The following is a 144,179-nucleotide window of genomic DNA, read 5'->3' as shown; positions in this document are numbered from 1 at the left end:
AAAGTGGGGCTTCTATTGATAGAAACATTGAAAACCAATATTCTACACAATTTTTGGAGAAAAGGGACTGAGGTCCAAGTACCTTAAATCTAGTAAAAATGATGTTCAAATATGAAGGAACAGCGTGGATAACATGGCCAAACCCCATTTCTACAAGAAAAAAAAAATTACACATATTAGCCGGGCATGGCGATGCATGCCTGTGGTTCCAGCTACTCATGAGGCTGAGGTGGAAGGATCACTTGAGCCCAGGAGGCAGAGATTGCAGTGAACTGACATCGTGCCACTGCACTCCAGCCTGGGCTACAGAGCGACACACATTCTCCCTCTCTCTCTCTTACTGCATAGCTATATATAAATAAGTGAACGTTGCAGAGTTAAATATAAATATATATATATGTGATTTAAATTTTTTTCCTAATTTTTAGGAAATTTTTATCTTAGGAAAATGATTGCATTATACTCAGGATTACTGAGAGACAAAACAGAATTAAATGTATGTGTGAGAAAATAGATATCAAGAACTAGGAGTAAGCAATGAGTCCACTTAAATACACAGTGGTGTATTTAATGTTATAAATATGATTACAAAATTCACTGCAAAAGTCAAAAAACAATACTAGACAATGGAAACAATAGTAATTTTATAGCAATAATTTGTATTTTAATTCTCAGATTATAACAACAAAACTGCAAAGGATAAAGAGGGAGAGATAAAAGTGTTGATTTATTTGTATTTCATAGGAGACAATCAAAAACAAAATTTTACTTCACTTTCTGATAAATAGAGATGTGCATGCTAAAGATGGTTAACTACTTGCAGAGTTAAAAATGGGAGGAATATTTTCCAAAACACCAAGAAAGATGAAAGCAAACAAAGGCCAAGGACTTATCCAGAAACAGAGTAGACAGAGAAAACAAAATAACAATGAACATAAAATAAAATAAATGAGCAAACTAACACCAAATATATTTTTTATGACAACAAAGATAAATGCTTTAAAATTTCATTTTGGACATTGTTGTTGACCTACCCAATTTTCATGTTCTTTCTTTTTCTTTTTACTTTTTTTCTTTTTTTCTTTCTTTTTTTTTTTTTTTTGAAATAGAGTCTTGCTCTGCCACCAGGCTGGAGTGCAGTGGTGTTATCTCTGCTCACTCTTGGCTCACGACAACCTCCGCCTCCCAGGTTCAAGCAATTCTCCTGCCTCAGCCTCCCGAGTAGCTGGGACTATAGACATGCACCACCATGCCCATCTAATTTTTTTTATTTTTAGTAGAGACAAGGTTTCACCATGTTGGCCAGGATGGTCTCAATCTCTTGACCTCGTGATCTGCCTGCCTCGGCCTCCCAACAGGCGTGAGCCACCGGGCCCGCCCTCTTTCTTTTTTGCAGGTACAATTCACTTGTCATGTGGAGCCTGAAACATCCTTCACGAGATGTAAGGAGAAATGCAAAGATTAAATAAAAATGAGTTGCATGCCCTGTACAAGAGATGCATCTAAAACAAAGTGACACTAGAAAGTTTAATATAAAATGAAGAAAAAAAGATATAGAAATCATACCCCATAAGGCTATATTGATAAGGCAAATGTTAGGAAAAATGCAGGGTATTGACATGTGTTGTCTTCTTCTTGTGGCTTTTAGTGAGGTCTTGTGTGGGTGCTAGAGAGAGAAACTTAGGCTGAAGATTAAAGCAGAATGGCAGGAAGATAGGGCTTTACTAAGAAGATTTTAGGAAAATAGCCTAGTAGGAGTTGAACACTGCAGTGCAAGCAAAGTTTGATCTGAAGCACATCTACCAAGATTAGAGAAAAATTGCAAGGACAGTAATGGGTAATGTATTTTCTGGCTTCTATTTAGACTAAGCCACCTAGCAATAATCTGGACAAACTTTGACAGAAATGAGAGAAAGGTAACATTGACCAATATGAAGTACACAACACCACCTATGATTTATGTTTTCAAAACATTTTATTTGAATCTTACTAAGTAAATAGACTTACCTTTCAGTTTAGAGTAGAGAAGCAATTTATACGAGATCCTGAGGAAATAATTAGACACATCCGCAATGTGGGATATTATACAAAATATGTGGTTTAATCTCTTTAAATGTCAGTGCCGTGAAAAAGTCAGTATTATAGATTAAATGAGATTAAAGGTACATAACAACCAAATGCCATGAGTAAAAGTTGATTAGATTCTTGTTTGGAAAAGATGAAATTCAAGAAAATAACTATATTAGAAAGTATTCTGAAATTGTTAATAGTGTAAGGATGATAATTATTTTGTGGCTTTACAGAAGAATGTTTTAAATTTTAGCAGACTCTTGCTGAAGTTTCAGAGATGAAGATTCATGATTCCTGAAACTTACTGCAAATTATTCAAGAAAACATATGTATATACACACACTAAAATGTATTCATATATATGTATATCTAGATTAAATATGGCAAAATGTTTTTAATTGTTCAGTATCTATGGTGGTATATGGGAGATCATTGTTCCATTCTTTGATCTACTCTCTCTGAATTTTTTTCCAAATGAAATGAGAAATGAAATATGTAAAGTTCTTTCTTAAGTGCACAACGAAACTTCCAGACCTGCTCATGATGTAGTAAAAAGGCACAGACTTACCCTTCTACGTAAACACAAAGAAAACTAAATAAACGTATATGAAGCAACCGTTTTCATATATTGGCCAACAGTAAATACATGGGTGATTACTGAGAGTCTGGCAACTGGAAATCCTTCCAGGCCACAGTGCTGAAAGGGGCATTTCAGACACACACTGTCATTGAGTTGGGGAGACAAAGGCTGGATATTGAAAAAGCTGAAGGAGCTGGAATTTTGGAGAGCAGAATACCACAAAGGAGGGAGCTACAGGGAGAAGAATCTGTAGAAATCTTTAGAGAATTTCCCTTGATTTTGTTGCCATGCAAGAAACCGTGCGCGTGCAGGATAAAATATCACGAGGTAAAATAAAAAACAATTAGGGGGCTGAACGCAAGAGTTCCTAAAGTGAACACACGCCTAGGACTCTTGATTTCAGAAAAGCTGGAGGGAAAGGATCCTCAATGACCACTTGGGCATTCAGTAGAGCTCCCAGAGGAGGTAAACCTCAGTAGAGGTACTATCCTAATCATGGAGTAAAGGTTAAAAACTAGCCTTGAATGATATAAAGATGCTCCACGAGTAAGTTAACTGCCTTCAAGAACAAATTTGCTTCCTAAACTCTAAAATAATACAAAACCTCCCAGCACTCAAAAGTAAAACTCGAAATTTTCAATTTTACCACCAAACATCACTAGACTACTGAAGAAGCAGAAAAGTGTAACTTATAAATATGAAAAAAATCAGTAAATAAAAATAGTCTCTGAAGTAACCCAGGTCATGGAATTAACAGGTAAGGACTTTTGGAACAGCCATGATAAATATGCTCAATATGCTCAAGGATTTGAAGGAAAATAAGCAAAGCGAGTAGAACACATGAGAACAGTGAGAAAATGAAGTAAATACATTAAACCAAGGAGTGAAAAATACAGTACCTGAAATCAGAAGAGTGCATCACAGGATTCATAGTGAATTAGCCAATGCAAAATTAAAGACTGGTAAACTGGGCCAGGTGCGGTGGCTCATGCCTATAATCCCAGCACTTTGGGAAGCCGAGGCGGGCAGATCATGAGGTCAGGAGATCGAGATCATCTTGGCCAACATGGTGAAACCCCGTCTCTACTAAAATACAAAAAATTAGCCAGGTGTGGTGGTGCGTGCCTGTAGTCCCAGCTACTTGGGAGGCTGAGGCAGGGGAATTACTTGAACCCGGGAGGCGGCAGTTGTGGTGAGCTGAGATCGGGCCACTGCACTCCAGCCTGATGCCACAGCAAGACTCCGTCTCAAAAAAAAAAAAAAAAAAAACGAAACTGAAGACATAGGAATAAAAACTAAAATAACTGAAATATAGAGAGACAAATTAATGAAAAAATTGACAAAGCATTACCAACCTGTGAGACAACATCAAACGCTCTGACATAAGTGTAAAGTTCCCTCCAAATAAGGAGGGTGGGATTGAACAGCAAAAACTATAGCCATCTATTTTTTTTTCCCAAAGGTAAGACATGATATGAAACCCACAAATTCAAATACTTTGATTAACTACAAACATGATAAATGCAAAGAAAACCACTCCAAAGCATATCATAATTAATTGGTGAAACCTCTTAATCTAGATAATATTTTTAAACAGCCAGAAATAGAAGATACACCACATACCGAGGAACAAAGATAACACTTTTTACAAACTATGTAAATACAAAGAAAACAAAATAATGTATTTGAAAGTGAAAGAAACTCTGAATCTGAAATTTTACATTCAGCAAAAATATCTTTCTAAATGAAGGAAAATAAAGACTTCCAAGAAACTGAAAAACAGGAGAAGTCATTGCTTACTGAAGTACACTGCAAGAAATGTTAAAGGAAGCCCTCTGGCTGAATAAACATGATAACAAACTGAAACTTCGACATATTCAGATGAATGATGATCTCCAGAAATGGTACATACGTGGTAAATATAAAAGGCTTTCTTCTATTTTTAAAATTTGTTTTAAAGGTAATGGTGTATGTAAGGGGAAATTAATAATTTATTGGATGTTAATAATATAAGCTGAAGTAAAACGATACCAACAATGTATTAAAGGAAAGGAAGGAGAAATGAAACTGTTCTATTGTAACTTTCCTACGTTATCTATGTAGCTGGCTCTTGAACGACGTGAAAGTTAAGGAGACCAACCCTCTCATGCTGTGGGAAATCCATGTATAACTATTGCATCCCCAGCTACTCATAGCCTACTGTTGACAGGAAGCCTTTCTGATAACATAAACAGTTGATTAACACATATTTTTATGTGATATCTATTAAATTATATACTTTATGTTTACAATAAAGTAAACTAGAGAAAATAAAATGTTTTTTTTAAAAAACCATACGGAAGAGAAAATATATTTACTATTCATTTAGTCAAAGTGGATCATCTTCATACTCATTGTCCTCATATTGAGTAGGCTGAAGAGGAGAAGGGGAAAAGGGGGTCTTGTGATCTCACAGGTGGCAGAGGTGAAAGAAAATCCATATACAAGTTGACCCATGCAATTCGAACCAGTGTTGTTCAAGGTCAACCGTGGTAGCTGATTGGATTTGAGAGGTGAGAGAAACAAGTGAAGAATGACCGCCTTGTCAGATGGCCATGCCCATCACACAGAGGGTGTTTTAAAAGGGAAAATTAAGATGGGGTATGATACTGTGATTTAATTGGGTCACATCTTGTTTAAGGACTATGGGATGCCTATGTGTAGAAGTCCAATAGGCGGTTGCAAATGTAAGACGGGAGTTTGGGTGACTGATCTGTGATAAAAATAAATGGGAGTTTTCTGTTAGAGTTATGGAAGGTAATGAGCTTACTCTGGTATAATGAAAACAGGGTGGAGGAGAAAGTCCTGAGGTATGCCATAATTTCAGGATCAAATGCTGAGAAAGTAGCAAAATAACAAAATTCGAAATGAACAGAGAAGTAGCAAAAACAAAAAAGGCTGGTGTTCTGTAAATCAAGACTACTACGAAGGAAGGAGAGTGGCTAAAATGCAAAAGGTTACTACATTGGGTTCTCGATTACAAGTGTGAGTACTCGTATAAATTAGTAGTACAGATTATTTAAAAAATTGGAAGATGTTTTATTGTAGGTGTCATTTACCCTTTAATTGGTCTTATCCTTTTATTTATTATTACCTCAATAATAATACATGAAATTTCACATGCAAAATACCTGAAGGAGCTGTTTTCATTTATAAGAAGTGCAGATGCAGGGAACCTATTTAAAAAAATTGTTTTTACGGCTATCTGGGAGTGAGCTGGGTTTGAATTTCACTGTTCTGTTGCAAGTGACTTACTCAGATTATGATTTCATTCTGTTTTTTTTAACCGTGGCAATCTTGAATATCTTTGTTCCTGTCTCGATATGGAGGTCAAGGAGAGAGCAAAGGAGCAAAAACTCTCTAAACAGATTTTAGTGTCATATTCATGAAAAAGTAACACAACACAGATAGATGATACCATGCCTAAGACAGAGGTGATACTCAAGGAACATGTGGTGAATTGACTTCAATTTAGTGGATTTCTTGTGACTATTTCTAAGGTTGAATGGATAAAACATGTAATGTAGTTTCTGCCTGGTTAAAAATGTGGATTTTACTGTGAATCCTACTGCTTGTTTTGTAATACCCCAGGATCTTTTCATGATGAAATTGTAGATTTTAAGAAATATTGAATCAGTGTAATTTTGGGTAAAAAAATGTAAACTGCTTAGCACTTTTTGAAAAGTAAGGTGAGGTCACAAATGTGGGTGCTGTCATGCCCCCTTTGGCTTCTAAAAGTAAGCTGAACTTGTCTTTCTATTTTTGTTGCATTTTGTTTTTATTAATATTTACCTGCTTTTCCTATTCATTTGCATTAATAATTGCAGGAATCTAATACCTGAATCTCAATTATTTGATATTTCACAGTCATTATACTTAAATTCTAAAGGAAATGGACCCCTTCCTAAACTGGCAATGGTTAGTAAAACTCTCTCTGGTCTGCAGGTCGGCACACAAAGTTAATCACACTTGCTTCTTGTTTATTGCACAGAAGTTCTATCTATCGCCCAAAGCACCTCCAAACGTGCAATTAGAGTTTGAAGAAAAAGATGCTTTGCTAATTGCATCCGATACCTACAATTTCCACGCAAGTGACATGCCTCATTTCCTGGAGTGGAATACATGTGTTTTGCTACTATGAAGGTTATTAGTTTATGAGTGACTTTTAAGAAGTAAACTTTAGAGTATGTCTGCAAAATATAGCTTCTGAGAATACAAATTTATCGCAGAATCTGATCTCTGTTTTTTATAGCTAGTAGAGTCTGATACTTTTCACTTTTAATACTCCTTTTAAAGTATATTCAGGCAATAAAACTTCAATGTCCTATATGAAAGTTTCCATATCACCAGTCCTTTTTTTCTTAAGTTCTTTAAAAAGTGGGGTGTGATGTGTTTGTGTGTGTGTGTGTGTACGTGTGTGTGTGTGTGAGAGAGAGAGAGAGAGAGAGACAGAAAAACAGAGACCAAAAGAAAGAGAAAGGAAGAATAAGGGAGGAGTGTAGAGAAAAGTTGTAAATTTTATATGTTATGTTTGGCTTTCATTTATTAAGATATAGATAATCTACAATGTTGAAAAACCCAAGTTAGTCTGTTTAATCCTTCATTTGTTCAATTTTCATTAATTTATTAAACATTTATTGCATTCATTAAACATTTCTTGAGCATCATTTCTGTGCCAGGTACACCCAAACTCACTGTATATACAGAAATGAATCAGACAAGCTCTTCCATTTTAGGAAGTTCTAATATAGTAGAGAAAACAGAAAAACCCAGGGATTGTCACAAGGTGATATGGTATAAGAGACATATGATTCCTAACTCATTTTTGGTGGCAGAGAGATTTGGATTCCATATCTGCTGATTTCTGGATATGAGACTTGGGGCAAGTCACTTTTCTTCTCTCTTTTCCTGCATGTCTAAAATGGGGGATATGTTTTAAACATAGGGTGCTGTGGTGAAAATGTACAGATAATCCGAGAAAGAACTTGAAATTTTAAAAAGCTCGGGCACATGGATAATTACTGCTCTTATCATGGTTGAGCTTAAATGAACAAAAAGGTTGCAGGAAAAGTTTTAACTATGTTTGTTAACCACTCCCCAGACTTAACTTGAAACCCAAGAATTAGGGTCAAAAGTAGAATGTTTGGATAGTAAAATATACCAAAACTGCTTTGTACAGGATATATTTATAATCCAGAGTTAGTCTTTAGGGCATTCTAAACCTAAGAAATCCTTCATATTTTCCAGTAAATCTCTAGTCTAGAAGAGTTCTTTAATTTGCCTGTACTGCTTCGTCCTCATTCCACTCTGCTGTTATTAATATTTATAAGGACAAATGTCTTCCTAGGTTATCATGTTGTACCATCTATTTTGGTTGGTCCTTGATCATCCTGCAGCTTTTCCCATCTTTAAGCACTTGGTAAGGAATACATAATATGGTTGGCTTTGTTTTCAGCATATGCCCTTCTGTCTCCCAAACTAGATTGTCACATCTCAGCTCTCTCAGTCTGCTCCACAGTACCTAGTCCTTACACATGTCTTCATTTAATCATCCAAGTGGCATTTGCTAAACATTCATGATATGCTGTGGCATTATGCTAAATGCTTATAATATCATCTTATTAAATCTCATAACAATTTAAGGTAGGCATTATTATAATCCCATTTTATACATGAAAAACTGAGGCTACTTGAAGTTGAATGACTTTGAGCAAGGTCATCTAGCATTTCAGCTATTGTTTTTTGGCCAGCTCAGATCAATAGAAACAGATTCTACTTTAACACCTCTCCTACTGCCATGTCCTACATAGTCCTGGCTTAAAACTCCTTCCTCTACTCCCTCTAGCCAAAGGAGCTGAAATTCTATCATACCCCGTGCCTTTTCTACTCCCTAGGAAGTAAAATGCCAACATGAAGTCTTTGCTGCTCAATTTCAGCTAGACAAATATTCTAATTTTGATTTCCCTATGAATGTGGCAGCGAGACCGCCTTCATCCAGCATAGTTTTGTGTAATTTGGAAAGGCAAAAGCAAAAAAAAAGAAGTTTCAACATTAAAGTAACGTTTGTGTCATTCAATACACCATTGAGTGAGATGCTCTTTATATACATTATTCTCTTTCCGTAGAAATCAATAATCATGTTATAGCTATTAGTGAGGGATATAAGAATTACTGTTATAAAGTTTAAAGTTTGGGATACATGTTTCAAGTAAGTCGTTCAGTATTATCATTTTTGATGAATGTGATGCATCTCGTGTAAAAAGCCAGGTGCCCTAGATGAGCACAGTTCTGTTTTCTTCATTATTGCTTTATCTTTCATTTTCTGTCCAAAGGGAAACAGAGGTGAAACAGGAAAAGGGATCAACAACGGGTATTATTATATTCTCCTCATCATTTATTTTCATGGGTGATGTTGAAGCAAAAGTTAAATAATAATTAAAACTCTTTCCTCTAAAAATAATATTAGCAGAGTAGTGTTTCGATGTCATCAGATAAAAAAGAAAAATTTAATATCAACTTGATTTCTGCATATATTTGGGAGTGAGATGAAATATTGCTTGGAGAGTTGAAATTCTCAACATTGCAGTATTCATAGTTCTCATCATTAATTTCTGATGTGAACATACATAATTTGTGATATACTTTTGCCTAAAGAAGTCTCTCCAAAACTCCATGAAGAGAACCCAAAATATAGTCAGATTCATCCAACGAGACTACTATTTTCCATTCAGACCTTTAAATGTTTTATTTTTCAGTGATTCCTGAAACAATCTCTCAAATTCCAAAGCAGACTTAATAAATTATTTAAATGTTGGCACAAATCAATAGTGAAAGTAATAATATCATCTGTGTTTTTTAGTGGATGACTTCATTTCACTTATTTAAAATGTCCAGCATCATTCTTAGGGCAAGAGCAAAGCATAAAGGGGCTACTGGAAAGCAGGACAAGGGGAAGGTAACAAACATTGAGACTCACTCAGCAAATTTTCCCTTAGGCAGTCTTTCTTTCCAAGTGTCTCCGATCTTCTACTAATATATTAGGTTCATGCAACTTTCTCTGGAATCTTGGCACTATAAAGGATAATTTAAATAGGATGTGATGGAGAGATCCCTGAACTCTGAGTCTGACAGAGCGAAATCTGAATCTTGGCTCTGTTACTACTACCTTGCTGGGCTTCAGTTTCCTTATCTGTAGAACAGAGACAACATAGGTCTCACATAACACTGTGGACAAAATGAGATAATGTATGTGAAGTTATTTAGACAAAAGCAGGAGATTCATGTCAGATGAGAGTTGTACATCACTTGGAATTCCATCATGATGTTTTCATTGAAGTGAAGGAATTACTTCTTTTTGGCTTTGCAGAAATTTACTTTCCTTCAGATCTGAGTAGGAGGAGACCTCAGAAATTACTTAACCCTCACAGCCTCTCAGACGGATAGGAGATTATTATCTGTTTGGAAACCCCCAGTAATAAAGAAGCCACTGCCTTCTGAACTATTTCACTCCATTGTTTAACAGCCCCTGTTAGAAGTGATTTCTACTTCCTCCATACGTTCAACAAATATTTATTAAACATCTACTATATACCAAGCATTGTAGATTAAAAAGGTGAGATAGACAATCTCGCCCTTCTGAAGTTCACAGCCTGATGAGGGTGATATACATGCAAACAATTACAATCATCTAATGAATATTGTGGTCTCTAGGCAGAGGGACTGTGTAAGTGCAGAGAATGGGTGTTAGCAGGGCCCTGCATAGAAGTAGGAGGGAAAGAAAAGGCAAACACTGAAGCAGAGACTTAAGGGATGAGTCAGTTCTTTTGGTAAAGAACAAGGAAGTGGGTGTTCAATTTTAAAATCCTGGAACAACATGGACAAAAAGCATGAAGTGGGAGAGGAGATGGCTTGTGTGGGAAACCACAGGTGTGACTGGAAACTGAGTATGGGTGGCATTGTAAGGGCAAAGACTTTCAGGCACCTGGTCATGAAGAGCAGTGCTTGCCACCCTAAGGAGTTGGAGCTTTATATTGAGGGTACTGGGGATCATTAGAATGCTTTGATCGGAGGAGTAATCTGGCCAGGCTTGTGAAGCAAGGGTAAATGTACTCTATAACTCTTGTTGCAAGAAACGGTGAACAAATTTAACTTCAACTGACATCAAATTAAATCTGCCTTGGTGCATCCCCTCCCCTTTGCAGGATAACATAAATCCGATATCGGTTATGTTTTATGGAGTTTTGCTATTTTTTCAATTTGTATAGAATCCTTGTCTGCTTTGTTTTTTATTGAAGTTACTGTTTCAAAGTGAACTCAGGGTGATTTTTTACTCTTGTTTTTTATTATGGTTATAATATCAAATTGTGTTTCATTGATTAATACTAAAGAAAATTATAGAGAAAATCATAAGCTCACATAGTCCAAAATCTCTTTGGAAATAGAATTCTAAAGTCTCCAAAAAGAATCATTTTACCTGTGGTGGATTTCGTATGTCCATGTCTGTGTGCAGGTCGTACCTTATGTAATATCCGGTATGGTGTATCGTGGGGTAGGTTCTATAGAAGGAAATGGAAAGCATGATGTTCTTGTCTCTTTCTCTGAAAAATTCGGAGTATCCAGTCTCTCCCATGACAAGGTGCTTTGATCTTCTTAACACCAGCCTCTCAGTGGGGCCTAAACTCCTAAAGGAAAACTTGTAAATGTGGGAGTAACTCTTTCAGGTAACTCTACCACTTTGGATTTTAAACATAGTGGACGTAGAAACAAGACTGTCAGACTCTTAACCAAAGAATCGAACACCCCAAACACAGAGTTTGATTGCCTTCTTGGGATTGGGAATAAAAGTGTTTACTTCACCCTTTCAAAAGTTGTTTAGCAATAATATCGAAACAAAGCAATATCTTAATAGGTTATCCAGGCACAGTTGCTTTGACGAAATGTCAGTATCATAACTGAGAGCAGGATTGGCAGGGGACAGGAGGTTAAGGCAGACAGAAAGCTTCGTAACTAATTAGGAAATTAATTCAATAATTCACCCGTTACCTCAGCAAATATTTGCTACTCTTTGCCAAGCACTGTTCTAAGCACTTAAGATATAGCTGTGAACAAGAGAGATGCAGATCCTTACCTTTATGAAGCTCACATTATTTTGGAGGATAAAAGCAAATAAAATAAATTAATAAAATATATAGTATAGCATATTTGGATAAATGCTGTTGGCAAAATCAAGCAGAAAACGGGAAGAAGAAATGAATGAGAAAAGGTGAAATCATACGGCAGCCGCAGAGGCCTCACTGGGAAAGTGACATGTGAGTGAAGACCTGAAGGAGACGAGAGATTAATTTGTCAGCCATAGAGTTTGAGTAGGATAAATCTTACCCCCGACCTCAGGAGTAGGCCCTAATGATTTAAACGAAGCAGCACATCCCATCCCTGAAGACAGCCTTCCAGGCAGAGGGAAAAGCAGGTGCGAAAGTCCTGAGATGAGGTGGAAGCTTGCATTGTGTATTCAAACTGCAAGGAGGCCGACTGGGGTGTTGTAAGTGAGGAAAAAGGAGCAGGCTCAACGAGGTGGTATAGCATTGTGGATAAATCACATACTGTAGGGCCAGACTACCCAGGGTACTTGCCTCTCCTACTGGTCCAGGGTACTACTCCAGGGTAGTCTCAGTTCTTTTGCTACTTAATAGCTCTGTCATTTTGGGCAAGGTACATAACCTCTCCATGCCCCAGCATTTAAAATGGGTTTGCTAATAGTATCTACCTCATAAATTTGTTATTAAAGCTTATAATCTGTTTTGAAATTATTTTTGTGTATGATATGAAATACAGATATAACATCATTTTTATAAAATGCTGACCAGTTATCTATCATAATTTGTTGATGGTCTCTTTTTTCTTATTTGTTTGTAACATTGCCTCTGGCAAATGTTTCCAATTTCCATATATCGTGGGTCCCCTTCTGGACTTTTACTTTTTGTTCTATGGGTCACTGTCACTGTCTCTGTGCCAGTACCACACTGTCTTACTAGCCATAATGTGATAGTAAAATGCATACGTTCACTTTATGTTTCTTCTTCCATAGGGTTTTAAGTATTCCTTGTACTTTCTCTTTCATGTAAGTTTTAGAATTAGATGGCCAATTTTCTTTAAAAAGCTCTGTGTCCAGGCACGGTGACTCACGTCTGTAATCCCAGCACTTTGGGAGGCCAAGGTGGGCAGATCACAAGGTCAGGAGTTCGAGACCAGCCTGACCAACATGGTGAAACCCCGCCTCTACTAAAAATACAAAAATTAGCCGGGCATGGTGGCGGGCGTCTGTAATTCCAGCTACTGAGGAGGCTGAGGCAGGAGAATCACTGGAACCCGGGAGGGCAGAGGTTGTAGCAAGTGGAGGTTGCAGCGAGCCGAGATTGCGCCACTGCACTCTAGCCTCAGCAACAGAGTGAGACTCCATCTCAAAAATCTCAAACAAAACAAAACAAAACAAAACAAAAAACGCTCTGTTGGTATTTCAATTGTTATTTAACAGAATTTACAGGACAATTTGGGGAGTATATGCTTATGATATTCAATCATCTTTTCCATGTTCATGATATGTGACTCTAGCTCTTATTAATGTATTTCAGTACAATTTTACAATTCTGTGTATACAAATTTTATCTGTTGATTTAATCTGAGAAAAATTTCTATCTTCTATTGGTATTATAAAATACATCTTTTATAAGTATTTTTTTCTAATTATGCTTCAAGTATATAGCAGTGTCATTGAATATAGATTCATGGTTGTGAGCTTTGTCTCTAAAATTAGCCTGTCTACATTTCAGTCCTGGCTCTGCAACTTTTATTGTATAAACTTTAAAAACATTATTAAACTTCTCTCTGCCTCAGTTTCCTCACAGGATGTAAAATAGTAATAATGTCTTGTTGGACTGTTATGCATATTGAAGGTAGTTAATGTAACTAAAGTGCTTATGATAACACTTGAATCAGAAGAAACACTATATAAACGCTTACACTTCTTGTTGTTAATATTACATAGTCATTTTATATATACTCTGTTCACCAAACTCATTATTGATCATTATTTTTTTCTTGGTTTAACTGTACTCACTAGATCCTATAGTACAAGTTGAATAAAAGCGGATATGGTCAAAATCTTTGTCTCCTTTCAGATTATAAGAAGAATGCTTCAGATGTTACATCGTTAACAATTACTTTTGGCATTGATATTTACTAGATAACCATTTTTGATGTTAAATAAGTTTCTTTTTAACTGCATAAATGCTATTTGAGGGATCCCTTCTCTTGGGGAACAGTTAAAATAGAATGGATCAGTCCAAGTTTAAGAGTGTGTTATCCAGCGTTTTTTGTTTTTTGTTTTTTTCTTTTGAGCCATAGTGAACTGTTTAGATAACTTTTGAATTATTAATCTAGCTACTGTAATAGTTCATTAGACCCTGGATGTTCAAACTAACACCAGGGCAACAGAAGTCTTAGACCTGTACAAGGAGGTTTAGTTAGCAGAAGCAGCAGAAGGTTCTCATTATATCCCGTGTTTCAGCAAGGCCCTGTGTAGCATTTAAATGTGACAATGCATTTTAAATGAATAATGTCCTCTGAAGACCAGGCCTTTCACTACATTTTGGTGTAAACTAACAACTCATAGTAGTAGTTCTGCTTAGAACTAAATGCCTTGAACAGTAAGATAGAGGAGCATCATTTTAAAGACAGTTTATACACAAGATATTACTGTTACGCCTCCTTGAAATTGTAGTTATCAAATTAAATTCTGAATCTTAATATCTGTTCTCCTTTAAGAAGATAATGCAATTATGTTCATAGAAGTTATTTAACCAGACAATGAGACTACAGGGGACTAGAAGATTCATTCTGTGATTCACAGAAAACAAGAATCAGAACACACACTAAAAGGAATAGGAAAGAAGATAAAAGTTAATGTGCTAGGGGTGTCAAATGGAGTCAAAACAGAATTAAACATCAGTGGGCAATAGACTTGTCTTGCTTTCTTTATAAATTACTTTTCAATTCCCATCCCAAATGATACAGGTCAATATTTTAGCTGGTGCCATTTTAACATTTATCAGAGTACGTACATATGGCACAGATCCAGTTCATCTGGAATCCACAAAGTTCAAAGGCTTGGTATTATAATCTTTAAAATGCAGGGATAAGGAAATCAAGAAAAATTTTTATTTTGAAAGTATAGTCCTTTCCATGAAGCACCCTGGGTTCAACAATATTAGGGGAGTTGTTTTGAGTTATTTGCATATAATTCTGCAAAACTTATTTTCATATGGATAACAATTAAAGGCTTGGTTTTCCAGTAGAGACTTGCTTAATGAAAAAGCATTTATTTAGCAGCTACTAAGTGCAGGCTCTATGATAAATCAGTCAAAGTTGCTGTCTGGTAGAATTCAGCAATTAATGGACAGAAAATTGCAATGTAATATGATAAATATTCATAAAAGAATTGGAGGTTGTAAATATGTTGAGAAAGACTCAGATACCTCTGCCTGTGGCAGAGTGGGGGACAGGGAAGGCTTCAGAGAGGCATTGGACTGTGAATAGCACATTGAGGGAAAGGTAGATATCTGATTATCAGAGGAGCAGGGCCAGCTTCCTGGGGGTGTGCAACTGCACAGGACCTCACGCTTAGAAGGGACCATGCTTGGTTCAAGGTTCTGCTGTTGCCATCTGGAGACTCCTAAGGCACTTCACATTTTTACATTTTCATATTATGCTAGACCTTGCAAATTTCACAACCAGTCCTGCATAGCAAGTAGAGGACTATTTAAACATCTACATGGCTTCTGCCCTAAAGGGGCTACCTGACTGGGATGGGAGTAACTGTCTCAGTTTTAGGAAGAAAAAATATGGTACAATGCAGAGGATTTAGTGCTGTAAAGATATGAATGAAAGATTAGGGCAAGTTAGGGAAAGAATAGATTGATTTTTCAAGAGGTGGGATGGGATGGAGAAAGAGTACTGTATAGAAGTAACATTGAGGTGGGCCTTGAAAAATTCTTTGCATATTTCACAAAAGGTGATAAAAGGCATTTTAATGTGAGAAAATAGTATATGCAAATTCGAAAGCATTCGTTCACTGGACACATATTTATTGGTTACTTGTTATGTTCCAGACACTATTTCGGGTTCTTGATATAGAGCAGTGACCAATGCAAAGTCCCTACCCCGATGCAGCTTGCATTTTAGTGAGAAATCTGAACAATAGACAGTTAAGTGAATAAACTTATAATGTCAAATGATGAGAAGTACCATGAAGAAAAATCAAGCAAGACAAAAGGATAGAGAATATGGAGGGGCTTTGGAAAAGGAGTTCCTGATGTGGTGCCATTTCAGCTGAGACTTAAGTGAAGGAAGAGAGGAAGTAATGTGGACAGAATAGCAAGTTCGTGGTCCTGAGACAGGAATAGCACTAAGTTATATGAAATATGCAGTGCACTGTGAGTGCAGCCTGGTTAGAAAGAGAAAGAGTAGTATTCAGTGATGTTGGATATCTAGACATGGACCACACTATGGAGGGGACTATAGGTCATGATGAAGATGTTGGGTTTTATCGTAAGTGAAGTAGCTGCTGTTAGAGTGGAGAGCAAGAGGTGAGCAGGTCTAAGTTGTATCGTGAAAGGTTACCTTGACTTCTTGTGAATAATAGACTTTAGAAGGGCAAGAATGGAAGCCGGAAGGCCAGTTAGAAAGCAATTATAGTAACTAAATCAAGAGATGATGGTGGTGACATCATCTAGAGTGGTCATGGTGGAGGCTTTGAGATGAGGTTAGATTTGAGGTATATTATGAAGGTAAGGCAACATGATTTGTTGATAGATTTGATATGGAGTGTTCAAAAGGATGCTTCCAAGGTTGACGGCCAGAGAACATGGAAGAATGGAGTTGTCATTTACCGAGAGGAAGGCCTGTACACATTATGCTTAAGGGTGGTGGTTTAGGTCATAAGAATAGTGAAGTTTAAGATTTGTATATGTAAAGGAAAGGGGGTGTGGCTCAAGAGAGAGGTAGAAACTATCTGTAGTCAGGTCTTCTAGATTAAGAGAAGGATTTTGGATTTTCCCTAAGAATTATAAGTCATGGAAGAGCGTAATAAATCTTTAATTTCAGAAGAGTTATTTTGACTGCTATGTAGAAATTCCTTTGGAGAAGTGGGAGAGGAATCTATTAGGAGAGCCTTGTAATAGTCCATATAAAAGATGGCGAGGTAACAGTGCTAAAGCATTGGCAGTTGATTTGGAGAAGAGGGCATGAATTTGAGAGAAAACCATGGACTCTTAAATATCAAGTGTATTTTATAGGCATAATCTGGGGGACTTGATATGCCAGTAAATAAAACATAAAAATGTATACTTTCGTGAAACTTACATTTTAATGAGAGGACAAAGACAATAAAATAAATGACATTTAAAAGAGTTAAAATGGCATAAGTGATATGGAGTACAATGTAGCAAAGGAGGATAAGTCATGTTGGGGAGGAGTTACAATTCTAAATATAAAGGTAATGCAGGTCTTACTGCGAACGTGACATTTGAATAAACACAGAAGGCTTTGATTTTGATTTTCTACAAATCCATTCATTCAGCAAATATGTATTGAATATATACTGGTTCCTCAGGTACTTTGCCAGGCACTATCTTTCAGTAGAGCTTAATTTTTACTTTTCTGCAACACCTAGAAGCATAAACAATTTGCATTTATGTTTTTAAAGGGCCTTTTTGGATAATGTTTGTATTGCAACTGCCATGGCTTTTGGGAGTCTTAAGAGCTCCCAGATATCCTTTATTGAATGACCCCACAGACCAAATGCCACTACTAACATAGCAGTTATAGGAACTCAGGGGAGAAATTAAAATACTATACTTTGCAATAAAGGACTCTACTAAAATAAATGGGGATATAAACTTAGGTGTAATTTAATTGTACTGCTCTTTTAAAAATGCTGGTATAATTGCAATAATGTTGAAAAGGACTTGTTAAATTATAAAGCCACATCTTATCAGAGAGACTTTACCTGACAACCCTATCTAAAGTGTCAATATCCCCACAAATATCACTTTCTCCTCGACTTTCTAGATTGATTTTTATAGTTCTCACTCATTGCCATCTGACAGATTATCTATCTCACTTAGTTATTTGTTTCACTTTGGAGGCTTTTTAATTTTTTAGTTTTAATTTTAATTTTTATTTGCCTGCCTCTTTAACAAGAATGTAAGCTTCATGATATCAGGAATTTCTTCTGTCATGTTCACCTCTGAACACACAACGTATTGAACAATGCCAGGCACATACTATAAGCTCTTTATTTGTTTAGTATTATTATTATTGTTATTATTATCGTGAGACAGAATCTCTGTTACCCAAGCTGGAGTGCTATGGTGTGATCATGACTCACTGCAGCTTCTATCTCCTGGGTTCACTTAATCCAAGTGATCCTCCTGCCTCAGCCTCCTAAGTAGCTGGGACTACAGGTGTGCACCACCATGCCTGGCAGTTTTTAAAATTTTTCGTAGAGATGGGGTCTCACTATGTTGCCTTGGCTTATCTTGAACTACTGAGCTCAGGCCTTCCTCCTATCTTGGCCTCCCGAAGTGTTGAGATTGCAGGGATGAACCACTGTGTCTGGCCTATATTATTATTTTAATTGTTAAATGTATGAATTTTAAGTAGGAAGAAGAAGAGTGGGAGGAAGAAGACTAGAAGGAGGATGTTATGAATCCCTAATCTAGTAGAAGTTGGTGCCCGTAATGAATTTTGTGACATATGTCCCATGTGACTGTCTATTCCAGGCCAACCATCTTTGGTCAATAGACCTATGTTTTTGGAATAGCTAATCAGGTCGAACGACCAACAATTCCATTTTCCTTGGAACTGACACTTTTCCTAAAACATGGTACTTTTAATGCTCAAACTGAGAAAGTTGAGTACAAACCAGGCTGATTGGTCACTCTCTGGTCAGAGGTGTATGTTTTGATTGAGGATGAAAAATGTGACAAGGTTAGTACAATGCGATGGTCATATTCCAGCTTTTCTATTCACTCATTCTTTGAATTTAGCAATTCCCTTCTACCATGAGGCCTATATTTTAAACATCTAGAGAACAAAGCTCTGGCCTGGCTGGTCTCTAATAGTCCTTCCAGCTCTAACAGTTTGTGGCTTGTATTGCTACAAATAGGAATTGAACCCACTATATTGATCTTACCACAGTGACCTTCTCCACAGCCGAGCTAGCTAGCCAACTGATTCTAGACACTTAATTTAATGATCGCAATAACAGAATTTGCCATTGAGAAATGGCAACTATGTTGTGCTTTGAACATTGATTCCAGAAGGACCAGCACACTCTATGTGCTGTTTTCCAAATTAAAGTGATGTATGTTGGAGTCGGCTCCAATTAGATTCTTCCAAAGCTTGGTGTGATCCCTGTTGCTCTTAGAAGTGGAGAGTAGGCTGTTATTTTAGTGGCTCTGAGTAAGACCCCTGTCCACCCTAAATTGTTTCCACATTTCCCATGATACATGAAAATTTGTTAACAGGGAGTAGAAAGCTTGTAAGTGAAATAAGCGTATAATGTATTATAACAGATTCACACTCCCTCATTCAAAATGAACGTGTGCGATATTACAATTTTTGCTCAGCATGGAGAGTTGGGAGAGCTGAAGGACACAGTGGATTAAAAGGCCAAGAATGGGAAGAGGCCAGTGAGCTTATCATTAAATGGGAAAAGGCTCTGATATCAAACATCACCATTTGCCCAAGACATCATTATGGACTGCATATCCCCCGACCTTTGTCATCCTCTCTGACCTGATTCCCCTGATTAGTAAAGTAGTATTTCTACAGTAACCACCTTCTTTTTCAAGCTTTTTATTCTTTATTCCACCCTCAGGCTGTTTTACTACTTCAGCACTTATGACACACACATTTATCTGACCTAAAATCCTCATGCGTTTCCTTAACTGTAATCAATTCCCAGGTCATTCACATCAAATTTGGGCTCACACATAACTGCAATTAATATTAGATGTCAGAATAGAAATAAAACATTTTGTGTGGATTGTAGATTTCCATGGAAAGCGTGAATTTTTCCCTATTTTGCTTTCTTGCCAGCATTTGGTCCAACATCTATGTGTACTTTTTAATATTAATTTTATCTGAAGCTTTTCTTCTCACCCTGCAGTCTGAGTTTTTTTTCTCACTACTTCTTATTAAATCCACCATTTCCTCCATTCAGCTTAAAATTTCACCAATTCTAGCCTTTTCTTAAATTACTCTAGCCTCATATTTTCAACCATGATTTAGAGATACCAGGCTTCGGATGCTACATCATCCTCTGGTTTGTCTTTTTTTCCCCCAAAATGCAGTATTTTTATATTGAATAGACTATATAATTAAGTACAACAATATTCATATGCTCATGGAATTTCTCAGTACTGAAGGTGCCTCAGAGGCCATTTATTTCTAATTCCACATATGATGGTTGGATTTCCTTCAATCTGTGCTTGAATATCTCAACTGATAATAGCTCAACACCTTGGGAAACAGTTCATCATAATGCAGGACAGCTCTGGTTGCTTGTGATATCTTACTTCTGAAGTATCTGCTTTACGGACTGAAGTCTGTCTCTTTGGATGTCTAACCATGGATTCTGGCTCTATTCCATGATGCTACTCAAAGTAAATCTTCTCTATTTTCCAAATAATAACCGTTTAGAGATTTGAAGAGAGCAGTGCCATTTTGTTCTATCTAAGTTGTATGTTCTCCGAACCACATGGCCCTATTTCTTTATAAGCTCCTTATATGGCACAGTTGAATGTCTCTTCACCATCACTGATTCTCCACTCTGGTCATGCTCCTGGTTGTGGCACTTAAAACAGAATATAGTATCTCATAGATGGCTATTAGAATTAATTGAGAATACTTCTGCTATTTTATTATTTCCTATTTTATTGCACAAATTTTACTTCTTCAGCCTAAGTTTACAGCCACTTTATTTTTTTAACAGTCATAATACACTAGTAGTTCTTAAATAGTTGTCCCTGTATCAACAGCATCAGCATCAGTATAACCTAGGAATTGCTAAAAATGCAAATTCTCGGACCTGATTTCAGATCTATTGAATCAGAAACTCGAAGAGTGGAGCCTAACAAACTGTGTTTTAATAAACCCTTCTATTGATTCTGATACATGCAAATATTTGAGAACCACTCTATGCTTGACTGATAGTCAATCCCTTAAATATCTCTTATGCATGCTGCTTCTACACCATATCTCTTAAACCCAGTACTTATGTATTTGGCTTATGTTTGTCCAATTATAGTTCATTTCACTAGATTCACTTCATTGCCTCGTGTTATCAAATGCTTCTTGGATTCTAATGTTCTCTTCTCCAGTATACTTGGTGACCCTCACAGCTTTGGCTTTGTGTTAACTGCTACTTTCATAAACATGAATTAAATATTTATTTTAAATGTTTTATTATTCTGCAGAGAAAGCAAATTTCATCATTTTCTACAGAGGAATAAATATATTTTTAAATCACAGAAACTGGCAGCTTCTGAGAGGTGCTGTGTTCTAAGTAAGCTCTTGTGTGTTGACCTACTTATTTACAGAAGCTAGAACTCAAGGCATGCACAGACATACTAAGGAAATATATAAATAGTAAAAGTGGGCCTCTAGTCCACAAAGTGAATAGGAAGCAGTTAATCAACTCCTCTTGCAGCTTCAGCTCAGAATAGGCTTCCAGTTTTCAATTAATTCTGTCTTAGTTTTGGAGTAGTCACCTGGAAATGTCTAAAAAATAGGTGCCCCCAGAGAATTGATTCACTTGGTCTAGCGTAAGTCCTGGGCAAAGGTTTTTTGTAACAGTTTCTGGCATGGATGTAATGTCTGAGGTTGATTGAGAAACACAGAAATAGAGCTTTCTAGGGACTTTGGCATTTGCCTGAATGAGATGCCAGCCATGGCAGGGTTTTGAGCGATGGAGCAGCACGGTCTGACTTTTGAGATATTAGGAAAACTGGCTCCCCTCTTGAGAAGAGGACAGATACACGATACAAAAGACGTGCAGATGAAGTGCCAAGGACATTCAAAGAAACAAGAGCTTAGTGCTATGGATGACTTGGGAGTTTTTCCGGAGGAAGAGACCACATATGAATTAGTTTTGAAGTCAGGCAAAATAGATATGTGGAAGAATTCTAGGCATATGAAATGACATATAAAAAGTCAGGAGATGAAAGGAGACAGAGAATATTTGGTGGATGGCAAGAACTCATGGCCAGTGACATTTTAAATCAGAAAGAAGGTAAGACAGGTAGGTTGAGGCTCTATCTTTACAGATGTCAAATTCCAGGCTTAACGTTATAAACTCCTACTACAAGCTGGACAAAAACAGTTGAGAGCTTTCAAGCAAGGAAAATGACACTATAGAAGCTATGTTTGCCTGTTTCTTCCCTACAACCACTCACCCCTTACCTAGTTGCTTATTGAATTGCCATTTTGTCTCTGACATTTAGACCAAATTTATCCCCTCTCCTTCATGACTACTAGTCCTCTTATTTGAAGGCCCCATTATATAAATGGACAGTGACAAACCAAATCCAGCAGCACACCAAAAATTTATCCTCCACAAACAAGTGGGCTTCATCTCTGGGATGCAAGACTGGTTCAACATACACAAATCAATAAATGTAATCCATCATATAAACAGAACCAATGACAAAAACCACACTATTATCTCGATAGATGCAGAAAAGACCTTTGATAAAATTCAACACCTCTTCATGATAAAAATAATAAACTAGGTATGAAAGGAACATATCTCAAAATAATAAGAGCTATTTATTGTGACAAACCCATAGCCAATATCATACTGAATGGCCAAAAGTTGGAAGCATTCCCTTTGAAACCCGGCACAAGACAAGGATGTCCTCTTTCACCACTCCCACTCAACATAGTACTGGAAATTCTAGCCAGAGAAATCAGGCAAGAGAAGGAAATAAAGGGTATTCAAATAGTAAGAGTGGAAGTCAAACTGTCTGTTTGCCGACGACACAATTGTATATTTAGAAAACCCCATGGTCTCAGCCGAAAAACTCCTTAAGCTGATAAATGACTTCAGCAAAGTCTCAGGATACAAAATCAATGTGCAAAAATCACAAGCATTCTTATACACCAATAATAGACAAGCAGAGAGTCAAATCATGAGTGAAAGAACTCCCATTCACATTTGCTTCAAAGAGAATAAAATACCTAGGGATACAATGTACAAAGGATGTGAAGGACCTCTTCAAGGAGAATTACAAACCACTGCTCAAGGAAATAAGAGAGAACACAAACAAATGGAAAAACATTCCATGCTCATGGATAGGAAGAATCAATATTGTGAAAATGGCCATACTGCTCAAAGTAATTTACAGATTAAATGCTGTTCCCGTCAAGCTACCATTGACTTTCTTCACAGAACTAGAAAGAGCTACTTTAAATTTCATATGGAACCAAAAAAGAGCCTGTGTAGCCAAGAGAATCCTAAGCAAAAAGAACAAAGCTGGAGGCATCACACTACGTGACTTCAAAGTACACTACAAGGTTACAGTAACCAAAACAGCATGATACTGCTACCAAAGCAGATATATAGACCAGTGGAACAGGACAGAGGCCTCAGAAATAACACTACACATCTACAAGCATCTGATCTTTGACAAACATGAAAAAAATAAGCAATGGGGAAAGGATTCCCAATTTAATAAATGGTGTTGGAAAAACTGGCTAGCCATATGCAGAAAACTGAAGCTGGACCCCTTCCTTATATCTTAAACAAAAATTAACTCAAGATGAATTAAAGACTTAAATGCAAGACCTAAAACCATAAAAACCCTAGAAGAAAACCTAGGCAATACCATTCAGGACATAGGCATGGGCAAAGACTTCAGGACTAAAACACCAAAAGCAATGACAGCAAAAGCCAAAATTAACAAATGGGAGCAAATTAAACTAAAGAGCTTCTGCAGAGAAAAAGGAACTATCATCAAAGTGAACAGGCAACCTACAGAATGGGAGAAAATTTTTGGAATCTATCCATCTGACAAAGGGCTAGCATCCAGAATCTACAAGGAGGAACTTAAACAAATTTACAAGAAAAATCAAACAACCCCATCAAAAGTGGGCAAAGGATATAAACAGACACTTCTCAAAAGAAGACATTTATATGGTCAACAAACATATGAAAAAAAGCTCATCATCACTGGTCATTAGAGAAATGCAAATCAAAAATGCAATGAGAAACAGGCAAAAACCACAATGAGATATCTTTTGGTGTTTTAGTCATGAAGTCTTTGCCCATGCCTATGTCCTGAATGGTATTGCCCAGGTTTTCTTCTAGGGTTTTTTATGATTTTAGGTCTTACATTTAAGTCTTTAATTCATCTGGATTCATCAAATCCAGAAAGGCCATGCTCTGTTGATAGGTATACTCAACACATGTCTGTGGGATGTAAACATGAAGCTGATTAATGTAATGTATATAGTGTGACTTTAAAAGTAAACCTGAAACTCTTCAGTAAATCATATTTATGGAAACAAGCCAATAGAGATTTGGCCTATTTCAGGGTAAATTAATGCAACCATTGTGGAAGACAGTGTAGAGATTCCTCAAGGACCTAAAACCAGAAATACCATTTGACCCAGCAATTCCATTACTGGGTATATACCCAAGGGACTATATAAATCATTCTACTATAAAGGCACATCCACATGTGGTGCATATACACCATGGAATATTATGCAGCCATAAAAAATGGCTACTATAAAGGCACATCCAAATGTGTCGCATATACACCATGGAATACTATGCAGCCATAAAAAATGAGTTCATGTCCTTTGTAGGTACATGGATGAAGCTAGAAACCATCACCCTCAGCAAGCTAACACAGGAACAGAAAACCAAACACTGCATGTTCTCACTCATAAGTGGGAGCTGAACAATAACACATGGACACAGGGAAGGAAACATCACACACTGGGGCCTGTCGGGGGGTGGAGAGAAAGGGGAGGGAGAGCATTAGGACAAACACCTAATGCATGTGGAGCTTAAAACCTAGATGACAGGTTGATGGGTGCAGCAAACCACCATGTCTCATGTATACCTATGTAACAAACCACGTTCAGCACATGTATGCCAGAAATCAAAGTAAAATGAAAAAATTCTCAGAAAGTCATCTTTTATAATAATGTAATGTTTAAATTTAAGCTAAAATGCACATAGTACCTTAGTCATTAATGTCATGAAATGTCTCCTTTGAAATAAATACGACAGCATGACCTGTTGATGAACCTTATGGTATCCATACTTCATAGTACTGATGTCTCCAGGGAGCAGGGGCAGGGGTGGGGGATATCCAATTCTTTTCTCTATTTGGGCGTGCTCCTTTGCTTTGTCTTTTTCTGATGTGCAGCTTTATTTCCAGTCCCAAACCCACCTTCCACTGTAATTGATACAGATTTGGAAATACTGGTGGCTGTGGTTTCAGTGGTGGTGGGTAAACATAAAGGGGGCTGTTCATACTTTCAGAGGTCACCATGATGATTCCTGTCATTTTCATGAACTCTGTTTTATTTTAGAGAAGAATGTAGGACTTTTCCGCTTAATATCACTCAAATCCAGAAAGGCCATGCTCTATTGATAGGTACTCAACACATGTCTGTGTGATGTAAACATGAAGCTGATTAATGTAACGTATATAGTGTGACTTTAAAAGTAAACCTGAAACTCTTCAGTAAATCATATTTATGGAAACAAGCCAATAGAGCATTATAAAGTCTATAATGAATTTAATATCAACTCTCTTGATCAGGCAAGTTTGTCAATTATGTGTGCCTCAACCATAGGATTAGCAGAGCTGGTTGAAAAGCTTCCAGCATAGGGGCATTTGGTAGTAGTGTTGGTGGGAAGGGGAAGTTTGGCCTATCTCAGGGTAATGTACAGATTCTACTTTGATGAGAAGAGGCAGAGAGAAAAACGAGAGTTACAATAATATTTTGAAGTTATCTGTTCCCAAAATGATTGCAATCAATTGACTGAATGTCATACCCATGGCGTGCGTGATAGGCAGTTTCAGTGTACCTTTTGCCACCATGTCTTAAGATTCTTGAACCAGTTTGACTTTTAAAAAAATAATTACCATTTCTATTGTAAAATTCTCACCACTTTTGCCATAGAATTCAGAGTTTTGACTTTGCCCTGGCATTTCTTCTTTGAAATCAGGATTAAGTGTGTCCTCTCCCAGGGTGATTTCAGGAAAATCAAGTTGATGTGTCCAATTGCTTTAACTGGTCTTCTGTTTCAGATCAGCTATGAAGGCGCAAAATAGTATGGAGGTGGTATTGTCACTCTTTCTCAGATGGGGCATGTTATGCCATCTAAATTGTAGATATAATCATTTTGCTTCAGATAAGTGACAGTTGTACCGTCTGTCCACTTTTTCTCTGCTATTCAGAATCTCAGATGATTTTCAATATTAAAATCCATTGCTCCTGAAGAATATTTTATGGCACTTGAAAATTGCTTTTTTATACAGTGGGAAATGATCTGAATCACTGCAAGTCAAGACTTTTATCAAGATGATATTGAAGGGTACATTCATGTAAGTGGAATTGAGTGAGATTAAAGAAAAATAGAACATTTGACAGGTGCAGAGAAAGACCCATAAGGCCCATAATATGAAGATCCTTCCAAGACCTGTGTTCTCTGATCCCAAGCAATCTTAGCAAGCATCCCTCCTACAGGTCGGGAGCTCTCAAGGCATGGAGTTGGGGAGTTCTTGGGCTAGTTTCTACAAAAGTGTTGGCAGGGCTCTTGTAATTAAGATAATTATACAGAAATTGGCTACTATTATACCTGTTATATAGTAAGCATTATAAATAGCAGATATTAAGTACAAAAGATCATAGTAGAAATACAATCTTGAGATCATATACTAGTTTCACTGCTTCTTAATTGTATGACCTTAGTCAACTTGCCTAATATATCAGAGCCTCAGCTTTCTTTTTTGTAAAATGGGTACAATGATGATACTCCAGGTCATAGAGTAGTTGTAAGAATTAAAACAGAACAAATTATATTCAGCTTGGAGTGCAAGATTTGAGCCACAGTATGCTTTCTTTGAGTAACTATAAACAAAGTGACCATTATTTGCAACATCACTTGATTTTTCCATGAATGTTTCTGCTGCAGTATCTTTTTCTACCTACATTTAAGCTTTATTTATCTACTGGATTTTTTTTTTTTTTTACTACAGGCCAAAAAATGGATTTCTATGCTGTTCGTACAATAGTGATTACATCAGATCCCTTCTGAATTCACCATTAAAAATAAATTCAGTTCCACTCAATTTGCTTGGGCGGAAACAATGTCTAAAGAAAAAAGAGATTCCCCCAACTAATGCAGTTTTGCTATTCACAGGACTGAGACCGAGATCCAGGTCTATTGACTCTGTGTCTAGGGTTCTTCTGAATTCACCATTAAAAAAAAATTCAATTCCACTCAATTTGCTTGAGCAGAAACAGTGTCCAAAAGGAAAAAGAGATTCCCCCAGCTGATGCAGTTTTGCTATTCACAGGACTGAGACCGAGATCCAGGTCTGTTGACTCTGCGTCTAGGGTTCTTTTCTTAGTCTCACCACCATTTCTCTTAAGAGACTGCCTTTTTTCATCATCCAGCTGACTCTCAGACCACATTTAGCCTTAAGATAAAAGTCTCCCTATCACCCTCTGCAAATATGGAGGTGATTTTTCTTTCTTTTTCTGAAGCTATATTGAATTAACATTAAAAATTCAGCTGTGTAGTCAAACTAGACACATTTCAAGTAATCAATAGCCACATGTGCCTAGGAGATGCCCTAATTATTGTACAGTACAGATATAGAATATTTCTGACATTGCAGAGCCTTCTGTTGGACAACAAATTTCTCTAGCCTTCTCTGACTAGAGATAGGCTCCAGAAAGCTAGGCTTTCAACTACAGCAGATCCTACATTGGCTGCGTGTTTACTAGATTCACCAAAATCAGAGTCTGCCTTTTCCTTTCTACCTATGGCCAGAGAAAAAACATATTTTATTTTATGATTATGTCTATATCTATCTATAATTCATAATATAGATATGAAATATACATATATCTATATGTACAATATATACATTTATATAGATATGCAATATCAAAATACATAGAGTACATGCTATAAATTTATATATGTCTATGTATATATAAATAGCTAAACATAGATATAGATATAATCCTAATTTCCTGCTGCTTTGTCTCTTGCTGCACTGTCCCTTACACAGAACCATAGGTAAAGAGGGCAAAAGAGCAGCATGCTGTGTATGGTCCTTTCTATTGATTACAGGTAGGAGTCCTTGATTATCAGGAAGAAGTATCTCATCAGGTTGTAGCACTGACTTGCAGAGCAGCTATGCTGCTTTAATTGAGATGGATATAAAGGACTGTCAAATTGCAAATTAAAATAATCTCTTTTATATTACTTTGCACATATTGGTGCATATGCAAGTCAAGTGCTTGTGATTTATGCTTGAAAACTCAAATGGTGTTTTTTTTCCCCTTTTTTTTCCTTAGAAAATAACAGAGAAGGACGATTGAAAATTAATAAGGAAACAGTTATGTTTTAAGACCTTCTGCGAAATATCTTTATTGAGGCCCTACTCCATATCAGTAAGTATATGCTAAACCCTGACTAAAACAAACAATGGGAGAAGTACTCTCTATTCGATAAATAGTTCTGGGATAACTGGCTAGCCATATGCAGAAGATTGAATCTCGATCTCCACATTGCACCCTATACAAAAATGAACTAAAAATGGATCAAAGATTTAAATGTAAGCCCTCAAATTATTAAAATCCTGGAACACAGTCTATGAAATACTCTTCTCAACAAAGCTCTTGGCAAAGAATTCTGGGCTATGTCCCCAAAAGCGATTGCAAGTAAAACAAAAATAGATAAGTGGAACCTAATTAAACAAGAGATTCTGCATAGCAAAAAAAGCTATCAACAAAGTAAATAGACAACCTACAGAAGAGGTGAAGAAATTTGCAAACTATGCATCTGAAAAAAGGCCTAATATTTAGAATCTATAGGACACTTAAATCAACAAGCAAAAAACTCCATTAACAAAATAGACAATGGATATGAACACACACCTCTCAAAAGAAGACATCCAAGTGGCCAACAAACATTAAAAAAAGTTCGTCATCACTAATCACCAGTGAAATGCAAATCAAAACCACAATGAGATACCATTTCACACAAGTCAGAATGACTATTATTAAAAAGTCAAAAACAACAGATGCTGGTGAGGCTGCAAAGAAAAGGGTACACTTATACATTGTTGGGTGTGTAAATTAGTCCGGCCACTATAGAATGCAGTCTGGTGATTTCTCAAAAAATTACAACAGAGCTATTGTGAACCCCAAATATCTGAGACAGGCCCCAGTCAATTTAGAAAGTTTATTTTGCCAAGATTAAGGATGTGCCTGTGACAGACTCAGGAGGTCCTGATGACATGTGTCCCAGGTGGGGCACAGCTTGGTTTTATTCATTTTAGGGAGACATGAGACATCAATCAATATACGTAAGATGTCATTGGTTTGGTTCGGAAATGTGGGGAAACTGAAAGTGGGGAGAGGGTTTCCAGGTCATAGGTACATGGGAGACAAAGGGTTTCACTCTTTTGAGTTTCTGATTAGCCTTTCCAAAGGAGGCAATCAGATGTGCATTTATCTCGGTGAGCAGAAAAATGACTTTAAGTAGAATGGGAGGCAGGTTTGCCCTAAGCAGTTCCCAAGCTTGACTTTTCCCTTTAGCTTAGTGATTTTGGGGTCCCAAGACTTATTTTCCTTTCACATTTTCCCCTTTTCTTTTTAAAATGTTTTAGAGAAAGTATTTTAGAAAAAACTGAGTCTCTGGTCTCAGGTTTTCTCTGATCTCTCACAGCTAGGATGGTTTATTCCTAGATAGGTAGGTCCCACATTATTAGGAAAGTTCATTTTAAATAAATGAGCTAATTGGGAAATCAGATGTCTTACAAAGAGAAAATAGGGGAAGCAAGGGAGAAAAATAACAAACAAAAGCACACTCCTGGAAAATCTACATAGGCCATATTACTCTGAAGTTCATACATCAGTAAGCAGGTATGAAAGTAGCTTATGTATATGAATAGGTTAGTATTATTTTCTTCTGAAATTTAAGTTGTCTAGCTTTGGTTCACAGGGCTTTAAGAAAAGCCCAGCTTAAATTTTAGTGATTTTAAATCAGGAAAAATGGAGAAAAAAAGGAAAAGAAGAAAAGGAAAGAAACATTATTTTGGAGACTGGTAGTCAAAAAAAATTTTAGAATTCTGTCCAAACTATAGAAAATAATAAATATTGAAAAACATTTGGCAAGACTAAAGTCTAACAACAGGTGTACTGTAGTTTAGTTAGAAACCTAAATTCTTGGCCGGGCGTGGTGGCTCAAGCCTGTAATCCCAGCACTTTGGGAGGCCGAGACCGGCGGATCACGAGGTCAGGAGATAGAGACCATCCTGGCTAACATGGTGAAACCCCGTCTCTACCAAAAAAAAACACAGCTACTCGGGAGGCTGAGGCAGGAGAATGGCCTAAACCCGGGAGGCGGAGCTTGCAATGAGCTGAGATCCGGCCACTGCACTCCAGCCTGGGCGACAGAGCGAGACTCCGTCTCAAAAAAAAAAAAAAAAAAAAAAAAACCTAAATTCTCTCTCTTTAGTCCCATTTTATTAAAGACAAATCATAGGAGAAATTCATTTGCAAAGTTTTAGTTTTATTATACTTGGCCAGAGTATTTGCACAAAGTCACAAATAATAATTTTTTGCCATATAGTCTCCTCTTTTAAATTGTTTTCTTCTAACTTTATTCCATAAAAAATCTCGGATTTGACTTTAATGCCTTAAGTCCAGACTGTTCCTGCAAATACTCATATTAATTGGATGAATTCCTCACCTCTAGGTCCTAAGAAAACATGGGGCTCCTGGACCTGTTGGACAGTTACATTCTTTACCTACCACAGGTCAGGAACCTCTACAGGGACTGTGTAGACAAGATATGAGGTCAGCTTTCCCAAGGGGCTTTTATTGACTCTATAAGTCAATTTTGATTCTTTAAAGGAGTCTGGGTCTGATAGCATGCCATTCCAGTCAAAACCTTGGTAAAACAAAAACAAAAACAAAAACACACACACAAAAAAGTGTTTCCAAATGTGTCCTCTTACCAAAAAAAAAAAAAAAAAAAAAAAAAAAAAAAAAAAAAAAAAAAATTGTTGCACTTATAGAAATAACTATTTTGCCATAAGTTAAGAATACTCACAACTTTTTTTCTAAATTTTGAAGAAATCAGATAGAAATATGCTCCAAATATTGTTTATAGGAGTATACTTTACTCAACTGTTAAAACCTGTAAGTAGCTCAAATTGAGTTTTCTTGGCTCTGAAGAAAAAGGATCAGTAACATTTTAAGCAAAATAGTTATAAAACGATGATTTCAGTCTTCTGTTAGTTTGGTCAATGAACTAACTCCTGTTCTGCTTGATATTCATGAACATTGCAGCTCTGCAAGGGAGTCTTGGAAATTTTTTCTCTATTCTAGTGTCACAGTCTTCAAAACCTCCATTCCAGAGCACCTGTAAGAGTCCTATGCTGATTATAAAACCACCTTTTGAAAAGGAGAAAAGTAAAACAACTGTGGATAACAAAAGTCTTAGAACGGTCATAGCTAAAAACACAATTGACACAGAAACTTGGTTACTTATCTGATATACAGAAATTTTACATAATAATCTTAATTACTACTGATAACATATGCTAAAACATCAGAATTACAGGAACATCATGCAATTCTGGAACACATACTAATAACACATTTATATAAATATAATCCAAAGAAGGTTAAACACTTTCACATTTGACAATACTTTCTGTATGATTTTATTTTATCAAATAAGCCAAATATGTCTCTTTTGGACATCAGGGAACTAATATCAAAAAGTTAATGAAGATCGAAGTTAGAATTTGACTTTGGAGTTTGTCAAATATACAAATTTTAAAACACTTGATATCACAAAATGAAATCACAGGTCACTGTAAAATAAGTAGTTCATTTAGTCAAAGTGATAACTGAAAGACTCCAAAAAGAAGGTACAAATCTTCCTTCTTTGAGACAGGAGACTTCATTTTCCAAATAATAAGCCCTAATAATAACAGCATGAGGCCAATTAATCTTGTTTTTTAAAATTTTATAAACTATATAATTGTAATCATCTTGACCGTAAGATATAATTTCCATAAGCCTTCTTATAACCTTTATAACCCTTATTAAGGATTGGGGTAATGCTTCAAGAAAACCTTGTTAATCTGACACACGGGCCCATATGCTGGCCTTGCATCAGTGTGCCTCTGACATTGATGATAAATTTATAGAGAAACTAAACTTATTTTATCTCCCAAAATCAGCCCTGACCATCTGACAAACCCATCTCTTCCAATGATAGACCCTGGGCCTTGAGGAGTTGACTAGTTTTAATTTCTGGCCCTGTGTCTCATGAACCCTGTTTATTTTGATTGGCATCTTCTACTACATCCAAAGATGAGGCTGTAACTGCTGTCAGTGTTAAGATTTAGCAGGAACGTGGTGTCCTTTTTTGACTCAGGAGTTAAAGCCTTGTAACTTAAGACACAAGGACTTTAAAAGCACATACATTAAGTTACACGGATTTAATAATCTTAATTAAGAAAACTATGTCAGATTTCTCTAAGCAAACCGAACTTAGTAATAATGTCGTAGAAATTATTTCAATAGAGCGTAAGGTCTGTTTGTTAGGCCAGCTACTCAAGGGCAAAAGAAAAGGCCTTCTGCAGTGTGACTGCTGTCCTCTGTGGGGAATATTATGTTGCAAGAAAACATTTCCTTTTAGATCTTTAAGATCTAACTTTTTTTTTTTTTTTTTTTTTTTTAAATCAAGCCACAACCATTAGAACCTGAAGGAAAAAAAATAAGACTTACAGTGGCTGAAAATGAGAATGAGTTGAAGGATAGAGTTATTATTTCAGGACTTTTAAAAGAGGAAAGAAAGCTGAAAACCATGAGAGGCAATAACAATTGAAATTCACATAAGAAACAATTATAAAGGTTTTGTAATTTATTAAGAGTAAAGCAATACCTTAAGAAAATCTCATATTTTGAAATATTTTGAACAAATTCTTTAGTGTTTTTTAAATCAAAACCCAATTTCTAGAAGGACCATTATAATTTCCCTTTAATTATAGACAACTTGATCATATAAAAGGTTTTTTTTCCTTTCATAAATTTTCTTACTATGACTTAGACCACTCATGGTGTGCTTGGAATTTCTGGTTTGTCCTGAACATCCCTGTTTCTTTCTTTTATTTAGTTATTTATTTGTTTATTTATATTTTTTATTATACTTGAAGTTCTAGGGTACATGTGCACAACATGCAGGTTCCCTACATAGGTATACATGTGCCATGTTGGTTTGCTGCAGCCATCAACTCGTCATTTACGTTAGGTATTTTTCCTAATGCTATCCCTTAAACAACCAGTCATTTTATCCTAGAACCAAATTTACCATACGAGATTCTTTCTCATATATATTTTTTTCTTTAAGCTTTCTTACCAAGAAATACCTTTTTATTTCTGTAACTTTCTTTAAATCTCTCTTATTTCCTGGTTCATTTTACCTTGTTTCATACATAAATTATAAATAAGCTTTGAATTACACAAAAATTATTCATGTTTTAAGAAAGAGACACTTTTTAAAAAAGACTTTCTTACAATATTTTGTTGAAAATATATAATAAACAAAATATCCATTATTTAATATAACTTTCGATTAAATTATAACAAATTTGTCTACAAATATTTAACCCATTATATTTACTGATTTTACTTTAATAGTTTACCTAGATTATTTATGAAAACACTTATAGTCATCATTTAAAGTTATAAAACTGCCATTGTAAAATTATAACTGAGACAGTGGAAGAAATCTGACCTAACTGACTCCATCTTATTTCTAATCTCCAAGCTATCCTTGTTCATTCCTGGGCATGGGCTGAACTAACTTTGGGAGAACCTCAGTTCACAGTTTTACTTTGAAACAAAGATGAAAACAATCCTTTCCCATAACAAACCTTCTTCATGCCTGGGGACCAGACTGCCTAAAACCACAATATTAGAAATTATGGTTTAGGAGTCATGCAACTGGAGGCTGCAAGATTCTAAATCTCCCCGAATTGCTCCTGGGGATAACATCACTACTGTAAAATGTAAGATCAGTGCTTGAGATATTTTGCAGACTCTGCACTTGATGAGTTAGCTGGCAGCTCCAATGGATAAACATCTCATCTAGTCTTGTAGCCCCCACCCAGGAACTGACTCAACACAAGAGGACAGCTTCGACTTCCTATGATTTTATCTCTGACCCAACCAATCAGAACTTCCTACTCATTGGCTCCCTACCCACCAAATTATCCTTAAAAACTCTGATCCCCAAATTTTCAGGGAGATTGGTTTGAGTAGTAATAAAACTCAGGTCTTCTGCACAGCTAGCTCTTTCTCTATTGCAACTCCCCTGTCTTGATACATAAGCTCTGTCTAGATAGCAGGTGAGGTGAACCTGTTGGGTGATTACAGCTATTTCCCTGTCAACCATTTTATAGTCTATCAATTTCAGGTGTTTACCTAAGTAAGTACCTCAAGTTTAAATATATGATTCTTTTACTAAATAATTCCAGATTTAGCTATTTTCATTAAACCATAATTAATGTCTCATTTATCAAAAATTACACAAGCAAAGCTTATTCTATTTTGGGTTAGGTTTATAGTTTTGTAACCCTTATGACAAACTGTGACACCTTATAATATTTAAGGGAAAAGTATAAAATTGCTTGATCAATAAATGCAAACAAAACATATGCTGGAAATTCTTAAGACATTTCTGATATTACTTCACCAATAATTTTAAAGTTAGCTTATTTATTAAAGATTTTACATAAGTCACATAAACTTAAAGCATTTGACTACTCTTTTTTTTCTGACAAACTATTTGATTTAACCACTTTTATTTTTCTTAAGCCAATTAATTAGACCTCTTTTATATAATTTTAGTAGTGAAACATTGTGTACACAACATATACCTGCATAGATATATTAGGTATGCTGATAGAAGTAAATCTTATTGATTCACAAGACCTCTTTTTTAATTTTAGACTTTCAAATTCTTAATATCCTGTTTTATTACCCTAGGCAATTATCAGCAAAATAGACCTAAATTTGCACATTGAAGGAAACAACTCTTAGGTAAAAAGTTATATAGCAAAATTTACATCTCAAAGTACAGAGAGAAAATGTCTGGTGTGCTAGAGGAAAATTAAAACTGATTTAATTGCCAGTTATACATAAAATTACAGAAATCTATCGTAAAGGCCCATATATATATATATATATATATTTGCACACACGCGCACACGCGCACACACACACACACACACACACACACAAGGTTCTATAACTTTTACTTCAGAACTCTAGCCCTGAGATATTAATGAAAATTTACTGGCTTGCAGAAACAAAAAGCAAAACAAAACAAAATAATGGTCCAATCCAAACAGTGGTTTTTATCTCAGTAGAAAAGTAACAAGTAACAGCAGCTTTAAAGCAGGCATAAAAGAAAATAGAGAAAAAGAGAACTTAGGAACTCTATAGTTTGCAGGCCAACCATGGGACTTTTTCTTTGATGTAAATGTGCACGAAGACCATAATATTTTTATTTTAAACAAACTCTAGCAAGTAGAAACACCATAAAACCAACAAAGTTCCCAAAAAGGGGTGATTCTCCATGTTTTCTCCTCATTCTTAGATTATTTGTTTCCCACTTCCCCCCCCCCTTTTTTTTTTTTTTTTACCGAAAAGGAGGAACTGAGCTGTGGCCTAGGGTTTTTGTGGAGTACATAGAAATGTGTGCTGGTTGTGGTTGGGACTTCACAGTGTCACCACTGAGCACCCTCTTACCTCTCTCAGTTTCCTTCTCCAGATGTCTAAGCACCTCTAGGAGGGCTCAAAGCACAGAGTGACCAGCTCCCATGTGTTCTTCCTGGACAAACCTTTTTAAAACTAATTTTGTTGGGGGTTCCCTGTAGGGCTGCTACACATCACAGGGTGTCAACCTCCCAGACACTCCCATGAGACCCCTGGTCACATGGGGTGCCACTCAACTGGAAGGAGCAAAATTCCCTTTCTCTTTGGAGCTGAGGAAGCTCAGTCTCTCATTTATCTATGAAAACAACAGTTCAGTTCCTCACACAAATGTGCACAGACAAGCCAAACTGAGATTAATTTTGGGAGAAAAAGCAAGGGAGAAGACCCCTTCGGAAGCACCTTGGGACTAGAAGTAGGATCCTTAAGCAACAAGTTCCTAAGAGAGAGAGAGAAAAAAAAGCAGCCAAGACCCAAGACCACTTCCTGTAAACTGTCCTCAGCCACCCCTAACTTTGAAGATCATCTACCATTACACATGCCAAGGTCAAATTCTCTCACAGTACAAGGTAATCTCTGATATCCCCAAAGCCAAAGAGGTCAGGTCAGGTAATACAAGAAAGCATAGCTTTAGACCTATGAAGAATGTGCAATGACTCTTGAAACTTCACAGAGAAAACACAACATCCCAAAAGGAGTGAGCAGTGCCTTTGTTCTGAGTTCCTTAAGGGCTTAGAGTCATTGGAAGCCTTCTCTAAATTTTTCTTAGTACTGAAGATGGCAAAGGGGGAAGGAGGTATAGGATGGAAGAAAAGTACATGAAAGAACAATTGTTTTTTTAAGACAGGAAGCAACCACAGAGACCAAGCACATGTTTCACCCACCACTTTTTCAGCTGCAATAAATTTTAGCCAATGCAGAGAGGCCTTATTACCCATACTTTGGAATGCTCATTTGGATTTGACCACGTCAGGTAGGGTCAGGTAGAGTTGGTCAAATCTGACTGGAGAAAGACTGGAACAAACAAACAAAAACCCCAGCAATGTGATATCATCACTGAGTGCTCTAATGGTAAGGAGAAATTAAGACCAGCTGGTAGTTAATCTTCACTTTAGCTAAGACAAAACCCCAATTCAGCTACTTACCTAAGAATAGGTCTCAAGCTTAAGACTGCTCTCTACCATTTTAGAAGCAGGAAAAAACTCAAATTTGTCTTTCTGGTTGGAAGCTAGCTCAGTCTCCAGAAACGAGTTATCTGCCTTTCATCATCATAGAAGGAGGAAAACTTGTCTTCCTTCTTGGAAGCAAGTTAAACTCCAAAAAAGGAGTTGTACAGCAAAATAAACTTTAGATCTCTACCAGATTTGGGGAGATCAGGGATTCTCTGGAGTGAGCGCTTCCAAGCCTCAGCAAATTGTCCTATTGGTATGAACCATAAAGATAGCTCAAGCTGGTACCAGGCACTAATAGGCGATTTGTCAAAGGTCAGGGGCACCTCCATGCAAAGTCTCTTTGTGGTTACCAAAATGTGAACCCCAGATATCTGAGACAAGTCCCAGTCAATTTAGAAAGTTTTTTTTTTTGCCAAGATTAAGAACGTGCCTGTGACACAGCATCAGGAAGTCCTGATGACATGTGCCCCAGGTGGCTAAGGCACAGCTTCGTTTTATACATTTTAGGAAGACATGAGACATCAATCAATATGTGTAAGATGAACATTGGTTTGGTCTGGAAAGGCAGGGCAATTCGAAGTGGGGAGGGGGTTTCCAGGTCATAGGTACATGAGAGACAAAGGGTTACATTCTTTTGAGATTCTGATTACCCTTTCCAAAAGAGGCAATCAGATATGCATTGATCTCAGTGAGCAGAGGGGTGACTTTTAGTAGAATGGGAGGTAGGTTTGCCCTAAGCAGTTCCCAGGTTCACTTTTCCCTTTAGCTTAGTGATTTTGAGGTCCCAAGATTTATTTTCATTTCACATTATCATTTGACCCAGCAATCCCTTTACTGGGTATATGCCAAAAGGCAAATAAATCATTCTACCAAAAATATACACACACATGTGTTCATCGTTGTCTTATTCTCAATGACAAAGACATGGAATCAACTCAGGTACCCATCAATGGAAGATTGCATAAAGAAAATGTGGATCATATACACCATGGAATAGCATGCAGTCATAAAAAAGAATGAAGTCATATTCTTTGTAGCAGCATGAATAGAATTGGAGGCCATAAGCCTAAGCAAATTAATGCAGAAACAGGAAACCTAATACTGCATGTTCTAACTTATAAGTGGGAGCTAAACACTATCCCACATGAACATAAATACGGGAATAATTAGATCTTGCAGACCACTAGAGTGGGGGGGTGAAAAATTACCTATCAGGCATTATCCTTATTACCTAGGTGACAATATCCATACCCCAAATGTTGGCATCATGCAATATTCCCATGTAACAAACCTACGTATGTAACCCTGTATCTAAAATACAGGCTGATTTTTTTTTTTTTTTTTTAAACAGAGTGATGAGGATGCAAAGATACAATTATAAACAAACAGACTAGAGAAACCTAAGGACATGGTTTTTGCCCTGGGGGTTAAATTACAAAAAGAAACCAACTATTTCAAGATCAGAGAAAAGTTATTCCAGGGCAGCAAATAAAGATTACAAAAGTCGAAGGGCAGGAATTCACTTGAAGTATTCAAGCAAATAATTAAAAGTCAATGTGGCTGTAGGATTGAGGGAAGGAAGAAAGGTACCACAAGATGAAAGTTTCTACCGAGATTTTAAAAATATTTTCAGTCATTTTATTTTCTAACACTACTTTCATAATTCTAGAATGCTCTTTTTTAGTAGCATACTGTTCTACTTTAGGAAATTAATATTTTATCTTCTTTACCTGAGAATCTAATGAGATCATTAATAAGTTGTGTTTCTTATTTCTTTATTTTCTTATGTTTATTTAATCTCCATCTTTCTGTTGGAGAATTTCTCAAATGTCTGTTGTCTCTTTGCTATCTGCATATTTAAGGATGAGACAGTAAATGTACATGTGGAAATGCAGAGCAATACACTGAGTATTGACTGGTGGACTTTAGTGTGGTAGCTGTCCACATGCCACTACCTGTAAGTCATTTATGTAGAGATGGACATTTTAATCTCTCCTCCCAGGATCTAATCAAGATTCTAAGAATTGTGCTGGTGGAGGTAGATCAGAAATATATACTTACCTATATTTTCTTTTGTTTATTAATGTTGTATTTTGAGTCTAATGTCTTTATTAACAATACATGACAATGTAGTACAACACACCACACATAACACAACTCAGTATAGCATAAGTCAGTTTCCATATATATGGTCCATTGGCATCAGCCCAACAGCCTGAGTTTAAATGCTGGCTTCACTGCTCACTAATTGTTTGACCTTTGGCATGTAACTTATTTTCTCTGTATGTCAGTTTCTTCTCTATACAATGAGGGCAAAAATAGAATCTACCATATGGGTTTGTTGTGAGTATTGCTATGTTAATATATGTAAAACACTTAGAATAGTTCCTGGTATATAATAGGCACTACCTAATGATAAGTAATCATTATCAATTACTCTATTAGTACCACAGTGTTGTAATGTTACAATTACAGTATGTTAAAAGCGTTGAAAGAGGAATTTGACTTTTCTCTGTAGCCCCATGTGATAAAACTAGGACCAATGAAAGGTAGCCTTGGGGGGATGAATTTTGGTCAAAATAAAGAAAAGAAGATCTTCTCTATTACAAGTGTCCAAAGATGGAATTTAGACCACCTCAAGTTTTAATGAGTTCCCTGTCAATGAACATGTTCAAGACAATATCAACCATATTTTTGGTACAGTTAGAAGAAGGTTCCTAAAAGCAAAAGGCTATATGCATTGAAGGAATACTGATGAGCTTTAAAAAATCTGACATTTTACAATCCCAACACTATAATCTGTTCAAATAACATAAATGGATCATAAAGGTACTATAAGCAGTGTCAACTTGACCATAGATTTTAATGACTACAAATTTAGGAAATATTTAAAAAGTCTTTGTTAAACTATAATGGAATATCATACAGAAAACAACTAAAATTACATCTGTATAAAATAAATGTTGTGGGGAAAAAAGCTTAAGTATAGAGAAAATGTAAAAACTTAGCAAAGTTTTGGGATTTCTGGGCAAAACTGGTTCATGGCCAAAGGAAATTAATTCAAATTCCTCTTGATCGTACATAATTCAATAAAATAAAAAATCAGTGTCATCATATTTGGTATTAAATATGATGTTATGTGTTGGTGGTTAATGGTTGTGAAGAACAACAAGATGGTTTAAAATTTAGAGAAAATTATCTTTCCTGGCTTAATATGAGCTTGTGTGTTTGTTAATGCCCTGAAATTCAGAATTCCTATCCAATATTTCAAGTATTGATTTATGCTCTTTAAAGATATATTTATTTCCAATTTTATTTATTAAATTTCATTTTCCTTTCAAATAACCACCAAGTACTGCTAGCAAAAACATTCACTCTGTTAGTCCTCTGTATTTAAAGATCCTAAGTAGGTGCTGAGGAGATTGGAAACAAATGAACCCTGAGGGCCCATGACAAAACTGCTTTACAGGAGTCATGAGCTTTGAGTTGTCTTTCCAGTGGGCAGATCATGTATTGTTTAAGTACCCGCTCTTTGTACCTGATGACACACCTTTACGAGGTGTTTGGTTTAGGTACCAACTAAAATCACAGAACTATAATAACTTGAGAGAAAACCTGTAACCTAGGCAAGCGAAAAAGTAGAGGATGGAAATTAACCACATCACTTTGGGAGTCAGGACACTTGGATTTAATTTAAATTTTGACTGTGTGATCTTGGGAGCGTGCTTAACCTTTCTGAGTTTTTATCTGTAATATAGGGATAATAATACTATGTCAAGGTTGATGTAAGGATGAAGAGAGATGATATATATATGAAATCAATTGTATGTGATCTATCACATAATAGGCCCTTAAACATTGAGTTATGAGGAGTAATGGCCAATTCCTTTGAGACCTGGGAGGGGGCACAGGGGAAAATAAGTCAAGATGGATAAAAGAAAACACAAACCGTATCTCCCTGCCTGACAGAATTATTCTGACACTTTAAGTATAAAAACCTTAACCTCAATTATTCTTCCTACTGTCACTCCAGCTTTCAAGATTTCTGTATTTTCTTGGGCCTGATTGAGATAACAGCCACTCAGTGGCAACTCATACTTACCTTCTGGGTTTCTCATGACCTGTGTAGCTCATACCAGGCACTAGATTGGGCTTTATCCTCCAGTTAAGTGTTTCAGGTTGCCTTTCTCTAAGTGATTCCTCACTTGCCATGTATCTTTTCCCATCCCATGTTCTCTGGCTCTTGACAAATGTGTTCCAGAACACAGATCATAGGTAAGTGAACGATGAGATAGGAGGGCAAAGCCACCTGAACACATAGTACAAACACCAATATTTAAATACTCTCTGTTAAATGTGGCTCTATGAAAGCACTTATTTCCCAGTCTTTGAAAATAAATTTATCACATTCCATCAATATTGAATTAACTTTGATAGGTGTCTTTCATTGTATTTATTGTATTCAGTACTGTGAAAAGTCATTCACAATCAGCCCAACTACATAAAATCAAGGGACTGGTAAAGTAAATGATGATACACCCATATGATGTTTACAAAGAGTTTTTAATGACATGGGAAATGCTAATGATATAATGCCTAGTGAAAATATAGGTTACAACAATGTTCCCTATAATATTTAAATCATCAAAGAAAAATGAAATGTATGTATATTAATGTATATAAAATATAACTTATAATAGGAACACATATAAAATGCAAAATATATCTAAGTATGCATATGTATGTATACATATAAAATGTACTAGAAATAAACATAATGTTAACAGCGATTATCTATGGGTGAAAGAATTCTAGACAATATTTTTGGTTTATATTTTCTCTTCTCTTTCCCCCTTAATATTCTACAATATGCAAGTGATATTTTTTTAATCAGCAGAAAATAAGTGTTCATTATTCCAAACAGTTATCATAACCAACGTTAATTGTATCTGAGCTACAAAATCAATTCATCATTTAGGTGGTTGATACCTGAATCTTTGACTGCTTCTCATCTTGAGCACACATAGTTTCTGAGACTAGCAAGGCCTAATGGATAAGTTTGATCCTGCAAACTTTGATTGAAAAATATGCTAACTAGTCAAATAATTATATTAATGCAGACTCTTCATGCTATAATCCATATTCTCTTCTATGAAATAAGAGTTGTGGTCAACTACATAATGACCCCCATCCAAAGATATCCATATCATAATCCCTGGAACTCCTCTTATATGAAAAAAAAAAATTATACATGTGACTGAATCTCTTGAGATGGGATCCTAAATGCAATCACAGGTTTCCTTGTGAGTGAGAGGTGGAGGGAAACCAGACACAGACAGAAAAGGATAATATAATATGACCATAGAGGCAGAGATTGCAGTGATTCAGCTACAATCCAAGTAATGCTTGCAGCCACCAGACACTGAAAGAGGTAAAGAAGAGCTTCTCCATTAGAGCCTCTGGAGGGAGCAGGGCCTGGCCAACATCTCGACTTTGTCTCAGTGAAATGGGCTTCTGGCCTCCAGAGTGATGTTATAATAAAATTCTGTCCTCTTGAGCCACCGGGTTTGTGATAATTTGTTACAGTATCTAGGGGAATGTAATACTCTTTATAATAAAATGCATGAGTCATGATCTCTGGCAATGAAGGGTTCCTAGACTAGAAAAGTAGAGTGAGGCATAAAGAAAGAAAATTAGACAACATTGTTATCAGTGACTGACTTCCACAGTGAGGGCTGGGGAATTCTTCCCAGAGGAGGTGACACTGGAGGATTATTTCTTACCAGTAACAAGACTTGCTGCCTAATTTCGTGGAAAAGGGTTTCAGACCCATTTGGGTAGCACAGTGCTTGATTTGTGGCAGCAATGGGTAGAGCACAGTGGAGAGGCTGCTTGACTGGGAGTCGAGAGATGTGTGTTTTGATACACTGCACTTGGTACCTGACACTAACTAGCTGTGTGACTTTTGGCAAGTCATTTATCTGCACCTAAATTTCTCTCTATATAAAATTTAATGTTTGGACTAAATTTCTAAGGGTCTTCTGCCATTCTGGATTTTCTTCAGTCAATGTTTTGATGACACTTGGGGAGTGAAATGGTAAACCAATATATGTGGGCTGGTTAGTTGCAAGTATTTATAAGACTGAGATAAATGTTCATAAAATTGTAAGTAAAATATAAAATGTTTTGATATAAGAATGGATGTGTATAAATGTAATTCCATGCAAATATTTGCATACCTATGAAATACTCAGTACTCAGTAGGCATACAGACATTTATTGTATAATATTGTGTTTGCCAAATTTTCTACTCTTAAATTGTTTATGTTAAACTGACATAGACTCCTGACCCATATTTAGTGAGTGATTGCAGACACCAAATTGGGAGCCAAGGTTTGGAAAGACAAATGAGAACAAAAACGTTTAGCAATAGGTGAAAAATATGTGTCACGGTGATAAAGTGTAAGTACAGAGGTTGGAATGGTTAATCAACCCAATTGCCTAAAACACACACACACGCGCGCACACACACACGATACACAAATAATACTACTCTGATTTCTTGCTGAAACCTTAATAAGAAGGTTAAGACTGTCCTCTAAGGTATCAGGTGACATGAAGTAAGCTTTGCTCTTGAGAGAACTACAGATTATTGGCAGGATTGACTCATTGGCTCAGAGGAGAAGGCAACAGATAAAAATTCAGTGGTTGTTACTCAGTTTATCTTTCCTACTAATCTAAGGCAGAACCAAGCTCATAGTCTGCTTAATCCATGGCATTATGAACAGTCTTCTCCCAGACTACAGATAACTGCTAAAATGTAAGTGTTAAATACCAGAGTTCAGTTCACACAAATGCTACTCTTTTGTATGAACTGAACTCTGGTATTTATCAACACACGAAATCTGAAATCTGAACTGAACTCTGGTTCATATCAATATATGAAATCTGATGGCAAGATTTTACAAGAGGAAGTGCTCCAAGATGAATCCAAGTTAGCCAGGTGCAGGAAGAGTGGGGTGTTGTGCGGTGGAATCCATCAGGCCAAGACAACAATTAGACCAGTGGGCCAGGTGAGAAAGAGCTTCTTGTGAGAGAGAACATCTGCTTTGGTGTTGCTATTACATAAACCATGAGACAGAAAGTGGTGAAAACTGAAATGAGGGAGTCCATCAAGGGCCAGATCACAGAGTTTTTGTATCTCTAGCCAAGAAGCTTGATAGTGACCCTCTCAGGCCAACGGAGAATATTTGAAAGTTGTTCTCACATTTGAGACAGGTGGAAAGATAGCTAGAGGGTTACACACAGAGAAAGAAAGCATTTTGGCTTCCATATGTCAACAATGTTAGGCATTTTACAAAGTTTACTGAAGAATCAGTATAATCAATAAAAGAAATTAATGCAAACAGTAAACAACTGAATGAACTAAGTATTAGAACAATGGCTACAACTCAAAGCAGTGAGTTGAGGGTAGTTTCAAGAGCCAGAATCCCCTGTGGCACAATATTTGTGCCAGTAGTTCTTGCAATTCTGAGTTGCCTGAATATAGATTCTATTTGTCTTAAAGAATCATGTTCTGAATTAAGGTAAAATTTCCCAGTAGAACTTTTTAATATCTCTCTTCTTTTAGCCTTGCTTTCAGTCTTTCTTCCCTCAATTCAGTTTTACACACTGTAACCTGATGTATCTTCCAAAGCACAGTTGTGCTCATGCCCTTGTTAAAAACCACCATTGATTCATGTCCCCGTTTAGCCACTGCCTAAAAATACAAATCCAGATTTTCTGCCATCAGCTCTCTGGTTCCAACTCAAAGTTCTCACATTTTCTCTTATTATTTTCTTTTAATACACCATTTAATTAATCTAAACTAAATAACTCTTTCCTTCTCTTGACATCCTGCATGCTTCTTACCATGGTGGTCCATAGTGTCCTTGCCATCTCTGCACCTTTGCCTGCTATCATCACTTAGGACCCAGCTCAGATGTTTGCTCCTCCATTATCCTTTTTCTGATCCTCACTCTGGAAGCCTTTGTTCCTCCTTCTTCCCTCTTTATGGTATTGTCTCAATACCTGCCATATAATTCTTTGCATATTTTACCTCGTGTTGCTTGTTATGTTCTCTCAGCCAAACTCACCGAGAGTGAGAATGATATCTTATTCATCACTGTAAGCTCTATTTTTCATTAGTTTTCCTGCATGAAATGCTTTTTCCACTCTTTCATCTATAGACATCTTCTACACCTTTGAAAACTTAGTTCATTTATTGTGTCTCCCATGTTTTTCCTGACATCCTTTTTCCCATCATGGGAAAATTTATCACCCACCTTTGGTGACCCTACAGACTTTCGTTCATTTCATATGACTGCTAAAATTTAAGTGTTAAATACCAGAGGTCAGTTCATGTCAATGTTACTCTTTTTTTTTTCTTCCCCTCAAGTAAAATTCTGATAATAAGAAACAATGGTAGGAAGTCTGAAAGCATGGACTCTTTCGAGATATGCAGATATCAGAGTTGATATCTTTTGTTAAAGTATAATCAAATCATGAATGATGCCATTATCCAGGGTCATTAAACCTTGTCTATTTGATGGTTATTTCACATCTCTTTCTTTTGTTTAGGCATGTAGAAGCTTCCATATCCAGGATTAAGCATTGGTAGAGTTGATCACCATTTTTCTCTTATCAGTGCTCCTCAGTCTCATAATTATTCTCAGAAACATAAAGGTTTCACATATATAGAGAGTATTTCAAATTAATTTTCACGCAATTGTTCAAAATACTGTTTGTTAGGAAAATTTAGTAGTTCTTTCAAAGTAGGTTATTTCTCAGAATCTCTACAAGTGGTATTTGAAAAAAAAATGACCCTAGAAATTTGAAATTAGCTCTGAACTAGTTCTCATAGCAAATATATACATACACACACACACACACACACACACACATATCTTATCAAGAGGCATTTTAATGAGTATATTATATAGGTACCATATTTACACAGAATAATGTTAGAATAGAATAAAAGGCTTCAACACTTGCCTTTATACAAGAACATAAAATACTCTTCAGTAAATATAGAATAACTGAAATCATAACGACCACTCTCTAGGACCATAGTGAAAGCAAATTGAAATCAACACTAAGAAATGTGCTCAAAACTATAAAATTCCAGGGAAATTAAATAACCTGCTCCTAAATGGCTTTTGAATAAATAGGTAAATGAAGACAGGAATCGAGAAGTTCTTTGAAACTTCAGTAGCATGAGAGACTCACTTTTCTGGCATGGAAGGAATCTGAGAGCTATCACACTTGATTTAAAGGTTAGAAGCTGGGGGAGGAAAGTTAAGTACTCACCTGGGGTGCAATATTTAAGATGGTGTAGGGTTAAGCCATGTCTGTATTTACAAGTTTTATGTTTTGGTCAGCATGTTTTGGAATGTATTTTTATTTTTTAATGTATTAAAATAATTTTTATCTTGATAATTGATTATTGTGGTACCACCCATTCACTTTAATTTTGCATTTGAGTGAGTGGCTCATGCCCCTCCCTCCACCCCTGGTCTTTCTTATCTTATAACCTATGCATACGAAGGCTTACACTCCTTTTGCCTGCCTCAGCCCTGAACCTTCGAAACTAGTCTAACTCACCCACCAGGCCTGATGGCATTTCCAAATGATTTTTAAGATTTATGTATTCAATGTATATGTTCATTGATGAGTAGCTCTTGATAAACTGTGTGTTGTCATGGGCCTCTGGGTGCCATATTAACTTTACTGAGATACTCAAACAGTCCATATTAGCAGATTGCTTTGTTTGTGAAATCTAGAGAGTGTTTGGAATTTAGTGAGAGCTAGGGGACTAGTATATTTGGGAGATGTTTTATAATTCTTATGGACGAAGAAGACTGGCTAAAGGGAAATAAATAATGACTACTTTGGTATAATAGCCTATATGATACTTGTTTTGCTTAAGAGATTATTTATAATCAACTTATTATCCATCCACACTTTTTGTTTTCTTGATTCACATGTATCCAATGGTATTAGGTAAGGAACATTTTTAATTTTTAAAGACTGTGGCACACGATGGTGGTCCTTTTCAGTGGCCACTGCTCTACAGCACTGTAGCAAGCTGCTTAGGAATGAAAATTAATATTAAGCACATAGATCCAAGGATATCTGTCCAAAGTTGCAGGTTGATTTCCACAGTCCTTTTAAAAATCGAATAATAGTTTACACAGTACAAAATCTCACATAGGTCTTCACTCCAGCATATTAATCATCAGTGTCCTATGATTTTTCATACAGAGCCTATAACCTAACTCTAATAATGCTGGGAAATGTCATGGCAGCTAATGTTTACTTTTCAAGTACCCTTTTTGTTTGAATCAGTTAAAGACTGCAGTTTGCCTTTTTGAAACTTTAAGCCTAACTTGAAATTTATATCTTGATATACAGCATAAATGTCAGCAAAAGATGGAGAACCAGAGAGATCGTGTGGGCTTTTAGAAATCATACTATGCAATGCTTTCATTTTACAGAGAAACAGGTACTACAAAGGTAACACCGATATTATAACCCATTATTCCTCTCCTTAGCTACACTTATGTGTAACATGTGGGTTTATTTAATGAAAAAAGCATATGAATGCAAATGTACAGTTGTTCATACTCATCCAATGGCTTTTGGGGAGTCCATTTTATGTGTCTTCTTCTCTGCTAAAAACAATAAATGCCCTCATGTGATATTCAACTAAGTAATGTATACCATGGGTTATATTGGACAAGATTTCCCTGAGATATTTTCTTTTTTTCCATGCTTTAAAGTCACTTTTAAAGTCTTTATTAGTAGCCATTTTTCTGTTCCTTCTTTAATGTGTAAATATATCTTCTAACAGTTAGGGTTATTTTCGTTTTAGAGTAAAATGTGGAGATTGGAAAGGTAAAACAGAGTAAGATGAAGCAGATCAGTTTTGAATTAGGCTTTGGGGAACTTATAAAGACATTTCAGTAAACAAATCCCAGGTTTTTGAATTTTATTCTCATTATTTTTCTATCTGGTTTACTAAGGAGCACTAGTATATTGGTAAAGGAGCTGGAATCAGATCAGATATTGTTCCAGAATCCAATGTCTTCTAGACTGAATACATCCTAGTGAAGACTTCATTGTATAAAAACTCAATGCCTTTGGAAGAGGTCTTGTAGAATATCTCTGGTGTTTATGGAGAATTTTTAGATGGTTAGGATGAATGAAAAATAATCTATTTAACAATATTTACATAGGATTTGAAGTCCTGGTTGTACACAATTCTTAAGGAGTTACATTCTTTTGGAATAAGAAATACTCCTCAATACATATATTCAACCCCTGACTTTTGGTTTATGGATGCAATATTGGATACTATAATAACGAGGAGCTATGACCAAATGCTTCACACATCAAACATCATGTGACTTCATGGTCAGAAAGTACATAAGCAGAAGTGAACTAACAAAAATATGTTTTCTATCATCCATATAAGCTACAGGAAATGCCCAAAATAGAGTGCAATGCATTTAATACTCAAATGAGTTTTCTAATTTGGTGATCGATATTCTCTAAGACAGTCATTCGAAGTTGTTAAGTAGATATACTCTAAAATTGACCACATAATCAGACACAAAATACTCTTCAGTAAATGTAGAATAACTGAAATCATAACGAGCACTCTCTAGGACCATAGTGAAAGCAAATAGAAATCAACAGTAAGAAATTTGCTCAAAACTATAAAATTCCAGGGAAATTAAATAAGCTGCTCCTAAATGACTTTTGAATAAATAGTTAAATTAAGGCAGGAATCAACAAGTTCTTTGAAATTAAGGAGAACAAAGATACAACATACCAGAATCTCTGGGACATAGCTAAGGTAGTGTTAAGAGGAAAATTTATAGCACTAAATGCCCATATCAAAAAGTTAGAAATATCTCTATTTAACAACCTAACATCACAGCTACAAGAACTAGAGAACCAAGCAAGAGTAGACCAACTCCAAAGTTAGCAGAAGACAAGAAATAACCAAAATCAGAGCTGAACGGAAGGAGAAACATGAAAATGATTCAAAAGATCAACAAACCCAGGACTTAGTTTTTTAAAAACATAATAAAATAGAATGCTACCTAAACTAATAAAGAAGGAAAGAAAGAAGACCTAAATAAACAGTATCAGAAATGACAAGGGGGAAATTACCACTAACCTTATTAAAATACACATAACTATCAGATAATATTATGAGCACCTCTATGCACACAGTTTAGAAAATCTAGAAGAAATAAATAAATTTTTTGATACATACACCCACCCAAAACTGAACACGGAGGAAATTGAATCTCTGAACAGACAAATAACAAGCTCCAAAATTGAATCAGTAATAAATAGGCTACAAAACAAAAAAGCCAAGACCTGGTAGATTCATAGACAAATTCTACCAGATGTACAAAGAAGAGCTGGTATCATTCCTACTGAAACTATTGAAAAAAATTGAGAAGGAGGGACTCTTTCCAAACACACTCAATGAGGCCAACATCATTCCGATACCAAAACCTGGCAGAGACACACCGAAACAAGTAAATTTTAGGCCAATATCCTTGATAAATATTAATGCAAAAATCGTTAACAAAATACTGACAAAATGAATCTATTAGCACATCAAAAAGCTTATCCATCAGGATCACAAATATCATTTATTGATACACAAATCTGTGTGTCATTTATTGATACACAAATCAGTAAATGCAACTCATCACATAAACATCGTTAAAGACATAAAACACATGATTATCTCAATAGATGCAGAAAAAACTCTCAGTAAAGTTCAACATCCCTTCATGTTTACAATTCTAAACAAAGTAGGCACTGCAACTTACCTCAAAATAATAAGAGCCATCAATGACAAACCCAGAACCAACATCATACTAAATGGGTAAAAGCTAGACGCTTTCCCTTTGAAAACTGGTGCAAGACCAGAATGTCCTCTCTCACTACTTCTATTCAGCATAGTATGGGAAGCCCTGGCCAGAGCAATCAGGCAAGAGAAATAAATAAAGTGCATCGCAATAGGAAGAGAAGAAGTGAGACTATCCTTGTCTGCAGATGATGTAATTCTCTATCTAGAAAACGCCATAGTTTTGACCCTAAAGCTCCTTAAGCAGATAAACAATTTCAGTGAAGCCTCAGAATACAAAGTCAATGTACAAAAATGACGAGCATTTGTATACACCAACCCAATGACAGCCAAGCTGAGAGCCAAATGAGGAATGCAATCCCATTCACAATTGCCACAGCAAGAATAAAATACCTAGAAATACAACAAACTAAGTGGGTGAATGATCTCTGTTAGGATAACTACAAAACACTGCTCAGAAAAATCAGAAATGATAGAAACAAATGGAAAAATCATTCCATGCTCATGGATAGGAAGAATCAATATTGTTAAAACAGACATACTGCCCCAAACAGTTTATGCATTCAATGCTATTCCTATCAAACTACCAATGACATTTTTCATAGAACTAGGAAACACTTTTTAAAAATTCATATGGAACCAAAAAAAAAAAAAAAAAAAAAAAAGCCCGAATAGTCAAGGCAATCCTAAGCAAAAAGAACAAAGCTGGAGGCATCAAGCTACCCAACTTCAAACTATACTACAAGGCTATAGTAACCAAAACAGCATGGTACTGATACAAAAACAGACACATAGACCAAAGGAATAGAACAAAGAGCCCAGAAATAAGGCCACACACCCACAGCCATCTGACCTTTGACAAAGCTGACCAAAAAAAGAAATGGGGAATATTCAATAAATAGTGTTGGAATAACTGGCTAACCATATGCAGAAGATTGAATCTGAACCCCTTCTCTATGCCATGTACAAAAATCAACTCAAGATGGATCAAAGACTTAAATGTAAAACCCAAAACTATAGAAACACTGGAAGACAACCTAGAAAATACTATCCTAGACATAGGAACAGTCAAAGACTTCATGACAAAGATGCAAAAAACAATTTCAATAAAAGCAAAAATTGACAAATTATATCTAATTAAACTAAAGAGCTTCTGTGTAGCAAAACAAACTGTCAACAGAATAAACATGGAACCTACATAATGGGAGAAAATTTTCACAACTATGCATCTGACAAAGATTGAATATCCAGGATCTATAAGGAACTTAATATATGAGAACAAAAACAATACCATTAAAAAGTGGGCAAAGGACATGAACACTTTTCAAAAGAAAACATACATGCGACCAACCAACATAAAAAGAGAGCTCAATAGCACTGATCATTAGAGAGATGTATATCAAAATCACAATGAAATACCATCTCACACTAGTCAGAGTGGCTACTATAAAACAGTCAAAAAATAGGTGCTGGAGAGGTGGTGGTGAAAAATAATCCTTATACACTGTTGGTGGGAATGAAAATTAGTTCAACCATTGTGGAAATCAGTGTGGTGATTCTGCAAAGACCTAAAAATGGAACTACCATTCAACCCAGCGATCTCATTACTGACTTTATATCTAGAGGAATATAAAATCATTTTATCATAAAGACATATGCATGTGAATGTTCATTGCAGCACTATCCACAATAGAAAAGACATGGAATCAACCTAAATGCTCCTCAGTGGTAGACTGAGTAAAGAAAATGTGGTTCATGTACCATGGAATGCTATGCAGCCATAACAAAGAACAAAATCATGTAATTGGTTTTGCAGGAACATAAATGGAGCTGGAGGCCATTATCCTTAGCACACTTTACACAGGAACAGAAAACTAAATACCGCATCTTCTTACTTATAAATGGGAGCTAAGTCATGAGAACACATGAACACAAAGAGAAAAGCAACTGGGGCCTACTTGTGTGTGAAGGGTGTAAGGAGGGAGAGGATCAGAAAAAGTAACTAATGGGTACTAGGCTTAACACCTGGATGACAAAATAATCTGTACAACAAGGCCCCATGACATGAGTTTACTTATATAACAAACCTGTACATGTAACCTGGAACTTAAAATACAAGTTAACAAAAAGAAGTTGTGCAGCAGAGATTAGATATACAGAGATATTTAAGAAAATCTCCTTAATTCTATAAGAAAGAAGGACTTGAGTCATGCGGAAAAATGAAGGTATATGAGGCTACTAGGTTTCTAGCATTTAGCTTGGTGTGTGGCATTTTCTTGCCATCCTTCTCTCTTTTGCCTATTATAGTTATTACTAATTATAAATTATATTATTTCTTGCTGAACGTACCTGCCAACTCAGAATATTTCTCAATATAATAATCTAGGGAACTGTTCCCAGTGGCTTTGACTTAGTATAAGAAATGAAAACTTGATCATGCCTCCTACAGACTAATGAGAAAATATCTTTTATTTGAAACTTGATTTTTACTCAGGGCATATTCTTCAAACACCGACTATATTTTCAATTGAAACCATAGTAAATGAGGGAAGTAATTATTAGTGACTTGTATAAGTATAGCCTAAAGTTATAAAAAATCATTGATATTATCACATAAAATTATTCTTCATGAACACTTTAAAATGTTCTCCTTCATAGAAACCATGATAGAAAGATGTAAACAATGGCAGTAAAATGCTTTTGTATAGTTCCCCTTGGGAAGATTCTTAAAATGTGGATTAGAGCACAAAAGATCCATGCAGCAATCTTTCTCTTCCAGGCACTGAATATGTAGAAGCATGTGACTCTCTTTCTATTTTTTTTTTTTTCTTTCTAACATTCTTTCATGTGTTAGTTTGTTAGTGAGGGCTACTGAAGCATACTACTAATAACTTTGCGCTCAGTTTGCTTGGAAATTAGTTACCAGGAGAGTGAAGATGCACTTATGAAATCTAGGAAACCTTAGAAGATGAGGCATTAGCAAGGCTATTGGCTCACTCCTACAAAATGCACTCTGGTGAAACCATGGAAGGGAAGAGAAGGATGTATTTGAACCACAGATGACAAACTGTTTTTTTTCCTCTCATATCCACTACAAAATTTTGAAATATGATATATCCTCTTATGTGTTTTGATACTTTAAATTTATCATTATGAGTTTTCACATTGGTGAAATGTAATTCTTCATATATTCTCAATGTTAACAATAAAACTGTTATACCTTCAAAGGGAATCTGATACAATATACATACCATTTATACAGGAGCTCAATACATAATGAAGTGAGAATCGTGAATCATAGGTAAAGGAGGATTGTTTAGAAAATTACAGTAGGAAAATTAGCTCCTTATATGAAGAATAAGCTGGTTTCCTATTCATCACCATATATAAACTGGAACTCCACATGAATTTATTACCTGAATATGAAATGAATGTAACACTATAAAGTTAGTAGAAGAATATATGGAAAATTATTTTTATCATCTAGGTTTGGAGAACGAGTTCCTGAACAAAACTCCAAAGGCACCAAATGCAAGTAAAACACATGATAAATGTATTTAAACAAAAATTAAGATTTCTCCTTAACATAATATACCATGGATAATATCAACAGAAAAGTGACAGAGTGAGAGAGGATACTTGCAATGTCTAAAACAAAGATCAACATATAGATTATTCAAGGAACTCTTTCAAGTCAACAAGACAAAAGCCAATAACCCCAACTGAGAAATTTGCTAATAACACAAAATGCCATTTTGAAGTGGAAATCCAAAAGGCTAAAGAGTTGGTGAAGATATAATCTAATCGGTAATCGAAGAAATACAGATTTTAAAAAGTAGATATGTTTCATCTGTTAGACTGACAAAATTTCTCAAGCTTGATTTTGTCAGGTATCTGTGAGATTGTGAGGAAAAGAGAATCCTCAATGCTCTGCTGATGAGTATGTAGGCAGGTGTAGTCTTTCTTAGAAAGCAAATGGGTAGCAATTAGTCCAAGTACAATAGAGATACTCCTATCCTTGGATGGTAGTTTAGCTGAATATCCCAAAAAGAATTACACACAGATCCATACAAGGACATAAACAAACATTTTTATTGCTGTTTTATTTTATTATTTGCTATGGGAAAGAACTGGATGCAATCCCATTGTCCATTACTAAGAGAGGTTAGATAAAATATGGTGAGTGTGGCAGTTATATATAATGAACTAATTTCACATATAGGAAAATGTTCAATAAGAAAAGTGAGAAACAGAATGAGCTCTCTAACCCAACATCATTAACATGAATTAAAAATATGCATATACAAAAAATAAACCGTTTATACGAACACATATGAAAAATTAGATGTATGTTGTATTAGTCAGTTTTCATGCTATTGATAAAGACACACCCAAGACCAGGTAATTTATCAAGAAAAAGAGGTTTAATGGATTCATAGTTCCACATGGCTGTGGAGTACTCACAATCATGGCAGAAGGCGAAAGGCACATCTTACATGGTGGCAGGTAAGAGAATGAGAGCCAGGTGAAAGAGGGAACCCTTTATAAAACCATCAGATCTTGTGAGACTTATTTACTACCACAAGAACGGTATGGGGGAAACTGTCCCCATGATTCATTTATCTCCCACCAGGTCCCTCCAACAACACTTGGGAATTCAAGATGAGATTTGGGTGGAGACACAGTCAAACCATATCACAAGTTGAACTCATTATGATGATTACTTTTGGTGAGAGAAAAGTAGGAGTGCAAATTGGGGATAAAAGAGAAAAATTTTAAAAATGAGCAAACGTTGTGAATCAACATTTTTCCAAAGAAAACAGAAAAATGACCAACAGGTATATGAAAATGTGTTCAATATCAGTAATTATTGGGGAAATGAAATTCTGAACCACAGTGAGATCACCTCACACATATTTAGGGTGGCTATTATCAAAAAGACAATAGATAAGTATTGGCAAGGGTGTGGAGAAAATATTACTCTGTACACTGTTGGTGGGAATATAGTTTGGTGTAGCCATTATAGAAGAGAGTATAGAGGTTCCTCAAAAAATAGAAATATAATTTTCATATGATCCTTTGCTATGTATATACCCCCAAAAATGAAATCAGCACTTCATAGAGATATCTAACCTCAGACGTTCCCTGCAGCATTATTCACATTAGCCAAAATATGAAAACAACAAATGTGCCCATCAGTGCATGAATGGATGAAGAAATTATGAAACACACACACACACACACACACACACACACAGAGAGAGAGAGAGAGAGAGAGAGAGAGAGAGAGAAAGTATTCAGTCTTAAAATATCCTTCTATTTGTTACAACATAGATGAACTTGGAGGATATTATGCCAAGTGAAATAAATAAGACAGAGAAAAACAAATGCCACATGACCTCACTAATATATGTGAAATCTACAAAAAGATGAAAGTATAAAACAGAGTATAACGGTGGTTACCAGAGAGACCGGGGGTTAGGGGAGGCTTGGGGAGATGTTGGGAAAAGTACACAAAAATTTAGGCAAGAGTAATTCATTAAAAAAATGTGTTGAAGAATAGGTGACTGAGAAGGGGTGTCAAGGGATTTCTGAGGTGCCAGTTGGCAATAATATATCTTTTTAACCTAAATATTTATTTTGCAGGTAGTCAAGTTGTGATGATTCATTGAGCTATACATTTATGTTTTACCTACTTTTCTATTTGTGTATATTTTACAATGAAAGACTTTAAAGATGAAAATATTTGGACTTTGGACTCCAAATTCACACTTGTAGCTCTTTGCACATTTCCATAATGATGCTCAAGAAAATATAAAAAATACATTTTATTTATAAATATTCATTGAATTATTAAAGTAAAAACTGAGGTTTAGTTGACCATTGATACTCTATCAACTCTTAGAGTTGAATTTTTTTGCATTTTTTTTTTCTTTCTCTTCTGTGATACCTTTGCTTCCAGGCTGACCCCATGACAATGTGCATTGGATCCATTCTCTTCTGCCTTGTTTGGGCCTTTGCTCCATTAAGTACTGTACGCTTTTTTTTGATCTTTTATATGTTCATTTTCTCTCCACTAGCTGCTGCTTGTGCCAACAAACATGGTCAAACATTTCCTCTTCTAAGCAGGAAAGACTTCTTGCCCTCTATGCACATTCACCTATGTCCTTTCTTCAAATAATCTAAGCTTCTTGAAATAAATAGCTCAAGCTTCTCAGAATAATCTAGTCCTTTTCTGTCTGTTCACCCTGCCTTTTTTCTATTCAAATGTTTGCAAAAATGATTTTCCTCCCCAACAGTCTACTAAAATTACCATCTGTGAGGTTGACTTGCTAAATAAACCTGGGTGGTTAGCTGCCTTAATTAAGCATAGTCTATCTCATCAGGTGATATGATCATTACTGCTCCTATGACTTTTCCATGTAGATAATAAAACAAGTATGTAGATATAATCTAAAGAGCACATTATTTGGGTGCCTCTTTGGTGCCTTAACTCAGCAGACAGTTTCTCAAATGAAATGAAAAAAGCCCGCCTAACAAGACAGAATCCACAAAAGACTGAGTCTCGTAGAGGAATGATTCTTGTTACCTAATGTTATCAAGCTGTTCACATGACTTTGAACAAGTAGCTTTTTCATTCTGAATTTTGATTTCCTTCATAGCAAAACCTGGTCTACTTCACAGGTTGTTGTGAGGATTAAATGATAGAATGTGTGAAAACATTTTGCAACCTCTAAAGTATGATATAAACTTGTTATGGGACTCCCAGCCTGTGTAGCCTAAATCAGTGTCCATAATTGAATTAATTATCTAAACATGTATGAAATACTGTACAATGGCCTAGTAGAAGACTGTTTTCCTGGGTAGCTGAGGGACCTTCTGAGTGAGAACACATGGCAGTAGAAGAGGAAACAGTTATAACAAGCTTGACGTACTTAGCCTTAGTTGTTGCAAGAGAGGGATAGTTTTAAGGAGAATTTGGTAGCTGTTAATCAGTGTTTTTTGGAGTCCAATCCCCTTTGTCTTGATGTCAGAATCCTAAATAAAGAGTGGCCTATAGATATAAATGCAAAAGTTGGTTCCAATAATCAGATTTGTGTCCTCTGTAACACAATGTAATAAAAAAGGAAGTTGAATATTCTCTTCCATTTTCCCCAGACAATTTTGGTCATTTAAGGGCTTCAGGTCACCAGTGGGAGAGACCAGCAGGAGATAGTGGGACCATTTTTGGGAGTCTAGTGCCTGCCACAGGACTGAGAGCCCTGGTTAAAAACAAAAAACAAAAAACAAAAAAACAAAAAAATAAAAAAACAGTGTAGGGACTGTCGGCGGAGCAATGCTCAGTGAGCATGGCAATAGTAAGAGCAAGTGATGGTGCTGTATGTAACTGCCCGGCCTTGTTCATGAGAAAATGTGAGACATTCTCTGGGAATTCCCAGAAATGCTTGAATTTGAAACAGAGCCTGACATTCTCCTGGAGCAAGTGGGTAGGGATGAGAAGATAAGAAATTTGGGCTGGTTTCGTGAATGCAATTCAGCTGGTCGCAACAATCTGTTGAGACATGATAATCTGTGTGAATGACATCCCTTCGACTCATGCAGCCCCAGAGGTAGCCCATTCTCATTCGATAATTTGAATTTTTTTCGACTCCTTTGTTGCCACTTAGACCCTACTTTCGTTTTGACATCCACTATAATCATGAATATTTTATGTAGAATCTAGGCATCTCCTCCAAAGAGGAATATCTTAGACAAAGCATATTTAAAACTATGTAATAAACATTTGAACTGACATTGTAAAAGTTATAGCTTGAATGAAATCCAAACTTCCCAAGTTTTAATATGTCAATAAATGACTATTAGGCTAGATGGTCCTTTTTCTTCAGGGCCTTACATGAGGACAAATAGAGAAAGCCATTCATCGTGATTTTAGAAGCTATGTGTTGTCCTCCTGCTCCGCCCAAGTAAATCAAGAGGACAGTTTTTTGTTTGTTTTTGTTTTTGTTTTGTTTTGTTTGTTTGTTTTTAGATGGAGTTTTGCTCTTGTTGTCCAGGCTGGAGTGCAATGGCGCGATCTCGACTCACTGCAACCTCTGCCTCCCGGGTTCAAGCGATTCTCCTGTCTCAGCCTCCCAAGTAGCTGGGACTACAGGCACATGCCACCATGCTCGGCTAATTTTTGTATTTTTAGAAGAGACGAGGTTTCTCCATGTTGGCCAGGCTGGTCTCGAACTCCTGACCTCAGGTGATCAGCCCACCTCAGCCTCCCAAAGTTCTGGGATTACAGGCATGAGCCACCGTGCCCGGCCAAGTTAACACTTCTTTTTAACTATCTTGATTCATTCATATTAAAGACACCATCAACTAGCATTGGGAAATATCACTGAATGCAATTCCCTAGCTATGAGCACTGTGTAGTCTTCCTTCTAATATATACTATAACCAAATAATTAAAATGACAACACCCTTGGAATTGTAAATTAATGAAATTCAAATGAATCTAGAATACATTTCAAGAATCAAGTCACTCTTACTCAGAAGTTAAACAGCCTACATGTAGTGGAACAGAAATAGATCTTCTCACCGACTATGATAGCAATACTATGACATCAAAAGACAGGCTACTTTTTGCTAAGTAAAAATAAAAAATAAATAAATAAAAATAGACATTTGTTGCACAGTGTTTATGGAGTTATTCAGTTTATGTATCAATTATAACACAGCATAGAAATGTGCTCCAGTTCAAAGAAACATCTTTTGTTGTGGCATCCTCTGAGAAAGTGTGTATCTGCTTAGACTTGTGTGTCACTAAACTTGAAAAAAAAATTGGCAATTTATTTGTAAATTTAGACCATTAAATAAATATTTCAAAATATTTGTGAGGAAAAAACTTTAAAACAAGGACATTTGAATTACATATTGGAATGGTTCTGAAAAACATATAACCCCTTTGAGTAGCTAATTATATTAGAATTACTAAAGAAAATATAAGCACTATCTATTCATCTATGATAAATAGTCACTTACTGAGTATGGGCAGCATTTCTTTTTTTTTTTTTTTTTTTTTTTTTTTTTGAGACAGAGTCTTGCTCTGTCGCCCAGGCTGGGGTGCAGTGGCCGGATCTCAGCTCACTGCAAGCTCCGCCTCCCGGGTTTAGACCATTCTCCTGCCTCAGCCTCCCGAGTAGCTGGGGCTACAGGCGCCCGCCACCTCGCCCGGCTAGTTTTTTGTATTTTTTAGTAGAGACGGGGTTTCACCGTGTTAGCCAGGATGGTCTCGATCTCCTGACCTCGTGATCCGCCCGTCTCGGCCTCCCAAAGTGCTGGGATTACAGGCTTGAGCCACCGCGCCCGGCCGGCAGCATTTCTTTGTCAGGGTTTTCCAGAGTTATATTTTTAGAAATATATGAGTGCCATAGTTAGCTAATTTTAATAAAACATGAACCAAGCGGAAATTTTACACACACAAGAGAACTTTTTTTTTTTTTTAGCGTTTTTGCATATCTTCTTGAAGAGTAGCATCATTCTTAATTTAATATTTTAGAACCTACTCAGGATATGTGATGGTAATATTAAAACAGGAGACAATGTATTGCCAATTATCTTTACTAGTTGGTAACTTCACTGAGTTTCTAAGTACTCAACAGTCTACCGAATTCTCTAATATGTTGTAGCAAAGTTAGAATTGAGCATTTGGGGGATGCTTTGCTCAGTTTTCCATATGTATTCAATTTTGGCTACTTCCTTTTGTCTTAAAAATGCTTGTACAACTGAACAGACACCTGCTTTCTGAATGAGTACTTCCAAGATTTCTCCCTGTCCAGTCAGAAAATTGATGTTTTTGTCATTTACTAGATAAATGCTAACTTTTCTGGGATATGGTGTTTAATTCTATAAACTGGGGGTGACAATAGGCTGCCTAACCTAGAAGTTTGTGTGTGTGTGTGTGTTTTTTTTTAAGATTTCATAATCAATACAGGTAAAAGTAATTTGCAAAACTGTTAGATAAGGTGCAATGTAGCTTTGACTTTACAATACAATTATTATTAATATATTGGCCAATTAGTGAAGTTAGCAGATCACTTTCATAGAGAGCGTCTGATGATTTAAGCCTTACTAAATCCAAAAAGAGCCACACAGGTGTGCACTCCTGCCTTTGCTGTCTCATAGAATTCATTGGGAGGGTTTCACATGAAAATACATTGTATAAAACACAATGCATAATTTGCATTGACCTGTTCCATAATAAGTTTTATGAACTGTGTCTTTGAAACCTCCAAGATTCTTCACGTCGTTTTGTTTTAACTAAGTCAGTCTGTTCTTTTACTCTTCTGAGGACAGTGATCTCTAATGTAACCCTGCATCATCCTGTTTTTTCTCTCTTATTCCTACACCACGTACCAACTGTAGAGAAGCTTATACACCATCCTTTAATAATTCAGACAATATTATTGACTAGTCCGTTTCTTGTGAAGAGGTAGATTTCATAGGTAAGTTATCATTTGGTTTAAAGCAAACAATTCTGTTCTGAAATCAAAATTCACAAGAATAAGGATTGTTGAGTAAGAGAAAGAACATGAGATAATTCATTGTTTTTTTTTAAATCTTGTGTTTTTCACAAGAATACATTATTTTTGTACTTTAAAAATTTATATAAATGGTATTTTGCTACAGATACCATAGTTTTCACTTAGTGTAATGTTTCAAAGATCTACCCAAGTGGCCACGGGACATCTATTTTATTGATTCTACTGCTGTAGAGTATTCCATAGTATGTATCCATATTTTGTTTATCTACTTCCTAGATAATGAACAGTTGGGTTTCCTCCAAATTCTAGTATCACAAACAACTCTGTGATGAATAACCTTATACATATCCTCCTATGGTTCTGCTTCTGCGTTTCTTTGAAGTAGTATTCCAGGAGTGGAAATTGCCAGGTCATAAAGTATGTGTGTACTTAATTTCACTAAGTACTCCCAGACTGCTATCCAAATTGCTGTACTTCCATGTACACATGGGTATATGGTACCCATCAATATTCGGTATTATCAGACTTTAAAATTTTGACAATAGTACAGAAGTGTTAGCTCATTTTCATTTGCTTTTCTTTAATTACTCATATAATGTATTTAGTTTTTCATTTCTGTTACTTCATTATTTGTATTTTCCCTATTGTTGTATTAGTTTTCCTCATTTTGTTTTTACTGTTAACTTGAGGAGTATCTTGTGTAGTCTATATTTGAGTCCCTTATAAGACTTTGGCATTGAAGATATTTTCTCCCAATCTGTCAATATATGATAACTTTGTGTATATATTTTGCTGAACAGAAATCCTTGTTTTTGAGACATTTTTATCAAACAACGGTATCACTTCAAAATATTCAAAACACACAGAAGAATTTGTTATGCTTAAATTATGAAACATGATAATAAAACTAACACCCATTAATTCACTACCCAATCTCAGAATAAGAAATTACCAATAGTGTTTGATGTATCTGTCTCTGACACAGTTCTAGCCCACAGTAATGCCCTACCAGAGGCAACTACTATTCGGAAAATTTTTTATTCCTTTGAATAGTTCAATACTAACGATGTTTTATATGAATCTGTAAATAATATAGTGCTAATTTTCCTTTTTTTAAGTTTTAAATCAAGTGGTATCAATCTGTGTGTACTCTTATAACATTGTTTTTTTATTCAACATCATTCATCCCTGTTGATGTGTGATCCGCAGTTCATTCATTTTCACTGTTCTATATTATTTCATTCAGAAAAGGTGCTACTATTTGTGTATTCTGGCAGTGGATATTTGTGTAGCTTTTAACGTTTACTTTTTGTTATTGTCGTTGGGGGAATAGGATATAATGTACAATGTTTTTATGAATACATATCTTATTTCATAGGTGTAATGCTTTCTGTACAATATATCTTATTACCAGATTGTTGAGTATGAGCCTATTTAATTTAAAAGATAAGACCAGGTTGGCTTTCAATGTGATTATAGCAATTTCTTCTTGCACCAGCAGTGTATGAGAAGTGATTACCGGTCTTCCCCAGGACTCAGAACTGTCAGGCTTCTTGGCTTTTGTTAATCTAGAGAACGTAAAATGGTGTCTTGCTGTGGTTTTAGATTTGCATGTCCATAATTTCTAATTATGTTAAGCATAAATAGTTATCATACTTTCATTTATTTTCAACTGGGATATGTTTTTAAATTAATTCTCAGGTTATTTAAATATATTATTGAAACTAACTCTTTGTTTATTTTGTGACAAATATATTACTTCAGTTTGTGATTAGATTTTTTAGTTGTCTCATAGTTCTTTTTTGAGTCAATATCAATTCTTAATTTTAATGCAATTTAATATAGTGAATTTTTCCTTTAAAAATACTGTTTCTTTTTAGTGGTCTGGCATTAGAACAATTTTTCTACCTAAGTTATAAAAAGAATTTTATATTTTATTCAGTGATATTTAAAGTTTTGCATTTCATACTTAGGTATTTCATATATCTTAAGTGGGTTTTTCTGTGTGGTTTGGAGCCATTTATATTTATTTCATATGGATAATCAGTTGTTGTGGCAAAATTGATCATATTTAATTTTGATTTTTCCCCTAATGATCTTCATTGTTACCTTTGTCATCTATCAAAATTTTATATATTTTGGGGTTTGTGTTTGGATTTTGTCATTTTCATTTCGCTTAATCTCTGCTCCAATATCGTCCAGTCACTCACTCACTCCTTCAGCAAATACTCAGTAACCCCTATGTGCCAGACACTTTTTAGACGATTAGAACCCACTAATGAACAAAAGAGACAAAAATACCTGTCCTTCTGTAGTTTATATTCTAGTGGGGAAAAGCATCAGTAAAGTTATACAGATATTCCTAAACTCACAGCGAGGTTGCATCCTTACAAACACATCATAAATTGAAAATGTTGTAAGTGAAAATACATTTAATACATATATGAAATGGTATAATTTAGCGTGGCCTGCCTTCAACCTTTTCAGAACCCTTAAATTAGCCTATACTTGTCAAAATCATTCAACACACAGCCTATTTTGTATTAGAATGTTGAATATTTCATGTAGTTTATTGAATACTGTACTAAAATGGAAAAGAAAGTGATTGTATGGGTACTTGAAGTATACTTCCTACTGAATGCTTGACAATTTTGCACCATTGTGAAGACAAAAAATTCTAAGTGAAACCATCATAAGTCAGGGGCAATCTATAATTTAAATATGTAAAATATCAAATGGTGACAAATGCTATGAAAAACATTAAGCAGAGAAGGAGGATAGGGAGTTCAAGGTTGATTCAGGGTTGATATTGAAATAAGATTGAAAAGGAAATACTTCTCTTAGTGGAGACCTGAAGGAGATTTGAGGGTGAGCCATACAGATTTCTGAAGAAACAACATTCCAGGCAGATGGAACAGCAAGCAAGAAAGTTCATTAGGGATGAGAATGCAAGAAGGCCAGAATAGCTGGGAGTGGAGTGAGCAAAGGGGAGAAAAAGGTCACAAAAGTTACAGTGGAGCAAGAACAATTATTATACCACACATTTTTAATTACTAAAGCTTTATGAGAACTCTTCATATTTTGAAGATTAGATCTACCCAGCTTTTTCTTCTAAGGGAGTATCTTGGCAACTTTACTATCTTGGAGTCAATGTGTCCCTATGTACATTTTTTTATTTTTAATTTTTGTGGGTATCTAGCAGGTATATATATTAATGGAGTACATGAGACATCTACTGTTAGAGGCATGCAATGCATCATAATCACATCATGTAAAATGGAGTATTCATTTCTTCAAGCATTTATCCTTTGTGTTACAAACAATCCAATTATATTTTTTTAGTTAATGTAAAATGTACAATTAAATTGTTATTGATTATAGTCACACTGTTCTACTAGCAAACACTAGATCTTATTCATCCATTCTATTTTTATTTTATACCCATTGACAATCTCTATGTTCACCCACATGATCCTACTATGCTTCCCACCCTCTGGTAACCATCATTCTACTCCGTATGTCCATAGGTCTAGCTGTTTTAATTTTTAGCTACAACAAATAAGTTAGAACATGGGAAGACTATATTTCTGTGCCTGACTTATTTCACTTAACATAATGACCTCCAGTTCCATTCATGTTGTTGCAAATGACTGGATCTAATTCTTTTTTATGGCTGCATGGTACTCCATGGTGTATATGTACCACGTGTTCTTTATCCAATCATCTATTGATGGACACTAGGTTGCTCCCAGATCTTGGCTGTTGTGAGCAGTGCTACAACAAACATGAAAGTGTCAACATCTCTTTGCTATACTGATTTCGATTCTTGTGGGTATATACCCATCAGTGGGATTTCTGGACCATATGTTAGCTCAATTTTTCTTTTCTTGAGGAACCACCAAACTGTTCCCCATAATGGTTGTACTAATTTCCACTTCCAATAGTGTACGATGGTTCCCTTTTCGCCACATCATTGCCAACATTTGTTATTGTCTGTGTTTTGGATAAATCCATTTTCATTGTGGTGAGATGACATCACATTGTAGTTTTAATTTACATTTATCTAATGATTAGTGATGTTAAGCATCTTTTCACATGTCTGCCATTTGAATGTCTTTTTTTAAAAAAATGTCTATTCAAATATTTTACCCATTTTTTAATTGGATTATGAGATTTTTGCCTATAAACATATTTGAGTTTTTTATATATTCTGGTTATTAATTTCTTGTCAGATAGGCAGTCTGCAAATATTTTCCCCCTTTCCATGTGTTGTCAATTTACTTTGTCGAGTGTTTCCTTTGCTGTTCAGAAGCTTTTCAACTTCATGTGATATGTTTTGTCCATTTTTGCTTTGGTTGGCTGTGATTGTATGCTATTACTCAAGATAATTTTTGCCTAGATCAATGTCCCAGACCTTTTCCCTGAAGTTTTCTTGTAGTAGTTTCATAGTTTGAGGTCTTATGTTTATGTCTTCAATACACTTTAAACAAATTTTTGTACATGGTGATAGATAGATATTTAGTTTCATTCTTCTGCATATGAATATCCAGTTTTCCTGGCACCATTTTCTATGTAAAATTTGAATGGACTTATCAGTTCTTGTACATGCCTGTAGAAATTTTGATTGGTATTGCATTGAATCTAAATATCAAGGTAGGGAGCATTTAAAACTGCCTTACCTGGAAGGGTGTCACTGATTATAGTGCTCCAAACGTGAGTACCTGCAAACCTCACCACTTAGAGCCAAAGGGCTCTCGGTGTCTAAGATAAATTGAAAGGTGCTTTAGGCCACAAGGACTGCAACAAGTTTGTGAGTTGTAGGGCTGAACCAGGCCCAGAGACAGTTGACTGGGGGCTAGGCAACATACTGAGACTCCCGCTGGGGAAGACAAGGGAGTACTGGCATAACCCATTTCCTAAACCCAGGCTACAGAGCTCATAGCTCCAAGAGACCCCTTGCCTTACACTTGAGGAGAGGACAGGGAAGAGTGGTGAGAACTTTGATTTGACTCTTGGATACTAGCTCAGCCACAGCAGAATAGGGGACCACCAATAGATAATCAACTGAAGGTGACATAGACATACCCATGACTGGGTAATTTATAAAGAAAAAGAAGTTTAATGGAATTACAGTTCCATGTAACTGGGGAGGCCTCAATGTCATGGTGGAAAGTGAATGGCACATCTTACATGGTGCCAGACAAGAGAGAATGAGAATGAAGCCTAAAGTGTTTCCTTTATAAAATCATCAGATCTCATGAGACGTATTTACTACCACGAACACAGTATGGGGAAAACCACTGCCATGATTCAGTTATCTCTGGGTTTCTCTCAAAACACATGGGAATTATGGGAGCTACAATTCAAGATGAGCTTTGGGTGGAGACACAGCCAAACCATATCAGCATCAAAGACAAGAGAACCAACATACATAAAGAAAATATTATTAGAGCTAAAGAGAGAGATAGGCCCCAATACAATAATATATGAAGACTTCAACAGCCAAGTTTGAACATCAGGCATATCTTCCAGACAAAAAAACAACAAAAATCAGACTTAATCTGCACTGTATATGAAATAGGTCTAATAGTTACTTAGAGAACATTTTATCCGAGAGTTGCAGAATACACATTTATTTTCTTAGTCCATGGACCATTTTCAAGAATAAACTAAATATATATATATCTATATGTAATATATGTTTTATCTATATAAATAATAATATATTTAAATATATAAATATGCATATTTTAAACATATTTATATTATATATTATAATTATACAATATATAATATATAAATTTATATATTGTATATTATTATATATAAAATATACAATATATAATATAAATATATAAAATGTATTTATATATAAATATGAATATTTATCATGGATAGTGCTGCCATAAACATGAGTGTGTGGATAACTTTTAGAGATACTGATTTTTTTAAATATGTACCCAACAGTGGAATTGTTGGATCATGTAATAGTTCTATTTTTAGTTTTCTTGAAGAATTGTGTACTATTTTACACAGTGACTGTACTAATTTTGCATTCCCACCAGCAGTTTATAAACGGTCTCCTTTCTCCACATCCTCACCAGCCTCTGCTATTTTTCATGTTCTTGAAAATAACCATTTTAACTAGGGTGAGATAACCATTTAACTAGGGTGGTTTTAGTTTGCATTTTTCTGATGATTAGTGATGTTGAGCATTGTTTTTATTATACTTGTTGGTCTTTTGTGTGTCTTCTTTGGAGATATGTTTATTCAGATCATTTGGACATTTTTTCAATGGGTTTTGTATTTTTTTGTGGTTGAGTTGAGTGTCTTGTATATTCTGAATGTTAATCCTCATTAGATCTACAGTTTGCAAATACTTTTTCTCATTCTGTAGGCTGTCTGTTCACTCTGTTGATAGTTCTTTTGCTGCCCATAAGCATTTTATCTTGATATAAACCCATTTGTCTGTTTTTACTTTTGTTGCCTGTTCTTTTGAGGTTTTACCCAAAAACTCTTTGCCCTGATCAATGTCCCGAAACATTTCCCAAATGTTTTTTTCTGCTAGTTCCATAGTTTCAAGTCTTGTAGTAGTTCAAGCTTCAAGCCTGGTAGTTCCATAATTTCAAGTGTTTAATCCATTTTGAATTGATTCTTGCATAAGGTCAAAAAAAAAAAAAAGGGTCTAGTTTCATTCTTCTGCATATAGATATCCAGTTTTCTAGCACCATTTACTAAACTTTTTTTTTCCCAAAGAGTGTTTTTGGTGCCTTTGTCAAAAATCAGTTGGCTGTGAAAACATGAATTTGTTTCTGGGTTCTCCATTCTTTCCCATTAGTTTATATATCTGTTTTTATACCAGTACCATGCTGTTTGGTTACTGTGGCTTTTTGTTACATTTTAAAATCTGGCGGTATGATGCCTGCAGCTTTAATCTTTTTGGTCAAGACTACTTTGGTTATTTTGGATTTTTCATGATTCCATATGCATTTTAGGAATGCTGTTTTCTATACCTTAGAATAAAGATATTGGTATTTTGATGGGGATTTCATTGAATCTGTAGATCACTGTGGGTTCTGTGGACATTTTCACAATATTACTTCTTCAAATCTATGAGCATGAGATATATTTTTGTGTATGTGTCCTCTTCAGTTATTTTCATCAGTGTTTTATGGTTCCCATTGCAGATATATTTTATCTCTTTAATTTAATTTCTAAATATTTTTGTAGCTGTTTTAAATGAAATTGCATTCCTGATTTCTTTTTCAGATTGTTTGCTTTTTATGGATTTTTGTATGTTGACTTTGTATTTTGCAATTTTACTGCCTTTGTTTATTAGTTCTACCAGGTTTTTTTTTTTTTTTTTTTTTTTCTGGTACAGTCTTCAGGTTTCTCTAAATATAGTTTGACTTTTTCCTTTCCAATTTGGATACCCTTAATAAATCTTGAGTTTATCAAACCTGTTTGCACTGAAGGTAAGTGTTCTGCCTGGTGACAGCAGTCCCAGAGTGTCTAAAACAACCCTGTCTATGTTACAACAGTGCTTCTCAGTTCATTGTAGGAAGTGATGAGGCTAGATAGGAGTTTACAAAGTAGAGAGCCTTTTTGCTGATCAGTTAGCTAAACTATAACAAACATTTTAACTGCATGGTAAAGGTAAATAAATTGTAATAGATCTCTACTGCTCAAATTGCCAGACTCTAGAGGTTAGCAAATTATAGCAAATGTAAACCTTACAGTCAAGAAAATAAATCATTATACCACCTCATGGCCCCACCCCCCACTCTCACTCACCTTTGCTAAGCTAAAATTCCAGACTCCAGAGCAGTGGCAAAGTTTTCTCTGCTCTGCCTCACTCTGCCCACTCTCTTCCTTCCTGGTATTCTGGAGCCTCTATAGCACCCTGCCCAGATGCCTGTTCTACCTGGTTCCAGGATGCCTGGGAACTGGCCCAGCAGCAGCTCAGCTCTTGACCCTCACCGCACCTGTCCCGCCCCCTCTTGGTTGGTGCCCCTGAATTTGTTTCCAAAGCCACCTGAATTAGTCCTCCCCTTCTCACTTCAAATATGAGAGAACTCAAGAAAGTGTTCTCATTTGTCTGTGTTCTCATTCTCTTCTTTAATCTCTTACTTCCTCATGTTTCTCATTCTTTTATTTTTGTCTCATTTCTCACCCATGCTATTTTCTCATCCTTGTCCCCATTCTGATATTATCTCACACTCTTATTTTCTTTTTTCCATGGCCCCTTAGTTTATTTCATACTCTACTTATTTTCTTACTTTTTCGGTATAAATGTTCTGATACTTTGTGTTATTTTCATTTTTAATCTCACATTGTCAGCATATTCTCTACATTTCTCTTATTCTTTCATTGTTTTTCATTATCAAATTTTATTTTAGTGTCTCACCCCTTCCACATTAAACTTTATTTCATATTATTTTATTTTTACGTATTAACTTTTTCTATTTCTCATGTTTATGTATTTATTTTCTCAGGCTCATTGCTTTTACTCATTTTTACTTTCTTATAGTATTGAAGATTATGCTTCATTCTTATTTTTGATTTTCTCATTCCTTGCATTATGTTTCTTTATTAACTCACATTCTATCACTCTTTTCACTCACAATCCTTCTATATTTACTCACAGTCTCTCCTATATTATTTAGTATTATATTGATTTTCTGTTATATTTCTCTCACATATGCTTTTATAGTTTCTTTAAAATATTTCTTTCTTTTATTTAAAACATCATCATTACATTAAATAGAATTAAATTAGAAAAGGTTTACCTAGTGGCCACATATTTGTTGGAGGAACACACTGGTTAGTGACTGACAAGGTAAATTGTGACAGTAAGGATATGCAAGCTCAGATAAAATGAAAATGAAAGCAGATAAACCAAATGATAATAACTATGTTTTATAATGGAATTTGGGCTATGAAGAGCCTTCCTTTGTTGATTAGCCACCAACAATCACAGCACTCAGTTCAATAAATTTATGGGAACACTAAGGAGAGGGTGATTCTCAATTAGAGGTCTCAACTAATCCTATTTTAGGCACATTGTTTTCTCACAGGATCAACTAATTCTTCTGTGGCTTCTCATTGTCCCATAGCCTGCAACTGGGCCACAAAGAGGCCCAACAACTTTCCAATATGTGTACATATAAAATCCTGACAGATGGGAAAATAGAAATACATATATTGTTTTGGGATGGGAAATATATATTTACAAGTATACTTAAGCCATGGAAGTGACTGGAGGAAAAAGTGGAATGGTTAAAAAAAGAAAAATTTAAAAGAAAGTCCTAGATGCATATATTCAAATTACAGAAACCAAATGAGAAAAGAATGAGCAAACAGTTTCTGGAAAAAAAAAGTTAAAGAATCACGTGAGAAGAATGCTTCAGAAATGTTCACATTTTAGAGATACTGAAAAGACCTTATGGTATAGACTCAGTTTACATATTTGTCCATGAGGAAGACAAAATATTCAAAACAGACTTTCAGCGAGGTCAAGAGATAAAGGCCACAATAAACAAATCTAAATTATTACAGAGGCAAGATGATATAGCTGTAAAGATCAGCTTACTTGCCTAGTATCGCATCACATCAAAACTGGATGTAAATAGAGACTATATTACAAATGACTATTGCAATTGAGAGGAAACTCCAATGTCAGGATCTGCAAGTATCTCAAAATTAAACAGAGAAAGGCATTTCTTTTGTAGGGAGTGGTAATAGGTCTCATAAAAACTTTATAACAGGGAGCCAGTGCTGGGGGTGGGCAGTTTGGCAAAATCAGAGTGCTTCGACAAGAAATCTCTCTCTCGTAAGACATTATCCACCTTGGAGCTTGCTTACATGTGAGGTGGCATAAGGGGAGAAGACAGGCCTAACTATGGTTAGGTCAAGCCATGTCATATGATAAGTAACGAGAAGTTATGAGCACTTGGTAACCAGTAACTTATGTAAACACTAATGTGTATGCTGTACCCAGAGAGATCCAATGGTAAATCTATTCTGAGCAGGGTACTTGGGCTGACCACTCCACTTTCAACACAGATTGTTGTTTCATTCAACAATTTTTATTTATTTATTTATTTTTTTGAGACAGAGTCTTACTCTGTTGCCCAGGCTGGAGTGCAGTGGTGCAATCTCGGCTCACTGCAAGCTCCGCCTCCCGGGTTCACGCCATTCTCCTGCCTCAGCCTCCCAAGTAGCTGGGACTACAGGCGCCCGCCACCACACCTGGCTAATTTTTGCATTTTTAGTAGAGACGGGGTTTCACCGTGTTAGCCAGGATGGTCTCGATCTCCTGACCTCATGATCTGCCCGCCTCGGCCTCCCAAAGTGCTGGGATTACAGGCGTGAGCCACCGCGCCCGGCCAACAAATATTTTTTGAACCTGTTCTACATGGAAAGCTGTGTCTTCTTTGTTTTTCTGCTCTAATCCGTCTATAGAAATTGAGATTAAGTGACCAAATAAAATGCACAAATGGTAAGAGCATTAGTTTATATGAAGGCCAAATTCCTTATGTTTCAGATAACAAAAAAAAGGTCTAGAAACAGTGAAGTGACTCACCCACAGTCACCCAACTAACTAAAAGCAGAACCAGAATACACATTTGATTATACTTCTATAAAACTATCAAGATCATTGAGAACGAATACCCTTTTCCTTAAATGATGTATTTGTGCATGATTCTATATTTATATTTCTTTTATCATTGTTTATACATTTTATTTCAATATTGTTTGAAAATGCCAATCTCTCACCTTGTGGCATATATACCCACTAGAAAAAAAAAAGTGATGCTTTTTTCAATACAGAAAATTTCACTAGAGAAAATGGCCATAAATCCATGGAAATAGCAGGAGAACATTGAATTATCCTAAGATCAGAGTTATGCTTTTGTTTTAAATTAGTCCTAATAGAACACGATCAGAAAATAGTTTGCTGTTAACTATCAATTGGACAGAATGGTTCTACATAATAAATACTATTCAGTATAACCTAAGGTAGACCTGCTCAGAGGAATTTTTTTATACTAATATTTTTCAGAGGACACTGCAGAACTCAGAGTTTCCACATGTGTTATCTAAAGTGAACAGAAAGCAGTAATGAGCAAGACAAAATGATAAATTAGGCAGAAAAATAATGAAACATAAAATGAGACATTGACTGTAATTAAACATATTGTTTCTTATGCCTATTGAAATGAACAACAGAATTCAACAAATTATAACACATTTTTCTATAACATGAAATATAGGAAAATATATAATAAATGTAGTGTGTCACTGAAATCTGCCACTACTATGGTCTCTTGTCTATCTTTTTTTTTTAAAATTTTCATAACCTTAGCAACCATTTATTTATAGACCTCCTAATGATATTACACTACATTATATGTACTGTGAGCCAGATGTCAAGATTGAGTGAATATAAGGCAGCTATGTTAAAGATATATAACTGTATCAAAAAGCAACCTCACCTTCTCTTTAAAGCAAGAACAATTGCCTAGAGATAACATAATGACATTTTGCTAACTACAGGCAATAAATAATAAAATAGAAATCAAAATGGAATAATAAAATATACCATTTTAATGATCAAACATATTATTCCTAATGCATGCCACATATTGCAGATTTAAATTAATGCATTTTATAACTGCATTTTAAAAATAAAGAGATGTGTTTCAAATTTGCAAAGCAGATGGCTACATTTTATTCTCATTCTATTTCATTCTCCTACTATCACTGCTAAAACTTAACAGCGTTAAAACAGAAAACTCTAAACATTCCCTTTGATTCAAGAATCTGACAAACACTAATATACATACATATATGTAAACATACATTTATATACATGGTTTTATTTGAAAGGCATAGAAATTAATTTTATGTACACAAAATAAGCATTTAAAACTATTTAACCATCTTAATAATTTAAAGGTTTAAAGTATATTTCTAAATAGATAGCATCTTATGTATTTTTGAGGAAGCTGAACAACTGAGCACTAGACAGGAAAAATAATAATAATAATAAAAGTCTTTTAGAAACAGAGGGTTTGGGTTTGAGTTCTTGCTTCTAAATGGCTCCAGACAAATACCTTAATCTCTCTGAGCCTCACTTCACTTAATTGGAAAATGGAATTGACACCTGCCATTATAATAAGAAGCCAACAAGCTAATGTGTTAAATAATGTTTTATAAACTCTAGGAATCTATAGACATAAAAAATTATTCAACTTTTCTAGCTACCTTCTCCACATACCTCTCAATGGACTTATTAGATAGTAAGGCCTACAGGAAAGAATGTGGTTATGCAACTAGGATGCTGTCATTTCTATTTTATAGTTCCAAATAGTCTCAGTTTCCTGACCCCTTAGTGTGTCCTAGAAGATAATGTAGAATAAAACGTTTAGTTTTTGAATCCAGACCTCTGGGTTGGAATCCCAGTGATATGGTTTGGCTGTGTCCCAACCCAAATCTCATCTTGAATTGTATTTCCACTAATCCCCACATGTCATGGGAAGGACCCAGTAGGAGGTAAGTGAATCATGGGTGTGGTTACCCCCATGCTGCTGTTCTCATGATAGTGAGTGAATTCTCACGAGATCTGATGGTTTTGTAAGAGGCTTTTCCCTTTTTGCTTGGCACTTCTCCTTCCTGTCATCATGTGATGAAGGATGTGTTTGCTTCCCCTTCCGCCGTGATTTTAAGTTTCCTGAGGCCTCCCCAGCCGTGCTGAACTGTGAGTCAATTAAACCTCTCTCCTTTATAAATTACCCAGTCTTGGGTATGTCTTTATTCATAGTGTGAGGATGAATTAATACTCCCAGCTACTCTTTTTACTGTCACATGCCTGTGATTTTAGATATACCACTTCATCTTTCTGAGTTTCAAGTTACTAAATAATATGGTGAAAAATGGACCTACTTTCCAGAGTTGTTTGAAGATTGCATGAGAGATTGTTTCTTAGTTTCTGACACCGTACTTGGCACACAGCAGGCATTCAGCAAGAGGTGGTCAGTGTTATCATTGTTCTTTATTGTCCTCCGTTGCAATTGTGCTTCTGTCTTCATTTGGCAAGATTCAAGACCTGAACATTTTTCCTGATCTGTGTTTGTATAATAAATACTGCTTAATATGAGCAAAGATGAATCTTCTCAGAAGAATCTTTTTTGACTTTAATATTGATCAGATGATACTGAAAGAATTCACACTTTCTAAATCTGGTAGAGATTTTTCTGCATTAGATCATTTTTTCTTGGGCTGCCAGTTATGATAAGGAAATTCTTTCACATCTCAGTGATTAATATTGCAAATAGATATTATACCAGTGAATATATAGATAAATATATATATACGTTTTATATAAATGTATATAAATAAAAATGTATATATAAATAAACTTTACCTTAAAGTTTTCAAGCAACCACTAAATGAACATATATTTGTATAAAAATGTAGTAACATCCTCAACTAATATTAACCTATTCCTTACTAGCTGACTGAGGACAATAAGCTTAGTGGTGGACATGTCCTGGGCAGACATTAATGATTGCTTATGAACTTGGTTCAGCCATAAAACACAATCTAACTTGCAATAGTAGAAATTTGTATTTTAGACTCTCTGTTCTCTAAGTATCTGCTAGTTTAGTTAAATGAGAGTGAAAAAAATGTAGCATTCATTCTTTTGGGTAGTAGTGATTTGGAAGCCATTTGAATTGTGGACTGTATTTATTTCATTCTCTGTCTCTACTTACTGTTAGCAATGGTTTCATCCCCAAATCAATGCAGACCACTCCTAGATATATTTGTATCTATTATACAAACTTAATAATTATGGGGCAAAACATGTATTTTGAATAGACAATGATGACTGATGAGAACCATAAAAATAAAATGCAAGACAGGGAGATAGAAAATTCTGGAATAAAAATATTTTGAGCCGAGTGTGGTGGCTCAAGCCTGTAATCCCAGCACTTTGGGAGGCCGAGATGGGCGGATCACGAGGTCAGGAGATCGAGACCATCCTGGCTAACACAGTGAAACCCCGTCTCTACCAGAAAATACAAAAACTAGCCGGGCGAGGTGGCGGGCGCCTGTAGTCCCAGCTACTCGGGAGGCTGAGGCAGGAGAATGGCCTAAACCCGGGAGGTGGAGCTTGCAGTGAGCTGAGATCTGGCCACTGCACTCCAGCCTGGGTGACAGAGCGAGACTCCGTCTCAAAAAAAAAAAAAAAAAAAAGAAAGAAAAAATATTTTGAACTGGGTGGTCAGTGAAGGCCGCACTCATACAGTGACTTTTGAACACAAACCTGCAAGAAGTAAAATCATGACCTATGCAGATGTCTGAAACAAAGGGATTCTAGGAAAAGGAGATCACAATTACAAACATCCTGGGGTAGAAGTGTGCCTGTTGTGCTTGAGAAGAGGAAAGAACAATGAAAACTGTAGGGGATAAGAGAATAAAAGAAGTGGCTCATAGGCCTTGCATACAGTTGATTATATCAACAAGGCATACATGAGATTTTCATGGAAAAAAAACAGTAAACAATTCTTTATATTTTTCTACTTTTTACTTTTTAAATATTTTTATTATCTTAAAATTTTTGTGGGTATATAGCAGGTGCATACATTTATTTATGAATACATGAACACATCATAAAGAATGGAGTGTCTATTCATCAACTCAAGCATTTATTCTTTGAGTTACGAATAGTCCAATTACATTATTTAAGTTACTTTAAAATACACGATCAAGTTATTATTTACTATAGTCACCCTATTGTGCTATCAAATAGTACGTCCTATTCATTTTTCTATGTTTTTATAGCCAGTAACTATCCCTACCTCCCCGACAAAACCCCACTAACAATAAAAGCTTCTGGTAATCATTCTTTTACTCTCTATTACCAGGAGTTCAATTGTTTTGATTTTTAAATCCCACAAATAAGTGAGAACATGTGATATGTGTCTCTCTGTTCCTGGCTTACTTCACTTAACATAATGATCTCCACTTACATCCGTGTTGTTGCAAATGACTGTATCTCATTCAGTTTTATGGCTGAATAGAACATCATGATGTATGTGTACCATATTTTCATAATCCATTCACTTATTAATGGATCCTTAGGTTGCTTCAAAATCTTAGCTATTGTAAACAGTGCTGCAACAAACATTGGAGTACAGATATCTCTTTGATATACTAGTTTCCTTTCTTTTGGCTATATATCCATCAGTAAGACTGCTGGATCATATGGTAGCTCAATTTTTAGATTCTTGAGGAACCTCCAATGAAGGGGTGGCCTGCCCCTCCACACCTGTGGGTGTTTCTCGTTAGGTGGAACGAGAGACTTGAGAAAAAGAAATAAGACACAGAGACAAAGTATAGAGAAAGAAAAGCGGGGGCCCAGGGGACCGGCGCTCAGCTTACAGAGGACCCACGCCGGCCCCGGTCTCTGAGTTCCCTTAGTATTTATTGATAATTATCTTTACCATCTTAAAGACAGGGGAGTGGCAGGACAATAGGGTTAAACCAAAAAAAGAGGAAATCGGCAGTAAGACATATGAACAAAAACCTCTGTGACATGAATAAGTTCAAAGGACAATGCTGTGCCTTGAGATGCATATGCAAACATCTCCATAAACCTTTTGGCAGCATAGTTTCAGTCTATCACATGGGGAGAAACCTTAGACAATACCTAGCTTATCTAGGAACAAAGTCACACCCTGCACGCCCAAAATCCATTAAACCTTGAGTTACCACAGCACATGTCTCTTGCAAGGACAAGGTTGGGGGTAGGGTCACAGACTAACAGCATCTCAAATACAGAACAAAATGGAGTCTCTTATGTCTACTTCTTTCTATATAGACACAGTAACAGGCTGATCTCTTTCTTTTCCCCACACTCCAAACTGTTCTCCATAGAGGTTGAACTAACTTACATTCCCACCAACAGTGTACAAGTGTTGCCTCTTCTCTGCTTCCTCACCAGTATTTGTTATTGCCTGTCTTTTGGATATAAGCCACTTCAATTAGGGTGAGATAATATCTCATTGTAGTTTTGATTTTCATTTCTCCAATGATCAGTGATGTTAAGCATTTTTACATACCTGTTTTCCATTTGTGTGTCTTGTTTTGAGAAAGGTCTATTCAAATGTTTTGTCCATTTTTGATTGAATTATTAGATTTATTTTCCTATAGAGTTGTTTGAGCTTGTTATATATTCTGTGTATTAATTTCTTGTCAGAGGTGTAGCTCGCAAATGTTTTCTCCTATTCTGTGGATTGTCTCTTCACTTTGTTGATTGCACCCTTAGTTGTGCAGAAGCTTGATGAGATTAGTTGTTCAACTTGATGAGATTACATTTGTCTATGTTTGCTTGATTGCCTGTGCTTGTGGGGTGTTGCCCAAGACATGTTTACCCAGGCCAATATCCTGGTGATTTTCCCCAAAGTTTTCTTGCAGTAGTTTCAGTATGTGGTATTAGATTTAAGTATTTAGTCTTTTTTTTTTTTTTTAATTTGAGACAGGATCTCATACTGTTGCCCAGGCTGGAGTGCAATGGGGGTGGTCTCAGCTCACTGCAGCCTCCACCTCCCGGATTCTAGTGATTCTCCCACCTCAGTCTTCTGAGTAACTGAGACTACAGGCACGTACCACCAGGCCCAGCTACTTTTTAATCCATTTTAATTTAATTTAATTTTTGTACATGGTAAGAGATAGGGGTCGAGTTTCATTGTTTTGCATATAAATACTCAGTTCTCCCAGCACCTCCATTTACTGAAGAGACTGTCTTTTTCCCAGTATATGTTCTTGGCGTCTTTGTAATAAATGACTTCACTGTACGTGTGTGAATTTGTTTCTAGGTTCTCTATTCTGTACCATATATCTACACATCCATTTTTAGGGCAGTACCAGACTGTTTTGGTTACTATGTCTCTGTAATATAATTTGAAGTCAGGTAATGTGATTCCTCCAGTTTTGTTCTTTTTGCCTTGGATAGCTTTGACTATTCTGAGTCTTCTGTGGTTTCACATTCATTTTAGAATTGTTTTTTCTATTTCTTTGAAGAATGGTAATGGTATTTTGATGGAGATTTCATGCATTGAATGTGTAGATTCCTTTGGGTAATATGGACCTTTTTAACATTATTGATTCTTCCAATCCATTAGCATAGAATTTTTTCCACTTTTTTGTGTCCTCTTTAATTTTCTTTGTTTCCATCAGAGAGATATTTCACATCTTTGGTTAATTTCTAGGTATTTAATTTTCTGTATGGCTATTTTTTTTTTTTTTTTTCAGCATTCAAAATCTTTTTAATAAGAGGGTAGGATCCAAGGTTAGTTCTTGTAGCCTCGGCTGGCCCGTCGGCCTCTGGCACGCTCGAACTTCCAGCCCTTGGAGCGGACTTAGGGTTTGGTGTGGCTGTGCACGGTTCCTGGGGCCTTGCCCAAATGCCGGTACACCTCTCGGCCCTTGCGAGGACCGGAGAGCAGGACAGTGCCGCAGCCCTTGGGGGAGTCCAGGGCCAGCTGGTCGAAAGTGAGGATCTTGCCCCCTGCCCTGAGGATGCGGCTGCGGGCCGGCTGGTTACGCGCAAACATACCTTCAGTTTGAGCACCTCCTGAACCCGCACGTCATCTGTTATGGTCCCCACAACCACGGCCATTTTGTTTTCCCGGCCAGGAAGCTTCATGTTCCGGATCATCCGGGAAAGGGACAGAGGCGGCCGGTTGGTGCCACTCATAAACAACCTCTTCAGCACAACCTGGTTGAATGTGGAATTGGTTCTTCTGGCCAGAAACCTGTACAACTTGACCAACAGCCTCAGGTAGATATCCTGGCTGTTGGGCTCCTTGCCTGGAACCTTTGGATCCTTGTTGTGGCGGATGTCAACTCCCATGATGGCGCCTCCTGCTCGGCCAGGTCCGGAAAACCGGTATGGCTATTATAAATTGGATTACTCCTTTTACTTCTTTTTCACATTGTTCACTGTTGGTGTATAGAAATACTGGTGATTTATGTATGTTTAGTATCCCACAACTTAACTCGATTTGTTTATAAGTTTTAAGAGTTTCCTTGTGGAGTTTTAGGTTTTTCCAAATATAATATCATATCATCTGCAATGAATTCTCATGAGATCTGGTTGTTTAAATGTGTGTAGCAACATCCCCTCACTCTGTCTACCTCCTGCTTCAGCCATGTAGGATGTACCAGCTTTCCCTTCATCTTCAGCCATGGTTGTAAATTTCCAGAGGCCTCCTCTGCCATGCTTCTTGTCCAGGCTGTGGAACTGTGAGGCAATTAAGCTGCTTTTCTTTATAAATTACCCAGTCTCAGGTAGATCTTTATAGCAATGTGAAAACAGACTAATACACTTTTATATCATTCTCTTGTCTGAATACTCTAGCTAGCACTTCCAGTACTATGTTGAAAAACAGTGGTGACAATGGGCATTCTTGTCATCTTCCAGACCTTAGAGAAAAGACTTCTAGTTTTTTATTCCAATCACTATGATACTAGCTGTGAGTCTGTCATGTAGGGTTTTGATTATGTTGCATATGTTCCTTCTATACCCAGGTTTTTGATGATTTATATCATAAATGGATGTTAAATTTTATCGGATACTTTTTCAGCATCAATTGATATGATATATTGCATTGATCTATTTGCATATATTAAACCATCCTTGCATCTCAGGGATAAATTCCTCTTTGTCTTGATGAATAAAGTTACTAAAGTATTGTTGAATTTGGTTTGCTAGTATTTGGTTTAGGATTTTGGCATCAATATTCATCAGATATATTGGCCTTTAGATTTCTATTTTTGATGTGTCTTTGTCTGGTTTCAGTGTCAGGGTAATACTGGCCATGTAGAATGAGTTTGGAAGTATTTCCTCCTCATCTATTTTTTTGGAATTGCTTCAGTAGGATTGGTATTAGTTCTTCTTTAAATGTTTGGTAAAATTCGGTAGTGAAGCCATTAGGTCCCAGGTTTTTCTTTACTGTATGATGTTTACTTATGGCTTTGATCTTGTTACTTGTCATTGGTCTGTTCACATTTTGCATTTCTTTCTGGTTCTGTCATGGCAGGTTGTCTATACCTAGGAATTTGTCCATTTATTCTAGATTTTCCAATGTATTCACATATACTCACAGTAGTCACTAATAATTCTTATATTTTCTGCATATCAGCTGTATTGTCTCATTTTTCATTTCTGATTTTAGTTATTCCGATCTCTTTTTTTCTTAGTCTGGTTAAAGGTTTGTCAATTTTGTTCTTTCCTGTCAAAAAGGCAACTTTTTGGTTTTTGGATCTTTCATGTTTTCTTGTTTCTGTTTTATTTATCTGTGGTCTGATATTTATATTTTTTGTCTACTAATATTGGGTTTGATTTGTTCTTGCTTTTCTGTTTCTTTAAGGTACATTGTTAGATTATTTGAAGTTTTTGCCCTTTTTTGATGTAGGAACTTATAGCTATAAGTTTCTCTCTGAGTACTGTTTTTGCTGTATCCCATAGGTTATGATATGTTGTATTTTCATTATCCTTTGTTTCAAAAAATTTTTCAATTTTCTTCTCAATTTCTTCATTTACCCACTAGTCATTCAGGAACATGTTGTTTAATTTTCATGTGTTTGTATAGCTTCTAAAATTCTTCCTGTTATTAATTTCAAGTTTTATTCCATTGTGGTCAGAGAAGATACTTGATATTATTTTAACTTTTTTCTATGTTTTAAGATTTGTTTTGTGACTTAACATGGTCTATTCTTGAGAATAGTCTTTGGACTAAGAAAATGAATGTGTATTCTGTAACTCTTGGATAAAATGTTCTCTAAATATCTACTAAATCCATTTGATATACAGTGCAGATTAAGGCTGATTTTTTTCTGTTTTTCTGTCTGGAAATATGTCCGATGTTGAAACTTAGCTGTTGAAGTCTTCATATATTATTGTATTGGGGCCTATCTCCCTCTTTAGTTCTGATAATATCTCCTTTATATATCTGGATGCTCTGGTATTGAGTGCATATATAATTAAATTTTTATTTCCTCTGCTGAATTGACACTTTTGTCATTATATAGTGACTTTGTCTCTTCATATAGTTTTTGTGTTCGAATCTGTTGTGTCTGTTATAAGTATAATGACTCCTGCTGTTTTTTGTTTACCATTGGCATGGAATATATTTCTCCACCCTGTTATTTTCAGTCTCATTTCTGTCTTCCTCTTGTGAAAACAATTTTATCTGGTGATGCAATTTAGTTTCTTGCTTTTTATTTAATGTGTATCCATTGTCTGTTTTTTGATTTGAAGTTCCTATGAGGTGTGCAAATATTAACTTATAACCCATTATTTTAACCTGATAACAACTTAATGCCTTTTGTGTAAACAAAAAGCACGCAAAAGGAAAACTAATAAGCCTCATGTTAACTTCATCCCCCTGCTATTTTACCTTTTGTCATTCCTATTTATAAGTAAATTTACTGTGTTTTGAAATGTTTTTGTAGTTATTATATTTGATTAGTTCGTCGTTTAATCTTTTTATTTAGTGTAAGAGTAGTTTACACATCACAGTTACAGTGATAAAATATTCTGTTTTTCTGTGTACTCACTATTACCATTAAGTTTTGTACCCTCAGGTGATTTTTTATTGCTCATTAATGTCCTTTTCTTTCTGTTTGATATACTATCTTTAGCATTTCTTTTAGGATGGTTCTGGTATTAATGAAATCCCTCACCTTTTGTTTACCTGGGAAAGTATTTCTCCTTCATGTTTGAGGGATATTTTCAGCAGATATACTATTCCAAGGTAATTAGTTTTTTTCTTCAGCACTTCAAATTTGTTGTGTCACTTTCTCTTGGCCTGTAAGGTTTCTACTTAAAATTCTTCTGCTAGATGTATTGGAGCTTAATTGTATGTTATTGTTTCTTTTCTCTTGCTGGTTTTAGGATCCTTACTTTGCCTTGACCTTTGGGTTTGATCATAAAATGCCTTGAGTTAGTCTTCTTTAGGTTAAATCTGCTTGATGTTCTATAACTTTCTTCTTTGATATTGATGTATTTCTCTAGGATTGGAAAGTTCTTTGCTATTATTTATTTGAGTAAACTTTCTACCTCTATCTCTTTCTCTGCCTCCTTTATAAGGCCAATAACTATTAGAATTGCCCTTTGAGGCTATTTTCTAAATCCTGGAGGCATGCTTCATTGTTTTTTATTGTTTTTTTTTTTTCTTTTGTCTCTGACTGTGTATTTTCAAGTAGCCTGTCCTCAAGCTCAATGATTCTCTCTTTTGCTGGATTCATTCTGCTGTTAAAGAGCTCTAATACATTCTTCAGTATGCCAGTTGCTTTTTTGCAGAATTTATGCTTGATTCTTTTGCATTATTTTAATCTCTTTCATGAATTAATCTAATACAATCTTGAATTTCTTTTATGTGTTATCTTGAATATTGTTGAGTTTTCTCAGGACAGTTATTTTGAATTCTTTGTCTGAAAGATCACACACCTCTGTTTCTCCAGGATTGGTCCCTGGTGCCTTATTTAGTTCATTTGTTAAGATCATGTTTTCCTGGATGGTGTAGATGCTATTAAATGTTGTTCACTGTCTGGGCATTGAAGAGTTAGGTCATTATTGTTGTCTTCACTCTCTGGCCTTTTTTGTAGCAGATAGCTACAAAAAACCTTCTTTGGAAGGTTTCCAGTTATTTGAAAGGACTTAGGTGTTGTCATCTAAGCTGCTTCTGCTGTGGTTCTTGCAGACTCATAAAGGTACCACTTTGATGGTCTTGGACAAAATCTGAGAGAATTCTCTGGATTACCAGGAACAATTTCTTATTCTCTTTTATTACTTTCTCACAAATATAGTCTTTTTCTCTGTTCTGAGCCACCTTAGGCTGAGGGTGGAGTAATCAAGTACCCCAGTTGCCACCCACCACTACGACTGTGCTGGGTAAGATCTGAAACCAGCACAGAACTGAGTCTAACCCAAGTTGTGCTCTAATCACTCCCTCACTGCTCCATATGTTTGCTCGAGGCCCTGGGGCTGTATAGTCAGTGGGTAGCAAATCCAGCCAGACGTGTGTTCCTCCCATCAGGGTGATGAAGTCTCCCAGGCCTTGGGTGGGTCCGGAAGTTACATCTGGGAGACAGAGAGTAGAGTAAAAAACCTTAGAAGTCTACTTGGTATTCTCTGGTTTTGCAGTTGAACTGGCGCTCATCACAAGATGCAGTTTTTCCCATTCATTCTCCCCCTTTTCAAGGGCACAGGAGTTTTACCCCATAGCCACTGCCACCCTTGACCATGAGGAGTACTACCAGACTACACCAATGCTCCTTTAAGGCCTAAAGTCTCTTAAGTCAGCTTGTGGTGAATGCTACTTGGTCTGGGACTCACCCTTTAGGACAGTGGGCTCTCTTCTTGCCAAATGTAGGCCCAGAATACCATCCATAGTTAAGTCCTGGAATCGGGGACCCCAAGAGCCTGCTTAGTACTATAACCCCTCTAGCAGTGTTGGCACCTCAGGTGCAAGAAAAAGTCTTCTTTACTTTTCCTTCTCCTTTGCTCAAGCACAAGTTTTGTCCCACAGACACCACAGCTGGTATTGTGCCGAGTCTTACCTGAAGCCAGCAAATCTCATAGTACCTGGGTATCCTTGTCATTATTCAGTACCACAGGCTCTTCAGTTCGCAGGTGATGAATACTTCCAGCACTAGGTTCTTTTCTTCAAGGAAGTGGGTCTTTTCTTGGCCCAGGGTGTGTCTAGGAATGATGTCTGGGAGCTAGGGCCTGGAACAGGGTCCTCTTTTATCTGACCAGTTCCCTATTCTGCTGTGGTTGGCTGTTGTCAAAAAAAAAAAAAAAAAAAAAAAAAAAAAAAAGCCTTCCTGCTCTTCCCTCTTTACTTCTCAGACAGATGACATGACAGTCATGGCTTTTGGAGCCATGAACTGTGCAGTATGGGGTTGGGGGAGGAGTGATGCCAGCATTCTCTTGGCTGCACCAGCTGGTTTGTCAGTATGTAACTTGCTGCAACCCCTATCCCAGCCTACTGGATCTAGTTCAGCCCTAGGACTCACCTACTAGTTCCAGTTCTTATTGCCTAGGCTGCCTTTCGAGTTTACTTAGAGACCAAGAACACTTGGGCCCTTGGTGGCGATGTTTGCTGTCACCCTAGTTGGGGCCCTGGGGATGGGTAAACTCCTGTGGCTGAAACCTCTTTAAATGCTCCATCTGTGGGTGGGCCTCAGCTGTTTGTTCTGGTTTTCCTTTCTGCTCTAACAGAACAACACTGAGTTTTTAACCTCACAATTGCTGGTTCTTTCTGCCGGCAGTGCCTAGAGATGCTCTCAGCACCATGCTGTGGCTGCTGGGTGTGGAGGAGGGGCAGTATTGGTGATTCAGGACTGTTTTTTTCTATCTCTTCAGTGCCTCTTTTAGCCATATGAAGTTAAAACCAGGTACTGTGGGTGCTCACCTGATTTTCGGTTCTCATGGAAGTGTTTTTTCCTATGTAGGTAGTTGTTAACTTCGTGATTTTTAAGGGGGTGGGGTGATTGGTGGAACTTTCCATTCTGCCATCTTGCTCCACCTCCCTCCATGATAGCTTCTAAACCAGGAGTTTACTGATGGACGCATGCCTCACAATGATTCAATAAACTCTTTTACCATGCTGATTTTTCTCCATGGAAATTTTTCAGTTCCTCTAGAGGAATAAAAGTTACCGTGAATAAGACCTAGTATTTGCTGGCACAACAGGGTGACTATAGTCAAAAATAACTTAATAGTACCTTTTGAAATAACTAAAAGAGTAGAATTGGATTGTTAGTAACACATAGGATAAATGCAAGATACTTCATTTACCTTGATGTGATTATCACGTATTGCACATTGCACACCTGTATCAAAATATCTCATGTAACCTATAAATATGTACACTATTTACTCATAAAAGATAGAAATTAAAATTTAAGAACAAGTTATCATAATTGACAATATATATTTTTTCCTTGCATAGAATAGAAAATTTAATATGTAGTAATAAGATCTATTAGGAACTGTTGTTTCTAGCCAATGTACTGGTAGGTGGTTTCTCTAAGAGTTTATTGTGCAACTAAATTACTAAATTCACTTTTTTTTTTCTCTTGTTGCTGGCTTCTCTCATATAACTGATTCTTTGTATCCTACTAAACATTGAAAAATTTTACATAGTACATGGTATGTTTTAAAAATAAGTCACTTGTCCTACACCTTTTCTTGGGTTCTAAGGTCTACTCTTAGAAATGTTCTTTTAAAAGATGTAAGTATCTTTCACATGCTTTAAAATCTTTAAAGTTTTTTTCATCTTTAAAATTGTTGACTCCTGTAGGAAATACACATATGAAAATCCAAAAATTGGCTTTCCTCTGAAATATTTTATGAGTAGTTATTTTAATGTGATATCTCCCTAATGAGTTATATTTCTAAATAGTTTTATTTAATAAGCTGTTTTTATTACTGCATTCTACATCATTATAATTTAACTCCAAAATCTATATTTATTTGTCTGCTGTTTCCTGTTTGTTTCATTTTTATGCTTTAGACTTTTGACTTATCAGGGACTATATTTGCATCAATATTTATGTAAATAGTAGGGGTTTTACAAACTACGGGATGCAAAAAGAGGAAGTTACCCTTCAAATTGAACAATACAAGAATTATTTAAAAGATGTTTCCCTTGTAAGTGCAGCAACATGATGTTACAATTAGAATTGAGCCACATCAATGTGTATTCCAATTGTGAACCCAAAAAGGTGACAATGTAATGAGATTTGACAGGATGTAGAAAGGTGAAAACTCATTAACAAGCCAGGTTCTGCTTTAAAAATTTGATTAGCATTTTTGTATTATGTAAGAAGGTTGCTTTGCATTTCAAGAGGAGAGCAGCAGTTGTGTGGCATTTAAATCTATTCTGAATTAAAAATGATCAGTTTTTTAAAATTATAGAAAATTCTTATGCAAATGAAATGTAATCAAACCATGCTTCAGACTCATTATGCATGATTGATATGCACTGTAATTTGCTTACTAATTCAAGGAGCAGAGGAATTCCAATTATCATATTGTTTATTCAGTGCTGTGACACGCTGGAAGTGATATTAAATTGATTAGGATAAGTGGTAAAAACCAACAAGATGTGTCCGTATCCAACTTGACATTTATTTTATATAAAACGGTGAGGATTTCTTACTATCCTGAAAACCTCAGCTTCTTCATAAAGAAGGAATTCAAAAATTTTTCTGAGGCTCTTAAAGATATTAAAATCAAAAAGATAAGAGATAACACACTTTTAAAATGCCTTCAGCGAAAAACATTGCTTTTTCACCTAAAAGTTTATTTGTGACCTGTGATTAGATGTATCCGTAATGTATTTCTTTAGTGAGTTCATGTCTAATCGTGAGAATACTTGATAGTAAAATTGCAAATTGGGCCCAGCTTGAAAACTTTGAAGTCAATATGCTCAAATTTTTCACAGCATCTAGAGTTTTAACAATTCTTAAGTATATCATAACCTACAAAATCTATACAGATCCAATTTTTGGTCTGACTTTAGGATTTTGACAATGCTGATTGGTTTGGGATAAAAATCAAATTGATATGTTAAAAGTATTTTTCTTATTTTTTTACGTTTTAAGATGATAGGCTTTATGATGCTCATTTTGATACTGCTTGCAAATTGACCTGACTTTGGAAATCTACAAGGGTTAATATACTCAAACTTCTCACAATTTTCAGAGCTTAAAAAATAGCTTTTAGTGAATATATATGTGTGTGTGTGTATATATATATATTCACTAAATATATATTCACTAAATATATATATATTCACTATAAATGTATATAAACGTGTGGAGTCAGAAAAGTTAAGTGTGGTGTGGTAATCTGAAAATCAGAGTGTCTTAAATTCAGCACTCCTCACATTTTGCTCCAGATTTTTCTTTGCTGTGGGGGAGTGACTTAACACATTGTATGATATAGAGCAGAATCTCTAGTTTTGATCCAATTGATGTAAGTAACAGTACTCTTCCTAGTTGTGAAAATCAGAAATGTCTCCAGACCGGGGTGGGAGACAGAAACACCTAGGCTGAGATCAACTACGATGGAGAGAGAATACTGGTGGGAGGGAGGGAGGAAGGAGGAAATTAAAAAATTCAGACAGAGCATGAAAGGAGGGAGATTGCCAGAATGAAAGAGAAGAGAGAGATTGCATGATAGATGAGTAATACAAGAGGAGGGGAAAGAAGGAGAGTGCATGGTAGAGAAAGGTTTGGAATTGAGGAAGAGTACATACCAGAGAAAATAGAAGGGCAGGGTATCTAAAGAAAGGAAGGAGAATGCAGGAGGAAGGAAGAATACAGGATAGTGAGAGAGAACAGGAAGAAGGAGATTACAAGAAAGAAAGGTAAAGCAGGGAGAAAGCATGCAAGGAGCAGGAAACAGCTGAAAGAGTAAAGCTTCAGGTTTTTTAATTACCTTCACAAATGTTTATTAGTGGCCTGCTAGGCACTAAACACTGCGCTAGGCAATGTGGATAACAAACAGGACATATTCGTTCTGTCACACAGCCTGAATTGAAGCGAGAGAAGACAAACAAGTATATGTCATGTTATGGTACTTTATATGAATAAAAATAAAGACAGGGAAGGGGATTCTAGTCAACATTGGATAGTCAAGGAAGGCCTCTCTGAGATGAAGTGATCTTTGATCCAGGATCTGAAAAGAACGAAGGGATGAGCTTCAGAACATAGAAGAAAAGCAACATTCCCAACATAGCAAAAAGTAAGTACAAAGGCACCATGGCAAGAGCAGTTTAAGAAGAGCAAGAAGGCCACAATGGTTGAGGCGGTAAGCAAGGTGGAGTCGTTTGGTAAAAGATGGCGTCAGATAAGTCAAGAAGAGCCTTGTAAACCATGATGTCTCTTTTGGCCTTTCAAGAGCGAGAGTGGAAGCCAGTTGGAAGGTTTTGAGCAGAGGAGTGGCATTGTGATATACCTCCTACCTTAGTTGTTTTAAATGTCAGTGATATCGAAGTCACCTAGGGTATCACTGAAACACTTAGATTCAACCTCAGACCAATGAAAACAGATGATCTGAGGTGGGGTTTGATAATCTGCACTATTTAATAAGGTATGTCAGGTGACTTTGATGTTGATGGGTGAGGAACATACTTTAGGAAACACTACATTTGATAATCTGTCTGGCCACTGTGTAGAAAATAGTAGGAAAAAGACAAAAGCAGGGAGAGAGGTTGGAAGGCTATTGCACTATGCTGTGCGAGAAGTGGTGGTGGCCGAAATTGAGGAGGTTGTAGATGTTCCTCATCTTGACATTATACTTGTTTTTTTCTGAACTCATCTCTGCATCTCCAAAATGCACAATGTAAGACACTCGCATACTTTAAAGATTGGAAATGTGCATAAAATATGAGAAAATATAAGTTGAGAATTTAATCAAATTTAGTAAAATATGTGATCTACAGGTTGAGTCCTGCCTCCCTCTAGTATGACTTTGGCATCTGATTTAGATAGCATATGCCCTCATACGCCATTCTTAAACACAGGTAATCACTGTTCTGTCCACTCTTCTACCCACACGCATAGAAGGCATCACCTTGAAAGATAAGACCATTTCAAACAAGAAATATCTTTTATTTTCCTTATGTGTGTATGTATGCAACTTCTAATTCGATTTTAGGCTACAAAGGTATTCAACATAAAGACTGAATAGGCAAGAAAGATTTTCATCCTCACCTCAACACATATTGCCCTTACTACTAATTCATAACATTTGACTACGGTATAGTGGTCTTCAATCTATAAATTGCTTTTGCCTACTTTGTACTATACTCACAGTGGCTTCTCTAGGTATTAAAAATGTCACCTTCAGGCAAGTGACTGGACTTCAGCGAAATTAGGTGATTTGTATCAGATCAAGTGTCTCAGATGTGGTAGAGCCATAAACAGAATTTCAAAGTTTCTGATCTCATTAGACCATGCTGCGGGGTGTGTGTGTGTGTGTGTGTGTATGTGCGTGTGTGTGTGTGTGCATGCATATGCAAAAGTATGTGTGCATATTTTGTTCTGTAGTTGAGCAGCAGATAAATGTTTTCTTTTATAGTTTTTTTTCTCTCTCACAAATATCTATAAACATTTAGAATGGATTACTCTTTATCTTTAAAATAATTGTATCTATTAGTTAAAAAAATGACAAACTGGACAAAGAAATAATACAGTAATTATCTGTGTACACATCACCTAGCTGAAGAAATAAATATTACCATATAATAAAAGCCTTTGCTATGCCCTCCCCTATCCCATATTCTTCTCTGCCCTTACAAATTATGCTGCATTTTTAGGGCACACAGATTTTTACATGAGCATTTTTCTCAAATATTAACAGCGTATTTTGTATCTCAGAAAAAAATACATGTATTTATGTATGTGTGTATGTGCACGTATACATATATATGAATATAAATGTATGCTTATTTGATGTTTCATAAATTGATTTACCACATGCTAAATACAAATCAATAGTAACAAATTGCATTTCTATAGCAATTTACATTTATAAAGTTCTTTGAAATATGTTATCACATTTCACATTAATCGACACTTATGCCTTTGTCCTCTGAACCTCCAAGTTTCTGAAAGTCGAATAGATATTCATGTGTGAGCCTAATTAGTGCAAGTTAACTACTTTCTTTTTTATTTTTTTCTTTCTTTTTTTTTTTTTTTTTTTTCTTTTTTGAGATGGAGTTTCACTCTTTTTTGAGACAGAGTTTCGCTCATGTTGCCCAGGCTGGAGGGCAATGGTGCGATCTCAGCTCACCGCAACCTCCACCTCCTGGGATCAAGCGATTCTCCTGCCTCAGCCTCCCGAGTAGCTGGGATTACAGTCATATGCCACCAGGCCTGGCTGATTTTTTGTATTTTTAGTAGAGACGGGGTTTTTCCATGTTGGTCAGGCTGCTCTCGAACTCCCGACCTCAGGTGATCCACCCCCCTCGGCCTCCAAAGTGTTGGGATTACAGGGGTGAGCCACCGTGCCCGGCCGCAAGTTAACTACTTTATATATTCCCATATTCTAACCTCTGTACATCTACCAGCAAATAATGCTTCAGTATTTTTATTTCTGTATAGGCATTATTCTGAAGCAATAGGGTATTTTTCTGTTTGGAGTTGTAATCAAATGAACCATCTATATGGATAAATACATTTTAGTTTACTATACATTATTACATACAAAAGCTGACATGTATTTGACTAAGAGCAGCATCTCCAGTTTTGTGCAACCTTGAAATTCTTTATTGAGAGTTCTTATTAATCAGATTTTCTTCTATGGTTCTTTTCCCATTTCTGGTTACACAGAGCTGGATGAATTATTTCCCTCTGTTTCATTCCTTTAGTTTTTCAGAGCCACATTTTGCTCTGGAAAGGGAAAGAAAAGTCCAGTGATTTTCTTCATCAGACTTAGAATGGGTACAAGAATGTTCTATGCTATATTTCAGGCCATTATTCGCATCTTCCAAAGTAATTTTTCATCTTTAACATGATTTTTCCCCTTAGGAATAACACAGCTGCTGGCGGAATTTAGAAGGAACTGAGGAATAGCTGAATTAGAAGACAACTAAAGTTTACCCTTGACCAGCTGATATATGTTAAGCAATGTAAGAAAATGAGTGAAATAGAGTTGTAGCCTCAGGCTAGTACAGGGAGGAAAGTGAGCTAACCTTGTTTTACAAGCAAAATTCTGTGGACCTAAATAAATACTTCACTCTTTGAGAATGTGGGGGATAACGACAAATCCTGGATGAAAGCATTTGGGTAATATGTTTTCATTGCCTGGATTTGTTATGTTACTGAATTTAACTTATTATTTTTACAAGAAATTATTATATTCATTAACCTCAAGGAGACGGATTTGTTAGTTAAAGAATATGAAACTGATGAACAGAATAATTCAGCAATGACTTGTGTACACATCACCACCTGGCCGAATAAATAAAAAAATGTTACTATACAGCTAAACCCTTAATTTCTGCCTTTGGAAATCTGAAGCTCTTTCATTTGAACTAAATTAACTCTCTCAAGCACTTGGGGCTATTTGATTGTTTGTGCCACAGTTTGCCTGCTACTTGGAAAGATGGTGTTTGATGTTCTGTGGTTACCAAAATTACAAATTAACTAGAGGCTCGTTGAGTGGAGGGTAAGGAGCTGTGTTTCAAATCCAGGTTGATATAGATTATGTACTTCCAAACTTGTACTTCATGAACTTGTACAGCAAATTACCTGTCAAATTTCAAATTGAGTTTTCTACTTCATGTTAAATATTGAGCTGATAGCTAGCTGACATATCAACTTATATATCTCATTATGAGATCCCCCAAAGGGGTAAAAGGTAAGTTTACCACACAATACCAAAAAGCATATTAAGAGAAATTATAAATGAAACCAGATGTCACTTCCTGATAACAAAGACGCAGTTTTTTTCTCATGATAGTGTCTTCTAACCTAGAATAATTTTGGCATCATAGCACAACAGAGTAATTGACAATATAGATGTATAATCATTCTGCATGAAATTGGGCTTGCTTAGACTGACAAAAAAGAGACTGGTGTAAATTGTAATTTAGCTGACTACTTACAATCAAAAGCAAAAATAAACATGTAATTCCTGAAAATGAGGGATGGTTTATGAAAGAACATTTTCTGGTTTAGAAAAAAGGCTTCATAAAATTCAAGAGGGTTTTGTTTTTAAAACATTACTTACTAATTACATTTAAACATAAAAATAACTTTCTTAAAGTTTTCTCTCAATCTGCTCCATGCTCTTGCATATACAATATTTAATTAGATGATTCATTAGATTTATGAATGTTTTCAACTAATGTTGAATATAACTTATTAAATTTTAATTTTAAATGACAGTGCAATAACCTCTTTTGGAGTCACCCTGCTTAGGCTGGCTGTGACTACAGACATTTATATATTTTGCCTATACAACTAGAAGTGCACTCACACATTGAACAACTGAACAGCTTTTCTCCTCTGTATTCTCTACCTGCTGTCAACCCAGGTGTAACTTATCGACTTATCTTTCGTTTGGCATGTTGCCCAGTAATTCACACATAGGAAGATATTCAGCAAATGCTAAGTGATAAAAATATTCCTGTCTGAGCAGCCAGTGTAGTAAAATGGAATAATTGTAGAATTTTTAAAAAGTCAAGTCTCCCATTTAAGGTTAATATTGTTATATGTGTATTTGATCCTGTCATTATGATGCTAGCTGGTGATTTTGCCCGTCAGTTGATGCAGTTTCTACATAGTGTCGATGGTCTTTACAATTTGGTATGTTTTTGCAGTAGCTGGTACCAGTTTTTCCTTTCCATATTTAGTGCTTCCTTCAGGAGCTCCTGTAAGGTAGGCCTGGTGGTGACAAAATCTCTCAGCATTTGCTTGTCTGTAAAGGATTTTATTTCTCCTTTGCTTTTGAAGCTTAGTTTGGCTGGATATGAAATTCTGGGTTGAAAATTCTTTAAGAATGTTGAATATTGGCCCCCACTCTCTTCTGGCTTATAGGGTTTCTGCAGAGAGATCCGCTGTTAGTTTGATGGGCTTCCATTTGTGGGTAACCCAACCTTTCTCTCTGGCTGCCCTTAATATTTCTTCCTTCATTTCAACCTTGGTGAATCGGGCAATTATGTGTCTTGGGGTTGCTCTTCTCGAGGATTATCTTTGTGGCATTCTCTGTATTTCCTGAATTTGAATGTTGGCCTGTCTTGCTAGGTTGGGGAAGTTCTCATGTATAATATCCTTAAGAGTGTTTTCCAACTTCGTTCCATTCTCCCTGTCACTTTCAGGTACACCAAAATGCACCAATTAAAAGACACAGACTGGCAAATTGAATAAAGAATCAAGACCCATCAGTATGCTATATTCAGGAGACCAATCTCATGTGCAAAGGCACACATAGGCTCAAAATAAGGGGATGGAGGAATATTTACCAAGCAAATAAAAAAGGAAAAAAAAGCAGGGGTTGCAATCCTAGTCTCTGATAAAAGACTTTAAACCAACAAAGATAAAAAAAAGACAAAGAAAGGCATTATATAATGGTAAAGGGATTAATGCAACAAGAAGAGCTAAATATCCTAAATATATATGCACCCAATACAGTAGCACCCAGCAAGTTCTTAGGGACCTAAGATTCATAAAGCAAGTTCTTAGGAACCCAGAAAGAGACTTAGACTCCCACACAATAACAGTGGGAGACTTTAACACCCCACTGTCAATATTAGACAAATCAAAAAGCCAGAAAATTAACAAGGATATTCAGGACTTGAACTCAGCTCTGAACCAAGTGGCCCTAATAGACATCTACATAACTCTCCACCCCAAATCAACAGAATATATATTTTCTCAGCACCACATCACGCTTATTCTAAAATTGACCACATAATTGGAAGTAAAACACTCCTCAGCATATGCAAAAGAATGCAAATCATAGCAGTTTCTCAGAACACAGTGCAATCAAATTACAACTCAGGATTAAGAAACTCACTCAAAACTGCACCACTACATGGAAACTGACCAACCTGCTCCTGAATGACTACTGGGTAAAAAACAAAATTAAGGCAGAAATAAAGAAGTTCTTTGAAACCAATGAGAACAAAGACACAACATACCAGAATCTCTGGGGCACAGCTAAAGCAGTGTTTACAGGGAAATTTATAGCACTAAATACCCACAGGAGAAAGTGGGAAAGATCTAAAATCAACACCCTAACATCACAATTAACAGAACTAGAGAAGCAAGAGCAAACAAATTCAAAAGCTAGCAAAAGTCAAGAAATAACTAAGAAGTCAAGAAATAACGAAGATAATTAAGAACTGAAGGAATAGAGACACAAAAAACCCTTCAAAAAGTTAATGAATCCAGAAGCTGGTTTTTTTTTTTTTTTTTTTGAGACAGAGTTTCGCTCTTGTTGCCCAGGCTGGAGTACAATGGTGCAATCTCGGCCACTACAACCTCCACCTCCCGGGTTCAAGCAATTCTCCTGCCTCAGTCTCCTGAGTAGCTAGGATTACAGGCACGCACCGCTACACCTGGCTAATTTTGTATTTTTAGTAGAGACGGGGTTACTCCATGTTGGTCAGGCTGGTCTCGAACTCTCGACCTCAGGTGATCTGCCTGCCTCGGCCTCCCAAAGTGCTGGAATTACAGGCATGAGCCACCACGCCTGGCCCAGGAGCTGGTTCTTTGTAAAGATTAACAAAATAGACCACTAGCCAGGCAAATGAAGAAAAGAGAGAAGAATCAAGTAGACCCAATAAAAATTGATAAAGGGAATATCACCACTGATCCCACAGAAATACAAACTACCATCAGAGAATAAACCGGGAAGAACTAAACCAGGAAGAAGTCAAATCCCTGAATAGACCAACAAGTAATTAATAGCCTACCAAGCAGTTGAGGTTGTAATTAGCAGCCTACCAACCAAAAAAAGCCCAGGACCAGACAGATTCACAGCTGAATTCTGCCAGAGGTACAAACAGGAGCTGGTACCATTCCTTCTGAAACTATTCCAAACAATAGAAAAAGAGGGACTCCTCCCTAACTCATTTTATGAGGCCGGCATCATGCTGATACCAAAACCTGCCAGGGACACAACAAAAAAAAGAAAATTTCAGGCCAATATGCCTGATGAACATTGATGTGAATAACCTCAACAAAATACTGGCAAACTGAATCCAGCAGCACATCAAAAAGCTTATCCACCATGATCAAGTCAGCTTAATCCCTGGGATGAAAGGCTGGTTCAGCATATGCAAATCAATAAACGTAATTCATCACATAAACAGAACCAAGGACAAAAACCACATGATTATCTCAATAGATGCAGAAAAGGCCTTCGATAAAATTCAACAGCCCTTCATGCCAAAAAACTCTCAATAAACTAAGTATTGATGGAATGTATATCAAAATAATAAGAGCTATTTCTGACAAACCCACAGCCAATATCATACTGAATGGGCAAAAGTTGGAAGCATTCCCTTTGAAAACCGGCACAATGCAAGGATGCTCTCTGTCACCACTCCTATTCAACATAGTATTGGAAGTTCTGGCCAGGGCAACCAGGCAAGAGAAAGAAATAAATGGTATTCAAATAGGAAGAGAGGAGGTCAAATTGTCTCTGTCTACAGGTGACATGATTGTATATTTAGAAAACCCCATCGTCTCAGCCCAAAACCTCCTTAAGCTGATAAGCAACTTCAGCAAAGTCTCAGGATACAAAATCAATGTGCAAAAATCACAAGCATTCCTATACACCAATAACAGACAAACAGAGAGCCAAATCATAAGTGAACTCCCATTCACAATTGCTACAAAGAGAATAAAATACCTAGGAATCCAACTTCCAAGGGATGTGAAGGACCTCTTCAAGGAGAACTACAAGCCACTGCTCAAGGAAATAAGAGAGGACACAAACAAATGGAAAAACATTCCATGCTCATGAATAGGAAGAATCAATATCATGAAAATGGCCATACTGCCCAAGGTAATTTATAGATTCAATGCTATCCCCATCAAGCTACCATTGCCTTTCTTCACAGAATTAGAAAAAAACTACTTTAAATTTCATATGGAACCAAAAAAGAGCCCATATAGCCAAGACAACCCTAAGCAAAAAGAACAAAGCTGGAGGCATCACGCTACTTGACTTCAAACGATACTACAAGGCTACAGTAACCAAAACAACTTGCTACTGGTGCCAAAACAGATATATAAACCAATGAAACAGAACAGAGGCCTCAGAAATAAAACCACACATCTACAACCATCTGATCTTTGACAAATCTGTCAAAAACAAGCAACAGGGAAAGGATTCCCTATTTAATAAATGGTGTTGGGAAAACTGGCTAGCCATATGCAGAAAACTGAAACTGGACCCCTGCCTTATACCTTATACAAAAATTAACTCAAGATGGATTAAAGACTTAAACGTAAGACCTAAAACCATACAAACCATAGAAGAAAACCTAGGCAATACCATTCAGGACAGTTTTACAATATCTTACTTGTGCATACTTACTTAGAAGATTGAATTAACCAAATCAGTTTCTAAATAGCATCAAGTCCCTTCCGCTCAATTATTACAGGTTTATTTAACATTCTATATTTAAAAACCTGAATAAAAAGCACTGTGGTGACCCCTAGGATCCCTCTTTCTAGCAAAGCAGTAATGTCAAGAGCAGAGAGCTGAACATGAGAAGATTACAAGAAAACCCAGAATGGCTGAGGGTATCACACTGACTTTAGAGGAGTATGAGGTGAGAGGAGTATGGGAGGCCTAGAAGAATGCTTTGCTATAGGAAGTATACTCCACAAATACCAGTTACCTTTCTCCTTCCAAAGGATGGGAATAAGCCTGAAGGCTTAGGGCTTTCAAGCTAGGTATTTTAAGAACAGAAAGTTTTGGAAAATGGTGGATCAAGAGCCAAATAAAGAATTTTACTGGAAGTGGGACAAGAGGGTGGATAAATACCACAGGGAAAAATTAAGGTGAGATTTCCTAAGTTAGTGCAAACAGCAACTAGTGGGTTTCCATGAGAGAAAAGGCAAGGCAATGCCTATATTAGATGAAAAAAGAAAGTTTAGAGAAAGCTCACTGAAACTGAGAAAATGGAACACACCACCAGCCGCAGGAAGTGCTGTATTAGTTTGCTGAGGCTGCTATAACAAAGTACCACAGACTAGGTGACTTAAATAACGGAAATTATTTTCCTCACATTTCTGGAGGCTAGAAGTCTGAAATCAAGGTGTCAGTGGGGTTGGTTCATTTGAGAACCTCTCTCTTTGGCCAGTAGATGGTCACCTTCTCCATGTGTCTTCACATGATATTCCCTCTGTGTGTGTCTATGTCCTAATCTAGTCTTATAAGGACATCAGTCTTATTGTATTAGGGTCCACACTAATGACCTAAGTTTAACTTAATTGTATCTGTAAAGCTTCTGTCTCCATATATGGTCACATTCTGAAATACTAGGGGTTAGGACTTCAACATAAATAATAAACTTTGGGTTGAGGGGGCCACAATTCAGCCATAACAAGTGCCTTGGTCTTAATATACATTCACTGTCTCTTACTCTAAGTAACTGCTAGACTCTAAGCCAGTCAAAACAGATAAGACACGGCTCTTACTCTTAGATTGCTCGCTACCTATTGGGATAGGTATTTCATTACTCATTCTGCTTTGGCACTGAGTACTAATTCACAGGAATTGGCCCTAAGAATGCACCTAGAACAATAAATAAGTCTCTCTTCAACTGTGGTTATTTCAAAACACATGAACATGGCCTCGATGACAGCTTCTTGAGGATGAAGAAAATAAGTAAAATTGGCAGGATGGTAGTGTTTATCTATCTTGATGTAAGTTTAGTGGTATTTAGAGCTCATTGATATTTCAGTGTCTTACAATATGAATGCAATTTTGCTAAATTGTTGTTTGATAGGCGGAAATGGCTAACTTTTGTAGTGTCCCACAAGACAAGGCCTGTGATAATACTTCCAGATTGCTGGCAGTTATTTCTGTATTGATTTTAAAAAATATATATGTATATGCTATCCTGAATATAGTAACTGCTCAATAAAATAGTTCAATAATACATTCTGGTATTCATAAAATTGTATAAAGGACATAGCCTTATAAACAAAAATATGTATTACTGGTAAGTTTACAAATAAAGTATAGTACTGATCATTAGATTTATTTAATCAAGCACAGCTTATTCTTTTCTAATATAAATTGCATTTGCATACTTAGTATATACTGTCTTTCACCTGGCAACACAATGGTGATTTATCACACACATATATAAAATTGATGTGACAAGGGGTCATACATGTTTTTTTTTTAATGTTTTACCTCTCTATTAACATCTGGTAGCAAAAGAGTCAACCAACACAGCAGACCCTGAAATGTCTACCTCTGGCTCGCTGATGCTGTCAGAGCCCTCCAGTAATCATTCCTGAGCTCCCTGTTTGCATTTTGAGACTTGCTTCAAACAAGTCAAAAAAAGTTTGAAAAGAGAGAGACTGTTCTCACCATTTAGGTAAATTCTTCAAAACTATACTGGATTCAGTTTTGGTTGGATTATTTTCATTGTAACTCACCTGTGGCCTGTTTGTATTTGGGGGCTGCTTGACCTCACTGCCTTGTCTCTTCCTCATACATTCTAGAGGTTAATTTCCAAGACATAACTTTACTTGACACTGGCTTTAGGGAAACCCAGAGAAGCAGGACAACTGTGTTAATGTCATTTTTGGACCATTATAAACATTCTGTTCACCAAGCTCCTGGTTAATAAAGAGCACCATGCACCTTCTAGTTCCTATAACTTGAGCACATGCCCCATCAGGAGGTACCAAACAGGTCTACTCAATAATGCATTGTTCGAAAAAGGACATACCATGATAGAAGACATAATGGAGTAACATGCAGACTTAATTAGTTTGCTTTGCATTGCTTTAAGGAATACCTGATGCTGAGTAATTTATTGTTTAAAAAAGGTTTTTTGGCTCATAGTTATGCAGGCTGTACAAGAAACATGGCAACCGCGTCTGCTTTTGGCGAGGCCTCAGGAAGCTTTTATTCGTGGCAGAAGACAAGGGGAGCCTGCATGTCACTTGGCAAGAGAAGGAGAAAGAAAGAGGAGGGAGGTGATAGGCTCTTTTTAACAACCAAGTCTCTTGTGAACACATTCATATAGGGAGAGTATCAAGCGATTCTTGAGGGATCCACCCCCATGACTCAAACACATCCCGCTTGGCCCCATTTCCAACATTGGGAGTTACATTTCAACACGAGATTTGGAAGGGACAAATAATCAAACTATATCACAGACAACTGACATTGATCATGGAAAACTTGTTCAGGAAACTGAAAGGCAGGAGACTGGTTTGGTGGAGGAAGGAACCCTGGATTCTTCTGACCCGTATTTGCAGATTCTGTCTTAGTCTGTCTTTGCTCAGGTATTTTGGGAAGCTGCATATAGTAATAAATCCACATAGAGCATCTATGCCAGGAACTTTTACAAATATGTATAACATTTAAAGATATATAAACTAATTTGATCCTCACTAAAATTCTATGATAGGAATACTTTGATTCTTCCTCTTACAGATGAGGAAACTGAGGCACCGAGAGTATATGTAACTTCCCTGAGATCATACAACTGGTAAGTGTTGGAGCTGGGATTTGAACTCAGGTAGTGTGGCTCTAGTACTTAGTACTTCCACAATCAGGATGCCTTTTACCATTGATCTCTGCTCTTATGCTGACCGTTTCCAGCCTTGGTGAGCTGGTTAATTCCTGTCACCTAGAAAAGATTTTGTTCACTCAATCTTTGCATGTTCCCACCACCCGCCCCCCCCCCCCCCCCCCACACACACAAACACACACAGAGGTCTGGACCCCGGTCCCTGAATCCTAACCCCAACCCTGACCTTCATGCCAAATTCCTGCATCTAGATGGCTCTCTGGGCTCTCTTTTTGGTTGTACATTACCTATTGGTTTTTGGTTCTATTTTTTGTTTTTAAATTGTGCTCCATCTATCCTCCAGAAAACTCCCCTTACCACTTCCTGGATTTCCCTGTGACCAAGTTCCTGTTGCCAGTTCTTCCCTCTGAGTGCTGTATTTTCGAGGAGTGAAGGGCCTCCTTTCCCCCAGTACCTAGTATCTTCTGGATCAAATTAGTGGTACCCTTCTGACCCCTAAAAAAGTTCAACTACTTTCCCAGCTCTCTGAGTTTGGCTCACACGGAAGCAGTTATATCTACTGTTCTTTGACTTAATGGTATATCAGTGGAATGTGGTGGTTTTTTTTTTTTTTTTTTTAACAAGAGCCAATATGCAAGGTGGCAGGAAGGATGTAGAGGACCATATCCACTAAGGCTAACAGAAGTAAAGGTTGAATGTCTTAAAAGCGACTCACTTGAGATATTCCCCTTATCAAAAGTTGACCTTTCTTTCTTATTTATCAGGCACTACTCATTTGCATCTATTGAGCTTAAATAAATAAATAAAAAGTAACATTTGTACTTCACTATCCTTGGCAATGGCTTTTACATCTCACAGTCAGTTTTGCTTCAGTGACTTCCTTTGAATTCCAGAAATAAAGCTTATCATATCTTATCTTACACTGGTCGAGTCCTATTTTACCTATGAACATTGGGTATAAAAGTGACCTTACTAAAATATTTGACTAATCCAAGTCCCCACCTCATTCTTATACATCTCAGGGTGTGTGATATTTCTTCGTGAGCCACATCAAATCAGTATGACTAATATGACACAGTTTTAAAACAAAGAAGGAAAAATAATCTGTAATTTCTTCTGCTAGTTTATGGAGAGCAGTGGCTCTTATGAGGAAGCACGCTGAAGTGGGGAATGGTGATCAAAAAACCTAGTCCCAATCTTTGCCTTCCCCTTTACTGTAAGTAACTCAGTATCCTGTTGCCATAGATAACTCACCTGTAAGAGGTGGATTTTGGAGTCATCTCAAATAATAATTTGCTTCAGTTAAACTAAAATCTGATGTTGACAAAGCTGTGCAGAAACAGGTATATATTACTGATGGTGTGAAATTCAGTTCAATTAGAGCAATTTGAAATAATATAAATATCTGCACCTTTTTTTCTAGTCATTGAATCTGTCAAATTTAAATTTGTGTTAAGAAAGCTAGTACACACTGAGAAAATAATATTTATTTCTCATGAAAACATTTTTTTATAATTCCCCATTATTTATTTTAACATCCATACACAGAAAAGAAAAAGAATAAACTAAATGCTCAGCAATAAAACAATGCTAAAAAAATTAATTTCTCAAATATAATATTATATGGCCATTAAAGATGGTGAATATGAGGACCATGTTACTACAGGGTCAACAAACAATGGCCAACATGAGCCAAATCAATCCCGTGACCTGTTTTTGTAAATATAGTTTTATGGGAACACACAAATGCCATTCCTTTATGTATCTTGTATGGCTGCTTCTGTGTGACCAAGGTAGAGGTGAGTAGTTATGACAGAGTACATAATTGTGAAGCATACAATATCTATTATATGGCCTTTTATAGAAAGAGTTTGCAGATCCTTCACTTAGAAAATACTTATGAAGGGAAAGTAAAACTCAAAATTGCATATACGGTAATTATAACTGTAAAATTTATTTTGTATGCACACTGAACATACATGTATAGACGCCATGTGGATAAATAGAAAAGACATTCATATGGCTAGATTATAGAGATGACATTAGGTATTTTATATTTTCTAAATCCACTTGTAGTCCCTGTTTTAAATTAACAAACCAACATTTTAAAACTTGTATGTGTTCTTCTAGGTCAAGGTGCTGCTGTGGCAAAAGAATGCCAATATGGTGGCCTGTGCTAAGTACACCAGGAAATGCCATCACTATTCGCACAGCGGTAGCGGCATACTTTTGGCCAGTGCCAATTAGACTAACATTTAACATTATTCTGTGGGACACTTTATCTGCTTTCAATAGACAGTCTTTCCACTGCTGCATCCCTAGATTATAAGCAGTTAAGAGGCTGAGTGGAGCACTGATGACAGGAAAAATATGCTCTGTTATTCCGGTATTCTGACAGCCCAGCTATATGAAAGTAGCAAGATAATTTCTTTGACTCTACACTCCACAGGCGCTTAAAGAAGTGGTAGAACTGCTCAAGGCGAGCCAGTCTATAAATTGAGCAAAGCAAACTCATAAGGAGGCATGTTAATTTTTAAAGTGGATGGGTCAAAAGCGAGTCAACATAGTAGTTATCCCCATCAGTGTAAACTAGGCTCTTCACTGTAGCCTCAGAAGAATGTTGTCCTCTATTGCCAACAGGAGGATGCTAGAGTTGTAATGCTCCTAAATAAGACATAACCTTCACTGAACCAATTAATTCCCAACCTCACTTTCCCCATATGCATCAGATGATTGCTTCGCAGCATTGGCTGCACATTAGAATCATGTGGGAGTCAGAATTGTAAGTGGGAGGAGGAGAGAGGGTGAGAGAAAGGACAGCTGGGGCACCTTGTAATCACACATTATTTAAAATCCATTTCAGTGATTCTGATGTCCAGCCAGGGTTTCAAATGATTGGGTTAAATGATGTCTATATTTCTTTTCTTTTTTTGAAAAAAAGAAAAAAAGCTTTTAGGTGCAGGGGTACATGTGCAGGTTTTTCTACGTAGGTAAATTCATGTATTAAATTGCATTTTAGAATATACATATTTATGTATGTGAACACATATTCACATGTTGTGGAGGTATCTGTTTTATTTTAACATCAAATGACAATTATAAGCTATAAACTCAAATCATTATTTTAGTAGTATAGTTACCATTCATTGAACTCCTATATATGCCACATACTTGCTAAATCTTCTATTTTGAAGTATAAATTGTTAAGTTTAACCCTCCTAACAAAGCTCTGTGTTTGGCTTCATTATATCATTCCAATTTAAATTGAAGAAAATAAGGTATATCAGGGATTTAAGATCTTGCCCAAGGTCATTAAACCAGTAAATGGCAAGACTGGAATCTCTACTGAGGTTTATTGAAGTCCACGGCCTGATACCCTCTCCTCTGTACTCTAGTCTTTTCAAAACTAATTTTTTTCAAGCTCCAAAATTACTTTGTATGTTCATTATTAGGGTGTAATACCATCTATTAAACTTAAATATTATTGAGTCAGTGCATTCAGGAACTTGCCTAGTGGTTGTTTAGGTGAAATACTGGCACTATTTTGCTGATAATTTATTTTTTCACTGAAGGCTTTCCAGAAAAAAAGGATTATTGAAACACACACACACACACACACACACACACACACACACACACACACACACACGCACAATTTCTTTCAAGACATGGGCTAATGCAGTGGTTGGGGCTTGAAAGTCTGAAGTCTGGAACTCTCAGACAGGAGTGAGGAAGTAGAATTTCCTTTTCAGTGAAACCTTAGTTTTGCTCTTAAGGTATTTCAACCGATTGGATGAGGCCTACCTATATTATCAAATATAATCTATTTTATTTAATGTCTGCTGATTAGAGATGTTAATAATCATTCTACCTCCACAGCAACACCTAGATTAGTGTTTGATTAAATACCTGTAGCCTAGTCAGGTTGACATATAAAACTAACCATCAGAGTACTGTATGTAGGCTGACATGCACACTCAAGCTGGAAAACTCTAAGGCAATATTCCCCACTATAAACTCTTGCGGTATTTTGTTTTTACTTCTCTTACATAATTACACAGTTGATATATGCTGACTTGTCAGAATGAAGTACCAGGCACTGTGTTAGATGTTGCGGATGCAAAAAAGAATAACATAACATTCCTTGCTGTCAAAAAAAAAAAAAAAGGCTACTTTACAGTTCTTAGCCTCACTTCTTGTATTTAACATATATTTAGTGTTTGAATAAACAGGGAACAGTTTGGTACTCAAGAATCTAATGTTTATGCCCAAATCATCAACATTTATATTATAATTCTCTTTTACTTTTTAGATGAATTTAGTGATACATATATCATGAATATTATCCTACAATCAGTGTAATACTTCTTTTGTCCAAGTATTTGATGCTTGTGGAATCAACAGCATTTCATAAAATCTATTTTCTTCAGCCAAAAAATAGTCAATTTGTGATGGTTTAATGAAAGATTGCCAAATATAGATATTTTTACATAACAAATATAAGTTGTTGCCACAATTTGCCAAAAAAAAAAAACCTAGATTGATTAAATGAATTCAACGGGAAGAGAAAGAGAAAGCATACCTAGGTCCTTATCATCCTGAAGGTTAATATCCAATCAGTATATCCATTGTTTCAAGTAACTGTTTTACTGGGTGGTTATGCTCTTGTGTAATGGAACTAAAAATGATAATGAACTTGGAAGGAAAAAATAGGATTCCTTCATCACTATGTCATTGAATCCCTAGGTGGCTATTGAAGATACCTTGAGTTTCTATATTAAACTCAATTGATAAGATTTTTTAGACTGTGGTATAACTTTGTAGATGTATATCTGTAAGATATTTTAAAGTGTTTCTTAAAATATTAATAGCTAGCTTCATTCTTTTTATTAGGAGATATACGTAATGTAAATGACGAGTTAATGGGTGCAGCACACCAACATGGCACATGGTTACATATGTAACAAACCTGCACGTTGTGCACATGTACCCTAGAACTTAAAGTATAATAATAAATAAGTAAATAAATAAAATATATTAATAACTATTCATTGCATACTTTCTGTATGCTAGACACTTCACAAATAAAATCTCATTTATTATTCTCAACAACTTATTTTGGTAGGTGCTATTTTCCCATATTATAGTTGAGGAAACTGAGGCTCAGAGGCTACGCTGCTATTAAGTGATTGAACTGAAATTTGAATCCAGATTTGTCTGACTTTAAGAGTTATGCTCTTTTCATTATGAAACATTGTTCCTCAGTAATGTCATTATGTCATTCTTTATTCTGTTATCCAAATAATGGCCAAGCTAATACACTTATCATTTAAAACTATGTAAGTGTAGATTATTTGAAAGTTGTCAAACACTGTCACTTGTCACTTACTTTGCTAATAGACTTTTCTGTGGAGCTCTTTTTAGCTGATAAAAATAATAATTTTCATGTATGCTTTTTGAAATATTTATTTACTAAAAACAAATGGTTGTTTCAATCCTCTTGTAGATAGCAGGAGCCAAAATACTGGATCTGGGATGTTCCTGTTTCGTGACTAGCACACTTTTCATTTCTCATTTCTGCTACAATTGTCCAAGGATGTGTGGCACGTAGTTTCTTGCTATTTTCCTGTGGAAATGATTTCTCCTGTGTTCTATCTTTTCAAATTAGGATTGAGTAATGGCTTTAAAAATATGAACATGGAGTTTGTCGTTTGCCCATTTGAATCAGATGTGCATAAAGTAATATGTGGTTGACTGTATGATGGAATCAGCAGGGTAAGATAAAATCCAGAGACTGCATTTTGCCAGATTCTGTTGTAAGTAAACTTTAAGGAGTATACTAGGGTTAATAACGATATGATTGTATAATTTACCTACCAAAGTGGGATTTTACTGAGACTGAAAGCTGGTGCTCTTCATAATTATGCTGGTGTAGCAGGTATTAAACTGGGTGTGTGGTCATCCTGTCCGATAGACCTCACAGTGAAACACTGTTTTCTGTATCAGAATTTTAATGCTAAATTAACATTGTGAAAGGAAAATAAATATCCCTACAATCACTAAGCCAAAGGGAAAAGTAAAGCTGGGAACTATGTCAGGCAAACCTGTCTCCCATTCTATGCCTAAATAAGATAGCTATGAATATTTTTTTTTAAACTACATACCTCCCTCACAATTTTGTCCACAAGGAAGTTTCTTGTGGGAAAAGGACAGGTAGAATGCAAAGTCATCCCTCCGATTACATGAGACAAATGCATACCTGATTGTTTCCTGTGCTAGACTAAGCCAGACTAAGGCATAGTGACCTTTCTTGTAAATTGTGCTTATCAAAATCTCAAAAGAATGCAATCATTTGTTTCTTATCTACCTGTGACCTGGAAGACCCCTCCCACTTCAAGTTGTTCCACCTTTCAGGATGGGACCAATGTACAGCTTGCATATATGGATTCCTATCTCGTGTCTCCCTAAAATGTATAAAACCAAATTATGTACCGACTACCTTGAACACATGTCGTCATGCCTTCCTGAGTCTTTGTGAAGGTCCTAAACCTTGGCAAAATAAACTTTCTAAATTCATTGAGACCTGTCTCATAGGCCTTTTTGTTAAAGAACTCAGAACCAATAACTCACCCCTTTGGGGAGTGTCCTGTTTTCTTTGTGGAGTTTCAAGGATCATGAGCAGATTCTTCTTAGGTTCAAAGCTCTGCTTTCCTGGATTTGCATTATCTGACTTCTTTGGCTTTTGGGGGTACCAGAGATAACCTTGTATGGTGAGAGGATTTGACCTTGGTGTGTGTAGTGGCAAAGAAGAGCTACAAAGTTAAAGGTGGTTGAAGACAGTTTATAGGAAGTCATCTTAGCTGTTTCCCCCCGCCCCCCCACCAGGAAGCTGTTGCTTAGGATCCTAATTCTAATTTGGAGGTGCATTCTAAAGAGTCTTCTCCATTGCCTTTCCTGCCTAAATTAATCTTGATTGGCTTGTCTGCATATTTGCGTGAGGAACTGAACTGTTTTTATAGACTGAGAGGCTGAGTTTCTTCAGTTCCTAAGAGAAAGGGCATTTTGCTCCTCCCAGCTGAAAGGCACAACTGGCTGACTGGGAGCCAAGTGGGACTGTTTTGGGTGTTGACAATCTGCAACCTGCAGTGGTCCTACAGGGAACCCCCAAAATAATTAGGTTAAAAAGGCTCAACCAAGAAGTGCATGTAAGAGTTGGTCACTCTGCACTTTGAGCCCTCCTAGAGGTGCTAGACCTCTGGAAAGAGAAAATGAGACATGTAAAAGGGCAAAAATGAGTCAGTAGTGACACACGGTGGAGTCCTACCCACAACCAGCACACTTCAATCCACCACACTAAACCTAGGTCACAGCGCAGTTTCTCCTTTATTAAAAGAATGCGGGGAACAAATCATCTATGAGTAAGGAAAGACAAGGAGAACGGCCCCTCTTGGGTACCTCGTTTGGCTTTATGGAGCCACTACTTGCAAGTGGTTCTGTAAATGGAAGGGCATGCCACATTTTCTAATACTCCAGCTACACATTAGTTCTGCTTTTGTGCATGTTTTAAACTGATGGGCAAATGACATCAAGGAAAATCCAGAGCTCAAAGATCGAGCTGCAACTACAAAGTTCCTAAGTTCTCTATCTATCTGCTTTCTTTTCTGCCTGCTTTAAGTCTGTGCTTACTTTCCTACTGAGATAAAATCCAGTTTTATCCAACCATTATTTTTTTGTTATCAAACCATTTTTTTGTTATTGTTTTTGCAAGCCAATGAGTTTGTATTAATATCTCATGGATAGAGTTCTGAAAATAAAAGCTATAGGATCTTTGTAGGAGTGTGTTTGTGTGTGTTTGTGTATACATACACATTTTTTATTATGTGCTTTTGGCCACAAGGTAGCAAATTTGGCTTAAAGAGTACCCATAAATTAAATAATAAGCCCAAATGCTTTTCAAGTTCATGGACTTAAGTAAAATCTTTGATAAGTTAGCATTACAATTATTGGTTAAGTAATATTAAAAATGTCTTCAGAATTGTCAGCATAAATTTTTGTTTGCATTTATTGATTAAATGATTTCATACTTATCTCTGCCAAATACTACAAGGTGTCAAAATTTGGCAGAAATATTATTAAACTGTAAACCCAGCCAAAACAGAATGATCTTTGTTTGTAAAATTTTTAATAAATAGGACATTAATATTGGTATAATGAAAACAGCTAAATCTTAAATTATTTGGTAAAATAACCGTATATTTCATCTTAAGGTTCTTTCTTAGGTAAAAACCTCAAATTCATGGGCTGTAAAATAGTTGACTAGAAAATAACCTCAGGTAATGACTATCATAGTTTTTTTTCTTTTTTTAACCAAGATTAAAGTAATTTTTTCTCATTTCTTATTAATCTCAGTTTAAAAAACTATAATAGTCATTGTCTAAAGTTACTAAAGTTATTTTTAACTTTAATAAAAAGTAAGAATAAAAATAAAATAATTAGGTAAATGTAATGGGATAAATACTGATAGAAAAACTTGTCATAATTTAGAATCTAAAGTTAAATAATAGATATTCCATTTAATGAGTATTTTCCAATTAAAAAATACTTATTGTAGGAAAACATTCTAAAAATGAGTGTACTAATAAGCCAAATAAGTTTTGTCTAATTCAACGTATTTAAAGATTATGTATAAAACAAGGAAAAAGGAACTAGGAAATAAAAGACATGTAAAGAATGTTATAGGAATTAAGAGATATTTTTGGTAAGAAAGCTTAAAGAAAAATAATTTTACATTAGAAAGGATCTTGTATGGTACATTTTTGTCCTAGAATAAAATGACTGATTGTTTAAGAAAGAGGAATGTTCAAGACAAACTAGAAAGTGCAAGCATGTCATGAATGATCTGTGTAAGTTAGAATAAGAAGTTTTATGGAAAAAAAACCTTTTACATGATCAAGTTGTCTATAAGTAAAGGGAAATTGTAATGGTCTTTCTAGAGGTCGTGTTTTGACATTAAAAAAGGAATCACTTATACACTAAATAATTGGTTAGAAAAATAAAATTTTCTTAGGGTATTTGCTTTAATAAAATTACAAGATGTTACATATATTTTATCACACAAAGTTAAACTTACTGCATTTCACTGTTTTCTGTTATAGTGCTACTTTTAAAATGCCTGAAATAATAATTATAGCCTTCAACTTATTTTCAGCTTCTGTAGGTATTTTTTGTTGTTGTTGTCCTACCTGTTCCTAATGCTAAAAACGTTTTATCTTAAAGGTCTAAAGGAAATGTTTATTTCTAACACACTATTGTATGCCCTTGGCATTAAATTGTTCTACGAATTCAAAAATTTGCACTTATAACCCAGGAAACACTCTTTCTATGTCTAACTATTTAAAATACCCTTTTCATTAGTTTTGACTTGTAGATTTTCTAAATCTACAAGGACTCTACATAGGAATCTACACAGGAAACAGCAGTCACACTGCAGAAAGTCTTTTGCCTTTGGGCAACTGGCCTAATAAGCAGACTTTAAGCTTTATTGAAATAATTTGTATGTTATTACTACTAAGTTTTAGTTTGATTAGAAAAAAACTAAGATTAAAAACTGTTTTCTTAATTAAGAGTATTACATTCATGCAACTTTCTGTAGGTGCTTTTGAAGGCCTTGTGCCGTTAAGTTATGGGGCAGTGACTCCTGGATCTAAATCTTAAACATTGACAGCAGGTAAAACCTCAACCTCAGACTTGGTAGAAAGTGTCAATCAAAACAAACTACATTCATGAGACACAGGGCTAGAAATTAAAACTATTCAACTCGAGGCCCAGGGACCATTACAGAAGAGGTGGGCGCGTGCGATTGTAGGGGCCAATTTCGAGTGATAAAATAAATTAATCATGAATGTCAAAGGCACATTTTCTCTATAAATTAATCATGAATGTCAAAGGCACACTGATGCAAGGCCAGCATATGGGCCCCTGTGCCAGATTAACAAGATTTTCTTGGAGCATTAACAACTTCTTAATAAAAGGTTATAAAGGTTATAAAAAGGCTTATGGAAATTATGTATTATGGTCAAAATAATTAAAATGGTATAGATTGTTTATACAATTTTAAAAAGAAATTTAATTGTCCTCATGTTGTTTTTGTTAGGGCTTATTGTTTGGGAAATTAAGTCTCCTCTCTCAAGGAATAAAGGTTTTCACCTTTTTTTCCTTGAAATCTTTGTCATTACTTTGGCTGAATGAAGACTTATTTTACAATGACCTCTGATCCTATTTTGTGATATCAAGTTTTTTAAACTTTTTATATTTAACAAATTTTCCAAAATCAAATTCTTACTTGGTTCTCAATTTTTTGATATTAGTCATCTAAAGTTGAAAAGAAACATGATTTGCTTATTTGATATAATAAAATCATATGGGAAATATTGTCAAATATGAAACAGTGTTTAACCTTCTTTGAGTTATATTTATATAAATGTGTTATTAGTATGTGTTCCAGAATTCTGTGACATTCCTGTGATTCTGTTATGTCTTAGTGCATGTTATTAGTAGTAATTATGGTTATTATGTAAAACTGTTGTATGCCACAGAAGTAACCAAATTTCTTTGTCAATTGTGTCTTTATAACTGTTTTAGGACTTTTGTCATCTACAGTTGTTTCACTTTTATCCTTTCCAAAAGGTGGTTTTGTAATCAGCATAGGACTCTGTATTCATCCATTTTCACACTACTGTAACAAACTTCCCAAGACTGGGTAATTTATAAAGCAATGAGGTTTAATTAACTCACAGTTTTGCTTGGCTGAAGGGGCCTCAGGAAACTCACAATCATAGTGGAAAGGGAAGCAGGTACTTCTTACTTGGCAGCAGGCAAGAGAGATAGTGTGTGTCTGTGCAAGAAAAACTACCATTTAAAAAACCATCAGATCTCATGATAGTTCACTCCCTTTCATGAGAACAACGTGGGAAAAACCACCCCAATAATCCAATCACTTCTCTCCAGGTCTCTTCATAAACACCCAGGGACTACAATTCAAGATGAGCTTTGGGTTGGGACACAAACTCTAACCATATCAGACTCTGACAGGTGCTCTTGAATGGGGAGGTTTCTGGAAATTGTGACACTAGAATAGAAGAAAAACTTTTAGGACTCCCATGGAGAACTGAAATGTTCATGAATATCAAGCCAAACAGGAGTTACTTGCACAGACTGAACTAATAGAAGACTTAGATAAATCATTTTATGATTCTTTTGCTTAAAACATTGTTGATCCTTTGTTTTTTCAGAGCTAAAAAATCTTTTCTTTAGAGCTATTTATAGCTTTTAATTATTGAGTAATGTATGCTCTTATAAACAAAATTTGGTGCATATTTCTTTCCACCTGATTTATCAAAAATTTGGAAACCAGTTGTGAGTATTTTTAACTGATGGCAATATAATTATTTGCATGAGTGCAATAGGAATCTGTTTACTTTGTAATAGGACACTTGTGGAGACACTGGTTATTTTAACAAAGTTTTGACTGAAATGACATGCTTTCAGATTATTTTAAGAAATCAAAGTTGACTTTTAGAGCCAATAAAAGCCCCTTGGGAAAGCTGGTCTCATACCTTGTCCACACAGTCCCTGTACAGGTTCCTGAACTGTGGTAAATAAAAAAATGTCACTTTCTTTTTTTTATTATCAAAGTTCAAATATACTGAAATGCCTACTTACAAATCATGCAGATTTAAGGTATTATATTTTATATGAATGAAATATTTTAATGTGTGTGAGATCATAGACAAAGAAAAATAGAATAGTGATTATATAAAAGGAATAATATTGAGAAATATTGAGGAATTCAAGGAATTATTGAAATCTAAACATTTTTTATAATTGATAAAAATTATGAACTAATGAATACAGGAGATATCATTTATCCACAATAAAATATATAAAAGGACAACCGAGTATTTTTGTGAAACTACAGAAAGTCAAAGACAAATAAAAAGATCTGAAAATAAATTATTCAAAAAATGTAAAAATAATTTTTATTTAAGATAAAATATTATAACCATCAACATAGAATTGTGTATATGCAGACAAACTATCTTATAAGAACATGGGGGAAAATAACTATATTATAAATAAACAAAACTGCGAGAATATATTAACGAATAATTTTCATTGAAGAGTTTTCTAAAAAAAAAATTATCCAGGCACAAGAAAGAAGGATTTCAGGAGGAAAGCCTGAGATACAAAAAAGAATGGTAAAAAACATAAATTGTTAGAGAAATAGATAAAACTAAATAAAAGGTATCTATATAAAATACCATCAAATATTGTTATAAAATGTTTGATATGTAGTAACTTTATTACCATTTAGTTATAAGTTGCATTGTGATGTTTCCACCTCAATTGGTATTTAGGAGTGTGTTTTTGCATTGCTATCCATATACATGCAAATATGTATATATGTCTACATTTTAACATTGCATTATCATTGATTTCTAATCTAAATACCTGGTCAGATATTTTTCATCTGTGTCATACCAATTCCTTGAAACTTGTTAAAGCTTCCTTTCTTTATTAGTTATGCTTCAAAAACACTCATGACCTAGATAACAAAAGACACATTCAACTGGGATTTTGATGAAGATATATTTATCAATATGTCAAGAAAGTCTGGGCACCTGGGGATTATCAACAATAAGACACTATTACCACTGCTAAATGTTGAGAGATAAAGGGATGAAACAGTGTTACTGGAGCCCAGTGAGATGTAGAGTCATGGAAAGCAGATAGGTACTCTACACAAAATTGAAGTTGTAGAAGGGCACTACCATAACCATGGCATAAAGGCAGAGAAGAAGTAAGGAAAATTTGCCCTGATCTCTTCATTTTTATGCTCTTCAATCTCCTACTGGTGCCTCCCATTAGCCATAACGATCTGGAAGCCAGAAAGCAAAGAATCCAGGTTATATAGTTCACAGTGGGTAACCACTTAGGGTATAGAACAAGGAAGCAAGAAGAGCAGAGAACTAATGGTAAAAGGAAATAAATAGAAAATATCCAGCAATTTTTTTGAGATGTGACATGACATAATTTATATTTGTTCTAGTTTTTGCTCAAACATAATGTTATATGTGTTCTTATATTAGTTGTTGTCCAACTGGAAATCACTGGGTATGTTTTACAGAGAGGAAATGTAATACTGATAATTGGCTAACAAATGATGTTTATGCAGTGACAGAAAAGTGAGACAATTGAGAGATTAGAAACAGCAGAAAGCTGCTATTGTCTCTAGGTTTGGAGAGATACAGGAAGTAGGTGGTGTTTATCAGAAACCAGAAACTAGTTCTGTCTTGAGGAAACTAAAACCAATGTGATGGCAGACTAGATGTAATGGGACCATAAAATGAGAAGGTCTTCAGTAGAGAACTGGAAACTACAAAGGAAAGGCAACTGCTGTTGGAAAATACTGCCTGTATTAGTATGCGAAGGCCAGGAAGACTATGGTTTCTCTTGCCTTTCCATGGTGTTCATTGGCTAAATCAACTGGCAAGGATGTCTGGGAAGTGTAGTTTTTCTGATATGAATAATAATTGGGTCTGTGTATAAACAAACAATGATCTGCCCATTTCTCTATTTGATAGATACAGGATTGCACATATTTAACAGATACAACTTGTTAGCCATGATCTTTGAATTTTCTTTGATTTTTTGAGACAGAGTCTCGCTCTGTCGCCAGGCTGGAGTGCAGTGTCGTGATCTCGGCTCGCCGTAACCTCTGTTTCCTGGGTTCAAGTGATTCTCCTGCCTCAGCCTCCCGAGTAGCTAGGAATACAGGTGTGCACCACCACACCCAGCTAATTCTTGTATTTTTAGCAGAGATAGGGTCTCGCCATGTTGGCCAGGATTGTCTCGATCTCTTAACCTCGTGTTCTGCCTGCCTCAGCCTCCCAAAGTGCTGGGATTACAGGCATGAGGCACTGCCGACCAAACAGTGGAATTTTCTATACTCACAAATTTTTTCTGTCATTTTGTTTCTAATAAATGTGTATTAAAATCAACCATATTATTGTGACTTTGATAGTCCCTTATTGTTCTGTCACATTTCATTTTATATAATTTGAGTCTGTTCTGTTAGGGATGTAAAAATTCATGATTTTAACATTTCTTGGTGAATTGTTTTTATCATTATGCTGGGAGTCTGTTTCTATGAATATTCTTTACATAAATTATTTGTATTGTTATTTATATTTTCACAGCTGTGTTCATGGATATTTTATTTTCGTGTTTTTGTTTTATCTTCAAATCATGTGTTGTTTCATCTATAATTGGTCTCCTTAAGCAACTGTACACTGATGTGAAAGTATCTTTCAATAGGTAAGTCTAATTTAATTACTTTTATGTTGTTTGCTAATATTTTCAGGTTTTTTTCTTGTCACAAACTTTACTCAATCAAATGCAATGGTCAAATGTTTTGCGTTTTTATGTCTGTCTGAAGAGTGTTTAGGGATGATCACATCATGCACACACGAAATTATAATTTACCTTTTGGTAGAACTGACACCAATTACATTAAAATAAAAGGACCTTTAAAAATTTCATCCTAATTCCCCTTTATCCTTTGAGCTAATGGGTCAGTTTTTTCTTGGTAAGTTTGAAGTTTATTTTAAGTGTAGTGAGTATCCAACTAGTAGTTTGAAAATGTGTAAATGATATAATCTCATTTAAGTGTTAAAAAGATCAGTCTGGTTGAAGTATCAATAGACTGTGGGGCTAGAGTAAAAGCAGCGTTGGTCATCCAGGTAAGAGATGGTGGCAGCTTCGTCTAGGATAAGAGTAGTGTAGGAAGTAAGAAGATAGAAATTCTGAATGTATTTTGAAAATAAAGCCTGTCAGTTTGTTAATTGAGAAAAATAGATGAATCAAAGTAAGTTCTTAGGTTTTAAGGTTGAGCAACTGGGTTAACAGTGGTACCATTCACTGAGATGTGGGTCTGGGGAAGAAGCAGGTTGGAGATAGGAAACAACAGGATCTCTAGATATGCTAATGCAGAAGTAACTGAATCCATAATCTAATTATAACATAAAGTTTTCCCAAATATTTCATCCCATGGTCTGTTCTGAAATTCCACATGCTTACAATTGACTAAGAAGAGTCTAGATTTTAAAGAATGTAGCTGGAGGCTTAATGAGCTCCTAAGAACATACTGGATACATTGTGAGAAGATTGATGATGGAAGTGGGCTGGAGAGGAGAAGTAACACCCCCACAACACTGCTTTTGGTCCTAGAATTTCAATTTCTCCTGATTATTCCTTCTACCCTAGGCAAGGTGGATTATTCTTTCTACCCTAGGCAAGTGCAGTTATTTTACACCATAAATCACCTCAATTAAATGTGTTTGATGCATTTGATTTAAGAAGATCCTCTTAAAACTAGTGCTTGCATTTCCAAACTAAAGCCAGGAAAGTAAATTGTGACTTTTAGAACAAAACTGTATGCCTTATTCCTAGTGAATGAATAAAATTGCAGTTACACATTATATTCATCTGTTTTTATATATTCTTTCACAGTTCTAGCTCATTTGATATTCACAAATATAGCAATACAGCTATTTTAAACCTCGAAAATTAAATATATAAACTGCTTAAGAGTTACAGTCTGACATATTAATCCCTCATTGTATAATTTACAGTTTGGCAGTCATGAAGTTCATAAACAGAAATAGCAGGGCTAAAACACACAGAAAAAGAATTTCTAAGTTATAATGACCAGTTACAATAAAAAACAGTTTTTGAATTGTTATGATTAATAGTAGCTTCATTGAATGCTATTAAATCTGACAAATAATTTTTCAATCTTAACATTTAAATTAATATTCTAATATTATTGCCCAATTACAGTAGTTTTATAAGAATTATAATTATTTTATAATAATCAAGGTCTGTAACAATTGTTTCAAATCGTTCCTGTTAAAACTGTTGTGTAAAGATAGCATGGAAACTCAGCATTCGACTTGTAGGTATTTAGCTAAGAGAAATGAAAATAAATATCCACACAGAAACTTGTACAGGAACGTTTATAGATGCATGAATCATAATAAACAAAAGTTGACCCCAAACATTCATCGAATAAAGAATGGATACAAATGTTATATGTGCACAGTGGACTATTACCCATAAAAATAAATGAAATACTGATATGTACCACAATGTCGATGAACCTTGGAAACATTATGCTAAGTGAAAGTAGTCAGACACAGAAGGCCACATATTGTATGAACCTATTTGTGTTAAATGTTCAGAAAAAGCAGACTTACTGAGGAAGAGTAAAATAGTGGTTGCCTATGGTGGAGGAAGGAGGGTGGAATGGGAATAAACAGTGACTGCTGATGAATTTGAGGTTACATTATGGGGTGATGAAAATGATTCAACATTTTACTCATGAAGATATCACAACTCAGTGAATATATTAAACTGTAAGCTTTAATAGAGTAAATTTTATGGTGTGTAAACTATGTTTGAATAAGCTACTATTAGAGAGAGGGCAGAGTAAAATGGCAAAATAGAAGCCTCCAATGATTGCCCCCCTCCACAAAGATGCCACTATAACAACTATCTGTACAAAAATAACACCTTCATAAGAACCAGAAATCTGGTAAGTAATCACAGTATCCGGTTATAACGTCATATTGCTGGAAGAGGCACTAAAGAGGTAGGAAAAACAGCATTGAATAGCCAATGTCCCTCATCACCTATTCCCCTGCAGCAGCAGAATGAAGAGAGAGTTTTGGTGCACGGGGCAAGAAAGACTGCAGCAATTGTGAGGCATGAAACTCAGTGCAGTACTGTTAGAGCAGAAAGGACAACCAGACCAAACTCAGCTGGCAGCCACCCACAGAGGGAGCACTGAAACCAGTGCTAGGCAGAGGGGAATTGCCAATTCCAGCAGCCAGACGTGAGTTTATGTGAGCCTCACTACCAGGAGCTAAAGTGCTCTGGGGCCCTAAAAATATGAAATGCAGGCTAGGCTACAAGGCTGCAAATTTTACATGAGCATTAGTACTGAACTGGGTCCAGAGACGTTAGACTGGGGATCACATGACCTACTGGGATAGCAGTCAGGGTATCTAAGGGAGTGCAGGTGTAACCCCTCCCCTAATTCCAGGTTGCACAGCTCCCAGCTCCAAAAGAGACACCTTCCTTTCACTTGAGGAGAGGAGACGGAAGAGTGGGGAGGACATTATATTGCATCTTGGATACCAGCTTAGCCAAAGCAGGATATAGTACTGTCAGAGTCGTGAGGTTCCCATGCAAGACCCTAGCTCTTGGCCAACATTTCTAGACACACCCTGGGTCAGAAAGGAACCTGCTGCCTTAAAGGGAAGGACCCAGTCCTGGCAGCATTCATCACCTGCTGTCTAAAGAGCCCTTAGACCTGAATGAACAGCAGTGATTTCCAGGCACTCTGGTGAGGGCCTTAGGTGAGACTCGGAGACTTGTCGGTTTTAGGTGAGTCTCAGCACATTCTCAGCTGTTGTGGCTACAGGGCGCGGCTCCTTCTGCTTGACAATTGCAGAGGAAAAGGAAAGGGGACTTTGTCTTGGACCTTATGTACCAGCTCGGCCACAGGGTGGTAGAGCAAAAAAAAAAAAAAAAAAAAAAAAAAAAACACTTGGGGTTTCTGATTCCAAGAATTGGCTCTCGGATGATATTTCTGGACCTTCCCTGGGCGAAAAGAGAGCCCATGACCCTGAAGGGTGAGTCCCAGGCCAGTCAGGATTCACCACAAGCTGACTTAAGAGCACTTGGGCCTGAAGGGCACATTGCTGGTACTCTGGTAGTACTCTCCATTGGCCTCTGGTGGCAGTAGCCACAAGGTGAGGCTCTTCTCCCTTGGGAAGGGGGAAGTGTCTTTTAGTTTGAATTGCAGCTTACTCATACTACAGTAGAACACCAGGTAGATGCCTACGATTTTTTACTCTAGTTCCTAGCTCCCAGACAGCAACTTTGAATCCACCTGGGGACTGGGAGGATATGCTTCCCTATGGGAAAAGACACAGGCCTGGTGGACTTTGCCACCTGATGATTGTAGAGCACTAGGTCCTTGAGGGATCATAGAATGTAGCCGGGGAGTGGTTACAATGGACCTAGGGTGAGAACCAGTGCTGTACTGACACAGTGCAGTCCTAGTACTAGTGGCCAGAAGGGTACTTGTGTTACTCCACCTCCAGCCTCAGGTTGTTCAGAATGGAGAGAGGGACTCTGCTTGTTTAAAAGGAAATAAAGAAAGAAAACCAGAGTCTTGGTCTCGTAAGCCAGAGAATACTTCAGATCTTATCCAAGACAATCAAGGTTGTACTTCTATGAGTCTGTAAGAACCACTGTATTAATGGGCCTGGAATGCCCCCTAAAGCAGATACAGCTTAGATCACAACATGCTAGTCCTTTCAAATATCTGGAAAGCCTTCCTAAGAAGGATTGGTGCAGACAAACCCAGACATTGATGACTACAATAAATACTTAACTCTTCAATACCCAGACACAGACTAACATCTACAAGAATCAAGGCCATCCAGGAAAACATGACATCACCAAATAAACTAAGTCACCAGGGACCAGTCCTTGAGAAACAGAGATATGTGACTTTTCAGATGGAGAATTTGAAATAGCTGATTTGATAAAACTCAAAAAACACAGAGAAGGAATTCAGAATCCTGTCAGATAAGTTTAATAAATAAATTGAAATAATTTACAAAGAATCGAGAAGAAATTTTGGAGCTGAAAATTCAACAGACATAATGAAGAATGCATCAGAGTGTTTTACTAGCAAAATGCATCAAGCAGAAGAATTAGTGAGCTTGAAAATACACCAAGGAGAAAAAAAGAAAAAAGAAAAAAAATAAATGAAGCATGGATACAGAATCTAGAAAAATCGATGAAGAGGAAATATCCAGGAGTTTTTACCTTAAAAAATAAGTAGAGAAAGAGATAGTGGTAGAAAGTTTTTTCAAAGGAATAATAATAGAGAACATTTTGAACCTGGAGAAAGATAGCAATATCCAAGTTCAAGAAGGCTATAAAACACCAGGAAGATTTAACCCAAAGAAGACCGCTTTAAGGCATTTCATAATCAAACTCCCAAAGGTCAAGCATAAAGAATGGATCCTAAAAGCAGAAAGAGAAAATAAGCAACTAACATACAGTGGAGCTCCAATATGTCTGGCAGCAGGATTTTCAGTGAAAATCTTACAGGCCAGGTGAGAGTGGCATGACATATTTAAGTGCTGAAGAAAACAAAACAACAACAAAAAAACCTTTTACCTTAGAATAGTATATCTGGTGAAAAATATCCTTCAAAAATGAAGGAGAAGTAAATATATTACCAGATTTAAAAAAGGGATTTCATCAACACCAGACCTTTTCTACAAGAAATGCTAAAGGAAGTATTTTGATCAGAAAGAAAATAACATTAATGAACAATCAGAGATCACCTGAAGATACAAAACTCACTGGTAACAGTACATGGGAAAAATAAAATATTATAATACTGTAACTGTAGTGTGTAACATACCATTATCCTAAGTAAAAAAAAAAAAAAAAAAAGAAAAAAAAAACCCAAAGAAAACAAAGAATGAATCAAAAACAATATCTATGACAACTTTTTCAAGACATACTATAATAAGGTATAAACAGAAACAACAAGTTAAGTGGAAAAATAAAGTTAATGCATAGAGTTTTAATTACTTTTTTTGACTTGCTTGTTTGTTTATGCAAGTAGTGTTAGGTTGTTATCAGGTTAAAATAATGTGTGTTAAGATAGTGTTTGCAAGTCTCATGGGAACCTCAAACTAAACACCATGTAATGGATTCACAAAAATTAAAAAGCAAGAAAGTAAATCATATCACTACTTGAAATCATGTTCAGTAAAAGGAAGGCTGGATGGAAAGAAAGAAAGAAGAGAAGACCACAAAACAATCCGAATCAAAAAATAAATTGACAGGAGTAAGTCCTTATTTATCAATAATAGCATTTAATGTAAATAGACTAAACTCTCTAATCAAAAAACATAGATTGACTGAATGCATACAAAACAAAACCCAATGACCTGTTGCAAACAAGTCATTGTTTGTAACACTTCACCTCTAAAAACACATGTGGACTGAAAATCCCTATCAAAATATCAATGACATTTTTCACAAAAGTAGAGAAGAAAATCAAACAATTATATGCAACCACAAAAGATCCAGAATAGCCAAAGCTATCCTGAGCAAAAAGAACAGAAGTGGAGGAATCATTACCTGATTTCAAATTAAACTACAGAGCCATAGTAACCAAAACAGCATGGTACTGACATAAAAACAGATACATATGCCAATGGAACAGAATAGAGCATGCAGAAACAAAAGTGAACTCATTTTTTTGATAAAAGTGCCAAGAACATTCACTGGGGAAAACACAGTCCCTTCAATATATGATGCTTACAAAACTGGACATTCACATGCAGAAGACTGAACCTAGACCCCTATTTCTTGCCATATATAAAAAATTTAATAACAGTGGATTAAAGAATTAAATGTAATACCTCAAACTATGAAACTATATAGCAAAACTTTGGGGAATCTTTCCTGGACTTTGATCTGGGTAAAATTACAAGAGTAATACCCCACAAGCACAGGCAACTAAAGCAAAATAGACAAATGGGATCACATCAAGTTAAAAAGCTTCTGAGCAGCAAAGGAAACAATGAACAAAGTGATGAGAGAACTCACAGAATGGGAGAAAATATTTGTCAACTACCCATCTGACAAGGGGTTAATAACTAGAACTTGTAAGCAACAAAAACAACTCGATGGAATAAAAATATACTAATACTATCAAAAACTGGGCAAATAATTTGAATAGACATTTATCAAGAGAATACTTTCCAGTGGTAAACAAGCATACACAAAGGTGCTCAACATCATTGTTTATCAGAGAAATGCAAATAAAAACTAAAATGAGATATTATTTCACCCCAGTTAAAATGGCTTTTCTCCAAAAGTCAGGCAATAATAAATAGTGGCAAAGACACGGTGAAAAGGGAACACTTGTACACTATTGGTGGGAATGCAAATTAATATGACCACTATAGGGAACAGTTTAGAGGTTCCTCAGAAAACTAAAAGTACAGCTACCATATGATCCAACAATCCCACTGCTGGGTATATAGTAAAAAGAAAGGAAATCAGTATCCCAAAGATATATCTGCACTCTCATGTTTGTTGCAGCACTGTTCACAATAGTCAAGATTTGGAAGCAACCTAATTGTCCATCAACAGTGGAATGGATGGAGACAATGCTGTATTTATACACCGTGGAGTACTATTTAGCCATAAAAAACAGTGTGATCCTGTCATTTGCAACCACGTGGTTGGAACTGGAGATCATTATGTTACATGAAATAAGCCAGGCACAAGAAGACAGACATTCCATGTTCTCATTTATTTGTGTGATATAAAAATTAAAACAATTAAACCAATGGAGTTAGACAGTAGAAGGATGGTTACCAGCGGCTGGAAAGAGTAGTATGGGTTTGAGGGGAAGGTGGAATGGTTAATTGTTACAAAAATCATAGTTAGAAATAATGAATAAGACTTACTATTTTATATCACAACAAGGTGACTATTTTCAATAATATTTTGATTGTATATTTTACTCTAACAGGGTATAATTGGATTGTTTTAAACACCAAGAATAAATGCTTGAGGGGATGAATACCCCATCTCCCATGATGTGATTAGTATGCATTGCATGCGTGTATCAAAACATCTCATGTACCCATACATATATACACCAACTATGTACCCACAAAACTTTAAAAGAAGTAAAGCTGCTATGATTAAAAAATGCAGCATGGAAATTAGACCATAACTTGAAACCACCTTCCAAATAAGTCCCATCTTATTTTTGTTCTACTCTTTAAAAAATAGAGCCTTTTCACAATATGACTTATTGTGAAAAGGAGGTAAAGAATAAGCATTTTTTTATTAGTTTTCTGTCATTGCAAGTGGCTTTTGAATGGTTTATTAAAGGTCAAAGAAACACAGTATTTTTAGAAATATTTTTGAAATACTTGAAATCTCAAACAATAAGTGTTGATTGTATAAGCAGACAGGCACAGATGGATGTAAAAAGTGCCCTTGCAATGCCACCTCAATATCTGAAAATTTGTCTCTACAATAGAGTTATTTATTTTATTTTATGTCATTTTATTTTTCTTTTGTTTAGTCCTTTCCCCTACTACAAAGAACTATGAGAGCCATTTAGTAATTTGTGTTGTGGTTGAGCTTGTGAAGGCCAAAATAAAATGAGAAATGCTGACGTAATGACATCCAGTTTCATCAAGCTCCTGGAGACCCAGACTAGTGTATCAGATCAGACAGTTCAAAAGTGTGATATCCATCTTTCTCCTCAGAAGAAATCACATTTCTTTAGCTCTTTTGAAGAATTCAAGGAATGAAAAGACAGAAGATGACTGATTATAGCAGCAGAAATGCTAACTGCTCAAAAAGGCTGCTTTTAATAGGATGGCAAATTATACTTCCTAGTTTACACGGCGCACTCACAGGAATTATCTTATTTGAGCCTCTGGACAAACCTTGATTTAGGTAGAACTTGTGCCCTTATCTCTGTTGTGTAGATGGGAAATTAACCTCAGTGGTTGCAACTCATTTAAGTCCAATGTCTAATATATGTCATAGCCAGAAACTGAACTTCCATTTTGGACTACTCCTCAGGGACATTTTATTCATTGTATGCTGCTGCCAGCATCAACCAGTTGCCTGATGAATAAGGCCCCCAGAACCCATTTTGACTTGTGAGGAAGTTGCTTCTCATCTATCGTGGATACTTGATCAGGTCCTGATAGTTCACTAATGCCCCCAGGCTCAAATCATCCCAACTCCAACTTTGATCTCTTTGCATAGCTTATCATTTCTTCAAATATTTACTGTGTTGTACATCATCACTTTTATGATTGCTACCTCATGTCTACTTAGTATTTTTATCTTACTGCATCCGTACTCTTCCCATGGGAAGCATCAAAGCAAAATTGTCAAAAGCATTGCCTTTGGAGTCAAATAGAACATGTCTTACAATCCAGTTTTGTCACTTGCTAGCTTTCTGAACTTGAATACATTACTTAACCTAGCTGGGGCTCAGTTTTCTATGTAACACAGAGATAGTAACCAAACCCATCTCAAATGTTGTAACATTTAAATGTAGGGCGGTGATAAAGTTTATCATCCACATAACCATGGCAGGACCGCAGGTATAAATGGGAATACTGTGAGCAGCAAGGACATGTGGTTACTCTACATACGTAAAATAATTCTTGGAAAGGAAGTAGCACCCTGCCTGGCTCATAGCAAGTCCTTTGCTCTTGATGTTCTCTCTGACTGAGACGCTTTTTTTCTCACTCTTCCCTCAGTTGTCTTTTTCTCATGCTTCGTGCCTCAGTTTAAATGTAATGTCTTCTGAGCAACTTTCCCTGACCACTTTATCTAGGTCATTGTATTTTCTTTCATAGAAATTATTGCAATTTAAACTTATGCATGTATTTCTGTACTTTGGTGGCTTATCTTTTCTACTGGGAGGTCCATTGAGGCAGGGGCCACATCTTTTTCATTCACCAATGTATTCCTAGAAGCTAGCTTTATCCTTAGTACACAGCAGGTATTAAAACAATTTATAGAATGGATTAACAAATGCATGGATGTTAATTTTCTTTTCCTATACTAATGTTTCTAAACTGGGAAGATTGTGCCCACGGGGAACAGTTTGCAAAGTCCAGAGACTTTTTTGGATGTCACAACTGGGGTGGGTGGAGTTGCTACTGGCATTTATGTGTAGAAGCCGAGGATGCTGCCAAACATTCTGCAAAGCACAGTAGTGCTCCCTACAACAGAAAATTATCTGATCCACAATGTCAATGGTGCTTTAAGGAATCCTGTTCTATACATAGATATATGAGGGATTTTACTGTCCTGAGTGGGTGCAAAATTAATGGCAGTACTGGAAAAGGTAGCTGCATCTTAATCTTAAGTATTCATATCATTAAAAAGGTGAAATATTATCCATTAGGCTTATTTTGTATCTCAAAAATTTGGCAGTAGATGGCACTAGAAGACACCCTAGTTTACTCTCAAATTCTTTATAGATGAGTTTCCTATATGATTTACAGTTTATCATAGTTAAATTTACCTCCTTCCTACACATACTTATTCTTCTACTAATCTAGATATATGAAAATTGCCTAGCAGCATTTCTGCCATTCAGCTCAACAAACATGAAGCCAGTGGCTAATATGCATAAGGCACCCTTCTGTGTATGGAGATAAGACACAGGCATTTTCCTTCATGAGTTTACACTTTATGACTTATTCCTTGGGGTTAGCATCTTATTCCTGCAGTCGATGAGCATCACTTGCAGTAATTCATCATTATTCAGTATTTCCAAAGAAGTCCTAGGTAGGAATGTCTCTAGAGCATAATGATGCATGCCATTAATACGCATCAATGAAGAGGAAGTGCAATTTGGCCTCCCAGATCATTTCTGAGACTTACCCGACATCTAGAGTTTTGGTTCCTGTAAAATGAATATCCACGTTCTTTCCTGATAGTAGCAAACAATATTAATACATCTATGCTTCAGTTTTGTTAAAGCACAATCACAGAACACATTTCAAGTGTTATGGATGACTTTTGCTGTAGGAAATCTAGCAGACTATTTCTTCAAATTACAGTTATCAGGCACTACTTGTGTGTCAGGCATTGTACTATGCACTGAGGATAAGAAGATTAACGAAACACAATTTCTGCACTGTGTTGATTCTATCTCAGGTATTTTCACTTCTCTCACAGCCACCTCTACCAGCCCACTCCAAACCATCATTATCTCTTTCTTAGAGTTTTGCAACAGCCTTCTAACTAGACTTTTTTTCTTCCACACTCTTAATGTTAATTTCCTGAATGGTCCTTGTAGAATAGAAGTTAGATTTTGCAATGCATTAACTGGCTTTCCATTGCAATTAGAATAAAATGTAACCATACATGATCAAGCTTATCTCAAACTGTCTGATCTCCTCTCCTATATGTCTTTTCCTTGTTCACTTTGCTGCAGTCACATTGGCCTCGATGCTATTCCTTGGACAAATAAAGTGCATTGCCACCTTGGGGACTTTGTACTTTCAACTTCCTTAGTGTAGAATACTCTTCCTCACGTACCCAAATTTTATACAGTCTTTCTTTGTCAAATTTTAGCTCTCAACCAGGCTTCCTTTTTTAGTACCTCCTGTTACTCCCTTTTTAAATTTTGCTTTATTTTCTTTAGAGGTTATGGATGAATTGTTCATTTTGGGGTGATATGTCATTTTTGAACCATATTCATATACTTTTTTCAGAAAAAGAAGCAAAAATATATGGCAAATATTCTAGTATGCATTTTCTCAGTGGGTTGTTGTCTACCAGACCACTATAATAAAACTTCCATGAAAGCAGCAGATTTCTGTCTTTTTCATAACTGTTTACTTGTGCCAAGAACAATTTCTGGAACATGGCAGGTACTTGATATATGTTGAAGAAATTATTTTTCAAGGATTTCATTTGATGTGTAAAAATCCATATTGGAAATCAGTAAATTTTAAAGGGGGTGTTTCATTGGTAATTTGATGATGTTATGAATATATAGGTAATTTATTTTCCCTAAGAAATTAATTAATCATAATCATTAAAACTAGAAGTTATTTGATGCACTGGCAGTAGCAGTTATAAAATTTGAACTTCTAATTTGGGCTCTGTAAATATATATGACCTTGAGCAAGTCATTTCACTTTATAAAATTTGTTTCCTCATAGGGATAGTGAATGATTAATTCTCACCCTCTGTATCTCATGCAGATTTGATGTTCCAATTATATCATTGTTGTGAAAATCCTGATAGGCTACATTATCTCATATGTTTAAGTGTGGAATTCGATACAGTTTTTTGTTTTGGGAAACTGGAGAGTCCTTCAGTTCAGTTGTTAATTTTCACAATATAAAAATCCAACAAAAAGTTGTAGTGTGGTTATATTTTGGAAGACCTTTATGTGCTTTTAAAATCTGTAGTATTGATTTAGTGATATGCCCAAAAAAATGAGGAATCAAGGAGAATGAAAGGTAGTGACACTGGAACACTAAACAAGCAGACCAAATCATCAAATTTCAATTTGAAAATCAAAATAAAATGTTAAGGATGTGTAAAAAAGTAAACAAAAAATTCTTTGTGTACTGGTTTCCTTTATGGTTGCATTCAACTACTTTGCATATTTTGTAGTGGTAAAGTGAATTGAAATATTCAAATTGAAGACTTATATTGGAACTAACATAAACCAACAGAAAGAGTGAATTAACAAACACAGAACACTGTCAACTGGTTCAGGTAGAGAAAAATCTAAAAAGTTTTAATGGTTGTTTGAATTGACTAAACATTCAGTTCAACTTTTCAATAAGCAGTTGAATATATTAAGAAAAGAAGAAAAATATCATTGGAGCAATAAGGTAGAACAAGTTTGTTCTGCAATGAGGTTAGTAGCTCAGGTGTAATATTAGTATGACACACTTTTAATTTTCTTTTGAAGGAGATCTGGACAGCTATCTTATAAAAATGAAACGATTATTGCCTATTTGAAATTTTCAAAGTCTGAAAAATACATTTATCGAAAACCCCGTAATTATTTAAGTATCTGCCAATATCTAAATATATCCAGTTGTGTAGATTGTAGGCAAATATCTTTTGACATACAATATAAAATATGCTTCTTACTTCCATATTTATTGCAGCACTATTCAAAATAGCCAGGATAGAGATGGAATCAATCTAAAAGTCCATCAACTGATGAATGGATAAAGAAAATGTGTGTAAATGCCTATTACCCCGTGCTTCCTGTGTGGATTCTTTTGTGCAGCAAAGACAGCTGTGCTGTTCCTTGGAACATTACCCTGGTGGTCAGGGAACTGCCCTTTATCCCCCAGTGTGGCTGCTGCTTGCACCTGCACATGGGGAACCAGAGTGTAGACTTACCTGACCAAGCCCCCATCAGCTTTGCACTTCAACCTGCACTGGTGGCGTAACAGAATGGACAGAGACAGGATCATATGGGTGTTCCATGGCCCTGTCCAGTGCCTGAGGCATAAGAATGCCTCCCTTGGGTAACTTCAGGCAAGCACGAATTTCACTGCTACCACCACATTTCATGCGCTTTTACAAGCATCACCTTCTGGCTGGAGGCCAACTGGAAAAGCCTATTACAACATCTGCAGACACAATAACACAGCACTCAGGAAGGAAAAAAAAAAAAAAAGAAAAAAACTTTTGTGCAACGTCAGCTATTACCATTGCCCTAGCAACAGCCTGGAGTGTGGCAGACCCACCGGGCCACTAGACATGGAGGAGCAGCAGGATTCACAGTGATCTGTCCTTCAGATACTGCTACTCCTAGGGGAAGGCAGAGCATATCACATTAATTGGTAAACCTGTGGTGGGGGCGGGGGAACAAAAAACAAAAACAGACTGCAGGTCCCTGAAGTCTCTACTTGTGGGAAGTTTCATTCAGCAGAGGTGCAGGTGCATTACTGGGCTCAGTGAGGAAAGTCACCAGCACTGCCCCAACAGTCAGGCACCCCTGGTGCTCATGGAGGGTCTTGGAGAAGTAAACTTCTCATCCAGCACTGCAGATACAACTGGGCCTGCTCCCACAGGAGCTTAGCATGGTTGCATTTGTAGACAGCCTTTCTTGAATACTTTCAGGTGGGGAGTGCCCTCCAGGTTCAGGCTTGCAGAAGAGGTAGAGTGACAATCACTCTCCATATGGAATGACAGCATTCGTCCAGATGGAAACAGGCTCCTGTCTGATCTGAATAGCCAGAATACTGGGTCAGGAGTGTGACTGGGAGGCAGATTGCTTTCCAGCTGGCCTAGAAGGAGAACTGTGTTGGCTCCCTCTTTTCTCTCTGAAAAGACTTCACTCAGTACATTTCACTGGGAGCTTCCCCAGCTGTCTCTGTCAAGCCTGGGAGCTCTGCCTATCATTTGGGTATTGCGTTTGGCCACAGAAGGATTTTTACCTGTGGGCACCTTCTAATGGTCTGAAGCCTGAAGTGTTCCACCCAGTGAATAAATAATGGAGAATTTTTTTTTTTAAGTGAGAATGAAATTAAAGTTCATGAGACTTCTGCCATTCCAGCCCCACAGGAGACAGATAATCTACTCAAACACTCATCACATCACTACTACAACCAGCATCTAAGAAAACCATTGTTCAAAGATTCTCTATAAGCAAGGGAGTTATACAAATTTTCACCACTAAAAGCATCCAGAGCCAAAACTAGGTGACAATAAACTATAAACATTAAAGTCACATCCTCAAGGTGAGAAAAAAATATGAGCAAAAACAATTGAATCAAAAAATACAAAAGTAATTAGAAGAAACAGTCTACACAAATGAGGAGGAACTAGAAAAATCATTATGTCTATATGAAAAAATTGGTCCTTTTTTTGTTTGTTTTTGTTTGTTTGTTTGTTTTTGTTTTTGTTTTGAGATGGAGTTTGCTTCTTGTTGCCCAGGCTGGAGTGCAATGGTATGGTTTCGGTTCACTGCAACCTCCGCCTCCTGGGTTCAAGTGATTCTCCTGCCTCAGCCTCCTGAGTAGCTGGGATTACAGGCATGCACCACCATGTCCAGATAATTTTTTTTTTATTTTTATTAGAGACAAGGTTTCACCATGTTGGCCAAGGTGGTCTCAAACTCCTGACCTCAGGTGATCTACCTGCCTTGGTCTCCCAAAATGCTGAGATTATAGGCATGAGCCACTGCGCCCAGCCAAAACTGGGTCCTATTATACAAAAGATCACACTAAATCTCCAGCAGTGATCCAAACCCAGATAAAATCACTGAAATAACACATAAAGTATTCCAAGGGTTGATTACGAAGCTACCCAAGGACATACAAGAGAAGGGTGAAAAATCAACATAAAGAAATAAAATCAGGATACAAATGAAAAGTTTTTTAACTTTTAGAAGATATTCATATTTTAATAAAATATATTTTAAATATATTAATGTTTTTAAAATAGATGCTCTTAGAATTCCTTCCTTCCTTCATGTTGACTTTATATAGCCTGATGAACATATGCGTTGGTGATGTTCTCTTTACAACGAGTCTCCAGTTCTTTAAGCTTCTTGTATTTGGACGTATAAACCTCCAGCAAGGTTGGAGAGTTTTCTTCAATTTGTCCCTCGAATAGATTTTTCAATTGTTTTTTTTCTACTTCTTTAGGAACACCTATCTTTCTTAGGTTTGGCCATTTTACATAATCCCATATATCTTGGAGACTTTGTTATTTAAGTCTTTTTAAAAATTTTTGTCTGATAGGGATAATTTAAAATCCTTGTTTTCAAGCTCTGAAATTCTTTCTTCTACTTGGTCTAGTCTATCGTTACAATATTTCACTGGAATTTTTAGTTCCCTAAATGTGTCTTTCATTTCCATTGTTTTTTTATTTACAATGATAGTGGGAAACTTCAACACTCCATTGACAGCACTAAACAGATCATTAAGGTAGAAACAAACAAAAAACATTGGACTGAAACTGCACTCTAGAACAAATGGACCTAACAGAAATTTACAGAAGATTCTACCCAAGAACTTCAGAATACACATTCTTCTCATCAGCACTTGGAACATTCTCCAAGATAGACCATATAGTATGTCAGCAAACAAGCCTCAATGAATTTTAAAAAATCAAAATCATATGAAATATCTTCAGATCATAGCGAAATAATACTAGAAGTTAATTCCACAAGGAATTCCTAAAACTACACAAATTCATGGAAATTAAGCAATCTGCTGCTGAATGATTTTTGGGCCAACAAGAAAGTTAAAATGAAGAAATAAACATTTTCAAAATGAATGACAACAGTGACAAAAGTTATCAAATTTTCTGGGTTACAACAAAAGCAGTGCTAAGAGGAATGTTTATAGTGCTAAATGCCTACATCGAAATGTCTGAAAGATCACAAATTGACAACCTAATATCACACCCCAAGGAACTATAGACACAAGAACAAGCCAAACTGAAAGCTAGCAGAAGAAAGGAAATAACAAAGGTCAGAGCAAAGCTAAAAGAAATAGAAACAAATAAAGCAATACAAAAGATCAATGAAATAAAAAGTAGGTTATTTGAAAAGACAAGCAGAATTGATAGACCACTAGCTTAATTAGGCAAGAAAAGGAGATAAGATTCCAATAAACTCAAATAGAAATAAAACAGTAGACATTATAACTGACACTACAGAAATACTAAAGATCATCTGATACTACTGTGAACATCTTGTATGCACAAAAATTAGAAAATCTAGAGGAAATTGATACTTCCCTGTAAACACTCAACCCTGCTAGAAAGAATCAGGAAGAAATATAAATTCTGAATAGACAAGTAACAAGCAGTGGGATTTAATCAATAAGAATAATTATAATAAAAGTGCCAACAAACAAAGCTCAGGGCCAGATGGAATCACAGCCAAATTAGACCAGATATTCAAAGAAGAGTAAGTACCAATTCTGCTGAAACTATTCTAAAAGATTGAGAATAAGGACATCCTCCCTATGAAGCTAATATTACCCTGATACCAAAGCCAGGAAAGGACATAATAAAAAAAGGAAACTGCAGATTAATATCCCTGATGAATATAGATGAAACAAATTCTCAACAAAATGCTAGCAATTCAAATTCAACAACACATGATCAAGTAGGTTTCATTCCAGGGATGCAGGGATTATTTGATATACACAAGTTAATGAATGTGATTTATCACATAAACAGAATTGAAAACAAAAACCGTATGATCATCTCATAGATGCAGAAAAATCGTTCAATGAAATCCTGCATCCCATTATAATAAAAACCCTCAACAAAATAATCATAGACACGACACACTGCAAAATAATAAAAACCATATATGACAAACCCACAGCAAACATCATACTGAACAGGGAAAATTTGAAAGCATTTCCCCCGGTAACTGGAACAAGACAAGTATGCTCACTTTTGCCACTTGCTTTTCATCATAGTACTGGAAATTCTAGCCAGAGAAAGCAGGCCAAAGGAAAGAAAGAAAGGATATCAAAATTGAAAAAATGACTTCAAACTATCTGTTTGCCAATGATGTAAAATTCTACCCAGAAAAACCCCAACGTCTCCTCCAGAATACTCCTAGATCTGATAAAGGATTTTAGTAAAGTCTCAGGTTACAAAGTCAATGTACATAAATCAGCAGTGCTATACACCAACAATAACCAATGTGATAATCAAATTAAAAACCCAATCCCTTTTACTATTGTTACAAAAAAGCCCTAGGAATATATTTAACCAAAATATATTTAACCATAAGGTGACAGATCTCTACAAGGAGAACTACAAAATTTTGCTGAAAGGAATCATAGATGACTCAAACAAATGGAAATACATCCCATGTTCATGGATTGGAAGAATAAAATAAAAAAATACCACAGTGCCCAAAGCAAACTACAGATTCACTGCAATTCCTATCAAAATATAAATGTCATTTTTCACAAAATTAGAAAAAACAATCCTAAAATTCATATTAAACTAAAAATGAGCCCAAATAGCTAAAGCAATTCTAAGCAAAAGGAATAAATCTGGAGGCATTGCATCACCTGACTTCAAATTATAGTACAAGGCTATTGTAACCAAAACAACATGGTACTGGTATAAAAGTAGATACACAGACCAATGAAACTGAATAGAGAAACAAGGAATAAAGCCAAATACTTACAATTAATGGATCATTGACAAGACATATAAAAACATAAACTGGAGAAAAGGCATCCTATTCAACAAATGGTGCTGGGAAACTGAATAGCCACAAGTGGAAGAATGGAACTGGATCCCTATCTCTCACCATGTGCAAAAATTAATTCAAGATAAAGATTTAAATCTAACACCCAAAACCATAAAATTCTGGAGAAAAACAGAGGGATAACTCTTCTGGACATTGAACTAGGCAAATAATTTATGACTAAGACCCCCAAAAGCAAATGCAGCAAAAATTTAAAAATGGGACCTAATTAAACTAAAAAGCTTCTGCACTGCAAAAGGTATAATCATCAGAGTAAACAGACAACTTAGAGAATTGGAGAAATATTTGCAAATTATGCATCTGACAAATGACTAAAATCCATAATCTATAAGGAAATCAGTAAGAAGAAAACCAAAATACTTCTATTAAAAAGTGGAAGAAGACATGAGTAGAATAGACATTTCTCAAAAGGAGATATACAAATGGCCAACAAACATATTTTTAAAATGCTCAAAATCCATTATCATCAGGGAATTGCAAATTAAAACTACAATGAGATGCCACCTTACACCAGCCAGAATGGCCATTACTAAAAAGTCAAGAAACAATAGACATTGGCGTGGATTCAGTGAAAAAGGAACACTTTTCCACTTCTGATGAGAATGCAAATTAGTACAACCTCTATGGAAATTAATGGAGAAATTTCTCAAAGAACTAAAATTGGATCTACCATTCAATCCAGCATTCCCAGTACTGGATATTCAATTAAAGGAAAATAAGTTACTATATCAAAAAGACATCTGCAAGTGTGTGTTTATCACAGCAAAACTCACAATTGCAGATTGCATTCAACCTAAGTGCCAATCAATCAATAAGTGGGTAAAGAAAATGTGGTATATATACACTATGGAACACTACGCAGCCATAAAAAAACGAATGGAATAATGTCTTTTCCAGCAACTTAGATGTAAATGAGGGGCATTATTCTAAGTGAAGAAACTCAAAAATTGAAAACAAAATGCTGCATCTTTTCACTTATAAGTGGGAGCTAAGCTACGAATATGAAAAGAAATACAGAGTAGTATTGATGATAAATTTGAGACTCAGAAGTGGGAAAGGTTGTAGATTGAGTGAGGGTTGAAAAACTAACTATTGGGTAGAACGTACAATTCTCAGGTGACAGGTTCACTAAAATCCTAGACTTCACCACTATACAATTCATTCATGTGACCAAAAACCACTTATACTGCTAAATTTATTAAAATAAAATATTTTTAAAAGAGTGGAAAAAATAAAATGGTGTATATACACAATGAATTACTATCCAGCCATTAAAATAGTAGGAAATTCTGTAATTTGCAACAACATAGATGAACACGGAGAACATTATGTTCAGTAAAATAAGACAAGCTCAGAAGGTCAAATACCACATGTTCTCACTCATATGTGGAATCTAAAATAGTTAATCTCATAGAAGTAGAGAGTAGAATGGTGGTTACCAGAAGCTGAGGTGGTTAGAAGGAAGGAGGAGTTGAGAAGGTATTCATCAAAGGATACATAATTAGTTAGACAGGAAAAATAATTGCAAGTGCTCCATTGTACAGCACAATGGCTATAGTTGATGATATCATGTATTATCGAAATATGCCAAAAGAGAGAATATTAAGTGTTCTCACCACAAAAATTGTAACTATGGGAGATAATGCAGTTGTTAATTAGCTAGATTTCGCCATTCAACAATGTATAGATATACTTCAAAACATGGTGTACATAATACATATATAGAATTTTATGTCAATTTGAAAAAATTAAAATATGGTGCCTGTAGATTTTCCCACTGGAAAATTGGACCCCTCAGCTATTTTATAGAATGTATGGTTCATATAATCTCTAAATCAATCCACGCAGAATGGATATTTTAGCCCATTGTTATAGGAAATAAAATTCTTCAAGATTAAGTGATTTATCAATTGTCATAAAACAAATTAAGTGGCATACAACTAGCAATTCAGGACTCTCTTTATTAGCCCACACAACTTAGCCCTCCACTACAATCCCAATGCATCAATTTTGTGCCATCTCTTATCAGCACTTATATCAACATAGTGCACTTGGGGAACAAGTTAAACACTGGCTCCATCCTCAAAACCTTGAGCATCTGTGGGGGATAGATGACATTAATATAGCAATGCGATGACATGAATCAGTAAGTGGTTTCTTGTGATGTTGGGAAGGCATTTGTGAGGAAACAGACTTAAATCTACTTTGGAATATACAAGCAGCATCAATAAAGTGAATTTAAAGATGGAAGTATAAATTAAATATGAACAGAAGGAAAAAGAATGATGATAAATGAAGGCTTCACAGTGTTTCCTAGAGCTTTGACCCAGAGTTCCATCAGTACAGCAGCAAATGCAAAATTACAAGAAAAATAGTCCTTTTTTCAATAGCCACGTGGCCATTTTTTTCATGCAAAATAAATAAAAAAAACTACTAAAAATCTCTCTACTGTGTACCTTATATCAGGCACTATCCTAGGTTTTTTAAAATTAATATATAGTAATTGTTCTAGTTGAATTTGATTCATTATCTCATTTGATTCTTGTGACACTGATATGATATCAGTGACATAATCTCTTTTGAAAACACAGGAATCTGAGGTACAAAGAACTTACATTTTTTTGTCCAAAGTTGCACAATAAATAAGTGGCAGAACATATATTTTAATCTAGATCTATCTGCTCTAAAAGTTCATATTTTTTTCTACTAAGAAGATATATTGCATTCCTATTTTGTTGTTATACTGTTAAGTAATATCCCCAGCAATATTATTATTCACATGGTAAAATCTTATTGGCGACTAAGTAAATGGAAATTATTTTTTTAAAACTTTGGATGTATGTTTGAACATGCCAAGTTTACTCAACAAAGGTCTTTGTTTTGTCTCCACAATTTTTTGGCAAATCATTTTCTATCAATGCAAATGTATTTTGATCTCTCAAGACTGTTTTAAATAAGTTGCTCATTTGTCCAAACATAAATTTTGCTTCGAAAATGCAAGTGTACAGACAGCTTCAGTACGAATTATGAAGCTTGGTGTGTTCAAATAAGATTACTAGTGGTAGGGCTTGGAATTAATGCCATATTTCTTTCCAGAGAAACTTTAGTAAGTTCAGTTATGATACCATTTGAAGTCAGTTTAGTCAGTTGGGAATGTTAATTAAATTCTGGGCAGCCAGTAAGTATGCCATATTCTGAGGCCATTTTTTTTTCCAAGTGGCCGCAGAAAATTGGAAGTGTGTACACGAGCACTATTCATGTGCGTAAATCATTGTCAATGGGAAGGTTCAGAAGGTAGAATACTGGCTCTAAGTGATGTTTGTAGAAACTTCAAGCCAACTTAACCATCACATTGGTTTCCATTTCTTCTAAAATAATACTTGAAATTCTCATTTTGTGTCTGGAAAGCTACCTTATTACTTTTAACCATACCTTTCCTATAAATTCATTATTTGGAACATTAGTGAGTGCTCCCTATTCCCAAAGTTTGCTAAAATTATTAACTTTCTTTAATAGTCATAATTACCTATTTTAATCTTATTTTTAAAGTACATTTCTCCCTACATAGCATCTCTCCTCTTTAAAGATATTTACCAATCTCTTGGTATGGTGGACTAAGATGTAACTGGTGATGAAGCCATATAAAAAATGGTGAGCCTAAGCTGCTGCCTCTAATTCAGTATTTATTATTTCTAGTTCTCTTCAGCCTTATGACACTGCTGATGAAACTGTTTGTTTGAAAACAACTTGTTTGAGAACAACTGCTTGTTGTTCTCAAGTCAAAACTTCAAAATTTTCTATTTCAAATAAACTCAAAACTGTTCTTATAAAAACGAACTTTAAGTTTGAGGAGATGGTTGTGAAAATTAAGAATGAATATCTCACCTAGGTTTATTTGTATGCTCCTGTAAACCTGGCTACTGGGGAGGCTGAGATGGGAGAATCCATTAAGTTCAGGAGTTCAAGACCAGCCTGTGCAGTATAGTAAAACTTCCTTGCTCTCCACCCCACTCCCAGCTGCTGCTTCTAAAAAATAAAAATAAATGGACGAACAAATGGCTGAATAAATAAATAAAAAAAGAGTAAATCTTTCATTTTTATTAATATTCCTCCTTTCTTTTCCTAGAATCTTTACTTTGGGTAATAACAATATCACTCTTGCAATCACTCATACTTAAAAAATAAGTCATGATTGGATCCTGTCTTCCTCAAAACCTTATGTCCAATCAGTTGTCAGGTTTTATAGTTCTGCTTCTCAAATGTTTCTCAATGACTCCTTTCTTTCCTTTCCACCGTTACCCCTCTCTTTTCATCCAAAAGTTAGAGTGACATCCTAGACTCCATTCTTTTTCTCATCCCTGAAAGTGCTATAGCTTTGCTTAATCATCTCTCATAATTTCTTTCCTAACGATTAGAAGATTCTGCTGACTTTTCTGCTTAACTCTACTCTTGTTCCCGTATTGTTTTTTTTTTTTTTTTTTGAGACGGAGTCTTGCTCTGTAGCCCGGGCTGGAGTGCAGTGGCCGGATCTCAGCTCACTGCAAGCTCCGCCTCCCGGGTTTGCGCCATTCTCCTGCCTCAGCCTCCCGAGTAGCTGGGACTACAGGCGCCCGCCACCTCGCCCGGCTAGTTTTTTGTATTTTTAGTAGAGACGTGGTTTCACCGTGTTAGCCAGGATGGTCTCGATCTCCTGACCTAGTGATCCGCCCGTCTCGGCCTCCCAAAGTGCTGGGATTACAGGCTTGAGCCACCGTGCCCGGCCAATTCCCGTATTGTTTTAACGATATGCTTTTATATTTGACTCTTTTCTAGACCATTAGCTACTTGACAATAAGAATACTATCTTATTCCAAGCTATCTCCTCAGTAACTCTTACAGTGGCTGCCATACAGTTTCAGAACATTTAACATTATTTAATAAGTGTTTACTGAATACCTACTTTATGCAAGGCTCAGGGACTGTAGGAATTAATAAGAAAGACATAGCACTGTTCTCATGGCACTTAAGACCTAGTAGGGAGCAACAGATGAAGAGCATCTGGTTTGGAAACAACCCAAAGTTAAGCTGTATTAGGTGGTGTAGATTTAAACCTGAAAGAGGATGACACAGAGAATAACAGAGAAGTTTCTACTTAAGGTGGGAGGTCACAGAAGCATGAAGAAAAGAAATAGCAAGTCATGTGATAAATGGACAAAGGGGAGACAAAGGAAATAGTTCATGCTAAGGTTCTAAGGCAGGAAGTGCTTGGTGTATTTGAGAAACCAAAAGATCAGTGAAGCTAAACTTAGTGACATGAAATGTGGTGGGAGAGCTAGGCCAGAGCCAGGCAGACAATGCTGGACCTCAGAGGTCGTCATACATTTTCATGCAAGGGAAGAATGAAAATGAGGGGATTAGATGCGTATGTTAAAAATCTCTGTCTTGCTGCTGTATTGAGTATCAGTTAGGTGCACTTGTAGAAAACCAAGTAAGATTTATTATTGTATCCATCAATTGTTTTTTGTCTGCAATTCTGTAATTGCCATCTATCTCTATGTCATCCTAATTCACTTTCTGCTCCAGATTTATTTTCCTGATAAAGCTTTACTTACACTTCTCTATCCTATGTTTTCTAACACATGAAACTTGCAGTGCAAACTTCTGGGCATGGAGTTTAATATTGCCTAGGGTACTTCTCCCTTTTTTCCTACATATATTTTGTGCTCAAACCAAACTTCTTACTTATCACTCCTTGAAGGTGCCTCTCACGTTCCCACCTCTTGATATTTAATCAGGCAATTCTGCTTAAAATGATTTTTTCCATATTTCTCTCTATTAAGAGTTTATGCATCCTTTTGGGACAGATTCAGATACTTACACATGAAACTTTTTCTGATATCAATAACTAGAAGTAGTGGCTCCCTCATTTGAATTTTGACTTATGTCACATTTTCCTCCCTTTTCTATTTTGCTCTGTTTTATGTTAGATTCCTCTGTGTCTTATTCCTTTTTGAATCTTCCATAGCACCTTGAACATTGCATGAACTCAGTTAAGTGTTTATTGAAATCAACACATTTCCATACATGTAGCATCTAAGAAAATTATATATGTGTGCGTTTAGGCTTTCATAGTTTATTATTGTATAATTATAGCATAATTTTAAAACATGCTTGCTTTGGAGCTTGTATTTTTGGACACATATTCAGTTTGAATCTTTAAATATCTGGTTCTTAGATATAACAATGTCATGTGCACATGTTTGCTTTAGAAAGTTCCCTTACTTCAAAAAAATAGTAAGAGCTTGTCACTTACCACTATATTTGAATATTTGATTAAATATTATAACTTCAGAAGTGAATGTGTATGACAGAATAGTAAGAAGATAGTAGCTATAACAAAGAAAGAGTGAAAGTGGTGTAATTATCTTGGTGTTGGCATTAGCTCAACCAGATGTGCCAGGAAAAGACTGAGACATGATTAGAATTCCAAATGCTTAAAAAAAAATGAAGGCCATCAATAGTAGGGGATAAGTGATCCAAAAAGAGAAACAGATGTTATTTTTGTTCGTTGGTTGAATGACTCAGGAGAAACATTCTCACATGCTACATTTTAAGATCTACAGTGCGGCTGCCATTGTTGATAAAACACAGACTTTGGCCTTGGCCTTGGCTTGAAACAGACATAGGTTCTACCTTATTCCTCTACAGTAAGAACTAATTTTATAGAATTACAGAATTGTTTTCAGTGTGAATATAGTATGCTCAGGTATATAGCCTCTTTGTCCTGGCAGAACTAGATTCAAATCGTGGTGTTTCCTCGTATTAAGTTGATGACTTTGGATGAATTCATCTATCTCTATGTGATACTCATTTTGAAAGTGAAAGTAACAATACTCCTTACCACCCGGGAATTTTGTGAAGAAAAAAAAAATCATGGAAAACATTTAGTATATAGTCTGGCACATAGTAAATGTTAATTGTTCTCTCTCTCCCTTTGCCTTTTCAAGAAGACAAATGGGGATTGTGTCCATATGTATCACCAGTTGTCTATATTGACAAGATACCAACCTTTTTAACATACCCATATGAAAAATTTAATAATTATCAACAATCATTGTGTTGAGATCTATAGTAGATTACTGGGGAAGTAAAGCAAGCCTGCTACAGGATTTTTACATTTATTCTGTAGATAAGCAGGCAACTTACTTGCATCACAAAAGGGATCATTTTAGGCTTTGGGGTCTAGAATAGATATTGTGTGGCAATTTTGAATTTAGAAAGACTAGTTAACAGACTGTTGCCTATTAACACATTTTACTTCAGAGAATGGAAATAAAAGAGACAAAGGAGGGGGCTATTAATTTTCGTATTCACCTATGTATTGCTTAACATGTAACAAGGGACAAGTATTTCTTTTATTATTAAATCTGATAAAATAATGAGTTAGGTGCAACAGATGCTTTAATTCAGGCAAGAAATGATAGTGTCCTATTCTAAGCTAGTGGCAGTGGGGAAGGCAATGTCTTGAAAATTACTTAAGAAGTAGAATTGTCAGGATTCAGTGATGGAAAACTAGGAAGGGTAAGCAGGAGAGGACAAAGCTTAGGATGAGGGGCAGGCTTCTGATTGCAATGAGGAGACATGGAAAATGCAACAAGTTGCAGGGGCAATGAGAGGAAGATTTTCCAGTTATTGTTTGACACAGTAAATTAAAGTTGCATGAGCCTAATTGCAAGGTCAATATCTAGCAGGAGGATCGGTATAAAACTCTAGAGATTAGGATATAGAAGTGGACTAGGGATACACAACTGATATTTATCACCACAGAGACAGTCACAGCCATGAAAGTTAATCATTCAGGAAAATTATACCCAATTATAGTCCAATAAATAAGACTTGACGTGCATCCATTAGTGACTGGGGGCTCGAAAGTCTAGGGGTTGTACTTCTGATTGATACAAACTTTGAAGATGAACTGAATACGCTTTTAGTGTTGTGTTTTCAATGATCAAGGCTGGAAATGACCTTTGCAAGAAACTGGAGAGTTACCAAAACAAAATATATGTAAAAGGCAGGTCAACAAGGGCAATATAGAACATTGTGGAAGTGAAGCATGGGGTACTGGGAACACTTGGTGTGCCCTTTGTGTAAAAGGGAGAAAGAAGGCTGTGAAATATCTACATTAATATCAGAAAATAGAGCAGAAAAATGTCATCTGACAGAAGACTTAATGGTCTCTGGTGCCACCATCCCTGTATTTTTAGCCAGTTTAGAACATTTCCCCATCTCTGTAGCTTCAAACAGCTTAGCTGTTGAGGATAGAGAGTAAGAAAGATCAATGTCACTTGACAGTGAGTACTGTCCCAAATGTTCCCTCCATCACTCTCTACTAGCTTCACTCGCTTTACCTGCATGGCACTTATCACCATTTGATACATTGTTTATTTGTTTATCTTTTGTCTCTCCTCACTAGAATAAGCTCCAGTGGAAGAGGCATGTTTCCTGAAATTCAGTGCTGTATCACTGGTACCTAGAACAGTACCTAGTTTATAGTAGCCTCTCAGTAAATAGTATTTGAGTAAATAAATGAATAAATGCTATTTGGCATTGAAAATGGCAGAGGTCAGTAACTAGTGGTAGGACGTGGCTATGGGATAGCAGCTTCCAAATACAGCTGCCTGTATTAGTCTATTTTCACACTGCCAATAAAGACGTACCTGAGACTGGGAAGAAAAGGGGATTTTAACCGACTCACAGTTCTACATGGCTGGGGAGGCCTCAGTCATGGCAGAAGGCAAGGAGGAGCAAGTCACATCTTAGTTGGTTGGTGGTAGGCAAAAAGAGAGCTTGTGCAGGAAAACTCCGCCTTATAAAACCAGCAGATCTCATGAGACTTATTCACTACCATGATAACAGCACTGGAAAGACTTGCCCCCATGATTCAATTACCTCCCACCAGGTCACTCCCACAACACGTGGGAATTCAAGATGAGATTTGGATGGGGACACAGCCAAACCATATCATTCTGTCCCAGTCCCTCCCAAATCTCATGTACTCATATTTTAAAACCAATCATACCTTCCCAACAGTCCCCCAAATTCTTAACTCATTTCAGCATTAAATCGAAAGTCCACAGTCTGGTCTCATCCAAAACAAGGCAAGTCCCTTTTGCCTATGAGCCTCTAAAATCAAAAACAAGTTAGTTACTTCTTATATACAATGGGGGTACAGGCATTGGGTAAATACACCTGTTTTAGATGGGAGAAATTGGCCAAAACAAAGGGGCTACATGCCCCATGCAATTCCAAAATCCAGCAGAGCAGTCAAAACTTAAAGCTCCAAAATGATCTCCTTTTACTCCATGTCTCACATCCAGGTAACAGTGATGCAAAAGGTGGGTTCCCATGGCCTTGGGCAGCTCGACTCCTGTGGTTTTGCAGGGCGTAGCCCATCTTCTGGCTGCTTTCCTGGGTTGGCATTGTCTGCAGATTTTCCAGGCACACGGTGCAAGATGTCAGTGGATCTATCATTCTGGGGTCGGGATGATGGTGGCCTTCTTCTCACAGCTTCACTAGGTGGTGCCCCATTAGGGATTCTGTGGGGGGGCTCTGACCCCGCATTTCCCTTCCATACTGTCCTAGCAGAGTTTCTCAATGAGAGCCATGCCCCTGCAGCAAACTTTGGCCTGGGCATCCAGGTGTTTCCATACATCTTCTGAAATCTAGACAGAGGTTCCCAAAACTCAATCTTGACTTCTGTGCAGGCTCAACACCACGTGGAAGCTGTCAAGGCTTGGTGCTTGCACCCTCTGAAGCAACAGCCCAAGCCGCAACTTGGCCCCTTTTAGTTACAGCTAGAGCATCTGGGATACAGGACACCAAGTCCCTGGACTGCATACAGCAGAGGGACCCTGGGCCCAGCCCATGAAACCATTTTTTTCCCTCCTAAACTCTGGAGCCTGTGATGGGAGGGATTGCCATGAAGAACCCTGACATGCCCCAAAGACATTTTCCCCATTTTCTTGGGAGATAACATCAGCTTCTCATTACTTATGCAAATTTTTGCAGCCAGCTTGAATTTCTCCTCCGAAAATGAGATTTTTATTTTCTCTTACATCGTCAGGCTGAAAATTTTCCAAACTTTTATGCTCTGCTTCCTTTACAAAACTGAATGCCATTAACAGTACCCAAGTAACCTCTCGAACGCTTTGCTGCTTAGAAATTTCCTCTGTCAGATACCCTAAGTCATCTCTCTGAAGTTCAAAGTTCCACAAATTTCTAGGGCAGGGGCAAAATGCCGCTAGTCTCCCTGCTAAGACATAACAAGAGTCACTTTTGCTCCATTTCCCAAAGAATTCCTCATTTCCATTTGAGACCACCTCAGCCTGGACTTTATTGTCCATATTGCTATCAGCATTTTGGGGAAAGCCATTCAACAAGTCTCTAGGAAGTTTCAGAATTTCCCACATTTGCCTTTCCTCTTCTGAGCCTCCAAACTGTTCCAACCTCCGCCTGTTACCCAGTTCCAAAGTTGCTTCCACATTTTCAGGTATCTTTTCAGCAATGCCCTACTCTACTGGTACCAATTTACTGTATTAGTCCATTTTCACACTGCTGATACAGTCATACCCAAGATTGAGAAGAAGAAGGAATTTTAATGGACTTAAAGTTCCACATGCCAGGGGAGGCCTCACAATCATGGCAGAAGGCAAGGAGGAGCAAGTAACATCTTACATGGATGGCGGTAGGCAAAAAAAAAAAAAAAAAAAAAAAAAAAAAAAACTTGTGAAGGGAAACTCCCCATTATAAAACCCTCAGATCTCATGAGACTTATTCACTTTCATGAGAACTGCACTGGAAAATCCTGCTCCATGATTCCATTACCTCCCACCAGATCCCTCCCACAACATGTGGGAATTCAAGATGAGATTTGAGTAGGGACACAGCCAAACCATATCACTGACCATGGAAAAATTTGCTGGGAAAGGAGAGCACTTTTCAAGAAGAAACGGAAAAGCAACTAGGAATAGCATATCTGAAAACGATGGCCATATAAACATGGCCACACTTAAATCAAAAACCTATCAAATAAAAATTTGCAAAATAGTATATAAGTCAACTATTCCAGGTTTTGCCAGATTGTGACTATACACTAAGAACTGTCATAAACGATGATGAGATTTCAGAGTGACTAAGTGGTAGCAGGTCAAGGATCCAGTAATGTTCCATAGCAAGATTAACTTAGAACTCCTTCTTGTGAAATTTTTGAGAAAGAAGGCACACAAAGGGAAATGACAAACAGAAAACCAAAGTTTCAGGTTATGATTGTATGAACTGGTGCTGGATAAATTTTCTAATTTATATTCTCTCTGGTAAACTGGGATATGGGAAAAGGCTTATGTTCATGATCTGAGAGACAGCCTCTCTGGTATACCAATTAGAATTGGTTCTGGTCCCTCAAGGGTGGCCTGCAGGGGGGAGGAAATCACAGGGATTGTATCCTGAAGCTCACTTAATATGTAATATTGCCTCTCTGAGTGACTAATGAAGCATAGGTAAAGATTTTACCATTGTAAAGGGATAAACATTCTTGGTTTTTAAATTATATTTGTTTTCTTACCATTTGGAATATAAGTTTCATGAAGGTAGAGGTTCCCCTTTGTTGCTTTGCTCATAGGTCTGTCCTTGGTGCCTGGAAGAGTGTCTTGCACACAGCCAGTGCTCAATGAGTAGACATCAAATGAATGAGCTAATTTGCATTTTCCATTTCCCAAGGAGGGATGGGAATAGTTAGATTTTCTTGAGAAAGTATGTAGAGTACCAAAGGAATATTCTCCGCTTTCTACTCCCCACCCCAGCCACCACCAAGTGTTGTGTATGTTGAGGGATGAAACAAATCAGAAACTAGTTGTGAAGAGTTGTAAAATGTTGGAGGAGAGAGGTGTCTGAAGGACAGAAAAGGCAACAGGATTTTTATAATAGATGTTATGAAATAAGCACTTGAACTCTGTCAAGTATTTGAGAGAGGGATATATACATAAATATTAAAATTTCTGTTTGAGATATATCTCTATTAACTGAAACATTGCTCTAAAAAAGGACTACTGAGGTCCAGCTTCTTTTCACACATGTCAAAATGGGATTACATAACATACTAAAGTGGAATGATCTTGATTTTCTAAACCACTGAATCAGAGTTGCTAGGCTGATTGGCTGGAATGCTGAAATGGGGTAACCAAGTTCGCCCATGGAGAAACTGAGAAATAATAGAAAATAAACTGTGGAAAACCCAGAACTTTGCAGCTAAGGAAGTCTCTGTTTCATTCCCAGCAGTGGGATACTGGTTTAGTTTCATTTTGTTTTGACAAGCATCTCACATATCTCTGATGGATAGCTTGAGACTTCATCAAACAGATTTTGAGAAAGCCTTACTTCAGAAGAGAGGTGAGCAGCTTGGGAGTAACAGTATTTTACTGCTATTAGGCTTGAAATACTTTTCTGATTGCCAATACTCCAGCTATGTATTTTGGAATAAATTGTGACCTTTGTAATTAAGAATGACTAACATGTATTTGTGTTACGTTAATAACTCTGGACAGAAATGGCTGTCTCAGCCATTTAAATATAGCTTTTATCACCAGTGGACTGCAGAGGGTCACAAAGTGGATTCCTTACAGCTTATACATAAGAAGAAACAAATGATATCAAGATCTCTTGGCTTAATTCACTGGCATTGCTTTCTAGCTCAGCTTACTCTATAAAGGGATGGAGTAAAGAGAAGAAAGAGAGGGTAACGTGGCCATTGGTTGCCTTAGAATGCCAACCCAGTTCAACTTGTCAGTCTGATGGTATGGATTAGGGTGGGGGAGGAAAGAGGACTACATCCATGTGTATGACTTTGTGACACAATGACCCGGGACATTATTAAACATCCTTGGGACACCTTATCACTGTCCCAAACTTTGACCCAATTCAGTTAACAACTCATCTTTATGTGGAGAAGCTAGGAGAAAGCAGAGAGAACTTCTCTCTCTCTTGCTCTAGGTCAAGACTTGCCTAACAGTTTCTGGTGACAAATTCCAAGAGTGTCTAAGAGTTACATTATTTAAAATCCAAATTTGGACACCATGAATCGCCACAAGATTAATTGTCATGAATTAACTCTAGTAAAGTTAATCCTCTTGTTATTTTGAGGAGTCCTCTACGTTATACTTCACTTTCATCGCTGTCTATCATAAGAACTCTAATCATCGTACCAAATGCCCTATTTCTTGTTGCTCTAAATCTTCAAGTCTTTAGGGTTCCATGTCTTTGCTAGTGAAAAACCTCTGAGGGCTCCAATTGTGGGCCTCTTTTTGACACTTAAATGATAAAATAGCTCTGCTCTTGCACTGTATCATTGAGTCTCCCTGAAAAGTTCTATCAGGTTCTGTCCAGAATCTCTACCATTGCCCAGAATCTGA

The 144,179-nt window shown here is 36.1% G+C and overlaps 1 pseudogene across 1 annotated transcript; it reads right to left on the bottom strand.

Annotated features, from left to right (window-relative positions):
• Positions 1-77,769: 77,769 nt before the first annotated feature.
• On the bottom strand, positions 77,770-78,399 carry LOC126946873 (60S ribosomal protein L18-like; annotated as a pseudogene). The gene has a single exon (XR_007722791.1). The product of XR_007722791.1 is annotated as a 60S ribosomal protein L18-like (transcript).
• Between the last annotated feature and the right edge of the window lie 65,780 nt (positions 78,400-144,179).

This window comes from Macaca thibetana, chromosome X (assembly GCF_024542745.1).
Source record: "Macaca thibetana thibetana isolate TM-01 chromosome X, ASM2454274v1, whole genome shotgun sequence".
Taxonomy (NCBI): Eukaryota; Metazoa; Chordata; class Mammalia; order Primates; family Cercopithecidae; genus Macaca; species Macaca thibetana.
This window is presented reverse-complemented; position numbering and strand designations above follow the sequence as displayed.